This window comes from Nesoenas mayeri (assembly GCF_963082525.1).
Source record: "Nesoenas mayeri genome assembly, chromosome: 2".
Lineage (NCBI taxonomy): Eukaryota > Metazoa > Chordata > Aves > Columbiformes > Columbidae > Nesoenas > Nesoenas mayeri.
This window is the reverse complement of record NC_137543.1, coordinates 31336883-31481061: the sequence shown is the minus strand read 5'-3', so window position 1 is coordinate 31481061 and position 144179 is coordinate 31336883. Positions and strand designations below refer to the sequence as shown.

Sequence of the window (144179 nt, the reverse complement as noted above, 5' to 3'; positions counted from 1 at the left end):
AGAAAGAGGAGTGTGCTTAAGACTCCCTCTTGACATCTTTTTTTTCGGTGGAAAAATGTGTAAACTAGTTCAATGCATCACTAGGAGGTGGCTTGTTCTGTTTGCTCCATTCTAAGTTGTTAAAAATGGAAATACCAAAAATGAAATCAATTTTCCAGAATCTCACTCCATCACTGACTGAAAAGTAGCAAACATTTTTACACTTATTTCTAGCTGGTATGTCATTTAATATTGCAAAACTGTAAAGTTTGGGCTGTAAATGCTTCAGGGAACTTAAAAGTATTTCCACTGGATCTTAAATCACAGAAACATTTCTATTACTATGAATTCCTTACACTGTACAAAAATGAGCTCTGATGCTTTTAAATTTAGCTCTTCTTTATATAACTCATACCATTATAGCAGGAAAGGGTTCATAAATATTGAGTATTATACCCCAAATAATGTCAAAACAATGAATGTCAAGATTCCTAAAGAGAAAAACTGTAGTTTTATGATGGTAGACCGCAGGGACAGAAGAGAGAGAGACAGAGAGACAAAGAGAAAAGATCCTTTATTAAAATCTGAATATTATACAGAAGCAAATATATTTCTAATAATGGAACTCTCAGAAAATGTATGCTATGAATCCCTTAGAACCCTTCAATACTCATGTGTGGAATGTAATATGTGCTGGAGGCCCAAAACAAAGAACACATATGAATATTTCAAGGAATTAATTTAAAATAGTGTAGGTTTCCTGCATGTGGTGTAAATTATTCTGACTGCAATTTCAAAACCCTTTATACGTGAGATGAATAAAAGCAAGTTTCCTATATTCCCAGAATACAGAAATATAGCTCTAAAATGAGCGATGCTCATCAAAATAAAGGGCATGTGAATTCTCTGAGATTCTGCTTGACTGCGTGATAAATTAGGGCTTTCTCTCCTTAATTTTACTGGCTTTTTTATATTAGGAAAACCTCAGTGCTGACCAAAAGCAAGTTGTTTTTTTATCCCCACAGTAGATCAATGATTTGAACATTTCCTATCCAACCCACATTTCTATTCCATGTTTCCTGGAGACTATTAGAGTCTCCAGCATGCCAGCCTAGTTGTCATGATAATAAAACTATGCCCTGTTCAGTTTCTGGAAGACAAACCAGGATCCAAATCCAGGAAAAGGTTCATGACTGTGAACCAGTTAAGGAGCCTTCCTCCCGTCCAGAGTTAGTTAAGTAAGACCCTGAGCCTCAAAGATTTAGATGTCTAACTTGTATTTAAAGGTACCTAATTACCTTTAAGAATCTGAGCCTAAGTCCCTTGGGGTTAACCTGTTGCTCTCTCCTTACCATTTCCTACAGCTATTCCAGGGAGATCCTTGTTCAGTTTGCTGACACTAGGCATTTCAGGAGGGAACAGTTCTCTTATCTCAAACCTGTGGATGCTATGAGGTATCAGAGCAGTTAAAAGCAAAGGTGCTTGAAGGAAACTGCTGGCACCTTTTAAATCCCCACCATTAATTCAGCTTCTCATTCCCACTGACTTGACTGTGCACGCACCTTTAACCCACCTACTGTCCCTTCGTATTCTTTCTTCTATATGCTTAAATACGACTTCGTCTACGAGCCTTACATAGCAGGCTGCCTTCTTCTAAGAAGCAGCAGGCTTTTTCCTTCCTCTCCTGCTTTGTAACATCCTTGCTTTGAAATCCATCCAGTAAGCTCCTTAAGCACATGGAGTCACAAGTACTTAGCACAGATGGGTATTACATTACTACTAATAATAGTAATAATAAAAATAATAAGAATAATAACTTAGTAGCCCATAAAAGGAACCTTAAGGGGCTTCTAATCTTCACACGTGCTTGGAAAGCAACTTTCTGAAACTATTTAATATTTGGGTGAGAGTTCTTAGCAGCAATATAATAAGCAAAATATCAAACAAGTTTGTACACTTACACAGCCAAGTGGGCTCCAGCACAAGGCGATATGTGTATATAGTTCTGCTGTAGCAGAGCACTACCTATCCCTGTATTCCAGAGGCTGACTTTTAAACAAAGTTTGCAGAGAAGGTGCAGGATGCGTTGCTCTTCTGCACTACTCACTTGAATCTGGGTGCCAGGTTGGAGCAGTGAATCATTTTGGAAGCAGTGCATTTCTTTAAGTTTCCTGAAATAAGAAATGACATAATGTATGCAGTTACGCACACGCTAGCAATACACTGTTGATGCCTATATTTAATGATCTTGATTTTTTTTAACTTAAATGATGTCATATAGAATTTCAACAACCCTGGCGTTTGTAGGAACATTTTGTTTTCCATTTTGGCGAAAGATTTCAGTACCAAAAGCGTAAGCAAAATGCGCAGAGTTAACAGTGCTGCTGGAGTTGCTGGTTTCACTTGGGAGTGAAATGTTGCTGATGTATAAAAAACTGCAATACCCTCGAGTAACGATTTTGGGTTCGGAACAACGTGACTACAGTGTCACGCCCCCACTGCGCAGCAGTATGACCTTCCACGAGATACTAATCACTGAGTTTTCCATGAAATACACATATTTTAGTAACAACCGGAATAGTTCAGAGCGCAGCACAGCTCATCGCCTCTCCGTTCCCTCACGTTCTCCCTCCAGGAGGGGCCCCCTCGGGGCTGACAGGGCCGCGCCGGCCGCCGCCGCTCCCGCCCTCTCCCGCCCAGCAGCGGCACTAACGGCCGCGGCCGCCATGGAAACGCGGTCGCTCCCAGCCCGCCCGCCCCGCCTTGGGGAGCTCAGAGAAACCCGTCACGGGGTTTCCTTCGCGCCACGCGGTGCTGCTGTGGGGGAATAAATAAAGAAATAATAATTTTTTAAAAAAACAATCGCCCAAATTTAGTCAGCGCACCGTTTGTTATATTTAGTTTAACAAGCTAGGAAAGCGGCAGCGGGCCCAGCTGGTGGGGAAGGGGGGGAAATGTACTCGAGAGGGCAGGAGAGGCGGTGGGGGGCGGGCGGGGCTGACAGGGCTGGGGGGGGCGGCGGAATGGCAGAGGTGGCGGTGGTGGTCGGGCGGGCGGGGGCTGACAGGGCTGGGGGAGGCGGCGGAATGGCGGGGGCTGGAAGGGGCGGCGGTGGTGGTCGGGCGGGGTCTGGTGTGGACAGATGGTGCCTGGAGTCTGCTCCGTTAGGGGCTGCAGGGACCGGGGCAGGAGGTGTGCAGCCCGCGGGGAGGGAGCTGGTTGAGGAGGCAGTGAAGGCAGAAGGTAGAACGGCGTTCCCGAGCAAGGCAAAGAGAAAGAAACACAGTGTGTTGAAGGGTGAGAACGTAATGTTTCGCTGGGAAGAGCAAAGGCAACAAAGCTACTCTTCATCAGTTCTCATTCCTCTTCCAAATGTGGAGGACCCGATGCCCATCGGGGTGCTGACTGACCATGCAGCTGAGCTGGTCGCAGGGCAGCTGCCACCCGGGAGCTGCGGTGCAGCCCTCCGCTTAGAACCAGAGAATGTCCTGAGTTGGAAGGACCCACAAGGATCGTCGAGTTGAACTCCTGTCCCTGCACCTGACAACCCCACAGTTCGCACCATGTGTCTGAGGGCGTTGTCCAGTCTCTTCCTGAATACTGACAGGCCTGGGGCTGCTTCTATCTCTCCTCATCCCCTGTGCTGCCCCCCACTAATCCATAGAAGCAGAATGGTGGAGGGGCTGGCTGCTGTTGCAGAGCTGAGGGGAATGGGATGACCCCTGCTGATAGACCAGCTGGGCTGGAAACATGGATCTGCACCCACGGTTTGCTATTATTCTCCTGTCAACAAATAACAGCAAGAAACCATCAAGTCCCTGCACCGCTCATCTGTAAAAAAATGGCAGTTTGCTACTTATGGATGTTAATCCATGGCAGAAGGGCATGCTGTGGAGTAACAGTGTTCATCAAGCCTGCTGATGATCATGTAGTAACATGTTAATATATTAATTCAGATGATGGGATGAGCGTCCTTTCTTTGCTTTTAATATAACCTGCAAAATTGTGCTGCAGGACTTAATTTATCCTCCTGCATATACTCATTGTGTTGCAGGTTTCAGTGGTGTGATCATGTTCTTTTTTCCACAGGTTGCCTCTCTTCCTCAGTGAATGAGGTGGATGGTGCTCTGGGGATGGGTTGTAGCTGGGCACTGAAGGGGGGATGTTGTCCCGCCAGCTCTTGTTTGAGTTTTGCAAAAACTGGAACATGTTTAGTGAGCATTGTGGTGGAGGTCTGAGGGAGACAAGGATGGTCCCAGGACCAAGGTAGTTAAACACCACTTGGCAGCACTGCAGTCTCTAACTGGTGACACAGCTGTGGCACCATGCTGGGCAGCAGCTTAAAGTCCAGCCACTGGCCAGGAGGTTTGTGCTCCATTGCTTGGATGTCCAACCCGCACTGTCACAGCTACAGCCGAGATCACCGGCTACCACAGAGCCAGCGAGCTGTGCTGCCAGAGTGGGACCGGGCAGCTGGAGATGGGGCCAGGACAGGGGCAACATCTTCAGCTGCTTGTGCCGTGGTGAGGAAACTTTCCTATAACTACAGCCTGAGCCCCTCATCGCTAGAGTAGTAATGGTGGCGGTAAAACTCGCTCCTCACCTCCAAAGTGTGTGTAACAACATATACATTCATATTGGTGAGTTACTGTGCCTTCTGAGCAATATCGATGGTGAATTCTCTGTGCTTAGTAGAACTGGGGCAGCATTCAGCATATAAAAACACACAAACACAGAAGAGAGGAGAAATCAAATTATTGACCAGGTGCTCACCAAGTGGTCACTGGGTGTTCTGCTCACAAAATGAAGCTAGAATCCCACAGGAAGAGAAGCCACCCTAGAACATCACATGTAATTAAAGACTGCATCCTCGCATGATTGTGTAAGGGGCTAAGCCAAGGGAACAGCTCTTAAGCCAGCGTTTGACTAAAATACTCATTTCCTTTGAGATATTATGTTTATCCAAAAATACCTCTCTTCCCACTTAGATCTGCTCAGGATGGCTGATCCTCCACTTCAGCCTGCCCGTGACACTGGGGAAGGTGCTGCAGACTGCAAGCAGTGTCCCGGTGCCCAAGGAGCGGTGAGGGGATGTCAGGGGCCTCCCGAGTCCCCAGCACAGCCCTTCTCCTGCCCCGAGCCAGGCAGGGACTGCTGAATTCTGTTCTTGGCACCCAAAGCAGCCTGTGAGCAGGGAGATGGCGGCCTCAACCGCTGCGCAGGTGGAGGGAGGGAACCTGTGTTCCCTGAGGAAAGGCAGCCTCCGGAATACATTATTGATTTGCTGGGGAGACTTGCTGGAGGGCAGAGAGAGAACAGGACAGCTGGGCCCTGTGAGAGAATGGCTTGTCCCACCAGAGATCAATGTGCTTCAGCAGACTGGGGAGCAGGCGCCAACAAAGCCAGAAGTTAGCCGAGCAGAAGCTTCCTTTGTTCTGTTTGTCTTATGGAAAAAAAAGAGATAAGGAAATGGGTTTAATGATTCTGGATATACAAAAAGAAATAACCTCTTTATTTACAGAGTAGCGCAGCCCATCCAGCTGTGCCAGTTTTTTTTAAGACTGCTCTAAGAATGTGTATAGCTGGGAAAACAGTGACTGGTAAGGGTGGGGAATGTAGAGAGTTCAGGCATGTTTGTTGGTTTACTTTTGGTTTGAAATAAGGGCAGCTTCAGGGACAAATGGCCAAGTTCCCAAACCAGTATTTTGTGGTTTTACAATCACACTTTCAAAAATGTTTTCTTCTTCCTGTTGCTGTGCAGAAGATCCACCAAAATAGCCCTGAAGATTGCCAGCACACCAGGCAAAAGAAAAAAATATTGCTAATAGCATCTGTTTTGCAGTTTGTGTGACATACAACACCAGGAGACAAATAGCTTTGAAATGCAAGTGTGTTTTCAATTGCTTGTAATTTGACAGTGGCTCTTTAAGAACATAATGTTGCCTCCAGAGTTTATTTTACAGTTCCCAGTAAATAAGAGTTAGGCTGCCAGGCGTGGTTACTTTGGGGTTTTTTTAGTTGTTCCTAAAATCATGGTCTAAAAACTCCTAAAATGCAGATTGAGATGGTGCATATTTTTGAAAGGATTTGTTCATTGCAACCCCACAGCAGTCCATATTCTGCTTTACTGTTGTGCATTTGCCTGTAAGTCTGTTTTCGAAGAACTTGAACTTGTATTTCCTAGATTTGTTCTCCTTAATAAGAAAATATAAAAAGCACCTCCTTTTTTTTTTTTTTTTTTTATTGAGTATCTATGATACAAAAATAATGAGCCAAACAGAACAGAAGTGGTTGCTGCTATGACACTGTTCATGCTGATAGGATGCATCTTGGGATGGTTTTGGTCCATGCAGACAGCACTCCGCAGGCAATGCCCAGGCACAAGCCAGAAACCATTCCCAGTAGACTGTACGGGGGCTCGTTTTAGAAGAGAAGGAGAGAAGGAGAATGCTGCCACGTGGACACAGGTTGGGCAGTGCTTCTGGTCCTTTGAGTCAGAGGACAGGCACTGAACCTGTTCAGGTTGCTGATACAGACGTAACTGGAATGATTTTTGAAAGAGGCAATTCCCCATTTTCAACTGGAAGGCTCAGGAGCAAATGGTGAGGTGAAGCAGCCAGGGCAAGCAATAGAAGATCTTGGGTTACAACACAAATATTATTTTTATTAAGTTTCAGGGCTATAGATTCACAATGTTGATGTCAGATTTTTAATGATCAGGTAAATAGTGTGAAGTGCTACCAGAAGCCTCAGTATAAGTTGGGGAATGACCTATTAGAGAGCAGTGTAGGGGAAAGGAACTTGGGGATCCTGGTGGACAGCAGGATGACCATGAGCCAGCACTGTGCCCTTGTGGCCAGGAAGGCCAATGGCATCCTGGGGTGTATTACAAGGGGGGTGGTTAGTAGGTCAGAGGGGTTCTCCTTCCCCTCTACTCTGCCCTGGTGAGACCACACCTGGAATATTGTGTCCAGTTCTGGGCCCCTCGGTTCCAGAAGGCTAGGAAACTGCTGGAGAGGGTCCAGCGTAGGGCAACAAAGATGATTAAGGGAGTGGAGCATCTCCCTTATGAGGAAAGGCTGAGGGAGCTGGGTCTCTTTAGCTTGGAGAAGAAGAGACTGAGGAGTGACCTTATTAATGTTTACAAATATATAAAGCGTGAGTGTCACGAGGATGGAGCCAGGCTCTTCTTGGTGACAACCAACTGTAGGACAAAGGGTAATGGGTTCAAACTGGAACACAAGAGGTTCTACTTAAATTTGAGAAGAAACTTCTTCTCAGTGAGGGTATCAGAGCACTGGAACAGGCTGCCCAGGGGGTTTGTGGAGTCTCCTACTCTGGAGACATTCAAAACCTGCTTGGACACATTCCTGTGTAACCTCATCTAAGTGTTCCTGCTCTGGCAGGGAGATTGGACTAGATGATCTTCTGAAGTCCCTTCCAATCCCTAACATTCTGTGACTCTGTGATTCAGTACTTGGCTGTTCTGTGCCTTTCCTGTGTAGTGATTCTGGCCCTACACAGAATCAGACAAAGCTGGTGAGGGCTCTGGCGCACAAGTCTGATGAGGAGCGGCTGAGGGAACTGGGGCTGTTTAGCCTGGAGATAAGGAGGCTGGGGGGAGACCTTATCACTCTCTACAACTACCTGAAAGGAGGTTGTAGCATGGAGGGTGTTGGTCTCTTCTCCCAAGTAACAAGTGAAAGGACAAGAGGAAATGGCCTCAAGTTGCACCAGGGGAGGTTCAGATTGGATATTAGGAAAAAGTTCTTCATGGAAACAGTTGTCAGGCATTGCAACAGGCTGCTGAGGGAAGTGGTGGAGTCACCATCCCTGGAGGTGTTTAAAAGGCATTTAGATGAGGTTCTTAGGGACAGGGTTTAGTGCTAGACTTAGGTTATGGTTGGACTCGATGATCCCGAGAATCTCTTCCAACTGAAATGATTCTATGACTTTATGTTAGGATCTCAAGCTGGCAGAACATGTAGGGTGCATGGATCTGCTTGCCTGGTTTCTTTATTGAATGGATAGTGATTTTAAGTAACAAAATGCAGGTTTGTGTCACTTTTCAGCTGCACCAAATGTATTGGCATAGTCTTCATCAGAAAATGTGCTTTTCCTCTATGGTGTGAAATATGAGCTCCAAGGTAAAGGGAGAAAGAAGCTGGATAAAATTTGTGTTTTCTTCTCCTACTAGCAGTCTGTAACCTCTGGCAGCGAGTGTCTTGTCAGCTGGGTGTGTTCACGCCTCAAATGTTGCCGCTAAGCCTGCCAGCATCTGTCTGTGAGAGACCAACCTCAATTTGAAGGAGAACAGAGATGTCAGGAACCTGCCTCCTCCGGCGTGCTGCTGCAGCTGTTCATTCACTGAACTTAGGGATGCAGCAGTTGTAACACAACAAAATAAATTCCATCTTCCCTTCCCTCCCTCCCCAACACCCTGTGTTCTCCCTAAATAATGTCTGTGGTCACCTGTTTATGTTACTTGCAAAGTTTCCACTTACCACAGTAATTTTGTAGGAACAAGTGTGTTTCTCCAGTGCTAGAGAATATGGCTTTATGATAATAAGAGCAGAAATAGGGAACGGAAAAAAGACTAGAGGCGAGTAAAGGCCTCGCCTGGTGCTGCCCTTTTAGCAGGCAGCCTGAGCAGAGAATCAGGTAAAGCCAGGCAGCGCTTCATTCCAAGCCATCACGTCAGTTGAGACTGAAAGCAATTACTGCCAGTTTTGCGGGGTTGAAATCATGTTTAGGGTTGGATGATGATTGTTCAGGCAAGCAGGCCATCTATGCAGTTAACTCCTTTTAACACTTCTAATTTGTCTGATTCACAGGTTGCCACATCTGAAAATGGTGAAGTCCAGTTAAGCTTGGAAACGGAACAAGGGGACTTATGTGCACCTTAAAACTGCCCTCCTTAAAAACAAGATGGGAAATGCCAAGTCCTCACCCCTAAAGCAGCTCTGCTTTAAAATCCCTGAGGTTTTGCTCTTCTCTCCTCCTCTTAGGCTGTGGGAATGTCTGGGGAGTTTAAGTCACAGAGACTGTCACTGGAGTAAGTGTCGTGCTGAGTTGAAGCTTCATCAGAGCACTAGTCCTGTTGTACTCCAAAACAGCCATCTGTAGAAAAGGAGGTGGGTTATGCCTTTAAAAATCAAATAAGCCTTTAAAATCCAATAACAAGCTAACCTGCTACATACTTAAGGTAGGTCTTTTTTCACTGAGGAAAGACGCAAATGTTAAGGAAAAAGCTATATATAGAGAAGGAAAGCTATTTCCAGCATAAAGTTGGATGTGTGTGGAATCAGGATGTGCTAATCCTTACTTGCACAGATCATTCACTGAACTCATATACTCTTTTGTTTTATGAGTCTGAAATTTCCAAAGGTACCTCTGGGACCTAGGCATTCAATTTTCAGTGGCAGCCGGGTGCATAAATGCAGTAAGTAGAAGTACAGACTTACTGTGAGGGCACAAAGAGAAGAACAGAGTGAGAAATCATCTTTTCACCAAAAGTGATGCCAGAGCATCCTCCCAGTTCCCTTGAAGCTGCCACAGCTGTGCACCATTTCACTGAGAATGGCGTCTTTGAACAACCCCAGCAGTTGTGCTTTTGTAAATTGGCTTTCAAAGGTTACAGGTTTTCCTTATCAGTATGGAGGAGGAGAAGCCTCTTCTGTAATGCTTGTTGATCCTACCCTGGCTTGACCCAGAGAAATCTGCAGTGCTCCTGAAATGAGCTGTTCCTGCTTTTATGTTGCTCTTAAGTGGAAGGCTTTCTGTGCTTGGCTTTTTAAGTGTCAAAAGCCTCCGACCTACACAAGCCTACAGCCACATAACTGTGTATTTCCCTTTTTATTGCAATCTTTCCTCAGAACTGTGGCATACAGATAAATGGTTACATTTCCCCAAACAATTCCAATAATCAAATATGAGAACAGTAAAAAATCTGTATGTGAATTTAATTTAAGTCTTACAGAAAATTAAAGTGGATTTTTATAGCATATCTTTAAAGCTAAGTAACTAAAAATGCACTTCATCTTTGGAATTTCACATTAAAACCACTACTAAAATAAAATACCCCTGTTTCTCTTTTTTCTCAGTTCCTGCCACAGCTTATATTTTGTGCGATGAAATTAGTGTATTAGGCACTGAACTGAAAGAAACAAAGTGACAAAACTTGTCTTTTGTTTACCTTTTGATTTGCTTGCTTCTTGCCTTTCAGGGCTGAGTTGGTACCTTCTACCCTTTACAGAAATAACAATCCTTTACATTACAAGCCCAAGCCACCAGGCCCCGGGAAAAGCCTACACTGTCAAACCATTTCTGTGAACTCTCGTGACATTTATGGGGAGTGGCAAGAAGAGAAGACGTGAACATGGTAAGAGATAAACTACAGTGCACTGCAGTGTCACTGACGAGTATAGAGGATGCTAAAGGAGTACTGTGCTGGTTTGGGCTGGGGTAGAATTAATTTTCTTCATAGTAGCTACTCTGGGGTTGTGGTTTTGATTTGTGCTGGAGTCAGTGTTGATAACATAGGGATGTTTTAGTTATTGCTAAGCAGTGCTCACACAGAGCCAAGGCCTTTTCTGCTTCTCACTCTACCCCACCAGCAAGTGGGCTGGGGGCCACAAGAAGCTGATAAGGAATACAGCCAGGACAGCTGACCACAGGGACATCCCACACAATATCACGTCATGCTCAGTGTATAAAGCTGGGGAAAAAGAAGGAAGGGGGTGACGTTCAGAGTTATGACATTTGTCTTCCCAAGTCACCTTTACACGTGATGAAGCCCAGCTTTCCTGGAGATGGCTGAACACCTGCCTGCCCATGGGAAGTAGTGAATGAATTCCTTGTTTTGCTTTGCTTGTGTGTGCAGCTTTTGCTTTAGCTATTAAACACTCTTTATCTCAACCCAGGAGTTTTCTTATTGCTACCCTTTTGATTCTCTCCCCCATCCCATTGCAGGTGAGTGAGTGGCTGTGAGGTGCTTAGTTGCCAGAGAATTGCACAGATATGTGAATTATACTCCAATGCATGGCACAAATAGTGGAATAGAAGTGTTCTCAGAGTAATTGTGATTACCTCAACACACAAGATAGAGACCTTGGACATCTAACCTACATCCTGTTAATCTGAACGATCACTTGCCCTCTAACAGCATACTTTGCCTTCTATGTAGATTTAATTCAAATTGAATTCGGTTTTAACAGGGACAGATAAAAGAAGTTGCCACCAGACATCTTTGTCATATTTTTTAAAGTCTGTTTTTAAATCAGAAACTAGGTGACATAAAACATCTGGTGGCCTGTCCTCAGAAGTAGCCATGTGCTCGGTTTACAAGGCAGAATTCTCTGCCTGCTTTAACCTGCTGGGGAAACATTAGAATATCATGTTTTATGTGCACACTGGCTTTCACTGTGCTGGGCCCCAGCTGGTTTGAGCAAGCCAGGATTCCTGTCTGGTTCAAGACACAGCCTTTCCACATCATGGAGGTTTCTTGTGAAGGAAGAGTTTTGCTCTGTGCTTGTTGCAGTCTGAGCAGTGCCAGTATGAAGGGGCCCTGTGGTGGTGAACACAACCTGCCAGCCCTTTGGGTGAGCCACAGCACCCTGTGATCTCAGCAGAGAACATCCTTCAACCCTGCATGTGTTCCACCTCCTAGGCAACAAGTCTGCAGAGCAGGTAGTGTAAGTGCTCCTGTCTTGCTTCCCTGTGGATGCTCTGTCAGACCAAGCCAGCAGGAACACAATAGCTTGCACCTTTACATCCTCTGCCAGTGTTCAAAGAAAGCACATGTGCAGCCCTAGGTCTCTAAGAGGGAAGGACGCTTCCTAGCAGGTCATGGTACAGGAGAGACAACATCCTCCACCCTACTGCTTGGCTGCACACTCCAGCACTGGGCAGAGCTTCAGCTTCAGCTGACTTCAGAGAAAGGTGCAGGTGTTTTGCTGAGCAAGTAAGAAAATCAGAACACTGTTTTTGTCTCAGGTTCAGGGTAAAGACTGAAAAATGTGACCAGTCCCCTTCCCCACTTCCCGAAATATTTAGAAATATTCTCATGTGGAATGTTCCATTTTGACAAAATGAACATCAGTTCATTTTGGCTTTTTTGGCTTTGTTTCATGTGGATCTGTCTACTCACAGGTAGTTTTAGTGCCTCTGCTCTGTAGGCCTCAGGATCTGCATCCTATTCAACACAGTCACAGTTTTCCTACTGCGATGTTCCACTCTGGCAAGAGAACAGAGTGCATTAAAGTAAAAATCATCTTGACAAGAAGAACCATGCCACTGGGGAAAAAGGATTAAGTATATCAGTTTACATATCCCAGGAAGGTCTTACGCGGCTTAGGCACAAACAGGTTACTACCAAACTGATCGGCTTGTTTCCATTGTGTTCCAGCAAGCCATGTTTGAATTAAGGTGACTGATTCACTGATCAAATACTTCATTTTTCTAGGAAAAAAATTACCAACTTCCTCATAGTTGCAGTATCCTAAAAAAAGTATTTTGGTGCAAGTTTGAAAACAAGTGTAAAACTATATTTGACAGTCATCCTCTTATTTATGGACTTTGATACAGACTAAAGACACCAGACTCAGCTCTTTAAAATTTTGGTCAGGGAAGAAATTGTTCAAATCTTTGCTGAACAGGACTATTATAAACTGGATTAATCTCTACCATAGTTTTCCCAGGCAGAAATATCACTTCCAACTTGATTCTCCCCTGATGTTGACCTTCCCTTTCAGTAACCAAGTTCTTGTTATCTGCAGCACAAGCAGAAGAACAGTTTTGTTGTGAAAGAAGGAAATCGGCACAGCTGCATGTTCTGCATCAGCTCAGTAAAACTGCAGCCTCAGAAGAAGGGCTGAGGTTGAAGGACACTGGAAGTTCCAAGAAGCCAATTTAGTTTGAAACAGACCAAATGGCAGGGAAGAGTTACCCTGAAATTGAAGCAGAAGTCCTCAATAGTGCAGCTTTCACAATGTGAAAACTCTATTTGCATCTTCTGTCGCAAGTCATTTAGAATATCAGTTCCTGTTCGGACAGTCTCGCTGCTGACTGTACCTCAGTCACAGCTTTTCTGATTTCACTGTCTTTCTCAATACCTTAAGACAGCTGCACTGAATTTCCCAGCAATACCTGCGGTTGTGACCCCTACAATGAGAATTCAGTAATTCTTCCCTTCTGTCTGGATGAAGAGCTGTGGTAACCAAGTGTTTCCTCTGAAGTCCATGTGCATCCTGCTCCCCCTTGGCCTTTGTATCTGTACTCTGACACTGTTTGAAGTCAGCAGGTGAACAATACACACTGCAGAGTGTCCTTGCTAAATGCTGGGATTGCAGTTGCCAGCGCACTTTCCCCTTCTCCTGGAAGTCAGGCATTGGAACAGGCTGCCCAGGGAAGTGGTGGAGTCGCCACCCCTGGAGGTATTTAAAAGACACGTAGATGAGGTTCTTAGGGACATGGTTTAGTGACAGTGTTAAGTTAATGGTTGGACTCCATGGTCTTGAGGGTCTTTTCCAATCAAAATATTTTCATGATTCTATGTAACCTGGAGTAACAGGGAGAAGACAGAGCCCTATGCTCTGGCCAGCTTCCACTTTGGATAGTTACAGCCTGCTTGTCTGTACCCCCTTTGCAGATTTAACTAGGTACAGAGAGCAATTCACACCAGAGCTTGCCATGTAGTTTGCCAGGTGGTTAAGATACAGTTTAAGAAGATGGTGGATAGCCTTTGTATGTCTGAAACGTTCCGAAGTTGTTCTAGATGAAATGTAGCCCGTGGGCATCTGAGAGAAAACAGCATCAGAACAGACTGAGTGCAGCCTTGAGTCTTTAGGCTGTGAAAATAAGCCCTTTGCACATGCTACTGAAACCTGATTCCTGATGAAACATGCACCACACAGACTCATGATCACACCTTAAGATCAGAAGAGAAAACATCAAAACCCAAGGCAAACCTCAGTATCCAGCAGTTCACTTATCTCCCTGTGTGATGAGCAACACCATGCATGGGGAAATGGAGCCCAGCTCACCCAAAGAGAGGTGGGGTCCTGGCAGCAGGAGGCTGCCCATGAAGTTCTGACACCCCAGGAAACCTGAGCTGCCAGAACAGCCTGTGAGAGCCCTCCTGCTTTGCACTAACACAGGAAACCTGAACGGAGAGCCCTGGAGCCCACGCCTCATGGGAGCCACATCAGGAGTTACCCCCAGTGCATCTGTCTTCCCTCTGTGAATGTCAGACCCATCAACACATCAAAGAGTGCATTTGTGCACGTATTTAATCAGTGCTCTACATATTCTAGCTCCAGCCCCACAACCCATCCACAACTTCTTGTTTATGTTGTGAACTAGCAGACTGACCACATTTTATACCTCTTACCAGCCTAATGAGACAACTGCTACCACTATTAGTTCCGTAGTGAAGCGTACAAATCTTTTTTATCTTCTAAAGCCTAGGAAATTGGAACATCAATACCCAGCAAACATAAACCAACAGATCCGTTATGTTTTTTCTTCAAGTTCATAGAATCATAGAATGTCCTGAGTTGGAAGGGACCCACAAGGTTCACCGAGTCCAACTCCTGTCCCAGTAGATGACAAACCCAAAATTTACACTATGTATCTGAGGGCATTGTCCAATTGCTTCTTGAGACTTCTGTCCGGCTTGACAGTGCTCCACCACCCTCTGGGTGAAGAACCTCTTCCTAATACCCAACCTAAACCTCCCCTGGCACATCTTCCTGCCATTCCCTTGGAATTTATCATCAGTTGTCAGAAGAGATCAGCACCTGCCCCTCCTCCTCCCCTCATGAGGAAGATCATAAGCTGATCATAAGAGACCTGAATCACCAAGGCGAACAACCTCATCCCTTCCCAGACTGAAAGCCTTTGAAGTCTCTGAGCTGGGCATCCAGCCCTGTGAGTCAATTCCCATCAGCTGTGCCCATCCCTGCTCCCTGGGGGGGCAGCTGCCCTTTGGAGGCCTTAAAGGGTCTCCACAGTCTGTTATATATCCCCTGCACGTAACACTCTCCAGCACTTGGTGGCCATTTGTTGGCTTGCTGATGTTAATGTTCTGTGAACTCTTATCAGGTGTATTTATTGCCACAGTTGTTAGTGTTTTTGGAAGGCACAGGCTGGCTTGAGTTCAAAGGAGGACCACAAGAACTGACAATAAGCCCTGAAGGTGCTTATTTCGGGAGCCTGACTAATGCACCTTACTGAAGAGAAGGCTGAAAAAGGCAACACTATGAGTGGGTGTTGATACTTGCAGCTGCAAAAGGTGTTTTATCACAGGGCTTTTCAGTTCTGCATAGCAAGATCCATTTTTTTGCTCTTGATGTTAGAACCCTGCAACAACATACAAAGAGAAGCGTATTTCTGAGAGGGGGATGTAATTAATCACCAGGGTGGAACACAGGGGGCATCAATAAACTCAGCATTGTTTGAGATTTTAAAAAGAGAACAAGAAAGCTGTGCTCCATTGCCTGAGACATGCCAGTGAGTTGCGGAGAGTAGAGCATGCGGAGGATGTGAGGCAGCAAAATCTTGAGGTCTCTCTTTTAACTCAGTAAACCTGTGTGTTTCTGCAGTGTAGTCTGTGAAGTGGAGAGATGTTCAAGGTCATGTTGTGATCTAAGAATACCAGAACATGAAGTGCTGTAACTTGCATTATTGTTGGGGGATTTACTTAAATGCAGAATAATATAAGGAACAACTGTGGTCACACAAGGAAGGCGATAGTGAAGACAGGGTGGTGTTGGTGATGGGTGTGAGTTTGCAGTTGCGGATGTAGAAGGAATGATGCAAAATTAATCTGAAAGGGGAGCTGATACTCTGGAGGACATGACAAGCAGATGTTCTTTATAGCCAAGGAGAATAACAGCTTGATTTTTCTGGAAGATGTGTTGCTTTGCAGAAGATGTGTGCAGGCCAGGAAGAGAGTCACAGGTGAGGTGCACTCCTGCCTCCTTCCTGTGGCTCTTTTTTTCTCTGAGCTTATTTGAGCTGTGTGAAAAAGGTAATGAAGAATTTTTCCATCATGTTCCTTTTAAAATCAAAAGGTTTAATTAACCATAATCATGTTACAAACTGCTAAGTATTATGTGGGCTTTGGTATTTTTTCAACACTCCTCACAACATTCAGAAATACAGTTGACTACTTCAGACCATCCAGACCGTTCCTTCAGTGTTCCCTTTGGAGAAGAAGGAAGGTGAGAATTCCTTGCCAGCCAGGGTTGTTGTGTTTCATACACTCCAAAGGGTGGAGCACAGCTAAGAAGATATGATCTAAGAGGAGTGAGAAAACAGAGAATAGGGCTTCAGCCAGGCTTGCCTGGTGCCAGCACTGTGAGCAGGCAGGGATCTGCCCTCTGCACAGGGATGAGGGCAGGCTGGCTGGGCAGCTCTGCTTTGCCTCCTGTTTCCCACCAGAGGAAGCAGCGGTTTGTCCTTTGGAGAAGGAGCATCTTTCCTGTTGACTTTCTGACTGACTCTGCCCCATTTCCCTGTTGTCTCAGGGCTCTTCTCCTGGCCCTCAGGTCCCAGCCCTCTTCAGTTACATCTCAGCCCTGACATCAAGCCTGGTTTGCAGGGACAGGGGACAGGGCAAGCTGTGGTCCCAGGAGAAGCCAGTAGGAGGGAGCAACAGGAGGAGGTGGTGGGGTTTTTTTGTTTGTTTGTTTTAAAGTTGAAATTAGGAGAAAGAATTGAGGGTCTGCCAGTAACAGCCTTGTCTTTTCTCCTTGAGCTCAGCTTAGCCTTGCGATGAAGGGCATAATTACGTGGCCCTCTCTGGAGCTCGTGTTCTTTTATTATATGAAATTATAACTGTAACTTACGTGCAAAAATAAAACGAAGATGTTAGAAGGAGTTTTGCATTTGGGACATTTTTATTAGGAGCTGAATCCACCCTAATTGAGGCAGAAAGGATTTTGTGAAGGGCATGCAACTTTGCCTGGGCTTTATAGACTTGAACTGGAGACACAAGGGGTCTAAAAAAATATAATTTTTTACATATATATGCAGCAGTCACACAATCAGTCATATGGCAAGAAGGCACATACTGTGCTGGATCAAAGGAGAAGAGCCTAGCAGGAGATTAAAGGGGGGATAATTGCAAGCAACCAGAAAGTTTTATAATAGAGTTGATAATAATATACAGCAGAGGAAGGAAACTGCAACAGAAATGAGAATAAAATTCAAATAAAAGAGATCCTTTCATCCTTCTCACTTTCTCCCTATTTAACAGAATTATTCTATCACCCACTTGCTTCATTTCCCTTCTACTTTCATCTTGTTTTCCTCTGACGGCTTTCTGGTTCCCCTGCCCCGACACCACACCAGGTCTGCCTCCCTCCACGCGCCTCGTAGCCATCTAGCACAGGACCCCTCTTTATGAAGCATTGATTCTAAATATGAAACATCTTCAGTGAGAGAGTGTGCTTCTCATTTTGCTGCTGACTTTGGGAAGCAACAGAGCTGGTGGAGGGAGGAGCTCTGAAAGTCACCCCATGTAGTGAGCCATATGGCATAAGCTTAGCCTGAAATGCCCAAACTCCTGCCCACCATTCTGAGAGAAAATGTAAACTTCTGAAGAAAAGAGAACCCAAGAAAGAAGCAGCCTGGGAGTGGGATTTTCTGGATATTTTTTTGGTATTTCAGATTTCTACCAAAGCCTTGGAAGTGAAAAAAAACATTTTCCTTCCTCCTTCCACCCCTTATTCTGTATCCTGTTTGCTTTCAAAGGTCAAGGGGTCTGTGACCAGAAGGAAGGAACCAGCTCTTTCTAAAGAGAACATCATTTGAGTCTCCGAACAGAAACCTCTGCATTACAGTGCTTCAGGATGCCTGGTCAGTCCTGGCTGAAAGCTCAGGCTAAACTTGGTTACGTGAGTCACCACTTTACTAACTTCATACCTCAGGCATGACGGGAAATAACAGTGGTGATACTAATGTACACCAGGGTAAGGAACCTGCAGGGAAGAGAAAAGAGAGGAAAAATAAAGAAAAGGAAAAATAAAGAAGAGCAAAAATAAAGAGCCAGTTTCTGCTCCAAGATGACTAGAAGGTTCATGGCCTGAAAAGGGCTAAGAAGTGTGTCTGGCAGTGATTTCTGGGGTGGCTTCCTCTCTGCTCACTGTGAAGGGGTGAGACTAGAGCACAGGAGCTTTAGCTGGAAGGACTCTCTTGTTTGTGTTCAAGTAGCAGTTCCAGCTGTGTGGGAAGACAAAGGCATCCTCGGTGTGCTCCCATTTCAGAGGGTGCCCTGGGAATCCCTGCTTTGTACATGGTGCTTTTTTGTGCATTGCTAGAAGAGCAAGGCTGTGGGAACAAATGAGTTCCCCCTTCTGAGACAGGACTTGGAGCACTCTTTTTATGGAGTGCTTTTACGGGCACTGTTATAGAGTCACAGAATCGTAGAATGTCCTGAGTTGGAAGGACCCACAAGGATCATCGAGTCCAACTCCTCTCCCTGCATATGACAACCCCACATTGCACACGTTGTGTCTGAGGGTGTGAGCTGTGCTGCTCGGAGGGCAGGGGATGCCCTGCAGCAGCTGGAGAGGGGTGAGCTGTGCCCTGGGGAGCAGGTCTTGGGGGACAGGTAAAAGTGTAACGAAATGAAAGGGTGCCTGGTGCAGCTGGAGTTCAGAGTGGGATGAGAACATGATTAATCCTGTCCTCTGTCACAGCCCTCAGGCTTTGACAGCTCACTCCTGGCAGAGCCAGTAGTGTGTGCTCCCTGTGACCTGAAACAGTCTTACCATTAAGGGACACAATTAAAAATACTTGGGTTTCCACTTCTTGACTCATTTTGTGATCCTCTGATGCCTGAGGAGAATAGGTGAGGTGAGTTGAATGATACAGACAAATGTTCAGAGGAGTGGATCATGGAGATATAGAGCATATATACTGTTCTGTGACAGTTGTCTTATAACACACTGGTGGGGAACAGGGCAACAAGAAAGAGATCGGGACTGAGACAAGACACTTGGACTTCTACAGTCTAATTAGTCAAATGCACTCAGCCACAAGTAACGAGAGAGGGATGCTCCGTGCCTTCAACACGAGACAGTTCAGTATTGGTGATAAATATGACACAAATACAGCTCTGATCTGCAAGGATCAGTGATGAGATTTCTGTTAGTCTAATGCTTCCCAGGTAAAGCTTTCGTAACGCCTTGCGAAAAGTTTAGATAACTCCTTCTCAAATTGAAGAACTGTTGTTATCTGACAGATGTACTGTGTTTCGGTGTTGTGTTAGATGTAGGATTTTATGTGCTCGGCAGTTAAAAATGAAAATTGGATGGGGCAGCGGTGCTCTCTGGGCCGCCTTTGTATTGTTCTCTGTGTTCGCAGCCGGGCTCTGGAGCTCCAGCCTCCCGGTGCCTCACCAGCCCCGCCGTGGGGGTGACTTTTGCCGGCTATTTTTGGCGGCTGCAGATTCATTGCGTACCACAAGAGGTCAGCACCGCATAAGTTTGCACCTCCAGTGAATGGGCTTAAAATTATTTTCAGATCCGGGGAGTGCGCGGTTCCCTCCTGTTTCAGTAAAACTGGTGAGCGCTGAGTTGCCTTCAGGAGCAGTTGTATGTAATACAGTTTTAGCTTGCACATATTTTTAATCTAATGTCTCCTAAAAAAAAGGATTGTTTTCTAGTTATCTTCCATTTTTCTGCATGTTCTCATTTTGAAAACTAGTTTTGTGGAAAGGATCTCTGAACCCTGCATATACACATACATACGTACTATACACACACATATGTACTATACACACACACATATATATTATAATATATATTAAAAATGCTGCTCATAGTATTATGAAGGAAAGCTAAAAAGCCTGCAAAGGCAACATTTAAAAAGTCTGAGAAGGGAGGGCAGGTCTGCTTGTAGCCAAAATGGAATGGCCACATACCACAGACAAATACTGAAGGTAAAGTTTGGTGGGTCAGTGATCTGCAGAGTCAGATGGAGACACTTGGAGCTTTGCCAGCAGGTTGGTTAAAAACAAGCTCGGTTGTTTAACCCAGTCTCGGGTAGTGGTTCCTCCCTGTCCATACCGTAAATTTGGTTTTGTTTTTTACAGCCTGGCAAAAAAAATCAATGAAGTCTTGTTTCAGAGCAAGACACTGTACTATAGAGATTACAAGGCAAAGCTGAGACGAAGAGTAATGAGAAATTTGCTTGTTGTTTGCCTTACATTGAAACAATTGTGTGTGAAAACTCTTCTCTTTCTCCAGACATTGTAAAAGAAATAAAAAAGCTGCATCTGTTCATGGTGGTATCATCTGGGGATAAAGCAGGAAAATATAGTTCAGGAAGGCGCGAATTCTTTCTCTTTCTCTTCTCCAAAGCTAAATTTAGGACATCTTAGCATAATGTTTGCTCTTTATTTTGTTAGCCAAAAAGAGAAATGTAGCTTAGTCTTCAAACCAATATGGCATTTTTAATAACCTAAATATTTTTCTTGGCATAATAAAAAAGAGTGAATGGGAGAGAGAGGAAAAAGTTGGCAGTTAAAGCAAATAAACTAGAAAATAACGCATTCAACTAAGGGGCACCAAAATAATGTTATTGTTCTCTAAGTGGTATTTTCATTGCTAAAAAGTTGCTATTGGTGCAGCAGGTTTCCATTAGGACCTCCCAACTATAACATAATGTAATGCCACATTTGGAGAACAGGTCTTAAAGGTACTGGCATGAAAAAAAGATGATGGCCACATTTGAAGTCCAAAATGCACAGGATATTTTAAAAAAAAATGTTTTCTTGCATTTGAAGCCCAAATATTTATTTAGTGAATTATTTTAGCTGAAAGAAATGAGGTTAGAGGGAGTTATGGATGCAGGCAGAGAAAGAAGCATTCTGTCTCAAAATTTTCTAAAGGAAATACATGAGGATTTGAAATATTTCTGAAGTAAATGCACCTTAGGTAGTCACTTCCTCCAACTGCTCAGAACTGGCTCAAAAAGACACAAAGCCTGTGTGGGAGTGGAGAGGAGGGTGTGTAGGCATGGGATATGGAGATAAAATGAAATCCCTTTAATGTACAAGGGTAGCAAACACGTTGTTTGCATAAAGAGAACTGTAACGGTCCGTATGCCTGTCTTCAGAAACTTGAGTTACAGCAGAGATCATTATCTCTTAAAGTGGCATTTAATTAGTGGAATTTAATCTGAAATACAACTCAAATGCTTTCTTGATAATTATATGACTTCAAATCCCTTCCTTTTTTAATCTAGAGGAATCATCTCTAGGTTACCTGCTCTAATGACACAGGTGAGAGAGATCTGGGACCCTGCCTGGCAGGAGTGGGGCGGTAAAACCAGGAGGCTCCTCCGGCTGCTCACTCCGGCAGTGCCTGGTGCCCGCGGGGTGACATCCGCGGTCACATCCATGTTCGGGAAGGGACTGTGGGGACAATCCTGACTGTTGGTGAGGTTACAGGTGGTTTTTGGGCAGCATCGCTGCGCTTCTGGCTTAGAGAACTGATCAGTTCAGAGATCTTCTTTACTGGGGATGGACAACTGTGTGTGCATGTGTGTGGTGAGGAGGTGTTGCTTGAAGGGAGGAAAATGCGAACAGAAGAAGAGTGATTAAACTCATTAAATTTAATAGCATTACTATTTATATTGGAGTTGGCTTTGCAGTGGTGGGTAGGACTGCACTAACCAAAGGAAAATCTAAATATAACCTAACAAAGCCAGAAGGGGAGTTGAGAACTTGGACAGAAATGGTAGTAGTTTATACCTTTTTTTTTTTTTAGCAAAGTACTCCTTGTTTCAGGAATGTTTCCAACTTGCAAGTTTAAAGCAGTAGCTTCATTAGCTTTGCCATGAGAAAGGCAAATCCCATTCAAATGAAGCTTTTCCTCTCCTTTTCCTCTCAGGAGTGTTCCTCGTTGTGCACAGACAGGGAGGCTGTTCTGCTGCTGCCAGGCAGGAGCAGGACAGGAAAAGTGTCCCCAGCTTAATGCATCGGAAAGACCAGCTTTACAGCATCTGTTTCCCTGGAAGTGGGAAAGCATAATCACTAGCTGAAGGCTGCACTTAAAATTCACAGGGTGAAAACTTAAAATTCAAGGGCCATGTTCCTGTCCCATGTGTCTTAGCTTATGTTACGGTGACTAAACATCTGCCATCTGATGGAAGGGAAGGAATTCGTCCCCATTTGTGATGAAGTCAATGCAAAGGCATCAGTGACTTGTGCCGGTCCTTGGTTCGTGTGACATTCGTGGCTGTAAAAGAACTGAAGTTCACACAAACGAGTATTGAAAGTTATACACAAGGGTTTTATTACATGAATAATTTGACATACTCTATGGTAGTCAGATACAAGTGCATTTAATTAATGTTTTGTGGACATCATAACAGTCGGAATATTTCAGCTGAACAGTCAGTATTTGGCTGAATTCAAGCCAGTGCAATTCATGACATAACCATTAACAGGAGGATACAGGTCTACAATGAGGTTAGACTAGATAGCAACAGCATAATTATTGTCACATCAAAGCATTACAAAGTATGAAAGCCCGATATTTCAACTATCTCTAAAATGGTATTTGTACAAACCTGTCATAGATACCTAAATGTTAAGGATTCGTCGCATCAGTAATGGATCATGACTTTCTCCATTTTGGGGAGTTATTTCAATATTCAAAACTATCTGGGGCAACAAGAAGAAATGTAAACATCTGATGGTCCTTTGAAAGTCCCTTCTGAGAAAATACATTATGTGCCACAGGAAAAGTGCATTCTAACTGGTGTGTCTGCTATGGCCAGTGTGACTCAAATTCACATAGCACCAGGTATTTACCCATTTCTGCAGTAAAAAGTTAGAAAATCTTTGTATTGACTCAGAAAAGAGAAAACAAAGTCAAAAGTTTTTTTTCTTCTTCTTTCTTTAGAGGAACAGGAATTAAATTAAAAAAACCCCACCCAACATTTAAACAGTTACCTCTTATGTACAAAGGAACCAAAAGCTAGCAAAGCGCATAGCCAGTGAACAGTCTTTATTATTTTTTCCTTCAGGTTCATGTACCTGAATATATGAGTTTATTTACAGGTGGACAGGTATCCACAGAAGTAATAATCAGCATACTTCTATTTGGCTAAAAGTCGTATAAAAAAAGACAAAACACTTCTTTCAAATACTTTCCAAATATATATATATATATATTAAAAGTATTCAGTATTTCCATTAGTGCCAGAGTTGGAAGCTCTTTCTCATTTTAAAAAGTTAACTTGGTGATAGTAAGTGACAGCAAAGGACCGACGGGTGCAGTCGGAGCTGTGATTTGAGGGACCGCGGCGGGAGCTCCACCGGCCCCCAGGGACGGTTTCAGATCGCAGAGAAAGGCAGCAGCGTCTTTCTGTCGCGGGTACGGGCCACGTTGCGGCGAGGGCCACATGCCAGCTCCAGAGAGCCTCCTCGGCCAGGCTGAGCGTCCCTCCAGCTGCCGCCTCCGCGTCACCCTCCTGGGGACAGGGCCTCTGCTGACAGAAACCGTCCCAGCGCTGGGGGATACGGCAGCTGGTGACCGCTGGAGACCTGGCCTCAGGTATGTTTTGTCAAGTCATTGGGTTCTGTGGGTCACGGTGTAGGGGCCCCGGTAGGGAATATGTTTTTCTATTGAACAACATACAAAGAGCACTGCATTTTTTTTTAAAAAAGTACAGTGTTTAAAAAAATAACAACCCAAAGAAGTAGTGGAAATATTCGTTACGCAAATGGGCAGCTAGCATGGGCAGGGAGTTCAAATGGGAAAATATAATTTCCACACTAATTCTTGTAAAGAATATAAAATTAAAGGCCTTAGCCCATCAAATACATACTGCAAAAATAGTTTTCAATTAAACATAACGTAGATGAGTGCACATCTCTGGACAGATAAGAATACTACTGCCTTCATACTGCTATCAAATACTTGAATAGTTTGCATATAAACAAAATCTATCTTTGTTGTTGAGTCCAGGCTTGCTTGACTCTCAAGCAAGGAAATTCTTAATACATCTATTTTTTTTTACTTTCTTCCTGTAGGATGAACTGTAAGAAACACCATTCATTGACCAGACTGGGCTGACATATATCACAGCAAAAAATTAGGTAAGAATGTGGCATGCAATACCTTTTGCCTTCATTTAACTACACCAGCTAAAAGAACAAGACATCAATTTTTCATCTTTCCTACTCCCTTCCAACAGAGGGTACACTAAAAACCACCTCTGATCCTTCCTTAATCTCTTACGCGCCCCAGCCCTGAGGTCCAGTCAATGCTTGGGATGAAGGGTCGAGTGTTTTGAGCAATGTCCCAGCTGTGAGACCACAACCCCTGAGGAGCCTCCATGCTACCTAAACTCCTGAAGTCTGGGGGTTCCTAACCTAGGGGAAAAGGTTGGAGTTCAATTGGTTCGAGATACAGTATGAAAATGCATAGTTCGTACGCATACATTCACTTTAGGAAGATCAAATGAAGGTTCTTTGCTATGTAGTCTCATCACCATCTGCTTTCAACAAGAAATGTGACCTGACCAAGATGCAGGAGCCCAGTTAGGCCCGTGAGTTAAAGGTAACTGAATGTCATCCCCCAAAAAGGAATTAGCTGCTTTTGCTTCTTGCTTTTTTGAGATAATTTTAAGTAGTTTTTCACTCGAAGACTGTTGTTTATGTAATAATGTAAAACAGATTTGGGGATTTCACGATTCCACTTCAGCTCTGGTCATCTAAGTACTGGCATCCCCCACTCCAAGGTTGAGTAACAAAGTGTAAGCCCTATAAGACAAACGAGCAAACCAACAGAAATCTGTTTTTTGCTATGGTGTATGAGCTAGATTAAAACATGATTATTTTAAAATGCTGAAATTCTAGTTCAGCAGTGAGTAGTGCTTTTTTGCCCTTTTTTTTTGTTTTTCAATAGCTGAGCTAGTATTTAGAAAATCCTATGAGTTTGCTCACTTTTGCTTTTATTTCGGTTAACGCTTTGGAATCTAGCTGCTTCCCATGAGGAATGTCTATTATCCTGAGCATCCCTGAACATACAACAGCGACGTACCGGCCAGGATGGGCTTAAAGACAAGGAGAAAACCTTGGTTTAAATGATCTATTTTAGTCTTGTTTTCCATTTGTGCTTTTTTGGAAGAAAAATGGCTTTCTCACTTGTGATACTTACTAAAACAGTGGTTTGCTACCAAATATAACTTCAACAAAGATCTTTACTGCTTTTTACTAATCAAGATGTTCTATCTTCTATAAATATCTCATTCATCAAGGAATTGACTTTTTTCATGATACTTCATGTTTCTTAATTTTTAACTAGGAACAAAAGTGGTTCATGCACTTATTAGATGACTGAGATTCTTCCAGGTAATTTTTATTCCACCGTATCCATGAAAACTGCGCAAAAACATTTTTGAAACTAGAAAAAAATGTAATAATCGGATAATCAGGATTCACAAGGAGGAGAGTATATTTATCAAAGCATGTTTTGCAATGTAAGTGAAGAAACTTTGCCTGTAGCTAGTGAACTCATCATTTGCTGGGAAATGAAAAAGCAGATAACATTTTTTTCCATACAATGAATAGTAGAAGTGCAAGAGGATAAGATTTGCTCCTTCTAAAACTCAGTGACCAGAAAGAAACTATTTTACCTGAATGGCTTGAATAACTTGAGAAATAAATATTCCTTTCCAGCTTTTACAAAAAGTTACTCTGTTCAATCCTGGTTTAGTGCTTTAATAAAACTCAGGAGCTAATGCTCAGCAAATTAGTAAATGAGTAGTCTTTCTTTAACATTTCAAGTGCAAGTATCTATCCTTAGTCTTTTCATTCAATTATTTCCATAGACATTTATACATTAATATACACATCATTGATAATTTCACAAATGTTTTTAAGAAAAATATTTGAAATGTTTGGAGCGTCATGACTTGTACTGAGAACGACTTCCTGCATCTCTGAAGTCTATGAGAAGTGCTCTTGGTTCCGCAGGCAGAATCGGCTCACACGCAGACACAAGGATTTTAACACTTTTTCATCTAAAATAACAAGAAAATTCTTAGAGGAATTTTGGAGAGCCACATCTGTGTGTTTTTGATCCAGCACTAAAACATTTTCAGTGGCAATAGACTGATGAGTTATGGCCAAGGTCCTCTGAATTCTGGAGTTCTCCCCAGCTGCTGGTGCTACACGGAGACAGTGAGAGCTTAACAAAGGTCTGCATGGTGGCATTTTGTTGTTCTGTGTTTATCTTAAGGAAAAGCAAAGAAAGACCACCTGCTTCTAGTAAGAAAATGTTTTGCTACGTGCAAGTCACTGGCAGTGGAAGTACCTCATCTAGATCTGCCATGCCACCCCACAGACTGACCCCAGAGGGCAGGATCAAATCAGATTGCTAAAGAGCGTCATCTAGGTGCAAAAGTCTTGTAAGATTTCTTTCAAACACACATGAAAATACATAAACCAGTGGGACAACAGAACTGTTATTTGTGCTGCCGGACGGACCGCCACTTCAGGGCAGGCCTGTCACTGCTCTCGCGCTCTGAAAAGGAACCGAGGACTCTGCGAGGTGGCTGACAAAGCACTTCTGCAGGGATTTCACAACAGAGTGTCAAGGACGTCCAAGCTGTGCGGGTCTGAGCACGCAGGCACTCGTCATGCAGGACTCGCTCTCCAGTCACCGCAGACTTACACTTTTCCAGGTGTGGTTTGGAATAGAGTTTGGACAAAGCAGAATTGAAAAGGTCTTTATTTTTCAATATACTCCACAAGATCTGAAGGGATTCTGTGCTGGGGTAGAGTAGCTGTTCTTTAATTGAAGTGTTGAAACTGGCATCTGGAAATTCTCGAGCTAAACTACATGCTCACCATTAGGGCTGTACGTTTAACACCGAAATCAGGGGGAAGATGAGTTCTTCATTAGCTCATTTAGAAAGAAGACGATTGTCTTTAGGATGCTGGTTTCCAAAACTGGAGAGGATGAAGACACTAAAAGAAAACCCAAAACAAAACAAATGGAAATACCGCTGGCAAACTGGTAGCAGGCCTTTGGGTGTGAGGCTTTGGAGAGCTAACGCTGAAAGCAGGAGCATCCAAACACATGCACAGCAGCCAGTGGTGTCGGGTACCTGTGCGAGTCCGGCCCCTCCAGAGACAAGGGGCTTCACCGCACGGCATCAGCGCGGTGAAAACCCATCTCGTTGGTGACTGAGTGAAACCAAATTCAACTTTTCTGTGAGCTCTTTTTATTGTAACTGTCTTATTCAACAGTTATACGCTGCTTTAAACTAGATTAGGCTAATTTTTTAAGACCCATATCAAACGCAGGTTTTGCATATAAGCAAACTCTATGTCTGGAACTTTGTCTCCTGCTTATTCATATTTCATCTTAAACCAGGCTGGCCATTCTGTATTGAATTTTCCAAATGGTAAATAATTTCAGAAGTTATTTCTCAACAGATCATTAAAATAAAAAAAATCTCTGCTCTAAACCACTTATTTGTTGTATTTTATGGAACTTGGATTTTTATAAAAACATCTTACTTTCATGGTTAATTTCTAGTTAAAACTAGATTAACAAAACCTTTGTTGTTTTGTAGATCAAAAATACATAGCCCAACCAGTGAAAAAACATATAAAGTGCAATGCAGAGCAAATTAAAGCTCACTAATTTTACACTGAGTGAAAGAAGAAATGCTCTGATTCTAAAAATAATAATTCAGAAAAAAAATTTAAAAAATAACTTCGTGTTGTCTAAAACAATATTTCATAGGAAACAAAGGAAGAACAATATACATGGGCAGATATTTCCCTTTTGTGACTGAAGCAAGACAAAAGGATGTGTGGATCTAAATAGTGCAGTCTTATGCAAGCAGAGTGTATTCAAAATCTCATATTCAAAAAAGTGGGCAATTGGGCTTTTGTTTTCCTACAGCTGCTTAACTTGTGCTAAATTCACCCCCTTCTATGATGGAAATGCTTTTCTTTTATGAAACAAGCAGATGACAAGAAAACATAATTGCTTTTTTCCACGTTTTAAGAACTGTAGTGCAATTGATGCTGACAGTTCCCTTCCTTCAGTTACCCTGTGAGCCTTTCCCTTCTCCCTGGCATTCCCACCGCTGTTACACTGCTGCTGAAACAAAAAGGAGGCTGAAAAACAGCAATAACAAAGCAGCTGATGATCTTTCCTATTTGCTACCATGTCTGGGTAAGAAGTATACGCTGGTTTCCTGTGGCCCAGAGGCCTCGCACAGAAATCACATCTCCCCACCTCACCATAAACCTCACCTGGCCTGAGATTCCCTGAATGACACCAGTCTGGCTGCAGAGGACCAAGGACCCGTAAGATTCCTTTCCGTGTCCATTAACTCCTGCAGTATCTGCTTAGCAAAACCACGGCACAGTTGAGAGAAGGTAGTCTTAAGACTCATTGTATGTAGAATTATTGATCTAACTCCTCTTTTTTCCCCCTACAGACTCAATTTCCTATCAGAATCGATACTGGTTTAATGGCATTCTAGCAGTGCTAAGCAACCAGTTCTTTTGAGCTGGCTGCTGCAGGAGTATGTGGGAGTCCAGGCCCTGCATGAGACTCCAGCCAAGACAGGGTGGGGTAACGTCAGGGTTATCGTGCCCGCCACAGGAAGGGCAGAGATTCAGACCCTGAAGCCATACACTGCTGTAGCCTTTAGGCATTTTATACAGACCTACACTTTTAGGAATGGTTCAAGTCAGCATAACCCAGGACATCTCTCTCTAGAAATGTCTCTGCCAGGAGGCAGGAACAGCTCTTTCAACAGTAGCACGAGCTTATGCCAACTTAATGTGCTGTGGAACTGCAGTGTTAGGTCAAATGTAGAGAACTAAATCTAAAATAACATTCCCAATAGCCCATGACTGACAATGTCGGTTCCTTGCAAGTGCTGTGGTGGCTGCTGCTGTGTTAGAAATGCCCCAAGAAAGTGATGGGGCAATGCTGCCTTTATAAGACATCTACTCATAAAACACTTGCTTAGGAAGAGTTGGGAAAGAGTTGGAAAGAGCCTCCTTTACCTGGGGCTCAAGCTTACGTTGGCTGACCACCATGTGCTTAGCAGCTCTTAAATCTGTCACTAGATGACACACACAAAGTACTGCTGCTTTGTATTACCAGAAATGGAGCCAATGTCTTCCAACAGCCCTGCAAACGTGCCTGGGTTCACATCCATCCCTCTCACAAAGCCTAACGGCAACATTCTCTTCTCAAGCACTTGGAAAGGGAGATTCACAATTTCACGCTCCTAGTTACAGTGGAAATAGCCACACAGAGGAAAACCCAAGTGCCTTGTGTGAACAGCCCTTGTCAATGCACTTATTCATGGGAATAACTGCAGCTCTCCTGAGAAAACCTGTAATGCTTCGGGGGATCAGCTAGTTACTACACTATCTGCATTCTGCTCTTAACTCCTTAACAAGACTTTTTATCAGGCTTGTAATTAAAAAAGAAAAAAGAGAGATGTGTAATTGATGGCTTTAGATATTGCAAACACATGAGATGGAACATCCAGCACTGGATTTCTGGGCTACGGACAAATACACCCAAGTTTCATAAGAGTGGCTTATTGCAGAACAACACTTTCAGTTTTCTCTCTCCTCCTCAGATTAATTAGAAGTAATTTCCACTAAACTGTTGGCATGACTAGGGAGGAAAACACAAAAGACTGCATTCATGTTTTTCAGGTCATTGGAGTTTCTAGTCTTTTATGGTCAATTTATTTACACAATCTAATTTTAGGTAACTGCTGTAATTTCAGTATCTGATCATATTTGGCTTAAGATACTTCTAATGAAAGATGATACATTTGGGCAAGAAAGACTACTGAGCAGAGTTAAGTACTCTATTATAGAACAATAAATAAACCCAGTGTTGGGTACGGATGGAAGAACCTTTTCCTTATGCATTTAAAATAGCGCAGTGTTTTGGCAGATGAAAGAGAATCTGTATCACAAACTACTGTGATGAGGCTACAAGTCGAACAATACACAAAAAGGCAGCATTTACACACACAAAGTACCGTCAGGTTTATGATGTGTAACTTGCTATTCTCAAGCCATCGGCCTCATCACCAGTAAAAAAGGGCCAAGACAGAGAGTTTCTTCCTCTTGGGACCCAACTCTGAGCAATTTTTTGTTTCAGGTTTTACCTGACTGGTTGAAGCATGTTTCTAGTAATGGCTCTAAATTTGAGCTTGTCTTTTAGCCCTTTACCTGAAGTCAGGCAGACAGGCAAAAAAATGAGGAGCCTTCTGTTCGACTGACCTGATTATTTCAGTCTTTCAGCTAATTCTGGACTTTGAGCATAAGAAAAAAACAGTAAGTGAAATGGGAAAATGACATGTACGTCACTATTCAACAGCAAAATAAAAAAAAGTATAAAATAGCAAGATACACCCTACTTGGCAACCTGTATTCTGTTGACCCCACGGTGCAGATGGAGAGAAGAAATTATCATGGAAATATGCACAGAACTTTAGTTTGATTGTTCAAACCCTTTTCATAACCAAACAAGGAACCCTCAACATTATTTTTCTGTATGACCTTCTGCTTGCATGAACTCTCCATTTAAGTTGGAGCAGATCATGTTGTACAGTCTCACTCATACTACAGCATAATGAAGAAATCTCTCAATTTAAAAAGCTATTTTCAAAAGAATACAATTTCAAGCCAGGTATTGGGAATTTATGAATGTGTTCACCGCGTACAAACAAATAAAACCCAGTCATAAGATGCAAGACACAAAATTTTCTCCAAACACCAAACTAGGCATTTTCATGACATCACTGGAAATTATGGACTAAACTGTCTGTAACCAATGACAATATTTTTTTCTCTTTCAGTAATCCAGATTTTGTTCAGGTGTTTTAGGTTACTTCTGCCATATAAAACAACACACCACTATTCTGTATAATTTGCAGTTTCCCCTCTGCTCTTTTTGGTTCTTAGCAAATCGCAAATCCTGTTTCATAATGTAGAAGAAATGGTTATAAAATTATACCAACATTATCATTTCAGAGAGGTAATGAGATCCCAGTGCTATAAAAGTTCATTTTAAAAGAGTGCACATTTTGCAGCAACATACAAACACACACCACTTGTTCCCATAATTTAGCCCTTTGTAAGTATTGCACCTTGTTACTAAGGCTTCTGTCTATTTTCTTTTAACACTAAGAATTACACATAGACAATATAATTTGTGGCTTAAAAGCACAGTATTCCTAAAGTTTTTAGGTAAACTTACTTATTTCCTCGCATACTCAGAGCTCCTATGCCTCTGGTTGCCTGGAGGAGTGTTGAGCATACAAGGAATAACTGGAACTATATCAATTTATAGAACATGACCCGCTTGTCATGTATGTTTTTCTGATGTGCTCGAGTAAGTTCCTTTGAGCTTGATGGCAAACAGACACCTTTTGCAAACCTAAGTAATGGTTCCTCATGCTGAAAGGTACAGTTAAACTTGTCTTTCTCACTTTCCCTTTGCAATGTAAAAATAATTAAGAAAAAAAAAATCTAAATTTGTCTGGTCTTCTAAATACAAGATAAATTGCATAAAATCAGAAGAGGATAGATTGTCTTACAAAGTGCATATTTCAAACAAAGCTGTCAAAGAGTATATGCTCTGGCTCAGGCCTGATTGCAGAAGAGCATAAAAACGTGCGCCTAACTTTAGAAACACAGACAGTCTCATCAACAAACTCTGTGAGTGAAGCTGAACAAATACTTGAGTGCTCTGCTGAATCTAAGCCTACATTTTATCCTTGGACTGCCAGCAGTTCTACCTCTGCACAGCCATACCTGCTAATGTATAGATCACATGCAGCCCTTCCCTGAAAGATTTGTGGGCATCACTGTAGGAACTAATTACAACAGTTAAATACTGATACTAAAAATACTGATGCCAGGTGCTATTTACATTTCTAAGTCCTAATATCGAAGATTCTGATTCTAATTCACTTCAGTAGAACTAATTGGGAATTTGCAGAATGGAGTCCCTGGACACTGAGAAAGAGTTGATAGGAAAAGCTATTATGGACCAAAAAATAAACTATTTGCGTACAAATAAAAATTTGAGCATTTGCATATGTGTTCCTTCAAAATACCAGCAAACATGGTTCAATGAAACCCTGGGTTTACTGAAGCTGATGCCTTTGCAGGTATGAAGAAAAAATAGCAGTGGCACGTTTTCTTTTCATTTCATGTAGAAATTAGCACTTTGCCAAGTGGAGTACTCAACACCTCCAGGATATCACACTATATCACAGAATATATAACTTTTTTGCTTGCTGAAATAATTTGGTAAGAGGCAATCCAATTAGAAACAAAGTATGCTTTGTTCAAGCAACTATATAAGAAAGCCTTCATATTTACAGTAGATGCTGAAAAGATTTATACAAATGTATAGATTTATATTATAATTAGGTTAAGGTTCAGGCTCATTTTCTAAATTTGTATATTATCTAACATGTCTTTTCTCTATTTGGAACTTCACAAGCTACAGCATTAAATAAGACCATGCTCACCAATTAGCGCTTACTTCTGATTTTAATAATTCAAGTAGTGACATATTGCTCTTTAAATTTTGCCTAGAGTAGAAAAAAAAATCTATTTCTTATCCATCTTCCATTCAACTAAATGTACATCTTGCCTTTACAGCCCTCTTATATTCCCTGAGGAAATTTGTATTAACTGTATCTTTTTTTTGGTCTTCCCAAGGCATTTTTAAAAAATATTTTAGTAACTTGTGTTTATCTGACCATGACACATGATGTGCCAACAGCTGTAGGGTATCACATGCTATGATAACGACTCTGAAGTCAAACCCAAACTTTTGAAGATTGGTAACGATAGTAAACACTAACGTTCAAATACTTGGAAGTGTTTGAGTCCATCTTTTTAGCATTGAATTACATCAAGAATATGAATTTAATCTTGAAAGCCCACCTCATTCCTATAATATTGTGCATATTCAGAAGAAACAGAAAAGAGTAAAGTCTTCCTGCTACTAAATTCATTTCCCTCAAGGATGTATTAGAGATCTCACATTCAGATTTAAACACGGAAGGGAAACGATACTTGGTGTTCAGATGTGTTTGAAAAAGCAGAACACTGGCTTGTTACTAAATTTATCCATTCCCTCACATTTCACCAGCTGACTGGCCACAAGAATTCTTGCTGTCAGTATGAGCAAGCACAGGAGCAACCTGCATTTTATTTTGCTTAATGTCATCAGACACAGAACAATTTCTGTTTTCAGGGTCTTTTCTGGATTGCTATTAAAGTGGTCTGTGTGAAGCACAAAGTACACGATTAGTGTTTTTCATATTAAGAATAAACTCAGAAAGTTGTAAGTGGAAGATATACATCTTTAATGCCGCATATGGATAGAAGTGAGATTGTGGTCTATGTGAAAGCACTGTAGTCTAAGGTGCAAAACCCAGTTCAAATGGATCCCATCTATAGCCGTACATTGGCTCCACATAGATGCAGACAAGGGCAGCTTACATCTAGCAGATACAGAATCTAGTTAAACTCTCAGCCTGAATAGTTTTTGCTGATAATGTACTAATTATTTTGTTAAAGGTGCCATAAAACTCTCCTGTACTTAGGGTAAAACAAAATCCCCACTATGATGCTTTACAACAGCCCACAGGTATCTACCAAAAAAAATGGACAAACAGATTAAATCCTATACCCTGTACTGGTCCCAGGTCCCGTGCTACCAGCTTACAGGAAGATTAAATAAAATGTAAATATAAGACCAAGATGAGACACTACAAATGCTTGCTTATAAAAATACTTCTAAGAAAAGGCGCAGCACAGCTTTCTCCAACAGATGACTGAAGTTGGAACCAACAAGCCTCACTGGCAACCTGCTATGTCTCTATACATGGCCAGCCAGCTTCTCATTCCATGTCCTGTTTCTGGGATGGTGTTTCAACACATTTGCAGAGCAGGAAAGAAAGAAATCACTTCGTAATGCCACACTGACAGCAACTGTCCAGAATTCTTGGCAGGGCCCCTCTAGCTGGTCCCAGACCACAGCAAGAAAAAGAAAACCATCCCAGCTTGCTGGATCAGAATGAATGAAAGAAGAAAGTCAGTGACAATGACACGTGGGATATCACATGGAGCGGGAATCTTCTTAGATGCAGGTTCTACAAGAATTTTTGGGTAAAGCTTTGCCTCCTGTTGTGTTTCATACCTATTTGTTACCTTCAAAAATGAAGAAGAGAAGTAATGAAGAAAGGGAGTCACTGACAGCAAACACGTGCAAGATAATCTGTAGCCCATTAGACAGCTAATGTGCAGACCAGGCTAACAATTTGGAAGAAGTAGTTCAACAGAGAGGCATTCTGTTCAGCTTATTCACACAAGCAGGGCTTACAGGTCTCGCTTACCTGCTAGGTGATGACTCATATTGGTTAAAATTAAGTGTAAACCTGCAAATTGGAATGGAAGAGTTTTTGCTCACTTTGCATCTTGAGGATCCTGTTATATTTGTGCAAGGCACTAGAGAATCAGGCACATTGTTTAGGGTGGAAACCATTGTATGACTAAGATGATCTGAGTCTGTAACATCCGACAGCTTCATATAGGAGCTGCTGGAGCACAGCCACATTTTTTAAATTGCCATTAGAATTTCCCACTTTGAAAATTATCTCCTTTTCCAGATCTTTGGAGGGATAGGGTAAACCGGCAAGTGGAAATAGCTTTGTTATAGCGAGAAAACTCCTGAAGAAAAATATTTGGGATCTATACAGCTGATCTCCACTTTGATGTTGGCAATTCCTGTTGCCAGCATCAATAAGTGGTTAAACCCAATAAAACAGACCCTTCCATTTCTATATCTCGGGGAAGTTCTGGCTCTTGACATAAATGAACCCTCGTCCAAACCCCTGCAGCACACAGACACTGTGTGATGCCCTCAGGCTGTTTCTAACTTCTCCAGGAGGTCAGAGACAATGACCTACCTCCCACAAAGACACCAAAAAGAGGGGAAATAGCATGTGCCCATGACAATAAATGATCAAAGCATTCAGGTTAGCCCTGCCTTGGAAAAACAAAGAAATCTGACTCTTTCAGAGAGGTCTGTGCAGAAATCAGGAGGACAGCAACGCTGCTTAGAGCAACACCAGAGCACGAGACTGAGAAGTGGAAGAGGCTACTCCAGGTTACGCTCGGCGCTGCCAGCACAGGGAAGGCTTTGCTGACACGTCTGTTCTTGCTGGCTGTGTCAGGAGGGCCAGGGGGATCTCGGCGGCACCAACGTGCTCGTGCGAGGTGAAGAAATCAAGAGTTCCGAGCGCGAAGCCACCGGCGAGCGCTCCCTGCGGGTCCCGGCGGCTGCGCCGTCTCGCTGGCGCTGGCCACGCTCCAGACACCGGCACTGGAGGAGCGCCTGGTGTGAATCAAAATGCCACAGCCGCAACATGCAAAACTGATTTAATATAAACTGCTGATTAAAGGTTGCGTAAAAATACCGGTAATTTAGCTGCGTCCTGGAGGGATTTATCAAGTATCTTCTGTCCTCAGCTTTGTTAACACCAACTTTCTATCATGTTTTGATGATTTGTGGCTTTTGTGTCTATGTGTAATCCGTATCAAATTTGTAACAGAGGGTGATCTGGTCTGGCAACAAAACCATTCTTCTGTGCAGAAATTTATAAAGAATAGTCTTATTACAATAATTCTTAAAGTGCCCTCAGGAAAGGTGCTCACAATGCCATGACATTATAGAAACAATATACAATCTGATACATTATTTCCAAAAAATCCTCCAAAGCAAAAAGGGATAATATAAAATGAGAGGAGCAACAAATATATAGGCAAATACTGTCAGTCTAACAATAGTCAAATTAATTATGGAACACTTTATAATTAGTCTGCTTGCAAAACTGGGGGTCAAATTGGCAGGAGTATCTTGGAAAAGTCCCAGATTTTTTAAGTTCTACCAAAGTAAATACACCAGCAGCAAGTTCGGTGTTTTAAGATGAAATTACTGTGAGGTATTTAATTAAGGAAACTGAAAAAATACAACATCCAAAACACCCCCATGATCTGCAATTTACTAAGAGAGAAGAATATAGTGGCTCCACATATCCACTGACCTTTAGTGTCTTGTTTTATAAAAAAAAGAATATTTCTCATCCCTGTTGATCTCAGATTTTACACATATGTATAATAGATCATATTATACATACATATAAATTATCATACACATGCATATGTGCATATATTTCAGGGTCTTACTAGATTTTTTTTAAATGACTTAGAGAACACAATTGGGAAAACAATCAAGTAATTACGTGCACGCAAGCGTATCGTGCCACTTGTGCATGTAAATGACACAATTTGCAAACAACTGCAGAAATAGCATGCTCGAATTGGGGATGTGATTGCCCAATTATCTTGTTCAAATAAAATCAGATTTATAACCTTGGGTATCTCCTATTATAAATTTTGCTTCCCAGTACTACTTTGCTGAATTAATAATGTACATTCTAAACAACTGCATTGTTATTTTGTGCTTTTACACTGGCATAAGCAGCAATGCACGCTTAATAAAGCTATCAAGTGAACTTTAGACCAGATTTTAGAAAGCAGTTTAGATACTTAAGAGTCCCCCTGTTTCAGTGAGGATGAGCCAGCTTAGGCAATTAAAAAAAAATAAATCTGGTCTAATTTCAAATGCTACGAAAAATACAATCCAGGAATTTGTGGGCCTCTATGTGTCTCTATTAATATGCAATATTTTGCTTCCTTTTTTTATTCTTTTTTAAAGGTGTCTTCATTTTTGCATGGAAATAATCGTTAATTAATGGTCATCAGATACAAGTTGAGACAGAACACCGGCTTGCCAGATTCTGGTGTATACTTTCTAATGGACACAGAAACTAAAGTACCCAAATCTATCCAAGTACTGCAAATATAGAATCTTGTAAATTCGGATATCAAAATGAGTTAAGAAATGGACTTTTACCATAAATATCTTGTTCCTTTGCTGTTGTACTTCTTTTTCTGAGATGATGCTGTGGAAAAAGGGGTATTTTCTTTTCTCTACCGATTTTTTGCATCAAATAAACCTTAGCAACTTTAGTAGGGGGAAAAAATGCCGAGCAAACCATTATCTTAACAACAATCTCTCAAATAAGAGAAAAGGAAGCAAGAGCAGAACTGCTGGGCTGAATCGTGTCCTTGAATAGGTTATTACAGATAAACCTAGTGGCTGCATTTACCAGTTCTTGACAGGCCTCCTGCAGCAGCAGATGTGCTGGTCCAGCTGTTCGTCCTCCCTCGGAAACAGGAGAGCGGTAAGAAAAGCTACTGGACCCCATTTAATTCTTACGTGTTTCAATCACACATCTTCCCCCGACTTCTTGCGACAATATCTGCTGGTGACTTGCCGTTGCTGCTTTTCTTCCTCTAGAGGATCAAAGTCCAATCTGGTACTTATATTACTCTGTTCCACTCCACTGGACTGTGCCTGGTTTAAAAATCTTCCAGGAGCACTGCTTGTCCTTCTTGCAAATTCAGACTTTGCTTTTCTCCTATAAACAAACAAACAAAAAGCCCAACTCCTCCCCGCATCCCCTTTCCAAAAATATAATATAATCATGATCATTTGTATTAGGAGAATTATTTAGCAGTCTCCAGTCTTAGTACAGCTTTCGTTGAGTAAACTGTAGCTTATACAACTCTGAAGTATTTATTAGAAAGTTTTCAAAAAAAGATCTTTGTTTCAGGAAAAGAAAAATCGTTCATTTCAGCAAATAGAGACATTCACAGCACAGAGACTGAAATGGTTAAAAATGATCCTAAGGAGCAAGTAGCTCACAGAGTTAGCAAAAAAATTAACTTTTTCCTTTCTTTTACAGGAAAACACTAATAGCTGCTCCGGTTTCCATACTTAGTAAGAAAGAATTTTGTTGTATGTTCTTGGTTTTGTTTTTTGTTGGTTTTTGTTTTTTTTTTCCTCTATATTGCTCCACACAGGTTTTGATTAGTGCTTCTCCTTGGCTACAAGTGCTTCACTTTGAAATACAAAGCTCTTTTTAAAAAACAAAAAATAAAAACCCACCAAAAAAAAAAAAAACAAACAACGAAAAAACCCCAACACCACATCACTGGAGGGAAAATAAGAAGTGATACAGTGCAGCTGCAGCAATCTGGTTCTGCTCGTTGTTCTCCCCCCTCCCCAAATCCTTTGCATCATTTCACTCTTTAGTCGATGAACCTTTGGCAGGCCTTCTTCCACCGGCAGGCAGTGCACCACATATCTCTGTTCTCCATCCCATAGACCTTCCGACACTTTTTCCCCTCCCCTCTAGGCTTCCTGTCAGAGAGAAAGGGAAGCTCATTAATGAGATGCTTTCATAACTTTGCTCCGTCACCCTCCGATCAGGACAACTATCTCAACAGAGTGTAGCAAGCAGAGAACCCGCCGTGTTTCAAAGGGATTTATTTGGGTTGTTTCTGAGTCAGCCGGGAGCTGCTGAAGCAGGGAGCCACAGGGCTATAACTTCACAGATCTGAGTGACCAGAACTTCTCACCAGGCTTCTCCAGCTTCTGCAGCAGCTGCTGAGCCTGCTCCTCTGCTCCAAGCCTGAGCCCAGGATCATGCAGCCCTGACTTCAGCCAGAGATTAAACCCAGCCTAGATAAATGGTACTCCAGCCACGTAATGGATAATCACAGCTGTTCTACAGTACAACCCAAGTCACATCAGGCGTAAGTCCTCTTTGCTTCAGAGCTGCGGTACAAATATTGTGCGTAGCTCTGGGCAGCAGAGCAGCCTGCCAGCAGGTAGCAGCTGTGCAAAATGGGAAAGGCTCCCACAGCTCCTCAGCTTGCCAGCTCTGAGCCCATCCACTGAGAAACAACAGTGATTAAAAACAAGTTTTAACCCTTGCCCTCCACTGCAGCACATACACATGCGCTCCTGCTCTGTCATCCCTGAAGTCGACAAGGCAGGCAGTATCTGCTCTTAATGATTGTTATGTTCTCCATCTTATAACCACACTCAGAAGTTTACAAGTTTAGAAAATGATCAGAGTAACTGTTAAAATGAGACGGTTTTTTTTGTTCAACACATCAAAAGCCAGCAAACCTGAGGAGCAATGCTACAAGAAGCAACCCAATGCTTGCTACAGCAGTGCCAACTGTCCTGGAGTCTTTGAATCAAGTAACTGTACAGACAGAACTGCTTAATACCTGTATTACACGTTGCATGGCACACGTAAGAATTGCCTGGTGATTCCTCTCTTGTGTACCTATATATTTTTTGACTACTGAACATTCATTAATAGGCACAATCCAGGAATTAGGAAGATCCTAAGCTTGGTTTGCAGCATACACAATGATACGAGACTCATGAAGTGAATGAAAAGTATGAAATCTTCCTTTTGTTTTGTTTTAGGGTACAGTCACCTTTAGGGATGTGAGAAATTAAGTTTCTTTACTGTAAGAAATTTAGTTTCACAGTTTACACTTTTAAAGCAGATTCTGTTCAAATATCAGTTAGTTTTAATGGAAGTGAACATTGCTCATGTCTAGGAAGACAAGGTATAAAAAGCTTTGCTTTAATCTGATTTATTGTATAGTACGGATTCTTATAATTCACTTATAGCCAAATACCATACTGACTGAATGGTGATGAACACGCAAGACAGCCCAGCCTTTCAGGGAAAAAAAGCAAAGCTGCGTAGTGAAGTTCAGGACGCTTCAGCTGGAGCAGTGAATCTGGGCAGCATCTCTTTACAGGGCAATTTAGATCTGCATCTGAACTCCAGAAGTGCCTGGCATAAGGCCCACGGTTTTGCTTCACAGACTGTCTTCATCATTTCGCAACAACTCACTTTTCCCTAAAACTTTACCTTTGATGGCAATGAAAAGCAAAATAGGTCCAGAACAGTTACTCTTCAGCGGTGTAGTAAGAAACTCCCTGACAACTACAATCACAGTTGGTGGTGTGGTTTTTCTGTTTCTTTGGCCACTGACATCTTATTTACTAAATGCCCTCCAGGTTCTGAGGCTGCCGGTCTGTCAGCAGGAGTTAATGGTCCCGTACCTCAAGCCAAATGCTACTCTAGGTGGTGATGAAAGAACTGTGTAGGACTGCTTCTGCTCTCCACTCCCTGCAGGACGATTATGAGTTGGTGAGACCTGTCAATATAGAAAAAAAAAGCTGCTTATGAAGAACACACATACATGAATGCTGTATAAACACTTCTCCCAGAAAATGCAATTCATGATGCATGGCAGAGAGAATATCCAGGAAAGTTTATTATATATGATACAAACATAAGTAAGTTGTACATCTACTTAGAAAAATGTTCATTTAGCATTAGGTACATTATATTTGTTCTATTTTGCTTCCCTGTACTTCCAGTCACCCAAACAGAGCAAACCAGAATACAGATCAGCATCACTTCAGGTTTTGGGAAGTACAGAAAATGCACTCATTCTTACTTAGCTCTGAATAGCTCTTATGAAAACTTTCTCCAATTTAAGCAGAAATAACTGGAAAAATAAACTCCGGGCTGTGCTGAGAACAATACCAATAACCTCCTGTGAAATAAAGGGATTTCAGGTGTTGCTCCTGTCTGTGATTTGTCACTTTCTGTGAAGAGACAGCCTTGGAGAAGGGGGCTTGCTCCAGGGCAGTTACTCGAGGTTTTAATGGGAGCGAAAGGCAGCCCTTCTGATCAAGGCTGCTAACAAGATGTGCTGGATTATCTCCTTTATTCTGCACTCTAAACCTTCTCAGAAGGTGTCCTCCTTTGTGAATGTTCCCCAGTGAAGGGTGTAGTTTGGTCTTCTGAGACTTTCCCAATAAGCCTCCTACACGAGCCTGAGGGTTGGCAACATTATTTGAGTAATCACATGGCATAAAGCTTGGCCTTAAATAATTCCTAAATTTTATTACTAGGGTCTTATTTCAGTCCTGGGCAAAGGCCACAACCACTTCACATCTAAAACACCAGAAAAAAATTACAAGTGCTCACTTTTTGTTATGTACAGAACACAGCAAGCTTCACTTGGGCATCTGGTGCACAGAGTCACTGTCCCCTGCAGCCAGGAACTGCAGATATTGTCACAGTTCCCTGTGTTGCTCTGACTTTTCACTCCTGCCCTTTTGAAGTCTCCTAATATCTGGTAGAACGGGAATTGACCTAACCTGAAGAGAGTTACTGAATGTGCTTTGATTTTTGATATAAAGTCTATTTTCTAGCTACTCCACAGTAGCAAAAAACCCCTAACTAATACTTGCAATGGAGTGCACACACACTTTCAACTTTTACTCTTGGCTGATAACTACAGAAATTTATGATTTAACTGCATGTGCAGCTCAGACTCTGAACAAGTTTAGACCATTACTGATATATGAAAGATACCTCCAAAACTTAAAACTTCCTCCCTCTCTACCTGCTTACCATGTCATGTTTTATACATCCAGAGACCAGACTATCTCCTCTTGTCCTACTGAGGGCAGCTTCTTGTCTGCTACCTTTTTTCCTATATTTTATCAATCACTTCTTTTATTTAAGAATTATTGAAATACTGAAGACAAAATGCAAAGCAATAACGCTTTCCTAGTCTTTGGCATCTACCACACACTGTGTGGTTTTCCAACCATTATGAGCAACCAGAGCTCCAGCCAATTCTGTTAGGGTCCTTAAACATTAAAAAAAAAAAAAAAACAACAGAAAATTTTTATATCTACCACTAATAATTGATACTCAACATAGTCCTTGGTTATCATTGAACCAAAAGAAGTACTCTGATGGCCTCCTATGTTAGAAGCAATTATCCTGATTGCTTCCAAACACAGAGCAGGTTTGAGCAGTAATTGCAGCGTGCAGACCGCGCCTCCCCTGACATTCTCCAGAGGGGTCTCTGCACGGTGGTTTCCAAGGCAGCTACACTGTGCTTCGTGTATTTTGATAGGCTTTGCAGGAGGTCTAAACAACAGCAGTTAGCTGTATTTCTTCATAGGCGATGCTAAGAGCAGGTGAACAGGAGGCTTTGAGAAGGCAACCCTGGCCCTTGGAGGCTTTTCACATTTGAAGTGTTGTCTAACGCACAGAATGAATGTGAAACGATCATGTTTGTTTGAAGGGAGGACCTGGAGCTTCCAGTTACATCTCCTGGGGGAAACTGTGGTTACAGAGAAGATTTGTGATCTGTAAACATCAGATTATTCAGTTTAAAGATGTCTCCTGTTTAACCTTTTTAGCTTTTATGAGCGGGCAGGTAAAAATCAGTATCATCTGCCTTGGGAACCTAACTTATGCATGATTCAGAGCACAATGTCTAACGACTTTGGAGGTTCCCCTAATTCTCCTCCTTAATGGCTATAAGACTTCTAGATCACGGGTGTTAAACACATTTTCACTGGGGCAACATCAGACTCCCAGTTGCCTTCAAGGGGCCAAATGTCATTTTAAGACTGTATAAATGTAACTACATTAGGCTCTTTGTAGGCAGCTGTGAGGCTGATGTGGCCCCTGGTGAAAATAATTTGGACACCCCTGTTCTAGATAAATGCCTACGGTTAGATGCTGTGAATACGCTCACGTTCACAAAGGCCTTTCAGTGCTGCTTGGCTAAAGACTGCCCAAAAGCGAGGACTTAATGCAAATCATGATGTCTGTCTGCACACCTTGGAGAGCCAGCACGGAGTGCTCAGTGTTATCAAAATTCAATGTCCACAGGAACGAATGGGGAAACACCTGAGGCAAGTGTGGGAAAAAAAAACCAAACCAAAACAACAAAAACCACAAAATAATATTTTGAAATTTCATTTCCTCCTAGACTTAACTGCTGACACACAGGCCTAGAAAGGAGACTGTTCAGAACCAGGATTCAGCAGCTCTCTAACAGGCCAAGGACAGAATGGCCCCATGCCAGCATCACTAGTGATGTGAAGGAATGCATATGCCTACGCAGCTTTGCAAATCTGTACCTCATCCTTTACTGCCCAGTGGTTTGTCCAGGCAAAAAAAAAGTATCCCAAAGCCATTTTAGAAAATTTCTTGGCTAAATATTAATGGTCAGGTAAAAAGTAATGGTTTGGACTTACTCTCTAACGTTCCTTTGGGTGCTACAGACATGCATCTAATCTCAGGGAGCATATATGTATACAATTGCATGAGTTAATGCATACTGGCTCTGTCACATAGTCAGGGATTAAATAAACCTCGTAAGAGAAGGAGAAAAATCCCTATACTATATTTTTCCTAAAGTAGTTACACTCAGTATGTAAGGTTGGGAATTGACAGAGCCCTATTTTATATGGCAATATCTAATTTACTTTGAAACAGGAGAAACGAAACTCACTTCATGTCATTTTTTAACATCACTTTTCATTTGCGCACTCACTCATTGCAAATAATTTTCCACTGCAGGCAAACCTTTGTAATTCAGATGACAGAACAGACAAATGTGTGCAAACCTACAAGTTTGCTTGTTTTTGTTGTGTTTAGGTTTTTTGTTCTGTTTTGTTTTGGATTTCGTGCTAAATAGCTTTATAACTGTTGTTAGAGATATAAAGGCAGTTCATATGGTTCCCTGAACAGTTTATAACACTGCCACCATCACTGCTTCCCCAGGTTTTTGTACTGGGATTATTTTTGAATTGTACTTAAATCATTGGCATCTCCATACAATTCTCAGAAAGTGATTTGGCATTTCCTAAATTCCTTTGAGAACCCTCAAGCCACAGCCACAGATCAGCGTTGTTGCTCGAACAAGTAAACTCAACGCATACGTGTCTAATCCTGTCCTCTTAAGTGTCTGATTTACAATGTGGCTAATTGCATTTTTAGATTCCCAACACTCCTGGCACCAATTTCTGCTACTCCACAAAAGGAGCCAGTTTCATAATTACTCCGTATCAATCCCATTGTTGAGAAATCAAATTCTCGAGGAACTTTATGGATAGCGCGCTCTGTCAAGGCACTCTTGTTCAAATTGCTGCCAGCATGATGTCTTTCACTGTTAGTTGTTCCTTGATGGAATTTAATAAATATTCATTGGCAGAGTGTAGTGTAATTGATTCAGCCACTTTCATTTTTTATCAGCCCTGCAGGATGCCGCAGCCTCTGCACAAAATCTCCAAGATTTGCCAAAGGTTGACAGTAAGAAGCTTTGGAGATTCACTCGATGAAAAGAAGCGAGCGAAATAGCGTCTCTTATTGCCATGTCTAATATTCACTGTCAGGAGAAAAAAAAAGCTATATGATTCTTTGGATAAGCAATGTGCCTTATATAACACACTTTAAAAATTCATAAATTCCTAAACTGTAATATTAAATGAAATTGTATGGTATCAAAAAGGTTTATGATTAGAGGATATCAATTTATGCTGAAAAATGCTTTCCAATAAAAATCAGGATACATTACATTAATATTTATCTCCATTTATTATACAGAAGACTTTCCACTACTCACAAATGGTGATTTACATTTACTTTTAGTATTCCTAGAAGCCTAATCCTTCTGAACTCTTCACAAAGGTTTTTAACTCCCCCTACAGTATTTTCACCTGCATTGCGTTACATTTAGGAGTACTGTAAGTCTATATTTAAGCAAACATCCCATTTCTGCAGTCCTGCTCGTGAAATTAGGCCTTGTACACTCGCTTTTTTGAATAATGGGTCAGAGCTGACTTCACATCTAATAGATCTTCATTAAAATGTGTCAAACTGCAATTGTATTCATATCAAAATGTAATATGTATTGAACATATTTTCTGTATAAAAGCAGAGAATTTTCTGATGTCACTGGGGACTACATATATGCAGCCTGCTAGAATCAGCCTCTGCATTTCATCTTATTGGTGCTTTCAGTTGCCTTTCGAATATGCTTCATCTTCAGAACTCATTCAGGTAACAGCCCTTCTGCCCGAATCCAATTAGCCTGTTAGCATAGCCATCACCTCGCTGATTTTCCATCTAGATTTGAAATCTCTTAATGGCACATAAGCAGCAGATTGTGTGAGGCTCTGCACCTACCAGAATATTCTTTTGGAAGCATATAGTTTAAAAAATATATGCAAAAAAAAGTAATTGTACTGAAGAGCAGCAAAAGTGTTAAAATGAGCCATGCTGGAAAACCAAAGTACATATTTAATTTGTTTCTCTCCAGTACCTGTTATGTCAAATTTATTTATATCGTGAGACAGTGTGAAGCAAAAGAAAAAGTTCTAAAAGCTTTCTTTTGGGTGTCATTCACTTACTGGAATGCCGGTGAAGGTAACTGGAGGCGACTGCCAAGAGATGCTAAAGCTACTGCCATTGGGAGTGAATTTTGCTGACCCTGGAATGTTCACTGGAGGAGTGGCCTGTGTGAAAAGAAAATATTATTCCAGTAAGAAGAACTTTTCCTCTTCTGAAGCATTTCAAGGTATCTTTCACTCCTTCAAACTGTAAATCTATGAGAGACTTTCCGACGTGGAAAACAACTGCATGTTGACAAGCATTTTACCCTTATTAGAGGGATAATCATGGATAAGCTGGTAAGGAAGGGACATATTTATACATCACTGTTCTTAAAACCTTGTTTAAAAGAAGACAATAGCTTTCACGAGAATCCATGCAAAACCCTTAAAAGCCAGATCTGATAAAAACACACAAAATCAAACACCATATACAAACAACTGCCAGCTAGCAGTAAAAAATATTACAAATTATCACCTGTTCCACAGTGATAAACAAGGCAGCATTTAAAGCGACAGCAGCCGGTTTAAACAACTGAAAACCAGCTGGTCAGGCTTCTTGGACAACAGGGGTAACAATCAACAATAAGGGTTTGCAATTTCTCATTTATCAGATAAACGCTGTTAAGAATTATTCCAATTAAAAGCGTCTTTCCTGTTAAAAACAAGGAGCTGAAAATCATCCTTGGGATTCAAAAACCAGCTCTTAGAAAGACTAAGCTAAAGCAAATATTTGAAGGACCACTGGGCCCCTTGAACTTTTATGTTCTTCCCACCTGGGCTGCAATACCCAGTGCTGCCCTGGGGTGTGATACCCGACAGTCTGAGCTCAGACGGTTGAGCATCTTTCAACTTGTGCCTTCCCTCCGGTTTCCACATTGGACTGAGCACCCTCAGGAATTCTCCCCTACCCCTTTTTCAATCCTGTTTAATTTACAGAGTCAGGAATTTCATACCTTTGCAGTTACCCTGCCTAACAGGAGCGCAAGCAGCCACCATGAGCACAGGCTCCCTTGGACTCTTGCATTTCAAGCTTTCACCACACACACACAAAAAAAGGCTCTTTGGTTTAAACTTATCAAGAACCTGCTATAAAAAAATGAGCTTTTACTTCTGTCTTTCAGTTGTCTGCACCTTACAGTAATAAAATACACTTCTTTAAGTGGTGTTTGTGTTTGAAGCTGTGGAAGTTGCCTCACGGCTTCAGGGAAGAGAGCTTCCCAGAGCTGCCAGGCACAGAGGGGCAATGACAAACTACAACCTGATAGTCCTCATTAAAGATAATCTTCAGAGTAAACAAGTGCTGAAGCAATCCCCTGGAGTCTCTCCAAGGAAAAGAAACAGAGAGCTCTGGATGCCTCCGTCTACAGCAGCGACGCTCTGTGGGCTGCCGGGCCTGCTGGCGGCTCCACGAGAATCCACACAGACGTGTGGAGAAAATGTCCGCTGAGCTCCATAAAACATAAACACCTCGTTGAAAGGCATCAAGAAAAATTTGGCAACTCCAGCCAGTACCAGTAGCGCTTCATCACAACCTCGTTTAAACGGGAAGGGGTGCCTGACCATGGCAGTCCTGCCCAGGAAGACTGGAGGCACAGGGCGGGCATCGGCATCCCACCGGGGTATCAGCGCAAAGCTGGGCTCAGCACCGCGGCTTCCTCACATATTCGAATAGCGCCTGCAAGGGAAACCCTAGGTGCTGAAAAAGCTCCTCTGTAGTTCCCCTGTAGCTACGTTTAACAGGTACGGGCACTAGTTTCATAATGAAATGTGAAGTATGAGAAGTTTAAAATTGCTGTAATTTGCAGTTGCCTTAAATAGCAAGGTGCTCAAGTCTTTCTTCTCAGTGCCTAAATATCTACCTCAGACATGATCAATTTAGACAGTCAATCATCTTGTTCATTCCTTCCCCACACATGCATCTTTGCTCAGCAAGCACAGCCATGTTTTTCAGGGTAATGTTTCAGACAATCTCTTCCATAAGGTGAGCAACCTTAACATCACAACCAACTGAAGAGTTTCTGTACCTCAATCTAAGTATATTTGTGCATAATCTTCACTTATTTATTTAACATTGCCCTTGTATCTGAAATAGCACCTGCTTGTCTTCTTCCCATCTCTTCCCAGCCAGCAATCTGCCCCTCTCCTTACCCTGTTTTTTTCCCAACCTGTCTGTCCCTGATGAACACAGGTTTCCTCCTCATGTAATTTTCTGATTACCCCAGTTTATAGCAGAAGAATCTCATTAGTTCCTAAGATGTAGGAGTTTGCATGTTCTAAATGTTGTAAATTGCATCCAAAACCTACTATTCTTAAGATCACCCAGTCAAGTAAGCATGATGTATAAATCCCTGTACTGCTGATGTCTCCTGAGTTTGTTATCAGCAAAGGTTATTATAGTATTTGTGTAGTACCAAAACAATTTAATGAAAATGAAATCAGACTCAAACCCAGCTTTTCATTCAATTCCACTAATAACATTCAATAGCCCTTTCGAAATAACTCACTGATATTTTCCCTGGCTCCCCCATTCTCTCTCCTACACTAAGTTTGATCTATAGCCTAATCAATAATGCCTGTATGTTAGAAGATCTCCTCAAACCCTAAAGGATTTGTTCTTCTTTACTGCTTGTTTACAAAGCTACTTTGTCCATGGAAGATGCTAGACTGTTCTAGGATAATCTTTCTTTGGGGTTCCTCCATTGCAGTTCACCTCATTTGCTGTCCTTTCCACCGTTTCTTCAATTACTCTTCTGAATCTTTCCTCATCCGTAGGACTGGGTCAGAGAAGAGAGTTAGGACTTGTGTGCTGCAAGTATTATATTTTCCATTTTCCAGCCATAGAAGAAATGACAATAAACAGATCTGTTTAGGATCTTGCGATTCAGCTTGGGGTTCTGTATTTTTGTCCCTTTTTTAACAGGAATCCTGGGATGAGCATTATTCAGACTCCTTCATCAGAGCTCCTTGAGCTGTGAATTTTACCTCTTCCCTCCCAACGACGTCATTTCCATTTTCATGCTCTCATTCAGGTGAGAGATTGTCATCATCACTACATTCCCCTTCAATGCTTTCTTTCAGTTTTGATACAGATAATATCAGAAGTTAAAAGAGTTTTAAAATTCTGTACGCGGCTCACTCCAGCAAGCAAACTGCAGGAAATACGGTGGTATTAAAGAGGCTGTCATCACCTTCTCTCCTATTCCCTTCCGCACAACAGATTAGTCACAAGCATGCTTAGATGTTACAAGTGAAAAGCCAGGCTCAGTTCCTCCTCTTGCTGGTGAGAGCTGGATCTCCACCTTGCCTCCCAAAGATTGCTCTGCTTGCTGGGCTAGAGGGACTCCCGCGCAGGATGCCAGCAACCTGCTCCGCAGCAGCTGCCTCCTCTGCAAGGACAACCTGAGTGCTGAGCAGGGACCTCACCTCCTGCTTCCAGCTCAACAGCCCTGAACGCTGGGGGTTGTGTCACTCCTCGCTGATGAAGTACTGAAACCAGAGCAACTTGAGAAGGTGACAGGGCTCAGACACTTGTAGTCTTGTGTCATGGAACACATCAGTTCAAATCCAATCCAAACGGCTTAAACATTTGAACTATGATTTCCTTAAACGAGTGCTTTACTCAAAGGCTGCTTATAAAAAAGCATCGAGTAGGTCTCCAAATTGCAGGGAAGACTGTTACAGCTGCAAATCCCAAATGAAGTGAGACTCTTCTCAGCAGCCCAGACTTTGTGCCTCACTCTGTGAGAGGCATGGCTTAAGCTAGACTGAGAAGAAAGTCCTCCTATCTGGCTTGACCAGTCCCCAGGTTGGTGTGCTACCAGACGCAGCTCCCACCCGAGATGCCAAGCTTCCAGCCATGCTTTCCGCCATGCACAAGACTCTAAAACAAGCCTGTGAATTCTGTGTGGTTCCCCCTGCCCTTTTAATGGATCTGCTCCAGACACATGACAAAAAGGTTTCATCTGCACAATGCTGTACACAAAAGTTATTGCATGTCATAAATTTAAGAGTTCATTTCTCCGGTGCGTATGCAGGTCATGGACCACACTACTTCAAAGTCTCTATTCTTCTTTTCTCATATGGTATCCAGACCAAAACATGTCAAATTTTAGTGCACTTTTACAATTAATGGTTTCTGTTTGAACTTAATTGTAAGTTTTTGGAACAGGAGTTTTTGCATCTGATTGGATTTTTGCCATTTGCAAAGCATTACCTTGTAGGAGTAGGAGGACACCATATATGCCTTTTCATTCTTCCTGCTCTGCTTCTTGTACGCCAAGTGACACCTCACACTGTACGAACACAGGAAATTAATTGTTCCTGGCACCCCCCAGGTACCTGCCTACAGACACACAGGTATTTACAAGCAGACCTGCAATCTGGGAGGGATTCAGCTGATTGAATGAGAATTTTTACACTGCAGGAGACTGCATCTGAGCACATCGCCTTATCGTTAGTGGAGAATTCACCGATGTAGGCAATGGGATACACAAAGAAACTCTTCTCAACCTAAAGTACACACCTTTGTGTGGCTGGATAAAGAGCACCCCAAAAACCATCAGCTGTGGTGGGAGCGCAAGCAAACAAACAATTAGCTCAGAAGCAGACATCTAAATTTAAATGGGATGAATCACTTGGGCTGCCCTGAAAACTTTTCAGCCCATTAAAACTGGACTTGGCTTTTTAAAACTCAAACATTATGCTCTGACATTCCTTCATACATCAATGGCATCGCTGTAATCAACAGAGTTCACCCTCGCTAGCATTACCTGGTAAGCATGGTCCGTGTGTACGAGGTAGAGGTTGGTAGGAGCTGAGCGGCTCAGAGGTGTCATCAATTTAGTCTCAGTTTTGGCACAGGAAGTTTCAGGATGGATTGCGTCTTGGGTGGGAAAGGAAGGAGGAGATGCTAGAGATGGAGAGACTGGGGAAAGACTGCTTAGGCCATCAGCTACTGAGTCCGTGTTGAGTCTGATTTCTGTATAGTAAAAATCCTCCTCTCCATCACTATAGTCCGACTCTCCTACACGTCTGTATCAAGACAAAGAATGAAGGACTGATTAAATGGAAGCAAGAACTCCAAGGTAAATTTTATGTTCTAGATGCATAAGCACATATATTCATACTGTCAATAAATTAATATTCCCAGTTTCAACCAAAGGTACTTTATCAGCATTCTGGCTGCAGGCAAGGGGGAGAGGAAAAGAAAATTATCTAGTCTGAAGGGAAAAAAAGTAGGAATTAGATTTTTTTTCTCTACATAATATTATTCTTGATTAATTCTTTGACCTTGGAGTAGATGTTTAACTTCAATGCTTCACCTCAAATATCAGCTTCTCATTCCTAACTATTGAAGTTACCCCGAATCTCAACGTACTTTCACTTGAGAAATGACACAGCAGCCACAGAAGGACGGGTAAAGATAACAAACACGAGCAAGATACACTTCACTAATGTTACGGCAAACAATGTGTAATCTTATCATAAGTTACTTAATTAAACAAATTATAGTTATGGCCGTGTTTCACTGTTAACTCTCCTTGGCATAACAGAAGAAGCTGCTAGAAAACAGTCTCACCATGCAACTCACTCAGACACAGGCAGAAAAAGGACAGGTAAGGGCTGGCGTGCTAGTGCTGGACTTGCTGGTCCTACTCTCTAGATGCAGACTTACTGCAAGAGGAGGAGATGTAAACGCTGAGCTGCCCCCGCATCCCCTGGCACTATCTGCTGCGTGCCTGAGCACAAGTGCTAGGAGCAACGCAGCCCAGTCAAACCAGTACTTGCCAGCTGATTATATGTTATCTTGAAGTTCCCAACAAACGGTTGTTTTAGCACATTTATAATCCCCATGCTACACAGATGTAACTCGCACCTTATACACGTGCATTTTCTCCCGGATCTTCCATATAGGAAATCGGGGAGCCCTATGTGTCTTCCTGCCTGCATGTCCATATCAGGCCCACTCTTCTTCCAGGCATGCACCCCAAGAACAGCCCCTCACCAGTTAGTCCGTCAGCCTGCTTGCCCATATATCGCTACCTGTGGTCCTCTTGCCACCTTACTCAACAAAAGCCATTGAGAACATGGGTTGAGCAGATTTGCAGGGCTCTACCAGAAGTACCACCTGCCAGACCTCTGCCAGTCACTCACCAAAACCCCTCTCTCTGGCAAAGATACAAGCTCCAAATTCCAGGGAAGTTCTGCTGTTTGCTTCTCCCTCCCCTGTGCCACAGAAAGGATGTCCCCACAATGTGCAAGACAAAGAGCAACACTGAAAACTGCACTTTGAGAGAGATTTCCTCTGTTTCTGGTAGCCTCACTCTTCAGAGTCTAAGCCCAACAGGAATTAATTACTATGACCTTTGCAAGACTCCCCTGAGCCCCACACCAGACTACTTCCTCATGGTCACTTTGATTTTTAAGCACTGGCTAACACAGATTTACACAACAGAGATGTATTTTCACACACCTAACAGGCAAAGACCATGAGTCCCCACTGTAACTATATGTGAGATAGCTAGGTCACTCAAGGAATCGCACAGGAGACTTTGGTTGCAAACCAAAGCTCTGAAACAAGCTTGTGTCATACCAGACTCATCTGCTTTTGCTTCTGGTCCAAGTAACACCCACATGGAATTGCAGCTCTGTTTCTTTTTCTTTGGTTTCTTAGGTTATTGTTGGGGTTTTTTTGTTTGTTTGGGGTTTTTTTTTTGGCATTAATTTGACTCAGAACCAGCACAAGCACCTGATCTGACATGAAACGAGGCTGGAAAGTATTCATGCACAACCCTGAAACCTGTTGCCTTTTACACAGCGTCACCTTGGATGTGACGCACAGATAACATATATTAGGTAAATGCCACTGAGCTGTGCAGCCAGTCGGGAAGTGCGGTGTGACGTAGACCTGTATTTGACCTTCTAGCAAATTCCACAAACATTCAGGAAGGAAAGTGCTTCGCTGTTGGAGTAAGTTCCCATTCACCTCAATGCACTACTCCACCATTTCCTCAGAAACCCAGGGATCAGAGACAGAAAAGCCAAGAAGAAGCCACTTCAACTCCCTGGCCAAGGACAACTGCTCCCCTTCCATAGCGAACCCTTTAGACACTGTGTTCCTACCCAAGGTGGATGGTCCGTATGTGTTTCTGAATCCCTGCAGCTGTGCTCAGTACCTTCCCACAGTTTTTCCACAGGCATTTGAACATCACCTTCATTGAGTTCTGGAAATGGAGAGTAAAGCAACATTAGTTGTATGGAAGACAGGAAGAAAACCAAACCACCCAAAATGCACGCAGTTATAAAACACTGTGAAGGCTGCAAGCCTCTAACTCCTAATTTGTAATGATGTAATAGTCTCTCTCAACAGTGTCATCCTACTGAACTCAACAGAATCCCAGCGGAAAGCCACAGGAGCAGCTTGTGCCAAAACTTCACCTCTCTGCTCTTTGGCACAGCTCTTTCACTTTCAAGTTCCAGTTTCTGTCTTGCCACAAAAGGAAGTAAACAGTATAAAAACTTCCTACACTTCTTTGGAGCCTGTCGAAGAACAACTGATGAGGATTTCTCGCTTAACGGAAGGCACCTTCTTAAATTAAGATCTTCCTAAAGCAAGCTCTTATGAATGTTTCTGCTCATGAATTTTGCAAAACAGACAAAATATTGTGCCAGAAAACCACAGCTTCTGCAATTACAATATTGACCCATGAGCTGGCAAAACCTGCTGTTATTTCATTTAGAAGCTGCTGTGACCCTTACTTGGACAAGAGAATGAGAAGCCATCTGGCTGTGTTCAATGTTTTAAAAATAATATGTGTATAATCTCATTTTAATATTGTTATGTTCTTTAATATAACTTCATTGGCATAAACTGAATTATCATTGATTTAGAGCACAGCCAACGAGGCTATAACCAGCCCAGTCTTTAATATTTTGAAGACTCTGGAGAAAACTAGTCTTAATTTAAAACACAGTATGTGGTAACAAACAACACAGATGTTGCAGAATTGTACAGACTTTTTTTAAAGCTACTTTTACTGCAATATGAAACTCACTTTATAAATTTTAAATTAAAAAAAATCTAAATAATTTGTACTTCTCAAAAATAATTTTCTCTATTATTGCAGAACACATTATTAAAGAAAACATGAGGAAGAGGTTAAAAACACTGTATTTTTATCCTATAATTTTAGTTACACATAAAATGAAATGAATATATTCATATAAAGCTTGATTAAAAAATAAAAGGAACAAGCACATTCTTAGAATAAGTGCATGCTTTGCTGTGTCTTGAACAAAAGCTGACCTGGTGCTTTCTTCAATTTGGACCCTTTGGAACTGCGTGCCAGTAGATGGCAAGTTTCAGCATTTGCTAGAAAGACGATGATCAGAATATAATTTTAAAAAAAATTTCAGCTGATGGGCTTTTAAAAATACAAGTTGATTGTAGCTGCATGTTCTCACAGTTACTTGGGTGTCTAACATCTCCTGTTTGAAAGTATGGATGATAAGGGCTTCCAGATTTGAGGTACCTGGTCATACTGTGTGTATGAAAACCTACTTCAGAATAAAATGCACATAAATTCCCTCTATAATTTTTTGACCTGATAATACTACTACCATTCAAATAGATACAGAACTCTTTTTTTCCTAAAATTAAATGTAATCTATCTAGCAATTCTGACAAATACTTTACTTACTTCTATAATAAAATACTATCATCAGCTCAAAAACCCATAACCAACCACCAATCATGGCGACAAGACGAAGACCATGCTTATCTTTTACATCTTAGGAATTCTGATGTGACATAATGAATGCCATAATGAATCTTTATAAACACAGCATGGTTTAACATCAATTTCCAGTTTGATGGTAAAACCAAACTCCTAGCTCCACTGTGTTTTTAGCTTTATTGTCAATGCTAGGACTCTGCAAAAACCCATGCATTTTTAACGTAATCAAATGAAATTTCACTCTGTAGAAATACAGAATGTAAACCACGCTTCCATTTCTGACTGGTCATAAAATTGCCTAATTACACTTAATGTTTTAGTTAAGGAAATAATGGAACATAAATGGTTTAGTGGAGAATAACTACATTAGTGGAAACTTTTAAGCAAGCAACTTTCTTAACTGGAAATGGTTGCTAATGTGACATTTTCCAAATATGAAAATGAAGAAACTTTAATAAGTAAAAGTAAGGTTACCGATAACTCTATTTCCAGGTTTATTCCTTCTGATTTTTGCAGCCCTGAAGAAGGTATAACCTGAACATTTTTATTTCAGCTTCTAAAGATGTGAAACTGTACTCTGATAAAGTACCATGCTGGGACCAGAATTAAAAAAAAAAATGCAGGAAACACAGTTCATTTATAAAACAAAGTTTGGCAGGTAATGTTATTATTTATCCACATTGAACATTTGCCATACAGAGCAAAATCCCTGGGAACCAGAACAGACAGTGTAACAGATCTGTGGTGGGTACATCAATAGAAATATTCAAAGACAACTTAGACAACAATACAGATGGCAGCTGCAAACCCATCTGTCTCATCACAGCTGAGCAATGAGAGTGATGCTAATAAGCTCAACTTTAACTGAGAAGTAAAAGGCAAACCAGCACATTCTGCATTCCTACACCATCCAAAATCACCTCTCTTTAATTTTAACAGTCAGCTCTACTTCTGATTTATTATAACAATGGTGTCCTCCAAAACATTTTTTTCCTCTTTTCAGCAAGAAGCACAAACATGTTACACCTCTCTTCCACAAACAAGGACAGAACAGTGTGGGTCAGCAAATTAAGCAACTTTTGGAGCAAAAGGATAAATCTGAACAGGTTTAAACAATCATGAAAACTTCTTCCTGCTGGTGATGAAGCAATTAACTGTCTCAGACTGAGCCAGAAAGAAGTCACTAAGGAGAATAAATTCTCTGTGTTTTCTCCTTACAAAAAGCTCTTTTTCATCTTGCTATGTAAAATCTGTCCTGTTGCATTGGGAGGGAAGGAAACTTGGACTAGTGCCATCTCTTTGTTTTCTTTTTGTTCAAGAGGAGCTTACTTGCTAGCATAATGGTGCTTTTTGGGGGTTAGTTTTGGACCTTTTTTTTTTTACACTTTGTTTTATTTAGTCTGCCTTTGTACTCCTACTGAGGATAAATTTGGCCCCTGCAAATACTGTATCTAAAGCCATCAGGTTTGATCCTCCTTTTTTCACTCCATATGCTTGCACAGAGAAAGCTTCACAGTATTAAGGTATCTGACATGCTGTCAGACAAACGGCACTTCCAGGGAACAAGAAGTATTAAGGCCATCTCCAGTTTCTGTGATGACATGTAAAGGCTGCCTGTTGCATCCTGCATAGAAAGAATTTGCCAAAGTAGGCAAGAGGCAACACCTTCTGGAAATCACGGCAGTGCTTTCTGAGCAGGAGGCTCTGCAGAACCTCACCATCTGCCAGCAAATATGTGGTGCCGATGGCAGCATGTGCAGTGGGTGACTAGGTTGAACCAGACCCAGTGACTAGGCTAAGTACTTACGTTAACTTGGTACCAAGGAGGGATACACACACAGAGCTGTTTGTGTGACCTGTTCCTTTCCTACAGCAAAATAAGTCTAGTGACATCCTATCTGCCCATGGGTATGGAATTTACCGTGAGGCTGACCTTTCTCTTCCTAGGAATGGGTTCATCAAAGAGAAGGTTGCTTGTTTCAGCTTCATCAATACCGTCATCTGGCTGGGAAGGTGTCCGAAAACTTTTGAAGCTATCAGCTGACAGAGGTGGAGATGGGGTGGATGGATTGGACTGGTCACTGGGAGCGTTCCAGCTCCAGTATCCACTGCTGCTGGTACTAGAAGGCACAAATCCTCCTTCTTTCCAAGATCCATTTAGGGATTCTGTCAAGAACAACAACAGCCATCGTTACATCAGTATCATGCCTTAGGGCCAAGGACCTCTTTTATCCAAGACTAGATGCCATGTTGGTCATCAACTGCACATTCAATAAAGGAAAGAAAGCATTGGACAACAGAGAGAACAATCACATCTATCTCACTGCACAAAAATGACATTTTTAATACCTATAACACCTGATTTTTTAGATATTAAAAAACAAAAACAAAATCAGAAACACCCCCCCAAACAAATAAAATAACCCCAAACAATCTAGCCAAAACAAACCCCAGCCAAACAAAAAAAACCCCAAACAATACCAAACCCCAAAACCCAAAACCCAAAATATTTTTCGAAAAAGAAATGTTAGATTTGGAAAAATAACCTGTGCTGGAGCATAAACCGCAATCAGCAGTCAGATATTGCATGCATGATTCAGGGAAAACATTCAAATACATCCTCAAGCGTCAAGAGGAACATGGGACTGTGGTGGGGCACCAGAGCAAGCTCCAAGCCACCGCACAGCCAACAGGAGATCCCCTGGGAAGTGGACACACAGTCTGAGCCCTAGGAAACTACGTAGGTCTGCCAAAACATGAGCATCATCCCAGTACTGAAATACCGAAGAAAACCATAATTACACTCTGTCTTCTCATAATCTCCCAGTCTGCACACCTCTGCTTAATCTGAATCTCTAATTGCGGTGGAATGTATCCTTGGAAGGATATTCCTTTTTTTTTCACATGGCTGTATCGTTAGGCGTCTGGTTCCAGAAGTGGGATGCATCACCTCCACACCTACTGGCTGGAGAAACCCCTCCTCACTGCAGCAGTTCCCCGGGCAGCGGGTGGTGAGCAGACACTCAGAACAGCATGTCACTCCACAACATGGCAGTGGGAGTGACAGCACTGCCGTCACAGACTGAGACACGGCTCAGCCTTCACGTGCTGAGCTCCTCAGGTACTGCACATTGGCACATCTCCCCTCCCAGTCCCTGAAGAGTTTTGGCAGGAGAGGGGTAGGTAGGTCATCAGCTCAGCAAAGGGATGGCCCAAGTGTGTCCAAGTGCCACCGTGGGCAGCTCTGCCTGAAGCTCCAGGTTCTCACAGGGCTCCAGCACATGGGCAGGGAGGGTTTAGGTGCAGTTTCTCCCAAACTCAGATGCAGAAAGCTCTTCTCAATGACGCTATGGATGCTTCAGTATTGTGCAATACCTGACTTTGGAACTGGAAAGGAAATAACACCTTATCTCTTCATGAAACCTTATTTAAGTATGAGGCATGAGTCTTTTCAAGCCAGTGCCTGTCTTTAAGAGTTCTGCAGAAGTCACTCCTTCATTCCTTTTCAATTTCTTACAGATAAATTTAACTAACGACATCAGCAAGAACATAATGTCTACCACCTGCTACCCAAAACCAATTACTTTTTTTTCCTCCTAATTCTACTGGTTTTGGGTGAAACTCTTAATCATGACTATCAGCTGCTCACAAAACAAAATGCAGTGCTCCATCATGTAAGCACGTACATAAAAAGTATCTCCTTGTGCAGGCAGTAGCCAAGTGCCTGCACTTACTGGTCAGGGCCACAGAGCAGAAATGGCATCAACTCTTCCCCTACCCCACCCCCCTTCCCGAAATTCCTCTTTAGAAAAGGGTATATATGCATTTCCCGTAGCTAATAAGTTAACTATGAAAATGCCATGTTTGGGTTCATGATTACAGCCTTTCAAGTTTTCATGTGACTGTAATGGAGGTGGTTTTTATTTCTTTTAAGTATTTGTACTTGAGTCTCCCCCTAAAGCCAAGAAGTACATCTGGTATCAACATGTGACCTTAGCAGAGCTTAAAATCTCCATTTCTTCAGAAAAACAAAGCAAACAGCACTCTTTCGGCTACTACTTTCTGACACATTTATGGTGGTACTTTGTACTCTCAGGGTTTACAGCTTCTTATCACCTTGCTGAGAAAGAGATGTAAATCAAGAACATTTTTTAAGTAGCATGGAAAAGACTTAACGAGGTTGACAACACAAAAAACCGGGAACACTGGTTCTCATTAATACTAACAAATCTGTCAATGTAATGGAGTTCAATATATAAATATATGCAACTTACTCTTATTTTGAGGCTCTCTTCACATTGCTGGAGTTGCGTGAAAGAGAACCAAACTAAATATTACGCAGCTGCAGGGAAACAAGGGCCAAACTCTGATCCAGTTTACGTAGATGTTCATCCCCAGTAATTCTAGCGCAGATCAGACTTTAATATTAATGCCAATGTTATTTTTTTCACTTCCAGGCAAAATTCCATTTGTTTAAACAAATGTTCCTTTAATTACACTGCTACTTACTGCCTTTTTTTTGGAAAAGGCTCTAGAAAGAATTAATCATTAGTATATTTGTAGCTCATATTAATAAGATCAGAGCCTAGCCTTGCAACACCAGTTGAGCTATAAATTACCAAATCTTTACACTTTTATTGAAGTCTTTAGTAAGTCTTCACTCAGACAAAACGAAGATATTCAGGGAGGAGGTGCCCAACAATAGCTTCAAAATCTTGTCTCTGACTGCTGAAAACATGTGAATTAGGTTTTCAGGCTTGTCTTCCCAGGTTTCGGGAAAATAAGCAGACAAGCTATGCGAAGAAATATCAAAGAGCACTCAGGCTGCATGGAGAAATATCAAAGGCGGTTAACAGCTACCATTTACCTATTAGCAATTCAAAAGGGCTTGTTGGGAAGATCTTTCCCATCCACAGCTGCGAGCTGCTCCTGACAACTGTCACCTGCTCAAGCTGTCTGAGGTGGCAGATCCTGCCTTGTCCCACAGGATAGCGGGTCCCTGTGACTGGGACATGTACATGCCTCAGCCGCTCTGCCTCCCTGTAGGGCACATCAGCACAAATCCAGCTTCACCTGAGGTTTTGGCTGTGAGCTGGGGCAGTTGGAGAGCAGGTAGAATATATTGTTGGCCTTCCTTGGGGGCTGCTAAGCCCCAGCCCTGAGATGGGACCGTCACTGGGGATGTCACGGTCAGAGGTTTCCCAGAGCTCGTCAGAGCAGTGGAACTCCATAAACACTTCTGGTTTTCAACACTGGAAAGCACACAAACAGGAGCCATGGGCGTTCATGGCTAGAATTCCAGCTATATGGCTAAACCTTACGTTTACTGGAAAAAAAAATGAAAAAAAGCCACACTATTTGTCCAAAAAGCTGGGACATTTGGTAGAAATTCCTTTTAAGAACAACATCACTCAGTGGATTGTCCCTGCTTCCATGAAGAAATGCAAAGACTACTTCCCCATTAATTTGCACCTGTAAGTATTCCTCAAAATGCTCCAATTATTTACTGGAGGGCATCTAGTGTCTGTTCAACAGTTACAAGTGAGTAAGAAAAGCCAGAGTCATACAAACAATGCTGAGACATCCTAGCAAGCGTGTCCTAATTTAAGATTACTCCTTCAAATATAGCACTTTAAAAAATCTCTTCTAACCCCAGTCAAGCTTGCACACATTAATTATGTCTCATCAGCAATCTCATTATTACCACTAACTTGTTAGATTTATTTTTATTTGTGTGTCTTCTGCTACACCAAGAATGGAGTAGTCTTATAAGAGGTTATGGATTTGATGGTAAGACCATCTGAGAGTTACATGGGCAGAAACAGAACTGTTTCCGTGCAGATTGGTGGTGCACGGTCTCTCAGCCGAGGGCTGGGATCCGGACGTGCTTTGCCTCATTGTGGCATTGAGTATAATCTGAGCTCATTTCCTTGGGGTGGGGACAAGAACAACTGCTGTCATGTTTAATGTATATGTGCAAATGCAAATAAGCTGCTTGGAAAATTAGCATTTCACTGAGGTCAGGAGACCTTCCACAGCGCACACCTCCCATTGCATAAACTAGAGATGCTCAACGCTTATGGAAAAAGGTTTCTTCTCATTTCTGCCAATGCTGCACCAAAGACCTTGACTAGGTCGGAGCAAAGCTCGGTGTGATCCCCAGTACACACGGGTCACTGCCATAAGATGGACACTTGTACTCTGCCCTCCACCACGGTCACAGCTCCTGGAAACAAGCCCCGGCCCCCCTCCCTGCAGGCTTACCGTTGGGTCGGACAGGAGGGCTGCGGACCAAAGGGCTGGTGGATAAACTGGTGAGTACCATGGCTGCTGTTACTTTATCCATGTCCAGTTCTTCTGAAGATTTTCTGCAACACAGTGAATGGGAGGCAAGAAACACATCAGCAAATATTTAACTTTTTTTTTAGTGTTTGCCTTTTTTTTTCCGGTATCAGTCCAAACACTAAGCCAGCACAGCACAATAACGAAAGCAAGCTGCGGAGCAGAGTTCTGAAAGCTTCTGTCTTCTAGCAACCTAAGCATATCAAAGTGGCTACTTTAAGTAAACCATCCCAGTTTCAATAGGAAAAACAGTGGGAAAAGAGAATGTATCTTTGTATAAAATTGTCAGGATTACTATGACCTCTGTAAGTTTGGCTCTGTTCCTTTTGTTTTTTGGTTTGTTTGTTTGTTTGTTTGGGGTTTTTTTCAGAATTTCAACTACTCCTATCCTTAGAGCTAAGTGTGTACTTTTTTCTTTGATGAAGACATGGAGATGCAAACCCATGTAAAATTACTAGTAACACTAATAGCATACACTACTCACTGTAGGGTAAGGAAGAACCATGAACTGGAGCTAAGGGATGCGATTTTTTTTTTATTGCTTTTGCTTAACGCTATTAACCTTCCTGTAGTCTCTCTGAAAGACTGATCCTAAATTTTTCCTGGTCAGATTATAAACCAATTATTTAAAATAATAAGAAAATGGCAAGAAAACCAGTGTGTGTTGGGCGAGGCAGGGGAGAAGATTTTTTTGCTGGTTTAATGGGCACCTGTGCCAGCAGGAGGGCGCAGCGGGAAGAGAGGGACTTGTCACTGCCTTAGCTCAGCCTTGCTGGAACCAGCCCTAACCCAGGGGAGAGGGCATGGGGAAGGGATAGGAATGGAGAGGAGGGCAGCCAGCTTTCCAGAAGAAGGAGGAAAGGATTTGGAGAACAACAGATGCCTCCAGAAACCAGGCTTCAGTGACCCACTACTCAAAGAGTCACGTTTTCTTAAGACAATGCAAGATTTTATTTGTCTGTAAAAATGTTTACACTATCATTTTTTTCCTCAAAAAAGTAACCCGTTTCCTGACAATGTACAATTTCTGAAGAGTGAATGTACCAAAATAAAACTAGCAAACCCAATAGGTTTAGCAGACTTTTGCTATCCATTCTTGTGGGACAGGGGAATGAAAGCAGCTTCTTGAAAACATTTGCTTTCAAACATGTGACTGATCATCCAAGACCATCTTCTCATTTTCCAGAGACCAAGCTAAATTTGCTCTTACAAAAGAATACCTCCCTCCCCCTCTATTCTGCATGGTGGGTTTTTTTTAGAATTTCCTCCGTGCCTTGCCAGGAGCTCTATTTAACCGATCAGGTTGAGCCTTTATTTAAAGCCCAATATGAGAAGTGTTCAGCTACCTGATGTTTTCCATCAACTGCTGATGGGTACGTCACCAAGAGGAACAGGACATGCTGGCTGCAGTCCCCTCTCTAGAATCTCATTTCACTCATCAGGTGGAAGGCTCATTAACTGGAAACTATGCTACAGTCAAAGCCTCTTGATATTTTAGCGAGCAAAGCTCAAACTTGTCCATGAAACAGTTCACAGCTGCCTTCTGGCTGATGAAAGGACCCACGCAGATGCCGATGAACACTCTCCCATACCACACAACAGCTTAGCTCTCACGACTGTCTTTTGTAACATATCACTGCCTGGAACTGAAATGCTGATGATGGTTCCTGCTGAGTTCTGATTATATCCATAAAAACCCTCCTTTCTTCCAGCCAAGGATTTTGCAATGAGCAGAGCAGCCATATGGCCATCATTGAGTACCGGAAAGGTCTTGGATATCTGCTGTAATCAGCTAATACCTGAATCTGTCACCCACCATGTCCTCTCGCCTGCAGAGGAGTATTTCATTCGGAATGCCAAATTCCTCAGAGCTCAGAAGACTTTTCCTCAGGGATGACATGAGGGATGACATGGAGATGCTACATTTTCTGGAGACCAACCCTGCCAGATGATTTTCCACTCCCTGAGAAGCATTTGGCTGCTTTGTAGTCCACTTCTGCAAGACTACACCGACTGTCCCTACTCCTTCAACCAGCTGTGGATAAACCACTAATATTTGCATTTCTGCAGCACATGAGGTCAAAAAGACCACAGGTCCCCAATACACTAGAGAAGGTGGTCCCTAGTGTTTGCAATCAGCCTTTCAACAAGGCTCTTCTGTGTGCGTGGCAACAGGACTAACGTGCTCCTGTCTGGGCCTCTGCAGAATTGCAAAATCATGCTACAGCTGTTGTTGCAAGCATTCGCCAAGTTGGTGTCAAGATGTCATGGTCTAGATCCAGAACAAATCCCAAAGTTTCTCCAAATAGTCTGTAAATTTAACTTCTCCCAGCTCTTCCGTACTGATGTATTTATTTTTCCTCAAAAATGACTCAGACTGCCACTCTGAGAAACCACCCTTTGCTCTGTTCTTGTTTCAATAATGCCCCAAAACTGTCAGCATTTGAATCTGCCCAAGATGAAAGTTTTCACAGCCAGGCAAAGGACTGGAAAGGCCATGAGCGCCCCCTCCAATTTGTGGCCATGCTAAGCCACAATCTTGCAATTACTGCAATGCTTTTTTCTCACCTGATCCAATTTAACAGGTTTTCAATAGGGAAAGCCTAGATAAATAAAACTTTGGACTTTTTCTCTAACCATTTTGAATCACTTACCACTCCTCAGCTGCATCCAGCAAACAAGGAATGCTCTGCTCCTACTTCCCAGCCACAAGAAGTTTAGCAGCTACAAGTGTTGGCTTATGTGATTGTGCTCCCAAACACATTTTTACAGTTTGGCTCACAAATGTAAACACACATATTTCATGCATCACTCGGCCGGCACCACTGCGGGAACAGCAGCCTTTGAGAGAGAGGCAAAGCATAAAACTGAAGACAGGAACCACTTAAGGCATCTGCATTTAGTCAGCATCATGTGCAAGTCGATGGCTTAAGGCTGTCGCAGCCTTTTCCAGCTTTCTCCACTGGAAAGTGAGCCTGCATGCAGCTGTGCAACAGTATTGGCACTCAGAGGGGAGAATAACTTGTCTGTTACACATCAGTTTTCACAAACCATCAATTCCACCATTGCTAAGGTGATTTTCTGCAGAGTGAAGTAATAATCCCTGCCATTTCTTATACTGTTATTAGATGCAAAGAAATCTAAATATGATGTAAAGTCACCTATTACATAGTTATGAAGATTTCTTCTTTCCTCTAACCCCACATCCTAATCTCCAAATGCAACCTCCCAATATCTGGACCAATATATTTGTGTCAGCCCAGTCTGTATTTGAAACCAAACAGATTTGGATCCTTTATTTCCAAGTCTTCATAAATCCAAACATACGTCAATAGCTGAATTCTAATGAACTGGCTGAGACATAAGCAGCCAAAGTTAGAGGTGCTTGGGGATGGATATTTTACCACCACTTCATGTCTCTTGGCTTCGTGTCTCCCTGTTTCCTCAGCAGGAGAATGGTTTCACTTGGTCCCTGCAAAACTCTAACTTGGCCAGCCTGGTATGTAAAACAGTCCTCTTTAATAGCCAAGCTCAAATTCAACTTAGTTACGACCCTCACTCTTATTCAATCCTTTCCTTTGTTTCATTGATGAATTTACCATTTTTTAAAAAATCATTTAATGGTGTCAAGAAACTATCACATCTTTCTCAGAGCTCTCCACAAGGAAAGGCTGGATTTAAGCTCCAAAAGATCAGCAAAAGAGGGTCCAAAACAAGTTCAAGACTACACAAGTGTCCCAAACCACTCGCTTGCACCATGGTGTGGCTCCTCCCAACTAGCAATGTTCTGGCAAGGAGACATCTTCCTGACCTCCCTCCATGATGAGTGCCCAGGCCCTATCCTGGCCACCGCCACCTTTGTGCTCCCCAGTAAGCACCATTCCCATCTGGACACACATACACCACACCTCTGTTAGTTCTCTCCATCAGCCACATCATAATCTATGGCTGGAACTTTTTGTTTTTTTAAAAAGAATCTTTGAAAAATCCTTTAAAATACATATTTCATTCTACTTTTTAAGTCTTTGGTCTATTCTTTATTATTTGCCTGGCTTAGATCAAAAAGTCTGCAATTCTTCCTCTTGGAAGACTGCATCTTAGGTCAGTACTTCACCCAACCACACTTTAAGGGTTCTAGAGAATATTCTCTTAGCAGAGAAACTGGTAGTGGTAGCAGGTGCTTTTGACAAAATTGACCTTATTTGAAAGGACAACTTAAGTTCATTTAAAGCAAAGGAAAAATAAAAAGACAGAAATTGATTTTCCCTGCTCGCAATGCTGAAGCTTCAGTTAATTCCCTGGCCCACAATGTCTAACTTGGGTACAGCGATGCTCAAAGCAATGATGCTCAGGCTCAGCATATGGAAAGTGCCGTCCCGTGCTCCAGAGCTGCCCTGACGTGGCGTAACCACAGACGAGGCAGCGTTTCTTCACCAACGCTCTGTTCTCATCAAGAAGGTGAGAGGAGGGAACGGGGGCAGCAGCGTCCTGCAGCCAACAGGACCAGGCTGCAACAGGTGGAAGCTGCGGCCCCAGTAGGTGATCCCATGGAGAAGAGAAGGATAAGGGTATTTCCAACCACTTCAAACAGAGCTTGGCTACAGAAGCTGATGGTCACAGATCCAGCCATCTTCTCCAGAGCCATGTCCGTCTGCTGTTCAGTATCACTGAACTTGTCTTTTCTTGTCCTACTTTCTAAGCGATAATCACCTGAAGCCCTGATTTATTAAAAGGCTTATATTTTTCTCTGTTTTGGCAAAGAGATGTGCTTACCTATTTCTTACTGCTATCCTCACTAGAGGGACAAAATAAAAAATAAATAAAATAAAAAATGTTAACTCGGATTGATCAATAACAGCAGCACTCAAGCACAAACATGCTGATACACTATGTTAGGTGGCTACTGCTCTCCACCCAAAAAACAACTTAAGACAGTGGTTCACAAAACATCTTGATCTTTTGTTAAGGAAGTACCATAAAAATATGCATGCGTCAATATGCTATAACTAGGACAAAATAACAGTATATTTAAATTGCTCTCTCCCCCCCATACTTCTAAATGCTCATAGAGACCCCTGAAGTCTCGCTTTGACCACCTGATTATAGCCACATCACACAGATGTCATCATACCGAGCACTGTATCAATACTGACAGATAAACATGTTGTTACAGGCTTTTGTACACCAAAAATAAGATACATCCTATAATGAATCACTATAATCAGTGCACTAGTAATAATAGAAGTACTTCTGAAAGAAATAAAAATCCTAAATTACATTCTACAGGTAAAATTTTAGGTTTCTTCAATTCATCATGAATGGCAAGGGCAACACTCTAATACGGAACCAGCCACAAAAGCCATGCATGTGGCTCTGAATCCAGATACCCAAAGCAACTACAATCACTCTTCTCTCTTGAGTAAAGATCTACAATATCATGCTACAAAATATTCTTAATCCATAAAATATTTTACATTTACAATAATACTTGGTTACCATCTAACAACTCAAAATTCTGACAGTACAGATAAGTAAACAATCTTGCTGGTTGCTATTATGTTTGCTTGTTGATTATGCAGACTAATAATTAACTTACTTGCCAAAGACAAAAGCAAAAATTAGAAAGAAAATGATCCAAGTAAACAGTCCGAGGTCCTGTAACTTTTCACAATAAAACAAAAAGCAATGGGAAATATTTTCAAATATTATATTAAATCAGTACAGTACTATAATGCTACATCTGAAAACATAAGGGAGCATTACTATTTACACTTATAAAAAGATGACTTGTGTTTGATATCTGAAGCAGAGATGCAACAATATGATACACTTATGATACACTAATTAGAAGCTAGGGATTTCTGCCCTTGCTCATCGAGGCCAAACATAAAATTAACCTTTTCCACACTAACTGTCACATTTGCAGAGTAGTTCATCATATACAGAATAACTGGCCTTTTTTAATCTGTGTCTGCTGTCCTTGTTATACACAAGCAATTTTTTGGATACTGACAGCTACCAGAAGTTAATTATTAAAAAAACCTTTATTATACAAAATTAGGAACTTTTTTTCTAAAAATCACATTTACCTGAACTTCTCAAGGAAGAAAGAAAAATGCAACAAATGCCATCTTAAAGCTCTCCACCTCCCCCTGGTCAAGCTGATACATTTTGCAATTCGATTATTTGAAAGACCTTTGGAAGCCTGAATGGTCTGTTAGAGCCCAAGATGAGCTGATAGAGTCATCGCTAACACGGATAATGATTTTCTATCTGGACTGTAATGGTATAAAGACAATAAAAAGTCTCTGCAAATTAGTCATATCAGACAGGAGATATTCACAGGGTGTTCTCAGCATCCTGGAATAGAAAATACGTTTAACAGAAGAACTAAAGAGAAAGCAGTGTGTAATGCAGTCAGTTTTCTCAAAGTCTTTTGCTTTTCCTCACATCAAACAACGCATCACTTTTCCTCTTCTCCAAAAACACAAGTATTTTTTCTGGCCATTATTGTTAAAAGCACTAAAACTTGACAGAACACAATCTACTTGTTTTTTTCAACCATTTCACAGATTTAGATAACCAAGGAAACGTGCCATTTGGTTCCAAAGGCTGACTGACATACTATCCCACACATGGGGGTCTCACCTGTTCCCTCCAAGTCGGCAGACTCCTTCTCGAGCCAGGCGCATCCCCAGGGTCACCCAGAGTATGCTTTCCTGTGCCCCTTTCCTCCTCACAGGGGTGCATGGGGCTCAACAAAGCCAAGTGCAAGGTCCTGCACCTGGGTCAGGGCAACCCCTGGTATCAATACCAGCTGGGAGATGAAGGATTGGGAGCAGCCCTGCAGAGAAGGACTTGGGGGTACTGGTGGATGGAAAACTGAACATGAGCTGGCAATGTGTGCCGGCAGCCCAGAATGCCAATTGTATCTTGGGCTGCATCCAAAGGAGTGTGACCAGCAGGTTGAGGGAGGTGATTCTGCCCCTCTGCTCTGGTGAGACCCCACCTGGAGCCCCACGTCCAGCTCTGGAGCCCTCAGTGCAGGAAAGACATGGACCTGCTGGAGAGGGACCAGAGGAGGCCATGAAGGTGATCAGAAGGCTGGAACAGCTCTGCTATGAGGACAGGCTGAGAGAGTTGGGGTTGTTCAGCCTGGAGAAGACTCCGGGAAGACCTTTCAGTACTTCAAAGTAGCCATTAAGAAGGATGGGGACAGACTTTTCAGAAGAGCATGTTATGACAGGACAAGGGGTAATGGTCTTAAACTGAAGGAGAGAAGATTCAGGCTCGACAGGAGGAAGAAATGTTTTACACTGAGGGTGGTGAAACACTGGCACACGTTGCCCAGAGAAGCGGTAGATACCCCGTCCCTGCAGACATTCAAGTCCAGGCTGGATGGGGCTCTGAGCAACCTGATCTAGTTGAAGATGTCCCTGCTCATGACAGGGGGGTTGGACAAGATGAGCTTTGAAGGCCTCTTCCAACCCAGAATATTCTGTGATTCTATCTTGCATAATAGAAATGATGCGACCCTGGCTGCTCTGTAGCTATCATCGCACCAGACTTCTTTGGGGAGTGCTGGCAGAGCTGCACCAGCAACAAAAAAGATGCAAAATTACTGTGATTTCTGTTGTCTGATGCAAACACATCCTATGGACTCACACTGCTGCTGCTGCCGCTGTCCCCTCTGCAGCCTGGAGGCAGGAAGAGCTGCTTTGCCCCCAACAACTCCCCAGAAAAGTTTGCTTAAGGCAAAGCCTGCAAAACAGATGGAAAATGCCTTTTTCATAAAAGCCTTTTTATCACTGCTTCTTAAGCAACTCATCTGCCTTTCTTAAAAGCAATTGAAACTTCAAATCTATTCAAGTGGGAACAGGACTGAACTCTAGGTCTCGCTTTTGGATTTACAACTCCAGGATACAGCGTGCTGGGGGTGCGGAGGGAGAGGATGGGCAGTAAAACACTGCCCTCATTTTTGGCTGGTGATAGGATCTACGATTTTTAAATGCTCTGCATAAATGTGAACAGTTAAGCAAGCCAAATTCAAGACAGGGAGATAAGCTGCAGTTTACAGGAACAATTTATTCTATATATTGAAAAAGTTGATCCAATGAATAATTTTTACTTCTCAAACAGCTGTGATGTATCAGGAGAACTTATCTGGCAAAGAGCCCTCGGGGCAACAACAGAAGCTGAAATAGGAATATAGCATAGAATTCATCTGCTTCAAAACAGAGCAATCATATAAATGGTAATCACTTGATAGATTATGAGTGCAAAGCAAAAATTAAATTCAGAAAGTAATAACAGAAGCCTGCAGAGAACAGTTATCCCTTACAGTCACCCACAAACCTTGATGATTTTCTGTTCCATCTCCTCTACTTTAAAGGCCACTTGCTGATGCAATAAATAACAAACCAAGGCTCAATAGCACCCTGAAGCAACACACCAATTATTCAAAATATTACCAAATATATTCACGTTCAGTCTTTGCCTTAGTTACTGGTTTAGCTTGTTCACAAGCACAGGGTACTATTTACAGAAAGAAAATTCCACACTTCTAAGCACTGATGCTTTCTTCAGGGAAAGGGGATGGGCTGCTTGCAATAACACCCAAGAGGTGCTGCTCAATGCAATACAAACCACCTTGCTGACATTCGTTTCTATGGATTTAATTCTAACATTCCCCAAATATGTTTTGTAATATCAATCCTTATATATAGCCGTAACACATCCATATGGATAGTTTGGGTAGCACAATTTATCAATAAAAACCTGCTGCAAGTCAATTTTAAAGCAATATTTAACCGCTTTTTCCCTCCACACATTAAAATATACATTTTTTCTAATAAAACATATATGTACACCAAACATTTGAAAAAATCTACAAGTCTACACTACATTTATCCCCTTGTCCTCTCATCAAATCAAAGAACCACAAGAGCTTACTGCCCCTGCTGCCACATATAACTACTAATGTGAACAAGATGGTGAGCACTTTGCTGAAATCAAATTAGTCTCAAAAAAGACCCACGGGGCCAGTTTCTGTTTATTGTTAATCAGTCCTTTTGAGCTTTCCGAGTCCTCCTTTTTTTCAAGCTAGAAGTAAAGAGAATTAGAGAGAAAAAAGCCATGAATTATGGATAAGGCTGTCCACAGCCACCAGTACTGCCGAAAAAGACCTAGAGACTAGTGGCAGAAACACCGCTGAGATGACCCTCTGCTTCTTTCCAAGGTGAGATATTATAGCCCAAAGAGTGGAATTTCCAAACCTTAAGCCATAGTTTCTATGGTATACATGAGCCAAAAGGTCACAGCACTGTAAAGCATCTTCCAGGGTCTTCCTTGCTATTGTAGTGATCCAAGAGACAAACACCATGGTTCATCTCATAACTGACTGGGTTTTTGTCCTTCTCAATCCAATAGAAACCTGTCTCAGAACAGGGATGGCATAGTGCTAGCTTGTCTTGTCCTCTCTTGCCTTCCCTTCATCACCATGTCCTTGAATCAGTTTTGCAGGGCTATGTTAGCAATGGTACCTCTGAGATCCAGTTCAAACCTATTTTGTCTATACACACAAACACCGTGGAGAGCATCCAGGTATGGCTCTTCTGATGGGTTCTCTTTCAATTTCCCTGATCATCCTACAAATCTGTCTTCTTCATTTGTGAATGTCAAAAGAGCTGTTCCAAATATTCTTTTTATGGTCCTGGTCGTATCCTCTACAAGGACATCAGTATTCCCCTGTCTCTGTTGAAACCTCTATGATTTCACTTACAAGGATAGCTCAGTCACCTGTAATGAACAATACAGCCCCACTGCTGTTCTCTTCATCATCTGTTTACCATTAATGAAGCTGGAATCAGCTGGTATTAATTAATTGTTCTTGAAAGGGTGACAGAAATGTTTTATTTAAAATAAAAGGAACAAACATGACTGACATTTATACTTACACACAACCTGACTACAGGCCAGATTGTGATGATTCTCCTTTCTCAGTTTTCATTTTCTCAAGAAAGATCATTACAGAGATAACAACACTTCCAGATACTTTCCAGGGAGGGCAGAAGGTAGTGTAAATTCCAAGGATGCATAAACTCTCACACTCCATATGTGGGGCTTTGTGGGCCATTTGGTCTGGTGCTCTGTGACCAGCACTGACTATTTCAAAGGGAGATGCAGTAGGGATGTTACCATGATTAAAATACCATCCATTTCCAGGAATTGTGGATTTCATTACACTGTGACCAGATTAAAAAAAAAAAACCAACACAGACAAAATGCTCTAGATCTTCCAATAAGTTTTCTATCAGCTATGGCTCTAGGATAGTCTTCCACACAATCTCCCTCCTCTGTATGCTGTCCTCACGTCTGCACTTCAGTCATGTTTGACAGCAAGAAGCACTGCAATCCAGTTATGGTATTCAGGAGACAAATATTACTTTTTAACAGGCTTGATTTAGTTGCTTTTCTGACTGTCCTGTTGTTTTCACAATACCAGAAACAGAGAGCAGAAGCTTGAAGTGCAACTTCTGCTCATCATTGCTTTATTTGCTATGATGACTCCTTCTATACATTTCCTTTTTGATATGAACACACACAGTAACTTCCGTATTCCTTCACACCAAGCTCTTCCTATGTTCATCGAGCCACAGTTCAGGATACACTCCATTGATGAGGAAGAAAATGTAACACGAGTTTCTGCATGATAACGTCTTAGTCAGCCGGAGACCTGGCCGCTATTCGATATAATATATAGCAACCCACAGTTGCCCCAAGTTAAATATAAGTAATATAAAGCAAAGCCCCTGAGGTGATTTCAGTGGCAATAAACTGCCTTCACTGATTCTATGCCATGAGGATTCAGAAGACAAGTTGCTGTTCGGACATACTGGCGAGGTTTTGAAGACTTAAAGAAGGATTGCGTCCCTCTGTTTTAGGAAAAAGTATGCTAGATTACAGACTGAAATAGATACCATCACATTAAAAATCTATTCTGCAGTAAGTAAAACCATATTACGCACAGTCTACACTGTATAATCTAATTTCAGGTGATGTAATTTACCATTAGGGCTTTTACCATTAGGGCTTTCAGATTTTTCAGGAAGGTTGTTTTGTTTGGTTGGTTTCTTAAATCTTACAATTACAGGTGAGATGTTTCTGTTGTTTGTTTAGCACCTGAAATTTGAACTTGATGTTCCGAACTGTGAAGTACCACCACCAGAAGATCCCCAGACCTAAGCAACATGAAGTGTCTCAACAAGGGCACCTGGTCTTGAAAGAAACAGGGCACAAAGCGATCTCTCTCTCTGAACCACCTCCTACAAAGATGAAATATATTTAAGCAAAACACCAATCCTTCTTCTTGCCTTTAAAACACAAAGTTCAACACTTTCAAAGATCCTTAACAACTTAATTTCTTCCACAGGAACCAAACACAACCTCATGGACGGCCACCTTCTCATCTCATGATTTAAATATTCACTGCATGGATATGAAATGAAGATATTTTTCAAATGGTGGATGTAAAAAAACCAGACACTACAAAACAAGTAAAATCTGCCAGACCATTTGAAGGAGATGCACGTGCAGGAAAGAAATGCCTCTGAAGCCTCTGGGCAGTCAGACCTACGGGGCACAGCCACGCCAAAGTGTCCCAGGGCTGCCGGGTTCCTGAGGCCACAGAAGCCACCGGCAGCCGGTGTGTGGGCAGATCTGGGCTTCCCAAGAGCATCCAGCCCTGCCTGGGTGCTCTGCGGCATGTGCACGTGGCTGACCCCGAGATTCTGGGCAGGAATAACTGCGCTCTCCACAAGAATATTGAGGTAAAGCAGAATGACTTTGACAAGAAAACAATGAAGTCTAGACCATCTAGACCAGGGGTGTCAAACTCATTTTCACTGGGGGCCACATCAGCCCAGTGGTTGCCTTCAAATGGCCCAATGTAATTTTAGGAGTGTATAAATGTAATTTATATATAAACGTATGTGGCCCCCAGTGAAAATGAGTTTGACACCCCTGGTCTAGACTATCCGTTCTAGATGTCGGACAGTGCTGGACTCCCCCTAGCATGCTTGCCTTTTGCTACAGCCGTCAGAAAATTCCTGGGATTAAAAAAAAAAACAAACCACACACACACAAAACCCACAAAACACAAAACCACCAACACACTCAAAACCAAAACACTCAACAAAATTGCTACCATTTAATGAAAACTCAAAGGCTAAGTTAAATAAAACAACCAACAAATAAATAAATTGATCTTTTCACAAAATAGATAAAAAGGAGCAGGTTCAGCGTGTGAGAAGATGGCAGTCAGGGTTTGGTGCCTGTTTAACACCCACTTCCATGGAGCCCTCTCCGCAGTCTGGGACAACCACAGCCCCCTCCTCACTGCTCTCCTGGAGCCCCAGTTCGGATGTCAGCTCCTTCAAGCAACAGAGATGCAGCCTGCACAGAGTCACTTCTTGAGTCACTGTCTGAAGGCAGCGTTCACCTAACAGCAGTTTTAGTATGACACAAACATGACCACTTCCAGAGAGGCAGATTACATTACTATCCTGTAGATACACTACATTTCGTACAACCTGTAGCACTGCAGCTAGACACTACCTTTGCAAAACATTACTGTGTTTTGAAAATTTACTATTTTTATTTAAGGAGTAAGTTGCCTTTAGAATATCCATATTTTCTGATTTTTTTAATCTCCCAGAAAAATTAAGGCAACTGAACTTATTCTTCCTCCTATGTGCATCTCAATACAGACATAAAAACTGCAATGCAGCTGCCAGGCCCCAGTGGAACTGCCAGTACAGCCCAACTGCAGTCTCTTGCCTACCAACACCTTTTGGCTTTTCAAAATAGATTAATTGTATTATTTCTCTGTTACTTCCCTCCAACAATCCCTTCTTAACACACACATACACCTTTGACTCTCTTCCCTTCCTAAGCACAACTCATTAGGTCACCAATTCCCTCGCCTTGCTTAGGGTGATTTTTGCCTTATTTTACCTCCAGTGCATGGTCCTTATATAACCAGACATTACGGAAAATCTGTAGGTAGGAAAGTTTTCCTGGATGCACTACCCATCTCATCTCCTCCTAGCTTTAAAAACCTCTCCTCCCTCCCAGCCCCCAATCCCACCAGTATGGTCTAGCTGACACCAGTGACTATGGAGGCACATCTGATAACTTGTCCAGCAAAGAGGCCCCCTGGACAGTGGGAATTGCTTTCTGTCCTCTATGTGACAGGCTTTTTTTCTGTTTGCGAAGCAGATCTTAGCAGACGAGCAAATTCAGGCCAGCATCTTTCTTCACAGCATCCTGTAAGGAAGCAGAAGTTTATCATAGCAGGGTGTACCATCTTCAATTTGTGAAGTTATTCCTTCCACTCATGCCAAAGCACTTGGCTCCAGCACTCAAGTCAGGTTCTCCTCCTGGCAGCAGCAAGCTCTGGTAGCAAAACACATAAGCTGAAGCCCATGACAGCACTAGCGTTAAGATGACTTGCTGATGAAAATCATGACCCCAGACCACTGCAGCCTATCCCCCTGCTGCAGATGATGTCTAAAGTTTTTTAAATTACCTAAAACTCTCCCTTTATTTCAGGGAAAGAAGACGCTACTGTTAGAGCCCTGACCACTGTGGCTGCAGCTTCAGTAGGTTCAACTCACCCCTTGATTTGCATTATCTGGAAGGTATTGATCATTGACAGCACACAGAGACATCCCTCCAAAATATCAGTGTGCTTCAGGCATGAGTCTATAGGGAAGAACTGCTTGACTTGGGACTTTGAGAACTATGGGACTCATAACTTGGCCAACTACAACAACATTCATGACAATGATGGCTAATAGTGAAGAAATACAGCGCAGAGCAGTTACAGAGCCTGCATTAACTGCAATGGCTGGAAGTTTTACTCGTTTTAATCACGTACACAACTAAACTGGGGTAAATCGTGAAGAGAGAGAAAGAGCATGTGTGCTTGTGCACAGAAAATTAGAAAAGCATCACTTTACCGTTCTTTTTTTTTTTTGTCAGTATCTCATCTTTCATCCTCTTGAGTAGGATGTTATAGTTGAATTTTGGTTCATTAATTTCATATAAAAGAAGATAAAGAACTATGCGCCAGATGCATATTTGTCCTTCACTTTAAAGGACTATATTAAAAACAGAATTGTTAATTGATAACACCAGAAAAAAATCACAGTCACGTTTATGTCCCACAAACAGCATTTGCTAACAACAGGTATTCAGCTATAAACAGAATATGCAGAGCATGATAAACCACTTTGAAGCAAACATCTATAATGCCACAGTCTTTAAAAAACATTTCATTAGCAAAAATATCATTAGAGCAATATCATATGCTTTAGGACTGTTTTCTTTTGGTCTCAGTTTGCAATCAGGGCCATGTTTTTAAGAACTGACAATAAACCAAAGGGCAGATTCAGACTGTGAGGGTTTCCATACGCTCCCCGCCCTCCCAGCTCCAGGGTCCTCTGTCACGAGGGACCCATCAACCAGCAGGGCTGCTATGCAGTGTGTCCATCCCAAAGCTCTCTTGGCTTTGACTGCCTGTCTTAGGAAAGCCAAGCATATTGGCATCCTCGCCTTGTATTTAAAAAGCTCTCCTTGTTCTTTAAATAACTCCAAGGATGACGTTTGCGTGACTCCTCACTGCCATTTCTGGCTCATGAAGAGCAGCACATGGAGTCCTGGCAGTACAACACCAACTGCGTTGCCTTTGGGACTGCGGTACCGGAAAGTAGCAAAAGCCTACCTTTCCAAAGCAGAAACCCATTAAAAAAAAACAAACCACAACAAAACAACACTGGAAGGGGATGTGAAAAAGCAAAGGCTTCATCCTCAACCATTTTATTTTGCCTCTCTCTTCATTCAGGCTGACATCTGATGATCCCTGCAGAGAAGGACTTGGGGGTACTGGTGGATGAAAGACTGAACATGAGCCAGTAACGTGCACTTGCAGCCCAGAAGGCCAATCGTATCTTGGGCTGCATCAAAAGCAGCGTGGCCAGCAGGTTGAGGGAGGAGATTCTGCCCCTCTGCTCTGCTCTGTTGAGACCCCACCTGGAGTCCTGTCTTCAGTTCTGAAGCCCTCAGTGCAGGAACGACATGGACCTGTTGGAGATGGGCCAGAAGAGACCACAAAAATTTATCAAAGGGCTGGAACACCTCCCCTGTGAGGACAGGCTGAGAGAGTTGGGGTTGTTCAGCCTGGAGAAGGCTCCAGAGAGACCTTATTGAGGCCTTTCAGTACTTAAAAGGAGCCATTAAGAAAGACAGGGACAGACTTTTTAGCAGGGCCTTTTACAACAGGACAAGGTGTAATGGTTTAAAAATAAAGGAGGCGAATTTCAGGCTGGACATGAGGAAGAAATTTTTTGCGGGTGGTGAAACACTGGACCAGGTTGTCCAGAGAGGCAGCAGATGCCCCATCCCTAGAGACATTCAAGGCCAGGCTGGACGGGGCTCTGAACAACGTATTCTCTTTCAGGACGTCCCTGCTCATTGCAGGGGGTTGGACTAGATGACCTCTGAAGGTCCCTTCCAACCCAAACTGTTCTGTGATTCTACAGTGTTTGTGGTTGAGCTGCACGGCAGAGACTCCAGTCCAAGGGGAGAAAGACAAAGCTGCTCCCTCCTGCTCCTGGGTCCAACAGCAGCCAGAGAGCCCCGGCACTGGGATCTACAAGACTCACACTGGCTTGAACTGCTAGTAAACACAAAAGTCTGTCCCCTATTTAGTGTCATTTAGATAAACACACACCTAAGTAACACCTACGCCTTAGCCAAAGATGAATAATTAGAAAACACAGATTTTAAACTGAAAGTGCTGAGTGCAAACGCAGGGTCCAATACATTGAAAAGAAACAAGAAAGGAAAAAGCTGTGGCCAACTTCTGTAATTCACACCTTCCTTCAGCGTAACTCACTCTCGAGTAACAGATCTGAGACAAATGTAAACATTTATTGATGTGAGAACAGACAATTGTAGCATAAAGCTAAAGTGTCAGGGCTCTTTAAACATATTCATGTGTTGTCAGCTCCAGCAGACAGATGTTATTTTGGTATCCAGACTCAGAGGAATCTGGATACTGTCACTTGATGGTGGAAGACCTGTCAAAAATATAATATTTTCAAAATATTTAATGAAGATCTAAAGCAAATAAAACTATGCTGTTGCATGTGTGTTTACAGTCATGATTTTTCTGCAATAACCAGTAATTTAGGGCACACAACATAGCAAACTGGAAGAACCAGGATTTCGGAAAATGTTAAGGTAACAACTTCCCAAAAAAGAAGTTTTCTGGGTGTTTTTTGTTGTTGTTTGTTTGTTTGTTTTTAAGAAAAAGGTGTCACAATCAGTTGTTGTAATCAAGCAACATGATCAACACAGTCTCACTCATCACTCTTCAACCAAAGATGCACAGAAGTAAACCTGATTTCACATTTTAGCCTAGAGGGCATATGAGTTATACAGGGAAGCCCAAATGTTTAGTCCAACTTTGCTGCAATATTATTGCCGTGGTGAATGGTCAAGATTTTGGATAATCCAAATGTAGTAATCAAAAAAGTAACTGCAGGCTTTGTTTTGGGATTCATCTTCCTATTTTTTGTTTCTCAAGAAGACGTTTTGTTCTCAGTTGATTCTTTTTAAAGCTACCATTATAGAAAAAAATGACAGAAGACTCACTAAAGCCAGAGAAATATGCAATGTTTTACAAGTTGCCTTCACAAAAATGCTCACAAGTAATTTAAGTTTAATCTAGCAATCAAGATCTGTTCTCACCAAACACAACATGGAACAGTATTTCTATAGTATATTAAATATGTTCTCTAACACTGAAAAATGTTTGCAATACTAATACCCAGTGTTTCTGACTCATTAAGAGTGGGTTGGGGGTTATGACAATGTCAGTTCTGAAAAGGGGTATTTGCTTCAAAACCTGGGAGAGACAGCTATGAAAGGGAGAGACTTTCTCTAATAATTTCTGGCAATGATCTGAATAAGGCCTGTTCCCAAAACTACATCACAGGGACAAAATCTGTAGTGTCAATATTTATCTTTGTTAACTTGAGCCTCACTTCAGCTTCAACTTCTACGAACAGAAGGCTGTAAACAACAAACATTTAGAGAATATTTTTTTCAGTCACAATTTTAACTGTACTCTTAAATGAAGTTTTAGGTGAGTAACTATTTTCCACTTTTTTTTTTCCCATGAAAGCTGTGATTTTTACTACTTTATCAGAGGAAAACCATGCATCTTCAAGCTGTGCATACATACATACATACAAAGCTGTATGTACAGACTGGCAGATCTCAGCACACTTATAGACTACATTTACCCATGTTAGACTGATGGGGGAATTAATTAGCCGAAATTTTGTTTCAGTAGCCCACAGTCCTCTGTACTAAACAAAAACCAGGCATGATGAAAAGGGTGCCCCTTTTCATCCCCTGTATTCCACTGCAGAAATATTTCATAAAGTTACATGTTGCCTTTTTCTTATCCTAGTTAAGATACAGTTTGACAAGGGAAGCTTAACAAGTCGCACCACAGCTTGTTAATGTGCGATAGCAATTGATTACATAACGCTTTTTAAAATTCATTTATAGCAGTGACAAGAATATAGTTATTGGTGGAAAGAGAAAATAAATACCTGCTCTACTCAGAAATCAGCTGACAGCCCTGGTGAGTTGCTACTTGATTTAATTTCCATTAATTTTCCACTGGAGAAAAAGCCAGCAGGGAACACAAAAGACTCCACAAGAAGTTTCTGCAATACTTGGCTCCTTAGCATAGTGATCCTTTCCCCTGTGCTATTTTTAACCCAAATGTTCTAAAATCAATGGTTTTGTGCATGACTGGCTATTCCAAGCCTTGTGGAAACAACCAAAAAGCAGGGTACCACCAGTGCGCTGCATAAAATGCTTTGAGAAGTCCTCAGATAAGAAAAATCAAATAGCCAGCTAATAAGAACTAAGTATTTTTTTTTCAAATATTTTACTTTTATTGTACTTGCCATAAATATCAAGGGTCTGATCCTGTGAAATTCAGTTCATGCCAAGATTCTTCGCATTTTTTTTTCTCTAGAACAGAACCTCCTTCCACCCAGAAACTGCCATTTTGGCACTTACTATAGGATTAAAATGGATCTGTATCAAGACTTCAGCCCTATAGAAGCAAATGTGATTAATTGCTTCAATTTTATATATTTATTTAGGGAAATTAAATGCAGGATTAAACAACAGCTAAGTGGATAAATTGCCTTACACTTCCAAACCAGGAAAAAAGTGTTCCCTTTAATTTAAAACTCAGTTCTGGAAACTGTGTACTAGAAATGGCCACAGCAAAACATACATGTCAGGTCCCTTTTAAATAACCATTTTCAAAACAAGAGCTCCTAAAATAGTCTGTGTGTGTCTGTGTCGCTGCTGCTCACCGCAGACGCTGGACCATTGGCCATGATGCCAGCAGAGGAAGTTCAAACCTGCATCTCCCATCTCCCAGGCAAAGCTCTGACATCCGCAGGAACCTGGAAATCAAGACCCTGCCCCAGATTTAAAAACCACATTCTGTTGAGTTTGTTAATATATGAAACCAAGGGGTGGTTTCCCTCTTTCCACCCTCAGACCCATCTTCTCCCACCACACATATAGTCAGCAATATCTTAAAAAATATAGTAAACAGCAGGCAAAAAAAAAAAATATTCAGAATGCTTTGGTAGCAAATTCAGGACAGTCATGTCTGTATTTAAGTTTTTAAATGTAGTAAGATATTGCTTCCAGCCACATTAATTCAGTTTCCTGGGAACAAAAAGGGGTATAGTTGAGAGCACTGATTGTTCTTAGTCTCGCGCAATCATACTTGATTTGCAGTTTCCATGTTTCCCAAACTACCATAACTGAGGGATGCTTTTTGGTCTCAGTTCTGAAATCAATTTTGTATCTTTATCAGGGCTAGCAGGAAAGCAGGACTGCATCTCCCTCCAAGTGCCCCTGCTCAAACCCCATATTTTAACCTCAATAGCTTGAACTGCATGTTTGTCAGTGGAACACCCAGTGCTGTTCCAGCTGTGAGATCTGCAAAGAGAAGTACGGGTTTCTGTCAAGAAGCAATTCTCTCACAGATGCCTTTTTGCATTTTAAAACAAATTGTCTTAAAAGCATCAGGAAGTTTTACAAACCATTACTATAAGTGATAAATGTGGTTTTAGAATGTTCCTGTTGAGGATTTTTAAACCAAAACCTTGGGATACACGACACTGAGCTTCAGTTAAAGGATGAGTTAGAAATAGATGCAAAGTTGGCTGACACAGGGTGGGATTCAGCTCCAGTTCAGGACACCTATAACTATGCATACAAGTGGACTATGCACCCACACTCCCGCTGCTGTCAACAGAAACCTGGTCACAATAACGAGTAGAGAACAGGCACCAACCATTAGCAGTGGGGTTTAGATTGGGCCTGATTAAACTGAGGCATCCAGCATCTTTGAGATGTCCTAGCACATCCCCCCCAGCCATCAGCTGCTGCTCCCTGAGCCAGGTCTGGGGCAGTTCCTGGGTCACATCTGCATTTTATTAAAAATCTACCTGTGATACTATATACAGCCAATATTTTTCTTTTCCCTCCAGAGCAGAAGACAGCTAGTGCAGAATTTCTATACTATAACTGGCTGCAGTGATTTTTAGAAAATGTTTTTCTTACTGTCCATTTCTTAGTGAACTTACTGATAAAGCCAGCTTGGCCTTTGGGTTCAGTTACCTCCCCAGCAACAAGCTCCTTTACTATTATTCTCCAGCAAAATATCCAGCTGTTTGTTCACTTTCAGGGTATTCAGCCGGACTCTTCCCAAACCCAAATCTGGAGGGGGACACAGCAATATAAGAGTAACGAGATGTCATAACTCAAACAGAACCTCTACTTAATTTCAGATTTCCCTGTATTTGTATTGCTTGCTCTACCACAGTTACTAAGACAGATGTATCTAAGGGAAGTGGCTAAAGTACCTTACATCAGGAGTGAATAATGCTATAAAGCTCTTACAGGTAGTAGCGATAATCAGGGCTTTAGAAACAGAGAATTTTGCCCTCTCCTTGTCTCAGAAGGTAAGTGTTGCACTGAAGAAGAAGGTACAAGTCAACTACGAGAGACCCAAATAATATTGAACAACTATCCCATGTTATACTTCTTAGAGAAGTCCTGAAGTATTTTTCTGGATGCTAGGCACAATTCTGCTCTCACCGCTTGCACCCGACATCTCAACCTAGTATCTTAACCTCTGGAAAAATCTGTTAAATGCATTTCTGAGGAGAACTTAACGGAATGTAAGTATACAAATCTGCTAACACCTCTAGCCCAAGGTAATGCAGGAGGCTGAGGACAGTAGCAGCACTTCCCAGATACTTTATCGGGTATTCAAACAGCTGCTCTGACTCAACTGCAGAATGGCATGGTTTCTCTGAAAAAACCCAGACTGGATCTTCAGCTGTTTTAGGAGGCCAATTTCCTTCACAGTGGAAGCAGGATTTTAAAATTATTTTTTTAAAGTTATGTAAGAAAAATCCTAACTATCTCATATTAAAGGCTGCCAAATTCCTGAAAACAGTGAATGGCAAACCTATTTAGCTCTCAGATATTTTCTTGCAGATTCTTTTTTGAAAATTAATAAATAATTAGTGTAAATGTGCCCTCTGGAAATATAACATTATGTTTGCCATTTTCTAATGACCCAAGTTTTAGATCTAAATTCCTATTAGAAATGAAAAGCCAGCTATAGGGTGGCATAATACAACCTTGTTAATGCTACACTGGATCTAAACAAGAAACATATATACATATTAAGTCTACATACCCACCTTCCACAAAAAGGCAGCTCAGATTGTTGTTGAACACTAGTAGCACAGAAATGTAAAGGAGCAGGAAAGGGGGAGAAAAAAAAATACCTGCTTATACTTTTAGGAATGATAGACATGTCATTTTCTAACAACATTGTGGAAGCATAATAGAGAGTTCACTCTTTTTTGTTTTGCACTGATGCTTCATTTTATTTAGTAGAAGCTCTTATAGGTCTTTAAATAATTCATAACGCAGCACCTGTTGTTTAGTTCAAGGAGGGAGCGTGGAGAACATTAATCAAACCAGAGATGAATTGGCACAGCTGTAAATCTGCAAGACCCCTCCCCGATGAGCTCATCCCCCAGCAGTGCAAATGAGAATGACATCATGCTTGCAAAGCCGCGGGCACACGCTCACACTCACTCCCTGTCTCCTCCACAGGATTTCTGCTGCTTTTTGACATAGCTTTCTTCCAAAAAACAAGATCATTATATACACATAAATCTAGGTAGAAGGATCAGAAGCTGGAGGACGTGCCGCTAAAGCCATGGCTTTTGTCCTGTTAGGTCAGTCACAGCTCCACCACAGACACAAAAGATACATCTTGCTATTTGGAAAAGAATGAAACTGTATATTTATCCGTCCAGCTCAAAAAATACTTTTTAAAAAAAAAGTATTAGAGACTTGCCATTGAATAACATCCACAAGTACTTTTCAAAGGACTGCTGAATGTTTTGACTTGATTTGCACTGAACATGCAACTTCATGACCTTTAGCTCACAAAACCACTCTCAAAATCAGGTCTCCAACAGATGTGTTTGGAAAAGTACATGTTCATATAGCTGTGCTGCTAAAATCTCTCCTTTCTCTAACCCTGTTCAGTTAGTCAGCAGACATTTAAGGTGCAAATACAAAAAATACATGAGTCAGAACCTGTTAATACTGGATTACTTAACAGACAAACTAAACAGTTAATAAAAAGCCTATAGACAGAAATAATGTATAGGAATGAAATGCTCAGAGAACAATTTTGATACTAACCTGCAGAAATCCAAGGTGTTTTCTTAATCGTCAGTGAACAGGAAGGGCAGCCACATTTGTTTGTCTTTTAGCTATGCTAGCCCAGGTCCATAACCAGCTTAGTAACTTCAGTAAGTACAGTGAACATTAACAAGCTCATTTAGGTCTATTTCATACTGTTCAATAATTAAAGTTATTATTTTACTGGCAAAGTTTACAAAATTGCTGATTGCAGTAGAAAGCACAGCTCGGTTGTCCAATGCAGTCAGTGTAACACCCAACGAAACAAAATTGGAAACACCTCTCAGTCCCAAAGCATCTACTGGTCTGGTAAACAGCCCACACCACGATCAGGTTTCCTCCTTCGCAAGGGCATAGGATATAAACCCACGTATGAGAATGAAATGGGGAAGAAATAAGGGTGTTACAAAAAGACGAACCCAATTTGAAATGACTGTATCTTTGAAATTGCGTTCTAAGAACACTTTTAAACCTTATTGCTATGTATTCACCACGAAACACGAAAATACATGCTTTCTGCAATTTCGAAATTTTACATACTTTTTTCTGTCCACTTGTAAAACAACTTAAGTTGACGTATCCAAAGCTAGGTAATGTAGTTTTAATGTACAGTATCACCTCTTGCCTTGTAGTTCAGCTCAAAACCAAGGGACCAGGTTTCTGCTCTATATGAGAGTGACAGAATATGGCTGCAGGAGGTTTACAGGCTTGCCAGTCATAATTCCAAATTGCTGGATTTTCTAGGCTTCACACTGCCTGTTGAACTACGCTGTCTAAATCCCACAGTTTGGAGAAAAAAACGACACACAATGGATTCCTGGTAACATCTGAAGAGCTTTGCAGACAGCATCATACAGAATTAAAATAGGCCTCAGAAGAAAAAGACTATAGGTCTTCAGACGCACGTGAAAACTAGAAAATGAGAAGAGAGCAAGCACAGACAAGCTCCAGGAGCAGCACACCTGACAGCAGTGAAGGCGGTGCCATCCAGAAGTCAGTGCCCCCCGGCCCAGGCCAATATAGAAGTGCTCACAAGAGGGGTCCTCCAGCCGCGCACCTCAGGGGAAGCACAACCAGCGCGTTTTGAAAGTGCTGAAAATGTCTGAGGAGCACTTGGGAGAACCAGCAGAAGAAATCAGTCAGAGGACACGATGAAAGGGGTTGTAGAGGGTCAAAGGACCGTTCCAGCCTGACATGACATGCCTAGTGCAGAAGTAGAAGAGGAGGAAGTCAGACTCTTAGGTCAGAGGACATTTCAGGCTAGAGGACTCCAGGGCTATGTCTTTGCTTGGCGTTTTTAGTGTCTAGTATAGTGATGTCATTCCTGGACTAGCACCTTTTTCAGATATTAACACAGAAACAAAACAGAAGAGGTTCACTGCTCACTGAACTGCAGAGTAATTTTTCCACGAACGAGCAGGAAGCCTCATCATTTCAAACTAATACAAGTCCCAAATACATTTTAAGATACGACATTAAGAAAACTAAAACACATATGCCCAGAAAAGAATAAATGCATTAACAAAACCATACTTCAAGTCATAGCATTGCAGAGGCAAACACTACTACAAAACACCAAGTCCAAAGGAATGGACTGCAGGCATTCTGTGATCCTCTGATCTCCCACTGTGGCTGTCAGGTGGAGCAGTTCCAAGTCCTTTTAGTGAGTGGCAAGTGCAAGAGCAGGAGGGCACAGTAAGGCAAGGCCTGACCTCCTCAAAGGGGAGGATTTCTGTGGGACTTCGGGACTTACACAAATACAGGAAAGCAAAGTCTGCACCGACACTTCGGCTCTTCCTTGAATCTCCTTCCACTTTAAGGAATCCTGCCTAGCCTTGCTATGTAAAGAGTTGCGTGTTGATTCACTCGCGATTTCAGAAAATAAGATTTTGGCAGAGGAAAATAAGCCAAAACATCCCTTCTGATCCAAGCGCAGATTTTGAATCTTGTAAACAGACTTTGTAGTATGAAGAACTGTTTGGAAATCTCCCATCTTAGCATCAAAGTCTTTGGTTATTGGCTCCCAGATGTGACTTCTGTAGCATCATTCTACCGCAGTTTGAAGATACGTACTTCCCCTTCAATATTTACTCTTCTTATAATGCCAAAAAGCTTGAACCATTCTCTTCTCCTTGCCAAAATGGGATGCTTGGAATTAATCTGGGCAAAGGCTAAGCAGAAAGTTTAGATGGAAAAACAGATGGTTTCACCTCTCTACGCTACTACTTTGCCCCAAAAGATGCTAACAAAATGTGTCAGTAATGCTTCTGCTTAAAAAAAAAAAAAAAAGTAATTTTAGCTTTGTAATTTAGGAGAAAAAACTTTTTACCTAAGCTCTTGCCCATCTCCTTTCCACCTGCACAGAGCAGCAGAAAGATTTAATGCAATTTAATGACTAATGGCACATAATTTCAGTCTTTACTGCTCAATAAGCCTCTCCATGCAGAAAATACGTAACCGAAGAGTTACAATATGGAAGAACTCTATTGACATAGAAGACTTATTTTTCTGCTGCTTTCGAAAGATGCACAGAATGATTCCCACTTGGACAGTCGAAGCGATAGGCACATTTTGATTAGTTATTACTGGTTTTTAAACATAATTTAATTTTGTAAAAGTCGTTCTGAAAATCTATGAAATATAAAACATATCCTTTCTGGGGATTGTTTCAATGATACTTATACATATATACACATACCTATACATATATGTAGACAGAAACCATAACTTATTTACAGCTTTTTAAAGGATGGTTTAGAAAACCTCTTAGAAGTACTACAACTGCATTCAAGACTTATGTGGCTTTTTCATAATGATATGTATTAATTTACATTTATTTGATCTGCATAACACAAGATCAGTGCCAAGAACCACTGCAGGGATCTAAACCGTAAGATGCAAGATGGGCAGGTGCCCCATCACTAGTTGCAAAAGAAGGTGCATGCCCAAAACCAGACAGAGGTGGTCGATCTGTTGTGTAACACTGGGCAAAAGTGGCAGTTTAAGGAATATATAAAGACCTGTGGAACTAATCAGGTTGTTCAAGCCACAGAAAACATGGAGCTCAGCACAAGGAAAGCATGTGGAGAATAAGCAATAAAGGGCTTTTTGGATGAAATAACGAGAAAGATTTCAAGAGCTAAGATGGCCAGAAGTAACTGGAGTTCAACAACACAGATGGATAACTGGCAAAGAGAGGACTACGTGCAAAGAAAATGACGCTTCCTTATCAGCTACTTCATTTCTCTTCTTGTACAGTTTCTCTATGTGCCAGTGAAGCATCATACAATACTACTAATAAAAAAGAAGCTAGGTAATCAGTCCAGGTGCTGGCCTGGTTAAAGAGGGGAGGGTACCAATTCATTAAAGCACAGCTCTAGTCATTATTTAAAAAACAATAAGAAAAGAAAAAAGACTTTAAAATAGAGCCAAGTTATTGTCTGTTCTAAAATTATTTATTCTCCAGTTGAATAGCACCAGTATAATCAGGAGAATGCTAACTCTGCTCGTCTAAGCTCCTCCTGTCCCTAACATCTGCTGTAAAAAGAGAGGTTTACTTTGGTTAAGCACAGCTTTTCCAGTTTCATTAAGATACAATAATGTTGCATTTTTTGGTGCTCAATTACTTCAAACTTCATCTAATACTTGCTGCTAGATAATCAACAAAGAAGAACCACAAGACACCAAGGCATTACTTCAGATCAGCACATCGGTCATTAAATACAAGGTTTTCTTCTGCTGAAGAATCATTTATTTAGCACCGCTTCCTTTGACTAACAGCAGACCATCACATTTCAGATCCAATTTTGTCTTCTTTGAATGCAGAGGTTTCCACTATGTGGAACAAGAAACAAGAATTTATCAGGCTGAGATTAGAGCCTTTTCAACATTTTCATGCTATTTGATCCTTGCAACAGGATGCAGACTTTGGAGAGTGTCACTGAACAAAAGCAAAGCACCGTGAAAGACTGGCAATGTAATTTATAGGAACCACTGATGCTGTACAGAGCCACTTTTACTTCTGTGACTGTCATTTATATATATTTTCTGTAGTACTGTTTCAATTATTTTGATATATTTATAAAATAGGTGTGCACACACTGTATAGCCCATTTTAAGTCTCCCAGAAGGTATTTTTTCTGCAAATTAGCCTAAAAATCACGTTCTACAAAGCATTCTCTTAGATACTTCTTTGGTGGACATTTAAAGCGTGACCAAATTTGCAGCTGTATCACAACTGGCGATGCAGCAAAGATCTGAAGAAGCTGAAAGTAAGGTGGGAAAATTAGAACAAGAGTTTTGAAATTATTATACAGATGAGAAATGCCTTCATGCACAAAAACCTATAAGGCCCATATAGCTTTGAGAAGAAACTCTTCTTCACCTTCTCTCTCAAATCTCTAACCTTAAGATAGTGGCCCACAGTAAGAAAAACAAATACATGATTCAGTGCAGTAGATCTCAATTATCTAGCCCTCCATTTAGCTTTGACTACCCAAGGACCTAGGAGCCCCAGCACACTTGTGTATCTCACGCTGTGGCTGGCAGGGCAGAGCGACCTGTGCAGAGCTGCACAGCAAGTCCTGCAACCACCTTCCAAAAACGCTTCAGTTATGCTGATTTTTAAAGAATATCTATGAGAGGGGGGGTTAGCACCCCTGCACCTTTCAGGATTTGTCCAACTGGGTGTAATGGCTGCAGGACTAATAGCTAAGCCAAACCCTCACTGCATGCACTGCCTCCTCGTCCTCCCCAGGTATCAGCCATCTCTCAGTGACAACACTCTTAGAACCACAATTTACTTAATAGGTGATTGGTAACAGATATTTGTAAATTACAAACTTGTCTCAAAGTTTAAAAGGCGCCCCATCATTTTAATCTCCTCTAAAAACCATCTCAAACAAATTCACTTCAGCCCAAACACTTGCAAGTTTGGGTTCAACCCCAAGGGACTGGCAGACTGGTTATCTGGAGCATTTTAGCTAAATCTATTCAGCAGTTTGAGCTCTACAACTATAAAAACAAACCATTATTTGCTGTATGTTCTACTAAAAAGTTTTATGTGCACTATGACTAAATGTGACTTACTCTGTCTTAAAGATCTCATTGAGAATAAATATGCTTGAAAGAAACTAGTGAAGTCTGAGCTCCCACCTTCCTCCTAGGAGCATGCAAGAAGGATTTTCAAAGGCTACGGAGCATCAGCTGTAGAAAGCGGCCAAAGCCTCAATGTTCACGGGCGTTTCCTTTATTTTTATGTAATTGAAAGCAAACAAACTAGATGTAACTAATCATTAGAGCTAAGAGATTTTGTAGAGTGCACTTCCCTTGAGGTGTTTCTCAGGAATTGGAGTGACTTGGGAGCTTAAGTCCCATTTTTTAGTAATTCTTCATGAGGCTTAGCTTGATAAGCACCTAACTGCTGAAAACACACTATGGGCGCCCTGAAACCCCACCTTCTAGTGGCAGAGGAGTCATCAAGCTCATTTCTGTGGGCTGAGCTGTAGAAAACATCAGTTATGAACATGTATTTTCCTACCTGAAAAACGCACCCTTCTTCTGCTATTCACTTTTATATTTGGGCTAAGTGAGATACAAGCGTTGGTATCACAGATGCTAAGCTCTTCATAAGCTAAGTTACAAAAAAAAAAAGAATGACTGATGCTTTTATTCTCCTTTTAAATCTCCACTGCTGTGAAACAGTTTCCTCTTTGAAGACCAACCTGACTGCAAAATCTGCTTTGAACAAGATGAAAAAAATAAAAATTTCAGTTCTTCATCCCCAGATCACTACTACAACTTGCTGTTGAACACCTCAGTCTTATTTGCAGAAGGACTGATCAGAGATTAGCAATCACCTAAAACTGCTACATGTAGCAGGACAGACAGCTGGAATCCACTACCAAGGCTAATGACTCCACTGCATCCACCTACAAAGTTCACTTACCTCAACATTTTCATAAAGTGGACAAATACACGCACAGGTCTCACCTCAAAATCTCCAGGACAACTGGAAGTTTGGGTGCTCAACACCTTTAAAAGCTGTGCTTTACATGTCTTAAGTTAATCACCCAAAGATAAAAGGTTTAAAATAAATAAATAACCTTTTAATAACGTATGCCTTTGATCATCCTTTGAAGTCAAATATGAGAATAGAAAAAGCATTTTAACATCTAACAGAAAACATGGGCTTTTTTTTAAGGCCATTAGGCATACAAGGTAGGAATGACACATTTTGTAAGATGCGCTGTAAGCTTTCATATGGAATAGAAGGTATTTTGCTTTAGGTTTGGGTCAGAGATTTTTCCCTATTTTCAACTTAACTTTGAGGTGGGATTTCGAATGACGGACCTCAGACAGAAGTATAAATAGGGCATAGAAGTTAGAAACAGCAGCTGGCTGTTGGAGTCAGAAGAAGGGCAGGCCTGGCAGAGAGGAAAAATCCATTTCTAACCCTGGTACAGCCCCTGCCTTGCTGGGCAGCCGCTTCCTCCTGCTGTATCACTTCTTGAACATCTTTCAAGCAGTTTTGCTTACTGATCTGTTATTTTAGAACATGTTAGTGTCTATACAGCACTGAATCCTAAAAACACTGTACTAAGCATTATTATTTTTATTGTCAGCACAGTTGTTATCCTGCACACATTTAAGCAGATTTGATAAATTTTGAAGGTACCACCGAGTATTTTTTTTTCCCAAAAATAAATTGTCATCTCCTTGTGCACACATGAAGTTCAGTTATAAAGCAGAAAGCATCTAGTCTTCCAAATTATACAGCACACTAATAAGATGCACTGCAGGACATAAGTATGTAACAGTGCACACACAAAACCAAGGGAAAGTACATGGAAAACCATTTGTATCAAATGTAGTTAGCAAAGCAGCAGTTCTCAGAGTGATTAATTTTTGGATGTCAAACTTTTCAACTGGATGGTGCACCTGAAAATACTCAGTAGGAAATAGCCCTTCACTTCTAACAGAGGGTCATCCGTTCAACCACCGCCAGGTCTGACTTCAACCCAATTCCCACAGAAAACAATTAAAGTATCCTTGGGAGGGGAAGGGAAAATAAATATGACCTGAGACTCATCTAAACCACAGACTTTTTGAATTCATGTTCACAAGACTCTACAGGTATGTACATTTATATGTACCGGTGAGGTGCCTGAGGACTGAAGGAAAGCAAATGTCACTCCAGTCTTCAAAAAGGGCAAGAAGGAAGACCTGGGTAATTACAGACGGGTCAGCCTCACCTCCATCCCTGGGAAAGTAATGGACGACTTATCCTTGGTGCCATCTCAAGGCATATCAAGGATAAGAGGGTCATTAGGGGCAGTCAACATGGCTTCACCAAGGGGGAGTCGTGCTTGACCAACCTCATTGCCTTTTATGAAGATATAACGAGGTGGATAGATGACGGCAGGGCGGTGGATGTGGTCTACTTTGACTTCAGTAAAGCCTTTGACACAGTCTCCCACAGCATTCTCATAGCTAAACTGAGGAAGTGTGGTCTGGACGATCAGGTAGTGAGGTGGACTGCGAACTGGCTGAAGGGAAGAAGCCAGAGAGTCGTGGTCAACGGGGCAGAGTCTAGCTGGAGGCCTGTATCTAGTGGAGTGCCTCAAGGGTCGGTGCTGGGGCCAGTACTGTTCAATATATTCATCAATGACTTGGATGAGGGACTAGAGTGCACTATCAGCAAGTTTGCTGATGACACCAAGCTGGGAGGAGTGGCTGACACACCAGAAGGCTGTGCTGCCATCCAGCGAGACCTGGACAGGCTGGAGAGCTGGGCGGAGAAAAATTTAATGAAATACAACAAGGGCAAATGTAGAGTATTGCATCTGGGTAGGAACAACCCCAGGTTCCAGTATAAGTTGGGGAATGATCCATTAGAGAGCAGTGTAGGGGAGAGGGACCTGGGGGTCCTGGTGGACAGCAGGATGACCATGAGCCAGCACTGTGCCCTTGTGGCCAGGAAGGCCAATGGCATCCTGGGGTGTATTAGAAGAGGGGTGGTTAGTAGATCAAGAGAGGTTCTCCTTCCCCTCTACTCTGCCCTGGTGAGACTACTCCTGGAATATTGTGTCCAGTTCTGGGCTCCTAAGTTCAAGAAGGACAGGGAACTGCTGGAGAGAGTCCAGCACAGGGCAACAAAGATGATTAAGGGAGTGGAGCACCTCCCTTATGAGGAAAGGCTGAGGGAGCTGGGTCTCTTTAGTTTGGAGAAAAGGAGACTGAGGGGTGACCTTATTAATGTTTATACATATACAAAGGGTGAGTGTCATGAGGATGGAACCAGGCTCTTCTTGGTGACAAAAAATCGTAGGACAAGGGGTAATGGGTTTAAACTGGAACATAAGAGGTTCCACTTAAACTTGAGAAGAAACTTCTTTATGGTGAGGGTGACAGAGCACTGGAACAGGCTGCCCAGGGGGATTGTGGAGTTTCCTACTCTGGAGACACTCAAAACCTGCCTGGACACTTTCCTGTGTAGCCTCATCTAGGTGTTCTTGCTCCGGCAGGGGGATTGGACTGGATGATCTTTTGAGGTCCCTTCCAATCACTAGCATTCTATGATTCTACTATACATATATATATATATACACATGCTCATCCAAAATGTATGCTTCGTCACCACTGTTTCGCAATCTGGAGTTTGTCAAAACCTATCTAGTGCATCACTATTCAATGAACAGTAATCAAGTTTCAAAGCCACACAGATGGACAGTTACCATCCTCCCCTTTCCTTTAAAGCATAAAACAATGTGTCTGCTTTATACCTGCTGTCAACAAGCCACATTCAGAGCTCTGGATCCTCAAATCAAGCCTCCCTACACCCAGCAACGCCCTGCTGCCAGGAGCATGTGGACTTTTTGGGGAGCACAGAGGGAAGGAGACAGGGGCAGAAGGAACAGATGAAGTATATTTAACATTATGAAAAAGAGACTATTCACTTTAAATTGCAGAGCTAGCAGCAGTGATAACACTATTGCTTTACAAGTGAACAACAGATATGCCTTCTCTCAACTAGTTTTAGTGCCATCCTTCAGTGGATAAAAGGGGCATTTCTGGGCTTCCAGCCATGGATGAAGTACAGCAGATTGGGTCGGGTCCAACGCTGAGCCCATTTGATGCATTAATGTGGAAAATATTATGCTCCCTTTCCCAGAAAACAAATGCTGGATTCAGTTTCAGAACCTGTTACTTCTATTACCATGTGAAATCACCAGCAGCCTCACCCAATCATTCTGCTCACTAACCTCACAGAGGTACCCAACATGACAAGCTGTGGAGCTCCTCTAATCTTCTTCACTATTTTACCTTCTATGCTAAATTTGGAGAGTAGAGGCAGAGAGAGAAAAAAATAATAATAAAGCCATAGAAAATGCTGATGCTTGAAGGGCACGATTCACAAATTCCTCATGAGCAACACAGAAGCCACAGGAATCTTCAGTTCCTGCTTGTGACGAGCTCAAGGGTTTCTGCCACTGTGCATGTCTGCTGATGGCATCAGTCCCCTTCCCACCCCATCCCATCCCCAATTCGACCCTCCACTTCCCTGGAGGGTGCCCCAGTCCCTTGCCCTCAGCAAAACATCAGAGTCTGAACATCTGTGCCACCACGGAATGGGATCTTCACCCACAGGATGCTCATTTTCAACTTTATTCATACAACCTGTATGAAATATGAATTGGATAAAAGGTGTCCCTTCCACTCACCAAAAAGAGAGTGTCTTCCACTATGTAAAATAATGGGGGAGAAAAACTACCAAAAAAAACAAAAAAAAAAGAAGGAAGTGGGTGTATGGTTCTCCATGTCTACTGGAGTACAGGAAGGAAACAACGGATGCAAAAAGCAGTGAGGGAGATTTTAGCTGTAATTGGAAAAAATTCTAGCAGTAAAAATATTTAAGCCCTGGAAATGACTGCCCTTCTGAATGATGAACTGTCAATAATCACCAACTTCTAAGAACAGATTAGACAAATAATTATCAAAAGTGATACACATAATTGATCTTGCTGAGAGGTAAGTGAAGACCTCCATGACTGCGGAGGACCTTCCACCTGTATTTTTGTCATTCCAATGCTATAAATCAAAATATGCCAATATCTATCATATCTTCTAAACATCTCTCTGAGGCAACAATATTTAAGCTACCAGTATAATAAGTGAGCAATTATTCGGCATAAATGATGATACGGGAAATCTGGCAACACACCAGAAATAAAACATGCAGTCATGTATCTCCTAAATGATAGAGTATGGGAAAGTATTCAGCATATTTTTTAAACTGAACATTATATGAGTTTAAGGTTGTTAAAATCTGTTCAAGTATTTTCCATTAAAAAACCAGCAATTCTCTCTATCAACAAGACAAGGCTCTGAGGTAATGACAGCATATGCAGCTTTCCCATTAAGTTTAACATATGTATGTATATGGACATACACACACAGATGTTTTAATAAATAAAAATAAATAAATCTTTACCAATCACAGCGCAGCTTTCTGTAACAACTTTTATAAATGCCACAACTTTTCCTATGCATATTGGGTACTGCAGATGATGGCGAGACCTTGTTTTCGCTGAAATCAATTAGTGAAGACGTATGGCAGCACAGCCAATTTGCTTCAGCGGAGCTACACTATTGGCAAGAGCAGCCCATTGCGTGTGCAGCTTGGCATCACCTGCTCCATCCCCAGAGCTTGTCCTCCAGAGGTAGCTGCCCTACTGGGTAAAGAACAGAGCCTCCCGACAGCCTAAAAAGGGCCTGGGTTTTTATGCAGGGAGGAACCAGGGTGCACTCAGCCCCATAAAACATAATATCCATAACAGGTACCCACTCAAGTTTGTGCAGAACTAGGAGATCAGGGTCCCCATACTCCTGTGAATGGGCTCCTGTAATGGTCTAGAAATAACTATGCACATTGGGCTCAAGTACTGTAAACTCAAAACAGTTCATTAGACTCAACAATATATACTGACAAAACTTGTTTAGGAACAGAGAAAATTAGCCAGCTATTCATAATGGTTATTCTCTCGGCTTTTTGTTGTCTTTCACTTGGCTTGTGGGTTTTTGGTTTGGGGTTTTTTGTTTGGTTGGCTTTGTTTGGGGTTTTTTAGTGGTTTTTGTTTGTTTGTTTTTAACTAGAAATCTTCTTCAAAGTCTGATGTTTTCTTTAGGTGCTTACAGAAATCTAACAATTTGTCGTCACTGCTTGCATAAAGAAAATAATGTGCATGTTGTTTGTGGCTCACCACAGGTATTACTCAGCAAATGTTAATTATCCTGTTGGTGATTTAGTGCTGCATAGAAACATATCCTAGCATGTATCTACATCTGTCCTTCCTTATGAAAGTTCGTTACTTTTGGCTAGATCACAGAAATGACGGTACCACCAAGCAAAGCAGATTTTGAACTTCAGTCTGTTGTTCACTGTTCCCCAACCCTCAAACAAAAATTGGATATAATCAGATTATATAACAAATGTTGATAGCTTCACTAAAATAGTGGTGAAAAAGTGATGATTGGTCTCACCTATTTTGTTAGCCAGATTTGCTTTCCCCCAGCTACCTCTTTCCCTCCAGGAGCCTGCACTGCTCTCAGAATCCTTCCTTCCCAATGCAGCATGGCAGGCAAAGGTGACCTCAGTATCTTCCAGGCACACAAATACACTCAATGACTAATATGAGAACAGGAGCTCTTAACCATGCAGTTCCTTCATTCAGCACAATACAATTTATCCCAAACACTGCTTATAGAATATATCATAGAAGCTTGAGGAGAGAGTCATTTCAGTGTATTTGGAAGTGTACCTATTGGAGAGGACGAAAAGTGAATTTCTCATTGGAACTGAAGGGAAAGTTTTAGAAGTCCCACTGTGAAAAATGTACAGCATTTGAAAGAAGGTGAGGTTTGGAGAGTGGCTGGCGTTTCTAAGGGATGTCTGGAGCAGAGACATACCCACAGAAGAACAGCACGGGGGGAGCAAGTGGGAGGAAGAGAATAGGCAGCAGTAGATGGGTGGGTGGGAAGCTGTATAGCACAGTGAGTCAACAGATTTTACAAGAAGGCAGGAGGGCAATCTAGGCCAGATGCTTTGTAAGTTCCCATGACATCAAGCGATACGTTTAGCTTGGACAAGCTTTAATTTTAAAAGAAGGTAAGAAAAGCAGAAACACATAGCACTGCTTAATATTTGCACCTTGATGCAGGGATGGATAGGACAGGTTGTTTTCAGTTTTGAAGTCTGACTAAAGATTTTATCTTCTGTATTTCCTGTTTCTGATATATTTGATAGCAGGTAAATAAGTCATACTTGGAGGGCCGCAGAGAGGCCAACAGTGGTGGGGCCAATAGTAATTTAAAAGGCACAGATGGCACTAAGGACTGTGATGGATTTGGGCTCCTTCAGGAGGACTGTGTTTTACCAGACGTACAATAAAAACTACCTGGGAGCCAGGGTCCCCTCAGCTGTATCTAAGCGGTCCCCTCCATCTCGGGGGACTTCACAGGTGACACGAGGAGGCATCTGCCGCTGTGGAGGTCCAGCGGCAACCACAGGGCTGAGGGGCAGCAGCTGCTGAGACCTCAACCCTTGTGTCCCAGAATGAACTTCAGCCATGCTGGGCAGCACTGGTACGTGGGACATCTACTGACCCCTCAGGGCTTCCTTCACAGCAACTACATTTTTCCCTGGCTTGCAAACCCAGCTCCACACCACAGACACGCTGCCTCTCCCAGTTCCTCTGCCATAATAATGATGGGCAACTCAATTAATACTGTGAACACTTTGGATGTCTGCACAACAGGTTGCCAAAAAAAAAAAATCCCCAAGAAAAAACTAAAAAAAACCAACCAAAGATAACTAAGAACATTTGCTGCATAATGTAATTCAAAGCTTCTATCTGTAAGACCAATAAAAGCCATGTTTATTAATGTTACACATTATGTCCTAAATTAAGATGTGAAAGCTTAGTTTTGCACTGCTTTAATGTTAATGATTTATTACAAGTGTAGTACATATCTCGTTTATTTTGGTAAGACCTGTATTATACATTCAATGTACATTTTATCTCCAAGCTTCTTACTCAGATCAAAACACAATAAAATGACAAAACTGCTGCATTCCCCTGCACATATTTGCTTCAGAGATTAGCAAGAGACAGCAAGGTATCTTCCTTTGTAATACTTAGAATTTCTGTCAACATCACCATCAAATATATACCGCAAAATATAAATAACCGTAACCACAAGACTTTTTATGAGACATGTTTTAAAGGGCTTTCAGCACCGATTAGATTTTTACTGCTGCTGTTTTTATTATTCCTGTGATCTAAAAGTACTCTAGCTACGTACTAGAAGCAGAAAGGCTACAAAGGTTAAATATCAGCACGATATTTCTCAGGATATTAGAGGTGAATGCACAAGTATGTCACAAAAACACATGCTTACTCTCTGATTATATAGGTAGGTATATATAAATAAAAGTTATATTTAATGGCTACTCTGCACTTCTGTAATCTTGGAGTCAAGGGCTCAGCAAACCCTATGCAAGCAACCACCATTACGTAAAATTAAAAAGGCAACCCTGAGAAGCAAGAGATAGCATGAGCATGCCCCATACTGATAGCCCCACTATTGCCAGTCCTAAATGCTTTTCTTAAACCTTATTTCACTGCCTGCCTCAGCTTCAAGGGAGGAATGAATTGGACATTCAAGATGAAAACAAGAGACAATCTAGATTAAGATAAAGGGGACAAGCAAACACACAGCAGGGAACTTAAGTTTGGGAACACAGTATGGGATGAAGAATGTTCTTCCTATATAAAATTAATTAAAAGACTACCAAGTATTTTAACGGGGCTTTTCCTGGGGAAAGCATTACCCAACCACAGGCTTTACTTCATTATAAAGCTGACCATACTGATGGTACATCTGCTGCTGGTGTCCAGCCACATGTGGGCTGCTGGTATGCTCCTGGAGAGGCACAAGGACAACTCTCAGATACCCAGAATTTAATATGATATATAATTAAAGAAAAGAAACACTCTGCTGCTGTATTTTAGCCATGTGATTCTATACTTTTTCCCTCAGTTCCCCAAGGAGGCTATTTTGAAGATGTGGTTATCAAACAAACCATTTCACAAACACTACCACTAACTGTGAATGTTTTTTCTCAAAACAAGAATGAAATTATGTTTCTAAATGTTGGTTCTATACAAAGCGTAAACATACATCTGCTTGGGAATGTTAAATATTTTAGCAAAATGTCTCATTTCATCTTTTACTCTATGGAGGGAACAGCAAGGTATGTTGGGCTGTACTTTCTCTGCTGGGACCACTAACAGCAGAAGTTTATATTTCATTCACAGCTTCCTTCTGGTCCACTGAAGATGCTCCTATCTCTGTTCCGTTCACTGTGTACCAAGCCCAGACAGCCTGAGGCCACTCGTCGGACACAGTATCAGATCACCTGCAGGAATTCCTGAGGTGAAATTTAAAATACGGACCCATGCAAAACTGCAAAACCCCTTACAAAGCGAGCTTGACTGGCATACTTGAAGAACAAAACCTATTTTTTATTGTGCACATAACGCAAGCATATTACTAGAAATGGCAAAAAGTCACACTTTCTACCTCTTTAAAAAAAAAATGTGTAAAATGAATGTTTTCATGGAGATGATGCTAAAGGAGTTAAGACAGAAAGTTCTAAAAATATATTACAAATAACAATCAGTGATACAACTTTGCTCAGAAAGGCCGGCTTCATATCTCTACTGACCTCAATGACACAATGTTGAATACCACTGCACAAACTAGAATATTTTAATTTTATAACATTTAAATAAAATTATATCTATGAACATAACTCTTATGTATGCAATGTCTGTAGCCATACACGTTAACCCACTCTTGCACATTTCACAGACACACAAGTTATAAACCATGTACCCATTGACTTTTTTCTTTTTCTCAGCACAGATGGCACTTGAAGAGGAATATTTTTGTGCCACAGCTAACACAAACCACAAAGAAATTACTCTTATTGAATATTGCCTGCTGTTGAAGAGTGTTTTGAAATGACACTCCATTTTTCAAGGGAACTGAAGAGCTGAGAACAAGCGGTGCATTCACAGCAATGGCCAACAGATACAGCAGCGGCGCCGGCTGAACGCAGCTCTTCAAGAACCAGCGCCTAATGGTCAATGCAGTTTAAGGACACATTTTTTTCTCCCTGCCACATTAGAGGAATTCATTGAAATTTGCCTGGTAATGAGATCATTCTCTGTTGGCAACTCCCATCACACACATAAAATTATTTAGCCTTTTGTCTTGGCTACCAGTTGAAGAAGATTTTGAAGAGAAGCAGTTATACTTCCATAGGTGAAGACAAATCTTTCTCATCAGTGCTTTGAATATGAAATTTTCTGGAGAAATGAGAAACTTACTTAGATGTGTATATATACACATGTATGTGTGTATATACATGCACAAGAAAAATCATCTTTTGAAAATAATAATTACCTAAAATAACACAGACTCCAATATCAGGCAAAAGGATGACTTAGCATTACCACATTTAATTGTATAATCTAATTTTCCTGCTTTTATTTTTCACTGGAATTTCATTCCCTGGGAACACCATTGCAAGTCCATGATAAAATACTGGATAATAACACTGGCTAACATCACCAGCCGGTGTTAAGAAGTTCCCCCTCCTAATATTAATACTACTGCACACATCAGAAAACAGAGTGAAAGACGAAAATTATGGAAACCCAGGAACAATGAACTAAGAGGTCTGTGTGATGACCAGTTGCTACAAAAAGTCCCACCAAACAGAAAGTGAGAAGTAAGCTTCATGTGTGTTCTTGCTAGTCCATCACTCTCAAATCACATCCTGCTCTCACAGGATCAAGTACAATACACCAGGCTCAAAGACCACAGCCACATGTAGTTGCCATTATACCAAATTGTGTGAAAATCACTATCAAATGAAAACACCATCAGGAAAGAACAGAAAAAGCACTTTGCTTTATTCGTGAGATTAATATTCCCTCTGCTTTGAATGTTACCAGGAAAAAAACTACCTCAAGAGTAATAGGACAAGGGGTAATGGGATCAAGCTGGAACACAAGAGGTTCCACTTAAATTTGAGAAAAAACTTCTTCTCAGTGAGAGTGACAGAGCACTGGAACAGGCTGCCCAGGGGGGTTGTGGAGTCTCCTTCTCTGGAGACATTCAAAACCCACCTGGACACGTTCCTGTGCGACCTCACCTAGGTGTTCCTGCTCCAGCAGGGGGATTGGACTAGATGATCTTTTGAGGTCCCTTCCAATCCCAAACATATTGTGATACTGTAATGCTAACTCATTCAAAATTCACACTTTAACAAGAATATTATGTTGGCAAAATCCTGCTGGATAGGCCAGCCAGCGTATCTAAGATTGGTGATAAAACAATAAACTGTGCCAGTCACATAACTGGTTCCTCTACAGGCTGCAACTGATTGAACACGATGGCTGTGGGGACGTCAAAAACACAGTTAAGTATTAATACAAAAAATCTTGAAACTCTCAGATATGCACACAGAACAATATAAAGGAGAGAAATGGGAGAAGTGACAGAAGTCCACAGAAAAATAAAGATACATTATGTACTCTTTGAGAGTAATTTTTTCTACAGTAGGGGATGTTACACCCTTTCCAACACGATCCCCTCCAACGTATCACTGTGGCTCTCTGGCAGCGGGGACTCCTGAATGGTAATGCCCGAGTGTGTACCACCCAGCTGTGAAATCTGATCTTATTTATAGCAAGCTCAACCATCCCTATGTTCAGCCACTCTTGGAATGAGACAGTCCTACCGAGTGCGTCCTCTGTTCCCCAGCACTCCTGAGACTTGATCCATCTCACCACTTGAAAGGTGACTTTCCAACAGTCTGCAAGCTGTCACTAATGCTGTCATCTGCCTCAGCACCCTAAGAAGTCGGTTCAGCTATCAAGGTAACAAACACCACGGACACTCAGGCAAGTAATCTGGAAGATGACATTCCAGTTACATGAGTAAGGTGACTTCTGGAGTTCTGGTCTGGCTCTGCGGTAGCTACCCGCAGAGTTTTTATTTGCAATTTAATCTACATTTTTCAAAGCAGATTCTGCTACACTGATCTCACATGCTGCAAGCAGATCAAAGGCATTTAGAGCAGCATCAGGAAATACATAGTTTTTTACTTCAAAATATGCTAACAGGCTGATTCTCCAATTGCTCTTTGGATAAGCATCTTCTTCTTAACAGTCAGACCCTAGAAGGCCCCACACCTTTTTGCAGCAGACTATGACGAGCAGTTTACCATCAATATTAAGCATAATCACGCTCTAATGACTGCTTGGGTAAAATCCAATCAAGCTGCACACAAATTGAACTAAAGAAGTCTAGCAAAACAAAGCAACAATTTACTACTTCAGTAATTAGCTGATGTGGATATTTGGAGAAGCTGCTTTTAAATGCACCGTATTGGCAACTACCAACATTTTTACAGAAGCCTTGAAATATAGGAATGACTGTGGGAACAATTCTCATTACATGAAAAACGATCGTTTTCAAAGTTTCAAACTATCATGGATGCATTGAAAATGAAACTTAAGGAATGGGAGCACTCAACCTATAGGATAGTGGAAAAATTTGGAGAAAAACTCACACCTCAATGAAATGCTTTTGGGTTGGTGTGGCAGAATGCAAACCCCCCTCTCTCCCCCTCCCTCCTTCAGTATGGAAGGAGTAGGCACATCTCCATCTCTCTCTGCTGTTTGAGGCTAACAGCTTCTTTTGTTTGGCCCCAGAGCACCCTGGCCAGGGCCATTAGGAGAAGGGAGTGCCGAGGTGCCAGTGAGCCACTGGGCACCTGCGGCCAGTGTGAGGATGCAGAGAAGCTTCTAGAATGCCTACAGTCAGATCTGATCAGCCAATATAAAAACGGGATTCTCATCAAGACTCCGCCCATTGTCGCGGGTCTCTCGGAGCACGAGCGAGATGCTGCCGCCGAGAGCCCCCCCTGGGATGGAGACTCCGCTTGCCTTGCCGCCACGGGTGTGAGTAAAACTTCTCGCAGGATTGTGAGTGTATCTATACTTTCCGTGCACATATGCACATGTAACTTTCCGTGCTCCATATGAGCACGTGTAAAATTAATCCTCGCATAATCGCGGGTGTATTTTCCTTCCGTGCACATTTGCACCTGTAACTTTCCATGCACATTTGCACGTGTACTTTCCGTGCTCAATACGAGCACGTGTATAAGTTATTTCCTCGCACAATCGCGAGTGTATTTTCCTCCCGTGCTTCCACATAAGCACGTGTAATATTCTGTGCACATTTGCACGTGTAAGTAAATTAACCCTTGCAGAATCGCGAGTGTACACTTCCCGTACTCATTACGAGTATGTGTATCTCTTTAAAATAATCCCACACCGTGTTCAGGCAAGTGTGTACTTCTCCGGGACTCGGAGACGGCTCCAGCATTGTTTTGCTGAAGCCATGTGCATGCACACTGTGGACCGCCTGTTGTATTAGTTGCTGCCCCTTAATAATTTTCCTCAACTGATATCCGAACCTGTATTTAAGTCACTTTTGGAGTGCTAAAACCCTGTTTCTCACCGGTTTAATAAAAGTTGTTTTGGACCCTGTTGTCCCTTAAATTAACCTCGGGGTGCCTCCGTGACAGTTGGAAGGGAAGCTAGAGAGCACAGCGGCTCGCAGAGGTACAGTCAAGTAAGTGTGAAGCACAACTTGGCTTCTTGGCCTTTTGGTTTCATCCAGTTTGACTGAAAAGCCTCAGTAGCCAACAGTTTATGTCCTCTGAAGTTGCCCCATCAATATTTGCTGACAAAATTGTGAGAGATACAGGAAAGAAGCTCCCTCAAAAAGAACAGAGAAACATTCTAAAACAGATGGAGGAGAATAACAAAAGACAACCTCTGGATAAACAGAAAAGCACCATTTCATTGTCAGGTTCTTCCCTCTGCAAGCAGACTGGGAAGTCCTCCTAGTGAGGATATCATGGTTAAGCAGATGCTGCTTTTGATCTTGGAGGCTCCTCAAGAGTTTTGTCTGTTTCAGTTTCCACTGAAATGCACGGTGCACAATCAATCATGCCTAACAGGCCTTATGGATCAACGCCACAATCCATAATCAGAAGGCTGCCCAGGGCTATGTTCCTGGAGAGATCAGGCAAGAAAATCATCTAGTGATGAAAATGCAGCACTGCCTATACTGTTTATTTATAATGACGGTCAGAAAACATGGCTGCAATTCATTTTGCCCCAGTTTTCTATAGCTATTCTAGAAGGACCTAAGGAGGCAATGGGGGAAAGAATTCCTAGAGACATTTAATTTACTTTATTTCAATTATTTAACATATTCTTCCACTAAATTATAAACTCATTAGTAGATAAAGTATAGGTATATGAATAAAACTTTTTTTTTTTTAACATAAAAGAAACAGAACATAGCAAAATCCAGTATCTTGTTGTCATGGCAAATGTCACTGCTGAATAGCAGTGAACCAGAAGAGCACAGGAACTGGATGGTTTTATTGCACAACAGCTATTTTCATACTATAGAAGTGCTTAAGCAGCTGGGGTTTAGCTTTGGCTTGTCCTTTAATGGCACAAACTTGACGTAGAAAAAGTTGGGCAGTTAGAAAGTTTATATTTCTCTCTTTTTTTCAGAGAAGACAGGGTACAGGAGGACTGGGGAAAAGAGAACAATGTGGCAAGGGGATAATACAAATTTTCACAGTATTTTGAGGTCACCTAGCAAAAGGTTAACAAAAGCAAAACCTATTCAAGCACTTCCACCCATCAGAGGGGTAGGAGTGATGCCTGCCTAGTTCCTTCTTTAATTCTCTTAAGCTTTTGGATGTTTCCAGCTACTTCTTTCTGGGACAGCAGAAAGGACACCACTTCTGACAATAATGCATATAAATTTTGAAGAGTTTCTAGTTACAGCTGGTCAATACACTTCTGCTTAGAGAGAACTTTAACCCCACCAACAATTCCAAATATTTATTCTCACATTTTCTTAAAAAAAAAAAAAAAAAAAGAAACTTCATCCCTTCACCTCCATCACCCACCTGTCCATCCTCATCCTCCGAGATGTAGCTGCCCAAATGACTGGTAGACCTGTGCTTGCTTCTGCCCACAAGACAACGTGGTTTTTGTCCCTCAGTGACACCACTCTCTTTTTAGAAAATTACTTTTCACTACTCAGATCTTAGAGATCTGGGCTGTGGTCTATCGCTCACGTTTGAACTGGAAGTCAATCTAAAGCGTATTCTGCTCTGCTGTACAGATAACATCTCAATTCTCAGAGATAATTGCAGTTTATAGTCGAGAGGTCAGACGCCTTTCTCCAAGGCAGCAGTCCTTTATGCACCAAAACTACCAATAATTTTAAACTTTAAAGAGAAAGGAAGTCAAATTTCCTTATTATATTAAATAATTCATCTACTCAAACTGAACAGTTTCATTTATGCTCATCTGAGTTTCAGAAGTAGGAAAGCTATTTAACTCGTATAAATTTTGTTCAAAATGACTGAATGAAGAAATCTGAGAAGGGGAAAGGTTTAATGTTGTTAACCTCTCATTTCATTTTTGCATTCCAAAATATAGAAATCAGTAAAAAAAAAAAAAAAGTCTCCTATTTTACTCCCAAAACACTTTCAGTACATCACACAACAGAAAAAGTCTGTAGTATTTTTCCAAAATGAAGCAGAAAATGTAAACAATGAACTGTAAAATTTAGTTCAATTCCAATATTAGAATTCTTCTGTATGCAATAATATACTTATTTCAGGTCTGCTACACTTAGCCTGACACTATTACTTTAAAAAGCTGCCCTATGAAACACCTTGAATATGCCAGGACTTTGACGGTTAAGACACCTCCCTTGTACACCTGAGACATCAGTTCAGGTCCTGGCTCCAAATACCACAACAAAAGAACCTGATCCCACGCTCCAGCCAAGTATGTAACTGTTGGGCTGTTAATTAGATCCAATTAGCTAAACAGTTATGCACTTGCCCGGAACGTGGAAGGTGTGGGATCAGGTTCTTTTGTTGTTAATTCTTTAGATATACTCCTTCTTTCCAGATTTCTTTAACAAACAAAATTCTGGAGCGCCCACAATTTCCATTAGTTTCCCAGTTTCCTACCACGCAGGTCAGACACCCGCCAGCCTGCCCCGCTCCACAGCTCCATCCTCTGTAATTTCAGTGCACCTGAGCATCAACCATCTGAAACACCAGAGACTCAGTTAAGATGTTTTCACATTTCTAAAATTTCAGAGTCCATAGCAATAATGAAAACCCTATGTCTGAATGCCTCACAAGCAACAACTATTATGCGGGTGTTTTCTGAACTGTTAGTTATTTTAGATACAGTGCCTCACAAACATTTTTGTTCTTATTCATTGAGAACCTTAAAATCAGATAAGATGTGATGGGCTTTGTTTTATTTTGTGGTCAAAGTGAAGGATACTTGTCCATGTTACCAGCTCTTTTCCAGAGCTCTCATAGAGATATTCATATGCCCTTGTTAATCAGGATTCTGCAGAATTATAAACTTCTGTCTCAAAATCACTTACATATTGTCCCGGGTTTAGTGGGATACTGCAAAATTTAATATTACCCTTTGGCTTTTGGAGTAAAGCGGGTAACCTTCTTAGCTCCACTAAGGTTTTAAAACAAAATAAATAGCAAGCTTCATTTCCATACAATTTTTTTGCTTCAAAACAACAGCTGGAAGTTTTTTGTATAGAGACTGTACTTAGCAATAAGAAACTGAAGATCATATTAAACTCCTTATTTCTCCCACACTTCTGTAAACATCATCTGATTAATTCAAGATGACCTTACACAACTGCATATAAAAATAATCTGTGAAGGCAATCAGCAAGCTGCCAAGGCGGATGGATGTTCTCATCAGAGGAGGGGACAGCTGACCCAGCAAGTCCTGCCAGGAGCAGAACAGAGGAGGAATTCACCTCTGCGGAACACACAACTCCATCAGCACATCCTTAACAGAAGACTGGAAGTGGCTTAGGAAGAGGCAGGAGAATGTCAAAAGCCTGGACTCTCACTTCTCAGAGAATATGACTTAAGAGATCAAACTGTGCTGAAGAGGAAGAGAGACTGGGCATTAACCTCATTACAACAACAAATATTTAGTAACATCTCCAAGCAAATGTTCTAATGCTCTTCCTGTCCCCTATGGATAAATGGCCCAATAAATCACCTCAGATCAAAAGGGAAACTTAAACTTGTCCTTAGAACTTAGCAATAGCGACCAAGAGATGTCAATCATACTATCAAATTTAGACTCTAGGTTTGTTTTGTACTTCATTCTCTAATTCTGCTAATGCAGCAGCTCAACCTGCATGTCTGAAAACATGCAACAACCTAATATGATAATTTTTCTGTCCACTACAAAGCACAGGAACAACAAGCAATTTTAGAAGACACCTTTGCAAATAAATCCATTGCCTGTCATTTTAAGTATCTCATGCTCACAACTGGTGTCAGAATTAAGTCTTTATAAGGCACTAAAAATGTTTATTCATTCTCCTTTCCATCTTGGTGAAAAAATGCCCCTCCCTCCAAGGAAGGATGATCTTGCAGTTACAGAAAAGTGGAGCTCAATGCCTTCTTGAGGTGACTTATCTGCATGAAGCCACACAAAAGCGCACTTAAATCCCACACCTTAGCAGCCTGAATCGTAAAACTGAAATGCTAACGTATAGTTTGAGCAGGGGGAAGTTGGTCTAGATGACTTCCTAAGGTCCCTGCTGCCCTGACTTTTCTGATGATCCTATTTGTTTTGAGACACATAAGCATGAATGAGAAGGGCACTCTCCCGGGCTGATTACTGGTGAAAATCCTAACATTTTCAAGCTTTAAACGCATCGCTTTTTACCAGATATATGTGGAGGGAAAAATCCTGTTAAAATGCTTGTGAACTCTGCAGTTTTTACAAGTGTCATCTATGAGAATCAGAGGAAAACAATGGTCATCCTGTCCTGAACAATATAGCAGAACCTGCTAGTTTATGTTGTTTTTCAGAGGGCAAACAAACAAAAAAAAACAAGAAAACATCCCATTTGACTACATATTTGAGAGCGGCACTGTAAACTCTAAAGGCATTTCAGTGAATATTATATGCAATTGAACTTATCTGGCAGGTTAGGAAAAAAATCTTTGCAGACAGACTGATGCCAACATGTAACACGAAATAGCAAGCAACAAAAAGAAAAAAGAAACAGCTCTTGTCATTTTGCAATGTCAGTTTTTCACCATTGATACAAGTGAGTCTGTTTAGCATTACTGGGTATGTTTCTTTCATACTTCGGCATTCCTACAGGAATCATTCCCTTTCTCTCTGAAAGCAGTGAAGTCCTTCCACAAACTTGAAGGTTCCAGACACTGTATTTTTTCACTAGCCAGTATGAAATTCCCAGTTCCTCCTTCTCTTACTATTATTCCACTTAAATATCACGAAGGAAAATAGACAAATAAACCTTGAATGTCTTGCTGTGTCACATCTCAGATCAAAGAACAACTATTTTTCTCAAAATAACATGCTATAGTTTATAATTAAAAGTGTAACTGCCCAGATGTCAATGCTGAAGGCACAAATATTTATGTGCATTCATAACAGATGCTCAAGGAATAAAAAATTAAAAAGTAATACCAAAATCCCTAAATCCTCATTTTGTACAAATTTTATTTTCCTGCATTGGCCTTTCCTCACTATTTTTTTCTATTAATTCATTTCATAGAACACATTATGGCCCAGCTGTATACCTATACAGAGATATAATGGAGCGTAAGATATTACATCCTCACCACGCAGCTTAAGCCATCACACACTCCCAGGAGTATAAAAAGGCCGCAGGTATGACAGTAAAAAAATAAAATAATAACAATAAAATTGCTTGCAGGTAAGATGATTCTATGTCTAATTTAGAAAATTACTTCTCAGGGTGAAGCTGGGTCAACAATTTCTTCCTGTTAAGACACATCCTCTTCTGGAAGTACCTCAGCTGCAGCACATTCTAAAAGCAAAAACATTGCAAAAGCAATACAAAGTCCTACACTGCAGATGGTCTCAGTTTCTGCTACTAGTGTTTTCTAGCAGATCTCTCACGTAGTGGAGTTGCGATTGACTTTGGACTGCTTAGACACAAATACTAGTCTTATCAGTTCATTGTACTGCTTACCAAACTTGCCTCTAACGTGCCATTTTAAAAAAAGAAAAAAAGGCTTAAAACAAAACACAGATAACAAAACAACACACAACTCTCCTTACCTTGCTGGAGGCACATCAATATTTGAAGAAACAACCTTGCGCTTCTGTTCCAGAAGACAAACAGAACGAGTGTTTTCCTTTTCATACTCATGAGCTCTGTTTGGTTTTTTGGTCTCTGCTGGTTTTGTGTCTTCCTCCTTTGCGGTGAACAGGAGAAACTGTTGGTCTGGCAGTTTTTGACTGATGTCACTTTTTACATCCTCCTGTTGGAATGCAGGGAAGGTCATTTCGCGCTTGATGCTGGCTGCCTGTAAAATTAAAAGCAATTATTAAATTTTCATCTAATGCTCCTAAAATGTAGGGGGAGAAAAACCCAATACCCATAGGCATTTACTTCTAATTAGCTCTTTGAATCAGAGAATACCATTTCTTTGCCCTTCACAAATTCTGAAACCACCATTAATTTCTCAACAGCATTGAAAACTATCCAGCAAAATAAGCAATTCTTGCCCATTTGATAAAGCAATCAGTTATCTCTTAATGCTAAATCAAAAAGGTATTTGAATTGAAATATTAGAAACCACTGTACATACAACATATATTTAATGTATACATATCTATGCTGTATAACTATGCAAAAGACATCCTAGCGGCCCTCCTCCTAGGAAAAAAGGCAGAATTTATCCAGATAAAAAGCAACCAAGAAATTAAAGTGCTTCTGACAGCCACTTAATGGATTCTTTAACAGCTGTATTTGCAAATGAGGGTTTCTCCAAGAGCAGAAAAACAATTTGCTACAATGCAGCTCAGCTGCCAGGAGGCAAAGGGGAGCAGGGGACACCAGCAGGGTCCCCATGAGAAGCCTGGCCAGCCCCACCACCAAGAGCCAGCGGTGGGGAGCACTGACACACACAGAAACGGTGCCAGGTTGCCACTTGGACTGCCCACGCTTCACAGATCTTCAAGTCTGCTGCCTCCCATGAACAAAGACTTCCCGAGCAAATAGGTATCTTAACAAACACGCCACCTCTCCAGTATGCAATGTGTTGGTGTTTATAAAGCAAACTTGCAGGGTTGCAGTGGAGAACACTGAAAGCCAACAGAACCAAAACACTGTGCCTTCCTAGCAAGCAAAACAAAGCCCAGGATCCCAATTTTCCTCTAAAGTACCATTTCCTTGATCAGCCAGGCTTCCCCAGCTTCACAGGGCTGACCCATCTCATAGGCCATCACCAGCCTCCACCCTTGCCGTACATCAGCCGAGCTCTTCCAGCCCCCCAGCTTTCTCACATGCATGGGAACACGTGTGGAAGAGACAAAGCCTATCAGAAGCATCTGTTAACAGAGTTATTTCTAGATATCTGTGCTTTTAATACCAGAAGCCTGAATTGCTAATTTGCCAGAAGTCCATGAGATGCCCCAGGGCAGTAACCTCTCCACCCAACCCACAACAGCCAACCCAAATGCATCCCAACCAGATGACTGCTTGTCCCACAGAATCACAGAATGGTTTGGGTTGGAAGGGACCTCTGGAGATCATCTAGTCCAACGCACCTCCTAAAGCAGGTTCACCTGGAGTAGACTGCACAGGAATTTGTCCAGGCAGGTCTCGAATGTTTTCAGAAAAGGAGACTCCACAACCTCTCTGGGCAGCCTGTTTCAGTGCTCTGGCACCCTCAAAGTAAAGAAGTTTCTCCCCATATTCAGATGGAACCTCCTGTGCTTCAGTTCATGCCCGTTGCCCCTCATCCTATCGTTGGGCACCAATGAAAGGAGTCTGGTCCCATCCTCTTGACATCCACCCTTCAGATACTTATAAACACCTTGAGCAGAGACACTTCCATGCCACATGCACATCCTTGGAGAAATTCAGACAGCTTCTAGGACTTGCAAACTGGATTTTTAGATACTTGTAAGTTATTGCTGATCTTTACAATGGAGAAATTCCAGGCTGTGTCACCCTCAGATAGTAACAGCAGCAAGAAGCTGAAACTCCTATGTGAACTCTTCCAGCTTATGCCTCCTCCTTTTCATTGTTCAAAAAAATTAATGGGTGTGTTTATGCATAAAAATAAATAAAAATATACTCCTCTCCCTTCAAATCTCCCTGTTTATAGCTTTCAAACCTTGACAGGTATAAAAATGCTGCAAACTATTTTAAGAGTTCAACAGGAAAGAAAATCTTGCCAAGGTAATTTTGTGGGTTTTTTTTCTGTAAAGTACATGTCATCGCTAATGCACAAATACTTAGGACCGATGATTTAATTGTCTCATTCTAGTGTTTCCACAGAAGGGCTTTTAGCAGTTGCTTCAAGAACAAAACTAGAATTGTTACTTTATGAATGTAAATAGTAGGAAGAATTAGTCATTTTACACTTCTTCACACACAAACAGATGACACATTACCAAGAAAATCTGCATGGAAGACAAAACAGTCAGTATGTGATCACACAGAATTAGGAGACGACATATGAACAATATAAATTTCATTCTGATGTAATTATTTTTTTTTTTCAAAAACTTAGATTCAGAGTAAGCCCTTTTCTGAGGGTCTGAGGATCTTAAGATGCTGAGCTGCCTTCCATTTTCATCAAAATTGACTTAGAAATGATGCACTAAAGCAAAAAAAAAGAAAAAAAAAAAGCCTCAAACCAGCCAAGTTCCAATATCCAGATCCTAAAAATCATATAATGCCAAAAGAAGGTACGTATAAGACTTGAATTCCATCCCCTCCATTGCCATATGGTCTTCCATGACCACATATCTTTTCCTTCATCCCCAGAACTTACACTTTATCTGGTGCAGAGGACAGAGCTGCACAGGGCAAGAGCAGCTATACCCGCTGTGCGCAGCAGGGTGCTGGTGCACAGTTATTAGGGTGCTGGTACACACACGTACAAAGCAGGACCCTGCTGTTTCTTCCGCCCTCTGTACAACTCTCAGCAGAGAAAGCACCAAGAGCATGGGAGAGGAGCAGAACTCCCTCCTTCTGTACTCTCCAATGTCACACTGAACATGGTAATCATAGGGGTGATTTTGACTTTTTTTTAACTCACTAAATCCATTACTTTACCAAAGGATGAAAAAAAACCTCAAGTTATGGAACTGTAATACTTTACTCAGTTTCAGCAAACATATTGTGCCATACATTATTAAGTGTTCTTTACAGACCTAAATAGTGATGACAAAGGTTGCAGACTCAGACTACAGCTGTGCAAATAAAGCCCACAAACATAAAGAGTATAATACTCATAATGTGATACCAGATAACCTATTCATATGTATCAAAATTAACTCACATCCAGATCAAATATATTCAAATAACAGCTTGGTTTTCATATGTCAGCGTGCCATAATTAATAGCTGGCCCCAAGCAAGCGTATGGAAGTGAGGAATGACAAATACCACAGAAGCAAGTGCTCAGGTTGCAGAGCTGCTGCCAAGCAGTTCAGGTCCTTTGGCTACATCACAAGAAACAGCCATACTCAATGCTTGTACTAACCTTCTTTTTCTTCCTCAGTTTCAACATATGCTTGGGAACATTAACCTCTTTCTAAATCTTTGCGGCTTTAAAAGGAGGAGATCACATGAGAAAGACAAGTTTTCCTTGGTGGCCACTCTCCAGTAGCTTTCTCCTGCTCCACAGGCAGTTTTTCTATTTTAATTCATCCATGCCTACAGGAGCCATTTCCACTTGAGACACCTGCCTTACCTGGAAGGGTAACAAGGTCTTTTGCTGGAAATCCAACCACCTGCACAAGCAGCCTTTGATGAGGGGAGTGACAAGGGCCACAGCCACTGGACTGATCAGGTTTCTCCCTTTACGGCAAACACATTGATTAACCACCACCACCCCTCTGCTTTCAAGCTCTGCTTCTCCATCACTCACAGTTCAGAGGTAATGTGGACAAATGTCAATATATCTTTCCAGGTAAGTTAACTGTTCTGTCACACCCTACCACTAACTTCCCCCCTCCACCTCCTCACCCCAATCCTTTATATTCTTTTAACCACTTTAGGGCTTGTGAGTGTCCTCTAGAGTCCACCACATTTCAGAATAAAATTCTTGGAAGGTCTAGTTCAAGCAGACACAGCCTGTCTCGCAGACAGCCAGCTGTTAACACCGTAACATCAATTTATTTCAGCTCACTTCCAACACTTCACATTTTTCTCTCCTTAGTTGTTTTCAAACTCCACGATTATGTTGTTCCTTAATGGCATCGCTTTTCTTGTCATCACACCTCCTATTTGCCACCTTATTGCTCCCGGTATCAACTGCTGATAAAAACTTAGAGAATTTTTTCCATACGCCTGATTAATTATTGCTCGTACAAGCCATTTTATAATAAGCTAATTGTTTTTCTCTGCAATTCATTGCATATTTTCACCCTTAAGCCATTAGCAACCTTCATCTTACTTTCAACCAAGTCCTTTGCAACCTGGCCTCAGGCAACCAACATCGCTTGGAGGTTCAGTCACAGAGACAGGAGTTATAAAGGATCCACAGATTTAAAAAACTAGCTTTGTTTCTGTCTGCAGTTACCTTCACCTGCCTTTGGCAACTTTCCTCCCATCACCATTGGGCAAAGGAAAGTTCTGACATGCTGCTGCTTAGAACCAACAGCTCAGTATTACCTGCACTTTCCTCCCTGGAGCTCACGTTTGGGGTCGTATCTGGCTTTACTCCTTCCACTGTTTCTCAGCAAGCACTGGCCTCCCCACTCACTCTCCTCTGTGTTCTCAACACCTAGTAGCATGACCATTTCTATGAATTTCTTCAAAGGCAAGAGCTGGGTCACAGACTGGTCTTTCCTTGCTCATTCTGAAATAGTCACTCACAGGCACAGCAGCACTGTCCTGTGCCAGCCCTGCTCCGGCAGACACAGACAAGGGCTGCTTCAGCCAGGACTCTGACATCTTCCTGCAAAAACTGAAAGTCATTGCTTGCTTATAATAAAGCAGAAACTTAAATAAACAAAACCAGGAGCGATTTAGTTTATGTTTTGAAGTTGTCAAGACAATGGTATATATTTAGATTGAAGGTTTTACTTTTAACTTAAAGTTTTGGGTTGATTCATTATTATTATTGAAATCAAGAAGTTTAATATTCCACATGGCAGCTAAATGATTACCACAGTTACTATTTTCAGCACTAAATTAATAATTTTAATTGCAAAAGCCATCTTAACTTGCCTAAAGAAACTGGTATTGATGGTATCTTTTCATAATCAAGTTGCCAGTTCTGAACTCCACACACCTCAATCAAGTCCATGCATTGCAATGAAGTCCTGCCCAAATTAAAGCACACTCAACATTGCCAGAAATTTTGAGGATTTAGAAAAATTTTTCTTCCTTCTTTACAGACTATGTGAAGACTGCAGTTTTTCAATAGTTAAGCCTTAACTTATCTGCAGTTGATTTCTGTTATGCCCAGAAGTACATCCTGATAAGAAGCTCACATTGCAGTCAAACTTCAGTCTTCTCTAATTTCAGTTAAATTTCAGCTTGTATTTAGCACTAAACAGCAAGAAAAAAAAAAATTGATCAAACAGACAGCTCAATATTGAACTGCCCAGTCAAATGATCAGCAAACATTAGAACAAGTACACCTATCGCATTTATATGCAAATACAGGGCCTTACATTTGACAGACTATATATGTCATCTCTTGAGTACAACCTGACTGGGCTTTAGCATCTTCCCTTGCTTCTTGGGCATTGCTGCTTAAAAACTGAAGTTATTTATTTTCAACTAGTTCACTAGCACTTAGCAGGCATTAAGATGCCTCTGTTTCCCATACAATGGAAAGTATTAAATGCCTAAGAATATTAGCATACTTTACCTGTATGTGACCCAAATGTATAGAATTATGCCTTCAAATGTTAAAACTGACTCCCACCTGCATTCTCTCAAATTTATTTTATTTTTTGTGCAGCACCTGTGAATCCAGGTGGGTACACCAGAAGCACAGACCTCATTTTTAACAGGCTTTGGAATGGTCTCCACAGGCAGATGGCAACAACTGTTGAAAGAACTGCCACGCCACACACCATGCCTAATTCACTGTCGGTTTTATGAACAACTCGGGGGCTGAGGCACCGATGAGGAGCTGGGCAGGGGCACTGGGTGCGATGGAAGCGCACCAGCAGAGGGCAGCTGCCCAGCACCGAGCATGGCTCGGTTTAGAACAACAATAAAAAAGACCATTGGCTCTTCTCAGTGACAACTAATGATAAGACAAGGGACAACGGGTATAAATTGGAACACAGGAGGTTCCATTTAAACTTGAGAAGAAACTTCTTCGTGGTGAATGTAATGGATCACTGGAACAGGCTGCCCAGGGAGGTTGTGGAGTCTCCTTCTCTGGAGACATTCAAAACCCACCTGGACGCCTTCCTGTGTAACCTCATCTGGGTGTTCCTGCTCCGGCAGGGGGATTGGACTAGATGATCTTTTGAGGTCCCTTCCAATCCCTAACATTCTGTGATCGCTCAGCCCAGCAGCACTGTCTCCAACCCTGGGACTCGATGCAGTGTCCTCAACGAAGCTACAGCAATTTACGCCAACTGAAGAAGATCTGGCCAGGTGTGTGATCACATCTGCCTGCCAAGGAGCGGCCCAGCAAACAGGGGTTAGTTGTGTCAGGCTGCCAGGACGGCAGCCGGAGCCCAGCCAGCTCCCCTCATCTGCCCAGGGGACACCACCTAACTCCAGCTTCTCCCCATGTGTCTGCTGGAGTCTGGAAGGACTGAGATGTCTGAGAAAATCTCCTCTATGTGCAGTCTGATTGCCAGAGGCCTGCGCAAGCTAAATAATCTTGCAACTACGGCCTATTCAGTGCCATTGTGTTTTGTTCATACAGATAAAAGAGCTTGTTTTACAACAACAATAAAAAGTACCTTTAAAAACCATTAAAAATATTTTATGAGGGTGGAGGGAAGTATCTGAACAGAAATTGACTGTATCCAAAACTCCCTACATAAAAAATAAAAAAAGAAAAAAAAAAATTCTCCTGGGAATATGCTTTTGGAAACCAGCTGTTAAAAAACCCACCTTATCTTAACCCTGATGCCACTGCCTTGTTTCCATTTTTGTACAAACTTCCTCTTCCCCCTCAAATTGTAAAGTTATACTTCCTTTACTTGAGCTACAGGCCACCATAATTGGACTCAACCCCAGTGTCAGTTCATTCCAAGAACAACAGGATCCCCACAGGCCACAGTGGCTGCTTTCCAGGCTAGAGGAAGAAGGGGTGAGGGGGAGGCCAGAACATGCTAATTAAAAAACACATACAAAAAACCCCACCCCAACAGCAGCCACCCAACACACTGCTCCAATTCTGGATAAATTTGAGTTGTCATTAGATATACAATTTTAACTCTGAGTCCTAGGCCTAAATACAATATTAACCCGATATGGTTGTTCAATAAGGCACAGTTCTGAATGAGCATTTTTTATTTCCATCGGATTTACTATGTGATCAGTTTAACTTTGATTAAACACCAATAGCTACAAAATGGTTTAGCAACAGCCTATCTACGGTATAACTGTTGTTTTTTAATAAACAATTTTTCCATTCTGACTTTATGACCATCTCTTTCCATTTTCTGAAATAGATGTAAGCATGCTAAGTGTTAGGGACTGCCAATAAAGGTCCCATCTGGTAAGAAAACAAGTCACAGGATTGTTTTTTAAACAAGGTTTTAGCAACATTTTTGATCCATGCAGCTCAATGAGGAAAACAAAAGAAGGAATCAATATATTTTAGCCTAGCCTATTAATAGAAAATAATCATGAAATGTATATCTTTAATAGGATCCACATTTTTTAAAAGTCCAGCTGAAACAAGAGCTCCATAATGGCAAGACTCTTTTCAGGCCAGCCTGAACAGCTAGGCTATGTTCTAGGGACAAGGACAAGCCACTTTCCTGAACAAGAAATCAGGACTAAAGTTCACAGCAAAAATACAACAAACAGCAAGGAGAAACACTGAACTTATTACCAAAATAACAGCATACAAGTAAAAGATATTTAAATTAAATTCCCCAAAGGACAGATGTTTTGGTTTATTCTCACTGCTTCGTACAGTATTTCCAGTTCCTGTAACAGAGCTTCTGTGTAAAAAGACTCTAATCTTTGCCATCCCAAAACAGCATCCTCACCAGAAGGAAAGAATCCATTGAATTTCCAGTTCACCAGAAATCTCTATTCATACTGGAATACAAAGAGATAAGACAAATTCTTGCAATGATGCTTGGAAATAACCTGCCCTGAATTTCAATGTATTATTGCATTTTCAAGTATACTTTGCATTTAATTACTTGCTTCACCAGCGTTTGCTCATTATACATAAGCCATGTCAATCTAATCACTCTAACCATTTGTAAACTGCTGCTCTCTAATAATACAGAAGATAATGCATTTTAAGGTTGCTCTAAGTGTTCTTTACAATATATAGCAATGTAGTATTCATATTCAGCCAGGCTAGGACAAAGTCCCTATCTTCACCAATTGATTGAATATACAAAACTGTTCAGAATATTTATTTTCTAGATATTAAAATACAAACCTAAACATTTATGTTGCCTGGATTCACGGTATGGTGTTAGGCAGCAAGAACTGGAGTCAGCAAGAAGTTTCTACCCTTTCATTATCACATGTCCGACATTGTTTATCTGGCTAAATATAACCCATCTACAAAAAAAGCGTATACCCCAGCACAGGCCTAAGGTGGTTCTGAATTATACAGCATCCATGCAGATGACTGACAGAAACTTTCACTCCCATATTTGAAATTCAGTACCCATCCAGGTACCTGTTGTAACCTAAATAGAAAAATGACCAATTTGTGACATCTGAAATTCTGCACTAACTGGTACAAGAACCAGAGATGTTATTAAAACTGATTTCTAAGATTACAGAGGGAGACAACAAGAAACATCGGGACTCCACGGCCTTTGCCATACACCTTTTTCAGGTCTAAACAAAAATGATTCAGAGATATTCGAGCCTTTTTTTCTCCACCACATGAACAACGGGATGAAGATGTGAAAGCATGGAAGCTCCCTTTCCCATCCCATACACAGCCCCAGTAAGTTCCACATAGAAAAGGACAGGACATGTCTTCTAAGATAATCAGACACAGTTACCAAACAGTAACACTAATTATTGAACACGTACACTGTCAAAGTTTAGTTGCAACATCTAAGTCTCAAATAAATAACCCATGCCCTGTATTTTGGATGCTGTGCACACAAGTGGATGACTTCCCATCACCGCTCTGCAAATCCCACTGGCCCAGCAACACGTTGCCTCTAAACATCTGAAAATTAAGAAGCCACCTTGGAAAGCCTTAAACAGAAGCAAAGCAGAATATTTGCAAAGAACAGGTTCGTTTTTCATTAGCATTCCTGTTGCTGCACTTCAAGCTTTGTGAACACCCAGTACCTTGGTACTGCACCAGGCTAAAAAGGGCTTGGCTGGCCAGGAACGGGCAGCCCTAATTGCTCTCCCAATTACTGGTTTCACAAACAGTGAGGTTAAAATGAACTAAACCAATTATCACCTTTTCTGGCAGCATGGTGCAGGCGGGAAGGGAGCCCGCCAGGCAGGAGGGTCCTCTCGCCTCTGCTGTGGCAAAAGAGGTGCCCAGTGCTGGCGGGGAGAGCTGAGGACAGGCACAGGACAGGGGAGGGACTGGAAATGTGTGCCTTGGGCTGGCCAAGGAGCACTGAGGGACACAAGAGAAGGACACACCTGGGTCTTGCTGGTCACCTCTGGGAAAGTTTAAAAAAAACTGTAAATGGAGATAAAAAACAAATGTGCTAATGCAGGGTAGCAGGGAAGTTCAAACTAACATTTTTGTTCTTATTTATATAAGGTTACTGGTTGTAATTACAAGTTGTAATAAGTGAGCATCATCATATCAGGTGTTATTACTGCACTGGCTGAAGCTCGGAAACCTCACATCACAGTATTTTCTATGGTATGCCTATGAACATCTATTTCCTCTGAAATGGCAATTTTCCCAACTGTAAGAGATGCAAAGAAAGTCTTACAAGATAGTGGAACAGCATCTCTTGGGTTTGCTGCCCCTAATTTGGACTCTGTCTACATTAGGAAGTTGTACACAACAGTTCAGGATTTAAGGAGTTTCATACAGCCTTGTGTATGGACTGTCTTACGGACAGAAATATCAATCTGGCCTGTATTTCCCAAATTTCATGTGCAAATAAAATATATTTAATTTCAACTATTTCAAGACCATTGGTGAAGATGTATGAAGCTCAGCTCGTTTGTCTTTTCATTTGCTGATGGTTTGGGATCAGTAAGGATGGAAGTGTTTCAAAGCAGAAGGGAGAAATATCATCACTTCTATCATCTCTTTCAGGATCAAGCAAGCAGAGCTCCCAAAAAACATACAAGAGGCAGTGGGGGACTCCCCACACTTAGTAGGTTTTGGAAATGCTGCCTTACTGCTCCTCAGTAAGAAAAGCTTGTTCAGTTCATCTGCATTTGAAAGCCCTCCTGCTCTGTCTGGATAGAAATACAGAGCAGAGTATGCCTACTGAAAATAAAAAACAGATTTGCTTTATTTTCAAGATCTCTTGTAAATAAGGTACAGAGAGGTGTCAGATTTCTAAGGTCAGAATCAATTGTCTGACTTTCGATGTAGACAGCCAAGATGAGACAATGCAGATCTTAGATCAGTTTAAAGGGTATGGAAATGTAATCCGTTTGCCTTAGCATCCTGGGAATAAAGAGACTTCACTTTGTTTTGTTTAAATTATGGGACTTAATTTAAATTAAACCAAGGCAGTTCACAGATGTATCCAAATGCTGTAACTTCTGAATGAAACAGGCACTGTGAATGAAAGTTTCAAGGGCCAGTGCTGATCCCTGAAACTGAGAGCCTGGAGGAGATATTTATTACTAGGTTGTAATTAAGCACACATCCTTATCTCCTCTAACTGATCTCAAGTCTAGAAGCAGAAAGCCTGGTCCTTCAGAGGAGATGAACAAGCAAAGAGTGTTTTCCCCAGTAAAGAGATTCTCCCAAAGCTATGTTAGGCTCCAGACAAAAATATTTACCAGTTTTCCTGTTCAGAGTGGGAGGGGTGCCAAAAAATGAGTTTATTTTTGGGTCTGACTATGTGGAGAAGTGGTATCACAGAGTTTCATCTCATTATCCCTGGAAGCAATGAAATAACACTAGTAGAAACCTGTGAAGGCCAAACATGACCTTCTTTTCCTCAGCCACTCTAGAAACCAGCCCTCTAGCAAACCACTTGCAAACTAGAGGGATACAACAATGTCTCAAGGGAGAAGAGCCTTCACAAAGAACCTGAAAAACAACCAAGCCCAAAGTCAAGCACAGCCCAACCAGTCAAATGGATGCTGTTCTCTAAAGGAGAAAGGCTTGCTGCCTTTCTCACCTTCCTTTTCCTCCCTATGCACGTCTTAGCTGTGATATCCCGTCATTTCCCCTGCACTACTGAGATGTTTGACAAGCATCTCAACTTCTTGAAGTTACACAGCCTACAGCCTCTCTGCTGCACGTTTTCCACAGTAGCCCACAGAAACACACAACGCATTCTGGCACAAGCCCAAGGTAGCCAGTGCATGGCTGGCAGCTGGAGAAAGGAAGGAAGGACAGACAGGGAAATGCTTAACCCTTTTTGAAACATTAAGTCATCCCCCCATGGATCCACAAAGACAGTCTCGTTTTGCCCAGGCACAAAGCATGCTGTGCTGTGCTGCTCCAGCAGCGGGATCAACCCACGTGGAAATAGAAACACCTGCAAGAAAAACCACTTCCCTCTGGCCCTGAAAAAGTAAGGACAACTGTCGAGAATTGTGGTGGCCATGCATGTTGAAGCAAAATATCATTGTAAATCCTTTTCAACCACCATTTCACCCTTGTTCATTTTTCTGCTTTTTCCATATAGCTCTGTAAGCCAGGTGAAGACCACTTCCCATGGCTTTATGAACCACGACCTCCAGAGGAACCACCACTAACCTAGACTGTAAAAGCAGCAAGAACTGCATTGCAGTATTCTCTTTAGAAGTATTTTACAGTGAAAAAACAGTTGTTTTTTTTTTTCCTTTGGCAGTACTTACATTTGTCACAATTACATTAAAAAGGAGAGACTTGTTGAGAAATATGAGGTCAAAAGCATTTTTTCATTCAAAGATAGCTCTTTTGAGCTACTTCAAAGGGATATGCATGTATATCTAAAAGATCAGGTTGGCTCAAATGTCTCGCTCACCAGCTTTAAAAAGTCCGGTTTATAGAAGATGACCATAAAATTTGTTCAGTATGTCAGTATGATGCAGGCATTAGCCACTTTATCTGCTGAAGCAGAAAAACAAAATTTAAGTAACCATCCAGTCTTATGACTGCTTGTCATAATTGCACTGCCTATCTCAAGTTCAAGTAACCTTTTACCCACTATATTAAAAAAATACATTAAAGATAGTAAAATGATGAGCTATATAATTTCACCCTTCAGTATCTAATCATTGAGGCATTTTACGTTCTCTCTGATTCTGTGTCCAGTGTATAGCGTCCTATAGTATGAAGCAATACTTAAACATTACTACAACCGTTGTGGAAAAGTTTTGCGACACTAATGGACTCACGCTTGTGGTTACGTAATTAGGCTGAAATCCCAAATTGGCCTAAATTAGCATTCCTTTTTTTTCCCCCATCAACTCCAGTTGGCTCAGGATTTTATGGAAGTTTGATTCTTTATCTTTTGCAATAACAAGATTTAAAAGATCTGTATTTTTATCCAAAGTTCAAGCAACAGAAGTTGTTCAGTTTCCTGCCTTCATTAGTTTTGTTGTCAAACAACAAATACCACCCACACATGTACTTTTTAATACAATGAGACAAATGTCACCGCAGTCATCGTTTGCGATTGGGAAGTTTGGCACAGTGTCAGAGCAGTGAAAGTGATCCCACCACAAACTGTTCAGCAGCGGTGGTAACATTCAATTCCTACACACTCTGCTCAGCAACATGCTACCCTGAAAAATGTCAACACAAGTCCATGAAATTGAAGCTGATCACCATAGGAGCTAGTGTACGTTCTTTTTATTCACTTTACATTTTCCGTTCAATTTTTGCAAATAAACAAAAACACTAAAAAGCATTTCTCTCTTAGCCTCCCATCCTGCAGTCTTTAGGCTGGCCTCAAGCAACAGGAATGGTCAAGTTGCTCACTTTTTTAAGAAATAAGCAATTCAATAAATCACTCAAAACTATTACAAAGCCAATGGGCACTCTCATTCTGAGGGGGGAAATAAAAGTATCGTTGCTCCACCCACAGCAGTACTTAAAGATCAGACACCAGCCAGGACCAGCACATTCCCTCCTGCCCAAGCAGCAAAACTCGCATCTCTGAGACAGCCAAGTGGCACGGTCTGAAGCACAGATTTATCCCACAATGTGCTAAGATCTCTTTAGTGATCTCATATCACTGAAATTTCTAACCTAGCAGCTGAGAAAACACAGAGTAGGACCAGAAGGTTCAAAGGTGATCTCCAGGACCATTAGGCATCTCTGTAGCCTTGGGTCAGAAGCAAGGTTGGAACAGTACAGGGACAGGAAAGGCACAGATGGTCCATGCATCCGCAGTTGTCATAGGGCACATTACAAATGTTAATTACCAGACCATGAAAAGCACTTTCTTGATACTTAGTTTTCAGATACAAAAAAAACCCACTACTTCTATCTTAAAGAAGGAAGACTCACAGAACTACAGGCTGGTCAGATTCACCTTGATCCCCAAGAAGGTGACGGATCAGCTAAGCATTCTATGATTCTGTGAATCCTGGAAACCATTTCCAGGCATATGAAGGACAAGAAAATTATCAGGAGTTGTCAGCATTGCTTCACCAAGGGCAACTCACGCTTGGCCAGCCTAATGAACTAGGACAAAATGACTGGCCTGGTAGATGAGAGGAGAGCAGTGGATATCCTCTATCTAGATTTCAGGAAGACTTGCAACAACATCTCCCCTAACATCCTCACAGACAAAGTGTTGATACACAGGCTGGATGAACAGTGAGTGAGGTGGACTGAAACCTGGCGGAGTGGCTTGGCCCAAGGGCTGTTGATCAGTGGCACAAAGCCTAGCTGGAGGCCAGTAAATGGTGGTGCATCCCTGGGGTCAATACTGGATACAGTCCTGTTCAATATGTTTATTAATTATATGGATGACATGGGAGAGTGCAGTCTCAGCAAGTTTTCAGATTACACAAAACTGGGAGGAGTGGCTGATACGCTACAGGGTTGTGTTGCCGTCCAGAGGAACCTCAACGGGCAGAAATGAGGTAACAAGGACCTCATGAAGTTCACCAAGTACAAAAACCTGCACCTGTGGAGTAACAAGCCCAGGCACCAGCACATGCTGTGGGCCACCCAGTTGGAAAACAGCTTTGTAAAAAAGCCCCGGAGGTGCTGGTGGACACTAAGTTGAACATGAGCCAGCAATGTGCCCTTGCAGCAAAGGCAACAGGTGTTGTCCTGGGCTGCATTAGACAAAGTATCACCCACACAGGAAGGGAGGTGATCCTGCTGCTCTGCTCAGCATTGGTGAGGACACATCTGGAGTGCTGGGTCCAGTTCTGGGATCCCCAGTATCAGAGAGACATGGACATACTGGAGAAAGTCCAGCAAAGGACTATGGCAATGGTGAGGAAAGGCTGAGAGTGCTGGGACTGCTTACCCTGGAAAAGAGAAGGCTCAGGGGGGATCTTATCAGTGTCTATAAATACCTGAAGGGAAGGTGCAAAGAAGAAACAACCAGTCTCTTTCCAGCGGTGCCCAGTGACAGGGCCAGAGGCAATGGGCACAACCTGAAACACAGGAGATTCCCTCTGAATGTCAGGAAACACTTTTTCACTGTGAGGGTGACTAAGCACTGACTGGCACAGGTTGCCCAGACAGGTTGTGGATTCTCCATCCTTGGAGATTTTAAAAAGTCATGTGGTCATGGTCCTGGGCAACCAGCTCCACGTGTCCCTGCTTGAGCAGGAGGGTTGGACAAGAAGACCTCCAGAGGTCCCTTCCCACCTCAACCACTCTGTGATTCTGTGATAAAGACTGAGCAGTACATCTCTACTGGTACACACTGCATACCTCAGGGCAGCCAATTGATCATTCTCAGTTGAACTCAGGCTACACTGAAAACAGTCTAGCAAATAAGGATCAAAACTGCTAATGGCTCTGCTCTACCTCTTCATTCGCACATAGTTACAGTTTTCTAATACAATTCCTTTTAAGGGCAAAGTGGTTATGCTTGGTCTGTGTCCAACAAACAAAAAAGTTATATCAGATATCCTCAGAAATTACTCCCATTCATTCTTTATTACGAGAAAGTGGAGAAGAAAAACGTATTACAATCTGACCACCCTCAGCTCTGCCTCCACTAATCTATACTGCATAAAACCTTTTTTTTTTAATAAGGAAGAAAAAAATCCCAAGTCTAGTCCAGTTTCCACACCAACTTCACAGCCAGGTTTTCACTCAAGGACTATAAGAAACTGAATGAAATTTGAAATATAAAAATTAATAAATTTCATCGATTTACAAAAACATGGCTAAACTTCTAGTGTTAAACTGCCTCCCTGATCTCACCCTTTAGTTGCTCTCCAAAGTCCATCAACATCCATTTGTTACCTCTTGTGTTACTCTTCAGCTTCACAGAAGAGGGTAGCACAGGGTTACACTATACAGCCTAGCCTAAAAGGATCCGGCTCCAAGACCAGAACATGAGTCCTAGTGTTATAATAACTAGTAGTATTTATAAAAAATATCTTTATCATTATTAACTTGAGAGGGAACACTTCAGTTTACTCTTCAGTTAGTATGCAAGTTTCTAACGTGCCTTTGAGATCTCTCCACCACTAAGTAAATCTAGTATTTGAAATCTGCTTTTTTCAAATTGCCTGTTAAAATATAATTGCATGCACACATGAAAGCTAAATTAAATAGCACATTGCTAATCACGCAAAAAATAAGCTTGTTTTGCCCAAGATGAACCTATAATCCACTCATACAGTAAAGATGAAACTTTGATTCAAATGATGACAATGAATTCACACCTGGCTTCAGAAAGAACGCAGAGAAAAGGCTCCAAGGAGCAAAAAGAGAATTCCACCCAGCCAAACAATGCACACAAATAATAGTCAACTGAGTTCTTTCAGACAAACTCTGAAACTTAAAACAAACAAACAAAACACCACAACAACAAAACACCACAAACACAACCAAACACAACTCAAAACCAACCTAAAAAACCCCATCATGTCCAAGAGCGTACCTATTACTGGATTAACTCTACCAACATCTGCCATCCCTGCTCCAAAATCTTTAGCACAGACTTGCAAGTGCTCTGTACTTTGTACTTGGTGCAAATTCCACTTCACAAGGTGGGCAAAACTGAGCCGAATGGGCATGAAGCTGAAACCTTGTTTATGTAGCTTGGGCTTTCATGCTCCTCCAGAGTTGCAGCACAGCTCTCAGGGTCATAGTTTTCAGACATTTCTTCTGCTCATTTCCCATGATTGTGGGAGCTGCGTATTTGCAGAAACAAATTCATTTGCAGGAAATGTATCCTTATGAACCACCAAGAAGCGCTCGCACACAAGCCATTGCCTGGAATAGCTAATTTCACGAGTGTTTATGGTAAAGGGCAGAGACCATAGTAACATAATGCTTGAGGAACAGGAGCTGTCCCCATAGTCAGCTGGGTTAGAAATGTCCTGCGTCCATACTCTGAGCCTGGGGACAGAAACTGGGCTGGAGATGATGTGGTAGCTCAACTGGGCTAAACAGAAGAAAACACTTATCCATTTACTATTTATAAAAGTAGAGAAAACATTGCACCATGTTGGGAACTTATCACAAGCCCATGTTCATTACCAACCCAAATCCTCGGTCACATTGCTGTTGTAGTTTACAGGCAAATTAGCGTAGCTCTGGGGCTCACCCTGAGGCTTACTTGTAAGTACCAGACAAACTCCACATCACAGATGGACCCCACTTCATAACCTTCTCTCCATATCACCAAAAAGAGCAGTTTTCATAGATGAAATTAACCCCAGTGCAGTACTCACATGGCTGCTTGCGGTATCTGAACCAAGCTCCATACAAAAGATGAAATAAACAGGACTGCAAATTAATCCACACTTCAAGACAAAGTACCGGTAATTAGGCTATTTATTCTTCTTCATCTAATTTCAAGTGGCTGGACATCTAGATGCAGCCAAAACAGCAAGTACAGGTTATATAGAAAGAGTTTCACATGCAAAATTAGTCTGTATAATCAGCACCTGGGTGTTATTTGTTTTCCTATATAGATGAATGAACTAGTTGTGACAAAAAAAGAAATCCCAGAACTTCTCAACAAGGCTTTACAGGCTCTCAAAGTCTTCCTCATTATCCTGCCATTACCCACCAGCTACACAGCACACTCATGCCTCTTTCACCCTGGTGTTAGAACAGCAGGGGGTAAGAGAGAGCAACAAGTGTGTCCTCCGCTTGGACATCTATGTGGCTACAGCAATACAAAGAAGCAATTTTTGTATCTTCCCCACAACCAACAGTCCCTCTCTCTCTCTTTTGTTGTCATAGCTGTTCCCTCCTTCCAAAACTTTAGGAATTGGAGAAACAAGATTTTAGAAAATACTTCTGTCTCTTTACCCCCACGCTGAAGAGTGAGGGTCAAAACCAGACCACCAGTGGTCCAACCACACAGTGGACTTCTTTCTGGTGGAGACAACGTGGCTACAAGACCTGACGGTGCAGGTAGGTTTTTCCATCTTACTAGTGGACCGAATTCTCAGGCACTTTTAAAAAATATTAACTCTGTTGCAGACCCTATGATGCATTCATCTGTGTATCACAGCCACTCCATGGGAATGACTTTATGAAGAGCACACGAAACCTCCAGCTTTAAAATGCCATTCCACCCAAGGGCCAGACATCACATGTACGTGTGCATCATCTTTATCTATATCACACACCAAAACTTCGCATGCTGCTTTTTAATTGCATTATCTGAATAGCGTATACTGCCAAACCAGCACCTGGACCACTTTGCTTTCTAGTCTGATTAAATGCTGGAGCTTTTCAGGATGTCTCTTGTTCTGAAGGGTACTGGACACTGGCAACAATTTATGACTCCCTTTGCTCCCAAAACCCAACTCAGAAGGGCAGGTCTAGTAGTCAAACTCTGCTGACTCCATGCCAGTTCTTTGTTTGGCAGGAATCCCATTTGACAAACCACAGCCAGACCGTGCCAGCCCTATTACCCTCCTCCAGCACTGCGGTTAGTCCTCCGAGTTTGTCTCATGGCCACTTTTCTCACATTTAATCTGTTGCCTTGGAAGAATCCTTATATTAAGCTTTATGTACTCCTACACTAACAATCGCTAAAGAAATATACAGAAAGCAAAGAATTTTTTTTAATGTTAAATTATAGCACTTTTCTTAGTTTCTAGTACTCAAAAGTACAGCAGAAGCAAAAAATAAGCATGTCATGATGGTTAGAAATGTTCTTCCAAAGAGTGTAAATACTTGCATCTGGTTACTGAACTACAGTGCTGCAGGTGACTTGACGGTTTATTATGTACTAGAAGTATCTCAATGGACATTACTCCACTCATCTTATTTATGAGACAGATTTACCGTCCAGGGAAGTACATACATGCAAGCATGATGTTCTTATACGTACATATAGTCTTAAATGCAAGAAATACCAGTGACCTTAATTTCATTAACAGACCTACTGCTTGAAAACATGCTGAGGGCTGACAGAGTACACTCCAAAACCCATGTTATATGCAGATTATACCTATGTAATTCAGCTAGTATTTCCCATTATTGTGCTCCATTTGAGAATTTTGCACTTTTTACCTATTATGTAGGTAAAAACACACAGCAAGTTTTGCTAAAACTTCTTTACCACTTGGAATTTCAGTGCAATGGGGAGACTGATGGGACAAGAAGCCCATTATGGTGCCCTTTATCCTTAGGCTATGGGTCAAGTGGCAAAAGGCTTTGCAGCAACAAAGTTACCCAGTCTGTCAGGCCACAGTAGCACGGACGGTGTGACCCATCCAGACCACAACCACATCTTGTGGCCTTTGACAGACTCACTGAAGAGTTACACAGATGTGGCCCAATGACCCACCTGGGTCAGATTTACCCTGTTAATGCTATATCAAACTTGCTCTGAAGCAATATGGGGATAACTTGTATTTCTGCTGCTGCTTTCTTTTAGGGATTTTTCTGCTGTTTGGTTTGGTTTCCTTTTCTGCAGGGAAGACCCTAGTAGTAACATGGCTCTTCTACTAGGTCAAGTCTGATCTTGTTAACTAAGAATTGCTATCTAAATTTATAAAACAAAACATCGCTGCAAATGGATACCATTTAAACTTTCACACACGCTTATCTTCCATAGCCAGTGCACGCCTATGACATGAGCCTCCGCAGACCTACAGATGGACTCAATCCTACTATCCAGGTTATCCCAAAAGAAAAATAATCGCATGAGGTTCCCTTATGATAAAATAACTAAGCCTAAGTCCATAGGTTCTCAGCCTGAGAGCATGCAGTAGGTTTCTCCACAAAGCACCAAATTCAGAAGCCTGCCCGAGCACACATCCATGGGATTTGAATCTGGCCCCACACAGCACTGCTGCCTCCAGAAACTTTTCCCAACTCACCCATCCAGGTGTCCTCCCCATGGCCACCCGCCCTGCAGGAGGCTCCAGTGCCCTGCCCAACACCAGGTAACCCGCACACCCCGTCAGGTGCGACTCTAGTTTTGAATAAAACCTCCGTGCCAACGGCCAGCCCGGACACCCCCTGCCGCGCATCGTACGCTGCCAAGTCTTTATTCTCAGCACTCAAACTACTTCAGACACCAGCGACTCCCCACGCACGCCCCCTTCGAGCCGCGCAGCCGCCCGCCCCGCCAGCCCCTGGGGCTGCGGAGCCGGCCCGCCGCCGCGGGCAGCGCTTCCCGTGGGGCTTGTCGAGCGCGGCCCGTGCGCACCCGGCCCCCCCGCAGCACCCCGGCCGCGCCCGGGGCCGCCCCGCCGCCAGCCCGCTCCCAGCCCCGCCGCAGGCCGCCCGGCCGGGGCGGGGTACAGCGGCCGCCCCCGCTACCGCCCCGGGGCACCGGCCGGCTCGGCCTGCCCCGCCCCACCGCCCCGGCACCCCCGCCCGGGCCCCTTCACCGGCAGCGAGCCGGGCCGGGCGGCTGCCGCCACCGCCCCGCTCCCGCCCGCTCCCTCCCGGGACGCACCTTCAGGCTCCCCCGGAGGGGGCCCTTGCCGTGGCCGGTCAGCGCCGGGGGCAGACTCCCCAGGCCGCCCTCCTCCTCCTCCTCTTCTTCCTCCACCTCCACCACCACGTCCTCGTCTTCGTCCTCCTCCTCCAGCGCCGCGGCAGAGCCCTCCCGCCGGGGCGGCCTCCAGGCGCTCTCGGGCTTGGGGGGCCGGACCCCGTCCGCCTGCGCAGCCGCCGGCCCCGCGCTCAACCGCCGGCTGCCCATGCTGGAGCGCTTGGCCAAGCGCCGCGCCTGCATGGTGCCTCCGCCCGCCCGGCCCGGCTCCCGCCGCGCTCAGCCCCGGCTGCGGGCAGCGGCCCCGCCGCGGGCGCGCAGCGGCAGCGCCGAGCCCAAGGGGGCGGCGGCGGCGCTCACCGGGGGAAGGCGGTGGGTGTGTGCGGCGGGCGCGCCGCGGCCATGGGGGCCCGCGGCGAGGCGGGCCCGGTACCGGCGCGGCCGCCCCGCCGCTCGCCCACCTGCTCCCGCCGCCCTCCTCCTCCTCCTCCTCCGCCGGCCTGCCCGCCCGGCCCGGCTGTCGGGCGCGGCGTGGGGTCCGCTCCCGCTCGCCCTTCCTCGCTGCCGCTGGTCCCCGGCACCAAAACCCGGACTGGATTCCCGCCGACCGCGGCTCCGCCAGGCGCTGCGCGGGGCCGCGCTGCCTCCGCCCGCACCCGCGGGCGGGTTTCCCTGCGGACCGGCGCCGGCCCCCGCCGCCCACCTGCTTCGGCTCGGCCCGGCGGCGGGGAGCGGGCTGCCGGTCCGTCTCTGCCGGCCCGCCCCCGCCGGCGCTTCGGCTGTTCAAACAGCGGGAGGGCCGGGGCTGCCCGGCAGCCTCCGCATGTGGGACGGGCTGCCAGACGGCTCGGGCCCGGGTGACATGAAATTATTTCGCCTTTCCCCAAAACTATCTGAAATGGAAACAAAATGAACCTTTATTTATTATTATTTCTTTTTCTTGGGCGGGGGGCGGGGGGGGAAGCTGAGAAAAGACTGGGCTTTTTCGAGAGGAAAAATTGAAGCAGAGCTACCTACAGCTTGTTGCAGAGAAATCTACCCGGGAGTGCTAGGGAAATAATTTCCAGTTTCAATTGTAGTACGACTGCACTTTAAGGTTTAAGAAGCCTTTCTAAAAAGTTTTTTAAATTAAATCACTTTGTTTCAAAACCAAGTTTGAAGTTGTTGCAGCCACCATTTACATTTCTTACAGGCTTCTGTACCATTTATTAAAGCCTCCTGAAATTAATTTAGTTATTCTTAGGGTTGTCATATGCTTTTCCTAACTTTTTCCTCTATAAATAAGTTTTAAGTCTGCATTTATATGTTATTTTTGAGCCATATATATATATATATATAGGTGTTCCTGCTCCAGCAGGGACTAGATGATCTTTCCAGGTCCCTTCCAGTCCCTAACATTCTGTGATTCTTTTACGTTTACAAGTGAATTACAGTAATGCCCTTTTCAGTGTTCGATAGCTTTCTCTCCATCCATTCGGGTTTAGAGACATGCCAACAGGCCAAATGTACACACCATATGTCAGCACTGGGCCAAGCTTCACCTCTAAAGCTAAGTTTATTTGTCCCTGTCAAAAAGTAATAGTTCATTTTAGAATATAGCATGCAGTACTTTCTGTGCAAGAAATTCTAGATACTACAGTACACGTTCTTAATGAAATGATGAAGTTACTTTCCATGTGTAACTATGGAATTTGTTTCAATTTTCCCAACCCAACTCCACAAACCCATTGTTATCATTCACCGTTTCAAGGTTTCCAGAGACTCTGCATCTCTGGGGAAAATCCACAAGAGCATCACTGGCAAATTCCAGTGTATCAGATCTTCCAGCAGCATTTCTCCATGCATCTAAAAGTGATGTTTCCAGACGCTTTACTGTGGCTTTGATCATCTGCGCTGCACTGGTGGGTCAGCCCCTCTCACAGCAGAACAGCACTCAAAGCTGCTGACACACGCTGCCATGAGATGTTCAGTCTTTTTTCCTGCCACCGCACAAGTATGTAGCTTCTTGATACCTGATTAGTGGATCAATCATATTTTTTGAAGCTGATGTTGCATAAAAGATAGATTTGTGGAAGAAAGAATAAATAAACAAAAAGAAAAAACGAACCCAAATAACCAACCAACCGAAAACCAAACAAGAGTAAATGCTTTTTAGTTTTATTTCTAAACAATGTTCAGAATTAAGGCTTAGATATGACAAAAAGTTACACTTCAGTTTTGCCTTAAACATGAATTCCACCATGAGTTTAAATGGTATTCTCAGTTCCTTCATACTCATACCTCAAGGGCATAGAAATAAAGTCATTCAAATACCTCCTAGAATTATAAGTATTTGAAATATTTTGTATAATTTGAATACCATCTACATCTAATGGTGATCTTCTGTAGTGGCCTGTGTTCACAATTACAAGAATTATAATCACTTTATTGATGGTTCCATTCCTATTTGCTGCACACTGGGACAAATGTTGAGAGACGTCCTTGAGTTTTTCAAAGGCCTGTATGTTTTAACTGTAGCAAGAACAGAATCAGAATTAGAAATCAAATGCACCGAATGTGTTGTCACGGAATTGGATTATATGTGCTAGCATGAACACTGCAAAACACTGAATGGAGACCAAAGGATGTCTTCTAGAAAATAGTGGTGATAAAGGATAATTGGGCTTGCACAGACACGCCTGTTCACCTCCATGACACGCCACACTGCAGCCTCTAGTTGAACTCTATTCAGCCCTTTTGCCTGTGTACGTCAGGGACGCGCTGACAAGTACAGCCGACAAGATGCCTCTTGCCCTGAGGTTTGGTGGGTGAACAAAAACCAGAGGTTGTGGACCAATAATGAGGCCTTTAGTTGCCAGTTCAACAATAATTGTTTTAAAAATTACTAACGAGGTGTTCTGTTTTGGAAGCATGGTGGCAGGGGGAAGAGAAGAGAGGATCGGACAGGTTCTTAAGGACACATAACACATCCCAGGCCTGCCTGCCCGCCTGCAGGAGGTTGCTCCATCCTCCAGGATCTCCAGGATGCTGCCTCTTCTCCCCCAGGACTCCAGCATGTCATGGCCCCTCAGCTTCCAAAGCAGAGCAGGACAGCAGGTGAGCCCTGGAAAAGCTGGGCAGGGTGACGGTGGAAGGGTGTAAGCAAATTCTGGTGGAAGGAGAGGAGGCAAAATAGTTTTGGTGTCAGGAGGGATAAGGGAATGGCAGTCCAGAGTTCACGGGGCTGACAGGAAGGCCAACCCCGGTAAGGGGTTTAGGGAGGAATGCTGACTTTTGATTAGTAATCTGAGCTGCTAATGCTTTTTACTCCTGCTGGGTTATCAAATGCAATGAGAAGCCAGTGTTGACAACTCTACAACAGATTGGTTAAAGATTTCTAGCACTTCCCAGGCGAGCCAGATTGGAGCTGTAGTAAGAATAACTTCTCTCACAATATTTGATACAAACAAGAGATAGAAATGACTGTTTGCTCCATTTCTTCCAGTCTGTCTGACTTGCAGTCTGAATGGAGCTGAAGCTGAACCCATATTACCCTTTCAATGCTTCCCAGAGGAGTTAAGTTGTGGAGAAAGTCAAGGAGTCCTAGATAGAGTTCAAGTATCTTTACATTACAAACAGTTAAGAGTCAAACACCAGCCATAATCCTATATCACCCATCAACATTTTTTTCCTGATATTTAGTCTTAGCACTCTTGGGGTGAGCTGCTGATCAGTTCTGGCCCATAGCCACATCCTGACATTGAGTAAAGTCTTGTGATATACATGGTAATATGGTAACACTTAGCTAAACAGAGATATCTCATAATTGTACTACAGCATAATGTGCCTCTAACGGAAGTACAGGCTCTGGCTGTAATAATAACTGTTTACATGTCAATGATTTCCAAGCTTATTAAAAGTTAATGTGCACATTCGCACTCCCTTTGTGTATACAGCTTTCCAACACAGCAGAAGTGTTTCAGACGCTTCTTCGCCTCTGACCTCAGCAGTCAGTTCATATTTCCAAAAAAGAAATGTCTCTCTCTCTAAAGACATATAATTTGAATGATAAGTAACATAATCATATATATCTCCCTCCAGAAGTTCTTCTAGAACAATCTGTGAAGGTGAATTATGGTGTCAGCTTTGCAGTTCACACTGAATAATCATTGTCTACCTTCTTTCAGTAAATCCACTGGGCAGTTCTGTACGCCAGCCACAGAAAGAAAATATCGCCTTCCCTGGCATCGCCTTAACTAGTCTATACTAACTGGTGGAGTTTTGGTATGATACATACTTTTCCCAAACATTTCATACAGTCCACCTCTCAGTTAAGTGTATTACTGTAATTATTTACTGATCTGTTTGACATTTTGTTGCATTAAGCTGCTGCTATTTTATCCTGTAATCATGACTGCGGGTAAAGCTTGCCTGACACCAAATTGGGGAGAGAGTCCTTTTTGCTTCAAAAAGTGGAGATTCTTCCATGATGCTTAGAGAGGCACTACTCTGTAACTGCCTCGCTTGCTGGTCCCAGAACTGGTTCCATCAGGGACAACCAGTCAGCAATGCAGCTGCCAGCCACAAGCACTAGTCATGGCTAACAAGTGCTAACTAGTACGGGTGTGCTTCAGTTCGCCTCACAGGAGCAGGCAGGTACGCTGCAGTGTGCATTTGCTGGACCACCCAGAATCCTGCTTTGGCTAGCTCTGGTTTGCCCCGCCCCCCCTTTTTTTTTCCCCTGATGTGCCTGCAAGGAAATAATATGTTTCTTGATTTATTTTCTTTAGTCTCTGAATATTTTTTCCCCTTGTCCATGAATGCCAGCTTTTTATCACTAGAGGCAAGATCCCCTCTGCTCCTACCTCCTCCCAGACTGATGCCTTTTAAAAAAAGTCTAGCAGCAATACGAAGAAACCCTTGATGTTCTGTGCACTTAATCACCACAATTTTTTTAAACATAACCCACTCCAGTAGTCATTCACTTTTCACTTTTTAATGTGCAACAAATGTATTTGTGTGAGCTTTAGTATTCAAACCAGCATGTGCACTAACCATGTGTGTGTTCCACTTCTCTCACAATCCCAGGCGTTTGAGCCCCTGCCAACTTCTTTATTTGGGGACCTGCCTTCTCCACACCCCCTTTGTAAACTTTGCATTTGTTTTGCTTTATAGTGATCATTGAAGTTCTCACTCCAGCTGGGAGGACAGTCAGGCACCTTCAAGAACAAGGGAATGATTGACAATATTAGGCAGAAAATTGTCTACCAGATGCCGCTCAAAAGAAGAGGTGGCAACCTCTTGACCCCCTTCTTAGCAAGCGAAATCGTCGCTTCTGCGACATACCCCTGCCCCGCTCATCAGCCGAGCAGGGAGCACGAGGTCAGTTGGGCGTCTGGCTGTTGTGCAGCAAAATGCCACCCTGCAGACAAGGCTACGCCTTCTGCTCCAAAGAGGTTCCAGTGCCAACTATGCATTGGAATGAGGCGGCAACATTCATCAGCCATCATGCATTACTCTTGCCAGTTACTGCTCTGGGACGTTTACTAGTTCTGAATAAACTGAACAAAGGAATTTTGCATAGTCCATCCTTGGACTGAGAGAATGAATGTCAACCACGGCTTTTTTTAAAACCCCTCCCCCAAAGCTTTTGCTCTTGTCAATAAGTAATTTCACACAATTTATGTGTTTATGGCTCCTAAAAGGCTTTGTTTCCAAGAAAAACAGGTCAGCTCATCAGAGTTTCATGCTGGTACTAATACAATGATTACAGTTCACCGTTTTTCAAACGAAGTAGTCTGAGAAGGACAAAGGGACAAATTTGAAAAAATAAGACTAACAATTTTCTACTTAATTAGCCCAGAATGACCACTACAAGGCCGGGGGGGAGGGAAGAGAGAGATAAAATACTTTTCCTTAACAAAAGCAGCACAGGACAAAAAAAATCCCATAATTAGTCTACACTGAGGGCATAAACACAGAAAACATACACCTCTGGCATGCAAATGTTTGAGCACACACTAGAATATTTTTTACAGAAGAAAACAAAACTACCTGGGGGAGTTTCAAAGTTGTCCGTGCTCACTCATATGCAGTAACAGCAAAGTGGTAAATAATGGTCCCTAAAATGACACTGGAATTAAAGGAAGGATATAGAAAAATAAATATGATGATTGAAGTATTATTTTAAGTTAGTGTATTTATTAATTGTCTTAATTTAGGTAGAACTTCATCTATAAGTTAAACATGTATTAACAAAAATGTAAGATTGGCACATCAACTGCCTCTTCATCAATGAAGTGTCAAAGAACTCAGCTCGATTCTTAGGAGTCAAGGCTGAATTTGCAGAGGCAGCAATTATGAAGAAAATAACTAGCTGTTCCCTTCAGAAAGAACAAATTAAACCAGGCGCTCAGGAAAACATAAATATTACAAGACCACATAAAACACTACATACAGGCTCACTTTTTACATAGAACTCCACTGTAAATCTTGTGGAACCAAGGACAAAAAAAAGTATATGTCAGTCAGTGGCAGGAATATTTACTCCAGTAAATTAAGCAACAGGTACAATTTGATTTTGACCATCTTGCTACCTAAGACAAGGTAGTTTTATCTACATAAATTCTTAATGTTGGAGATGAATGCTCTGGTCTGGAAACAGTACTCCACATTTTTTGGCTTGCATACTCCACTGACATTAACCATAAAAGTCTCTTTAAATAAATACCACTGTAACCAAAATGTAAGAGAAACGCCAGCCAGCCAGGTAACTTGAGGACCACCCACACCTCTAAGATTTTTTTAATTAATCATCTGAAAGGTCACTAGCTGTAAAGTAGGAGACATTTTCCATGTTGTACGTGTTCCTATTTTCCAGTGAGTTAATTAAAGCTAATTTTGGGGTGGGTTTGTTTTTTAGGGGGGTTGGTTTTGTTGTGTTTTTTTGTTGTTGTTGGTTCGTTGTTTTGTTGTTTTGTTTTTTTCCAGGGAAGCTCCCTGACAGAAGTTTCTCTGGAGCTGCTCCTTCCAGTCAGTTCCATAGGCGTCTTCAGAAAAAAAATGAGGATTTTGATGGCCCGTTTAATTAGGGGCTAATTACAAAAAAGGAAAAAAAGCTGCAACAGACACCTCTGCATTGTTTGTTCTGCTTTTCTCCCGTGTCCCTTGCAAGAACGAGCTGCCCCGTTCTCCGCGGGGAAATCCGGCTGGCCTCTTCCTGCCTCTCCCACCCCGGTCTCCTGCATGAAAAACCCCGAATACATAAAAACCTCGAACCCTCCTCCCCCACGGAGCTGGAAGGGCAGAAATAAGGCGAACTCGCTTGGAAAACAGACTGTTCCCTTCCAGCAGCGTGCCTTCCGCCGTCCCTCCGAAGACCAGGCGGGGCAGACACCCGCTGGCCGCTCTCCCCCGGCTCAGTCAGTCACCCGGCCGCGGGTGTGCGAGGGCGGGCGAGCTCCCGCCGCCTCGCTCCATGCTCCCGCCCGGGATCCTGTTCAGCTTTTGCCTCAGATTCCTCCTCCGAGCCGGCGGAGCACGGCCCGTAAACATGTGTGGCCATGCCCGCCCGACCGCCCTCCGCACCGCGGCCCAGCGGCCGCCGCCCGGCGCTCGTTGCGCAGCAGCGCGGGGGGCGGTGAAGGGAGGGCGGTGCTCGTCGCGCCGAGGAGCGCGGTGGCGGCCCCGGGCCGGGGCGGTGGGGCGGGCGTGCAGTGCCCGGCTGCGGGCGGCGGGGCGGCCGCGGCAGCGCCCGGGCGTTCGGAAGAGGAGGCGTTAGGGCCTGGGCTGTCGCGCCGTCCTCCCTGTGTGCGCAGTTCCGAGGCGATGGCGGGCGGGGGTGGCCGGGCGCTGCGTCCGTGCAGGCCGCCGTGTCCCCTGTGAGCCGTGGCCTCCGCAATAATCAGTTTTATAGCGGGTTATAAATAAACATCTTAAAGCCCTCATTGCTGAAATCGGAGGATTGTGTAAGACTTTCAGATTCCTTAAAAAATGCACATAACCTTTGTAATCCTCCTCTGTTTGGAAACCTGATACAAGTAAACAGCTCAGAAATAAGCAAATACATAAAATGACCCAAACTTGGCACACCTCATGATTCTAGAGCTAAAGTTGATTGGCTGGAACCCGTTACTTGAATTAGGTTGGGACAATTTGTGCTCCAGCAGTTACCTGTTCTACAGACAACACAAAGCATGTAATATTAAACACATTGTGGGTTTTGGGTAGAATACACTTGGTATAAAATGCAGTGAAAGCAGCAACTAATTGCTGTGGCAAGTTCAGTTCTTCAGCTGCAACAACCCCCTCAGGAAACAGCAAAACCTCTTTAATTGCAAATACTAAATCTCATTTAATTCTCTGGTGGGTGGGCAGGGCTTTGACTTTGGTTTGGGAGGGAAGATCTAGTAAAATTGCATTTTACAGTGGCAGTGTTTTAAGCATTTTCTTGTGATTATTTTCCCAAGTGTAATGTTTTGGCTTGAGTTTTTAAGTTCTTTAATTTTTGGTTTCTAAATGGTTGGGTTTTGTTTAGAAACACTAGAACTGTTCTGGTTTGCTGGCTTTGTTTGGTAGAGGTGTGTTGTATTTTAATTAGTGTAAGCAAAAAGAAAACCTTGGGTACTGGAAGTGTTACTAAATACAAAGTGTTCTTTTCCAGGGTTTATACAACAAACTGGTTTGTGTATAAACTTTTTTTTTTTAATATGAACGAACTGCTGTAGTGGATGAATGGAATGCACATCACTCAAAAGAGTGAAGCAGCAACATGTTTTATTGACATAAAATAATAAATTGTCAGGGTGCAATGAATTTGATGGAATTTAACAGGGTTTAACAGGGGTTTACCAAGGTTCAATAAGTTTGATGGCAAAGTTCACCTTATTAATTACTGCATGGAAGAAATACACAGAGGAAAATTGAGTTAGAATGTTTCACACAGGGACCGGAGATACAAAGGGCATGGAAAACCCTCCCATTGAGTCACAAGGTTCAGAAAGGACCCCTTTGCTTTCTAAACTCTGTATGGAGCCCAGGTGCAGCTAGGTCTGATCTTAGCCCCAGACTTAGTCAATGATTTATGTCTAAGGGTAAGGAAGAGAAACAGAGCAAGGAAGACCCTCCTGTTGAGTCATGAGCTTCAGACTGGACTGCCTTGCTTTCTAAACTTCTCAGAGAGGAGTCCTGGTGCAGCTGGATCCAGACTTAGTCTCAGATTTGGTCAATGGTTTATGTCTAAGGATAAAGATATACAGAGGTTATAATTAATATTGAATAGCTATGTGGATTGATAATGTTTCTTTAGTATCAATTCAACATGCAAGCGTAGTTACCAAGGCAAACTCAAAGTTACCATACTACAAGGTTATGTGCAATATTGGTCACTTACCAAAGATCTGTGGTTGGTAAAAGGTCTCTCTGCACCAAGGAGCAACCTTGAGAGGTGTCCCAGCTCAAGGGGATATCACCTCTGTACAGCCACTCTGCCCAGCAGGGAGAGCTCGAAGAATAACTCACCTAGGCCATTATGTTCATGTATAAAGTGGTTGGCTCTCAGTCAAATCATATACGTGGTGGGAAAGGCACGTGTGAGACTCCTTGTGCCCATGACTTTGTTCCTTGATAAATGAGTCTTGGAAAAGCCACCCACTATTCATACGTCTCTCGCATGATCTGTGTTCCAAGCTCATCGGTGCTCAGTGTGCCGCTCTGCTGCTTTGTGGGTGAGCTGGGGGAGATCGCGTCTCTGCCACGGCTCAGGCCTTCGCCTCCTCCGGAGCCTGAACTGAACCATCGCCAGTCTGGTCAAGTGGTCAAGTGCACCCATCACAACTGCTGCTCCAGGCTTTGTTGTGGGAGGAATGGAACAGCAGGGTGGTGGAGGGAAGAGGGGAGCACAGGGGAGAAGCCAATCTGAGTCCTCCTGGAGGCTTTCCCACCTCTTGGTTTTAATAGATATTTGCTGAAAAGGTTCTAGCACAATGCAAAAGTTCGGTGTAGATGGCAAGTTAATGAGTTTCACTTGAGCTACAGCTTAATGAAGCATCTACTGCCTTGCCTGAGTTAGTAATTTGGAACATGTTACTTAGATAAACACAGGCTCAAAGCAGAAACCAAAAGCAGAATGAAGCATCTCAGGGAAACAACATAGAGAAGGAGCAACAGTAATGGCAGAGGATGGCGATAGTCACAGAGGAAGGACAGCAAAAGAGGAGTGGGGGAGCAGGGGGATCAATGAGGGAATAGCCCCACGGTAGTGAATGATAGCAGAGATGTTGATGAAACCAAGCGTTTTGCTTCTAATATTTATTTCCTTGCAATTTTCCCTTGAACACAACTCTTCTTCATTGCCCGTTTACTGGGACAGGGGAGAAACAGGTAATCAAACTGATATGTCACCCGTATTAAATAGGCTTGGGATAATTACATGGGACACAGGTAAGTGTCCTGAAGATACCCGGTAGAGCTCTTGTTAAAAATGTGGGTAATTTTCTTTCTGTGTCACTGTTTCTCTGGTCACATTTCCCCTCATGCTGTTCACAAGTTCAGCTGTCTGCAAAGCCCGAACTTGGGAGACTTGGAACCTGTGTTACCATTTTCCTACAGTAGCACAAAGTTGTTCTTACAGAATAACAGACACTGATTTTAGAGAAGAATTAACCCCTTCTGGCACAGAACACTAGGTGAGCAGCCTGCCACACAAATTATTATTTTGATTATTTTAAATTTAATAACTAAAGTGTAGCACAGTTCTTTCAAAAAGGGGGTTAGTTAGCCATCTATCCCTATTAGTTATCTGCAACTAGATTAGAGAGAATGATACTCCGTTTGCACATGCATTTCACAAACTTACTCTGCGGTTGTACTCTTTATTTTGCAAATTGCAGACATTGAGATGAAGGGTCTATAATTTCCTGGCTTACCTTTCTCTTGGAATAGTGGTGCTGCACTGGCACGCATCCACTTTGCTGTGACTTCATTTGAATACAGCGAATTCTTTATTATGATTAACAAAAGGTTGCTCTCTGGTCTGCTTTGAATCTCAGTCTGCTCATGGAGATTAGTGGGTTTTGAGCAATGCCAACTCACTAAATATCTCCGCTTCACTGATCTCAAAGACATTTGTGACAATGGATTTAGTAGTCATTTTCATGCGTGTTCTTGCCTTTGAATGGATAATACCTTAGTAGTTCTGCTTTCTATTGCTCTTTGATTCCCCATCCCATTCAAAAAGGTTTAAATTCAAAACTTCTCTTTCCTCTATGTTGCTTCTTTGTGATACATAAACACATCTATTTGTGGTTTTAGTCCTTGAATGCAGCCCTCCTTCACCTCTTTGATTTTATTTTGAGTGAAAACATTGCAAATATCTGGGTATTATCTCCCTCTTCACGGTAGAAACAAATAAAGCTTTCTCTCTCAAGTTAAGATTAACAGAAATAGTTCCTTAATTGAGCAGGAAGAGGTGGACGGTTTTAAAGGAGGAGGGTCCCAGTTACATGTCCTGATGTGGCCAAATGAGACATTTGGCCACAAGAATTAGTGAATGGGCGAAAGTACAACCTTAGGTGTCACCAGATCAGATCATTGGCATTTCATGCCAATGATGTCTCCATTAACCTTTTCAGCTGTTAACAGGTAACACATACCGATCTCATTTATCTGTTAAGTCTGACTGAAGTGTTTGTGCCAAGCATGTTTTTAAAACTGGGATCATTTTTCTTCAAATCATCTGTTCAATATTGCTTTCTTGTAAAGATTTCTCTCAGTTCCACTGCAACATAACAAAATAATCTTCTTCCTTCCCCAGACACATGCCTCAACTTTGGGTTACTCAGAAAGAGAGATATTAGGTGGGTCTTTATTTTTCATGATGTAATCACAAAACACATGCAGTGAAATCTGGAAACATTGGAGACTTCCATCATCTTAATTTCTAATTTACCAGTTAAGGTCATGGGCATGAGCCACCCTGTATGTTGCCACTTCTAGAGGCTTTCTTTTATACTTGTAGTCCCTATTCTTCTCTAGGGACTCATGACCATGAGAACATTTGGGTTTTAAAGTCCTTCTTGTCCCCGGGTTTAAGATGTATTTCTTTTCTGAAATGAAGATACTTAACAGGTAAAGTGCTCTTGTGTCGTCAGAGCTCAGTGATTATGAAGAGCTTACATTTAAAAATAGAACAATTATTAGGAAACTCATCCCTGTCTTATACTATTCACTGCAAAATGGTCACACAGGTAAGATCTTCTAATGGGTAATGATGGGATGGGATGGTGGTTTAGGTATGAAAAATCTTCCATTTGTGTATTTCTCTTACTCCAGTTAGAGTGGGACATCACCATTACTATCACCTAAATAATGAAAATGTGTTCATTTGGAGAAATCCCTTATGGAAACAGGGCCTTATATTGCTCATTAATTTTAATGAATAAAACTAGGCAGTAATAGAGAAGTAAAACCAGAAGTTAAACTTTTTTGAAAGAGTATTTGCAATTTAGGATTTATTTTCATTCATGTTAGTAAGAAATACCATGTGGCTAAACAATGTCTTATACTGATGTTTATCACATTACTTCTGTCAATGCATTGAACGCAACAACTTGTGTAATAAAGCAGGATCTTGGAATGCCAAATTTTAAATTTTCTCAAACAAAACTGATCAGCCTCTTTCTTCTTCCTGAAAATTTCTTTAAGACAAGCAGTATTATTTTATGTGTGAGACAGAAATTTATAAACCCTTCAAAAATACTATGTTAAATTTATGGATGCAAACAAACCTCAGGTTGAGCTCTAGACTTCTCTTTTATTTGTTCCAGGAGAACAGCAATTGGTCTCCAGAGCTGGGTTTGGTTTCAGAAAATGGATGAGCACAGTGAACTCCTTATTAAATTAAAGGAATTTACTAAAGTGACTTTCTCAAAAGAATAAAAGCAAAAGAGGTCTGAGCTCTTAGTTCACAGAAAATCCAGATCCACCTACATAGACAAAAAATAGGAAAGAGAAGTAGAAAGTATTAAGTAATGTTAGGAGAAAACCAAAAACAAACACCAAAAATCCCAAACCAAAACCAGACCTTGAGGGAAGTTATTCTTAGCTCAGGATTTGGCTGTTATACTCCCAGTCTATGTGCAGCAAATGATGTAATTTATTTGTAGTATCTCAGAGGCTTCTTCTAGGCAAATCTTTGAAGATATGTCCTACTCAGTATTTTTATGTGGATTCCAAAGGCCTTTACTGTCCTCTGAGGTACGAGTTCCCACTGATTAATCCAGTGGATCACTCAAGGCATTTGCTTCTGTACATAACACATACTCTGACATCAGCAGCACAAAACCAGGGGTAGTGGCATAAAAGCCTTGCAAGAAAGCTCCATCAGTGCTGTGCTACGCTCACAGTAATCAGCCACAAAGAACGTGTTCGCTGGTAGCAGCCTGCCTGGGAAAGCTTCCATCACATCCCTCTGGCTCCAAGTGCCACAGAATCACAGAATGTTAGGGATTGGAAGGGACCTCAAAAGATCATCTAGTCCAATCCCCCTGCCAGAGCAGGAACACCTAGATGAGGCTACACAGGAATGTGTCCAGGCGGGTTTTGAATGTCTCCAGAGTAGGAGACTCCACAATCCCCCTGGGCAGCCTGTTCCAGTGCTCTGTTACCCTTACTGAGAAGAGGTTTTTTCTCAAATTTAAGTGGAACTTCTTGTGTTCCAATTTGAATCCATTACTCCTTGTCCTACCGTTGGTTGTCACTGAGAAGAGCCTGGCTTCTGGCTCCATCCTCGTGACACTCACCCTTTATATATCTGTAAACATTAATGAGGTCACCCCTCAGTCTCCTTTTCTCCAAACTAAAGAGACCCAACTCCCTCAGCCTTTCTTCATAAGGGAGATGCTCCACTCCCTTAATCACCTTTGTTGCCCTGCGCTGGACTCTCTCCAGCAGTTCCCTGTCCTTCTGGAACTGAGGGGCCCAGAACTGGACACAATATTCCAGATGTGCCAGATCAGCTGAGCTGTGAGCCACTGGTTGCTTCCACCTGCCCTGGGTGTTGGGTGGGAAAGATACCATAGCCTTGGGCTGTTAAATCTAGGGCAGGGTTTCAGTAAAGGCAGTGTCTGAATTGCCACCCAGCAATGTGAGGTTGCTCCTGCATCATTACTTGCCCAGGGACCTACTAAATCTTGTTCGGTGGGCTTTATAATCCTATCATTATAAAGTGTTAAAAATGGTGCCTTTTTGTACTCAAATAGACATTTCCCTGCAGCATGACCCTGGTCTTTGCTACTCAGGTAGCCATCTCCAGCTCTTCCTGCCAGACCCAGTGTTTCCACATACCTGTTTTGGGCTGTGCTCCACTGGGATCACATCGCCTTCATGGATTTACGTAGCTTCCAGCACAAGTCATATGGCACCTAAACCATCTTTCAGCTGTCAGCATTTCTATCCAAGGTAAAAAATACAGGTCTCTAATCCTTGAGTTTTAATTATGCTCCAGCCACCCTGATTGTAGTACGCTGACCTGGCCTGAAGATACCAGCAATGCCAAGAGATATTATTATTATTATGGTGTGTTTGTTCCCTTGGAGTATAATTAAGCTCCAAGTTTTGCATGTAGACATGCACCAACAGGGACCAGGCCTGTTGAAACATTTGTGTTGATCAAACTTGAATTCCATTCAGAGTTACAATCAGGGAAACAGCTTTCAATGTATGCAGAGAACATTTGCTTGATAATGAAGAATATTAAAACCTTTCCCTGAAACTTGGTAGCACAAGTTGAAGGCAGAAGGATTGTTGCTGAATCTGCCCCAAATTCCCACTGCTGAAAAGGAGAAAGATGATTGAGTAAAAGGCAAGATTTTCCAGTTTGCCTGTCAGCAGTTAGGAGGAACAGGAGATAATGAGGAAGAAACTAGTAGCATTATTTTGAAGCCAGAGCTAAAAAAATCCAGTGCATGGTTCATCACAGGTCTAATACTGTATAATGATTGATGATTCTGTAATCAGAGCCACATAGGGAGAAACAGGCTGTAAATTAAATGAGGGAATATGTCACAAATGGCTTGGAGTTGTAATGCGATGATGAAGAATTTACAGAGAAAGACTTTATGCCCCTTTTTTAATAAGCTGCAGCATTTCTAACAGAAATAATTAGGGCTCTGACAATGTATTCAGTTGAATGAAGGATTGAGTTTGACAATAAAAAATAGCTTGTAATCTGTGTGTCACATGCAGCTTTCTACTGACACACAACCTTATGGTCTAGTGCACCAGCATTCACAGCAAATTAGTCTCAGTTTTGCCATATTCTTTAACCACACCAAGTGGTACCTGGAGAAATAATGTTATTTTACTATGTCACTGCTAGTTAGTGAAAACAAGTGAAAAAATAGGGGAATGATTCAGTGATAGACTTAAAATTGATGTTGTCTCACTGTAGTTAGAAGTTTCTTGTTTTAGACATAGGAATAAAGAAAAAGGAGGAGGAATCCGTTTCTCTTTCCCTTTAGAAATCATCAGGTTGGCAAGCCAGTTGGCAAACCTATGGCTTCCTCGAGCAAATCACTGCAATTTCTTCCTGGAAAGCTTTCTCCTCTCTGAAAGAAAAGCATCCCCCTTAGCTTTCCACTGAAGTGGAAAAGTGCATATTGAACAGAAATTACAGGTTGCATTTGGGGAGATGAGTAGAATTATAGTTAGGAAGCTGGACTAACATGAGCAAATATGCACCAATTTGAGCTAAACAAAGCATCTCTTCTTGTGGTCAAAGTCAGTTCTATCCAGCATGCGGGCAGATGAGCCATGCAGTACAGATAATGCCTCTGACACCTCTAGGAAACACAGGATCTGTTGCAGCCTTCCTGAAAACTGGAGATGTTGAGTTTTGAATTTATCTTGCCTATGTTCCACATCACATGTGTACAAATTCTGTTTGGGGAAATCACAATAGAAGCAGCCCTAGTTCTTTCTAGTGTTCAGTGTCACAGTGCAGCTGACGTCTTTCTTGAGGAGATCTAAGATACTCTACAACTGCCAGTTCTCAGAGGTTCTGGACACTGATTTTCACCAGCCATTCTTTTTGTGATGACTTGCTTGATCATACAAACTGCCAAAGCACCATGTGTGAGTTACTTAAGCATTTTTGTGGCTGTCTTGATCATTTCAGATTCAGGGGGAGGTAATTTCAGCAATGATTACTTCTGGGCATTTAGAAACTGCTCTCAAAGGAGTCTGAGTGTCTGTTCAAGTTTAGGCAGTTTTACCTTGGGGACAGTGACATCCATCCCAATGAGAAATGTATAAGCCTTGTTAATAGCTTCCTTTGTCATTGTGTTTTAATAATGACTTGTAACAACCTTCCTAGGTCTTAAATACATGACAGTGTTCTTGTCCATTTGTGGTGGCACATCTGAGTCAATTTTTTCTTTGAGAAGAAGGTGCTGAGCATGTGGAAGAGGTGAGACACTCATTTACAAGAGCTGTGTGTCTTGGCGAACTTTTACACCTGTGTGGTCATGAGAACAAATGAAAGTGTATCTGTGCAGTAGCCGTCAGTGAGGATTTCAGCAGCTGTCCCCAGGCTTGCAGGGGTGAGCGGGTGACAACTCTAACTGTGAAAAGGGGCACACAGCAGAATGACACATGCTCCTGTCTGCTGGACCCTGGTTTTGGTCATGAAGCTAGGAGGGGGAATTTACAGTGTAACTATATGCTTCGTTGCTTTAAGGATTTTTTTAAACATTATGTTGTGCAATATTTTTCTCTTAAATCTCACTTGTGTTATACATATACACTTGCATGCACATAGCAAATTTATGTTGAAATGCCCCCTAAATAGGAAGAATTAGAGCTTTCACTGGTCAGGATAATGCATCCATTAAGTAGCAGCCCTCTTCACGTAGACTGGTTATGGTTGTCTTCTTGACCACACTCTTCTAACCTCCTTGCAGAAGAGTTATCTGATGAGGGGACCACCGTGCAGGACTAGGCTGGTAGAAGTACTTGATGCGTGTGTGGTGGATTACCTGGCTAGGGACATGCTTTGTTGTCACCACCTACCAATCCACTTTGAGAGTGGGGGAACTGATACTGAGAGGACTCACCATTGCTTCACTCTGCTTGTTTCTCCAGAGAACTCTCTCCCAGGTAAGTTTAATTAAAATTTCAGCAAACTACTTGATTTATCCTGTGACCATAAAGCACGCCCAGGCGTGCATCGAGCGAACTAGATAAGCCTTTTGTGGAGAATGTGAGAGCACAATGGTGGAGAGCGCTTCTATCCCC

At 42.1% G+C, this 144179-nt stretch overlaps 1 protein-coding gene across 1 annotated transcript; it reads right to left on the bottom strand.

Moving 5' to 3' along the window:
* Positions 1-37835: 37835 nt before the first annotated feature.
* On the bottom strand, positions 37836-127151 carry ZNF704 (zinc finger protein 704; the record flags this gene model as incomplete). The annotated part of the gene is made up of 9 exons (XM_080339018.1): positions 37836-38360; positions 40095-40189; positions 45267-45371; positions 50018-50279; positions 52371-52471; positions 55917-56149; positions 60248-60351; positions 106606-106853; positions 126870-127151. The coding sequence occupies 9 exons, from the start codon at positions 127149-127151 to the stop codon at positions 38249-38251; spliced, it is 1542 nt and encodes a 513-aa protein (XP_080195144.1). The 3' UTR covers positions 37836-38248.
* Between the last annotated feature and the right edge of the window lie 17028 nt (positions 127152-144179).